General features: G+C 44.7%; 1 long non-coding RNA gene across 3 annotated transcripts; it reads right to left on the bottom strand.

Annotated features, from left to right (window-relative positions):
* Nucleotides 1-35007: 35007 nt before the first annotated feature.
* Nucleotides 35008-129253, bottom strand: LOC138481433 (uncharacterized). Of its 3 annotated transcripts, none has more exons than XR_011274245.1 (3): nucleotides 126941-129253; nucleotides 72901-78408; nucleotides 35008-40813 (listed from the first exon to the last, which is right to left on the bottom strand). It is a non-coding gene; the product is annotated as an uncharacterized lncRNA (long non-coding RNA). The 3 variants fall into 3 exon arrangements; XR_011274244.1 differs by lacking the exon at nucleotides 72901-78408 and having other exon boundaries at nucleotides 35008-36322; nucleotides 40666-40813; nucleotides 126941-129238; XR_011274243.1 differs by lacking the exon at nucleotides 72901-78408.
* Nucleotides 129254-144179: the final 14926 nt, after the last annotated feature.

Raw genomic sequence — 144179 nt, 5'->3', positions numbered from 1 at the left:
GCAATACAAATGCACAAATCCCCACAACACAGTTAATTCAAACTCCTAACATAATATACAGAAACCTTTAATAGCAAGCAAAAGAGAAATCGTTGTTAAAAGCAACAGATGGAGTTCAATTTAAGCACTCCCCTGCACACTCACCGCCAAACTCCTGCTAACTAAATTCTTTGTGGATGGAAGGCAGTGGCAAGGAGTCCGAATGAAGAGGGAGCAATCGGATTTTGAATTCAGCCCACCACCCCAAGAATGGAGGCCAAAAACAAAAATGAAAACCTTATTTATGAGCAAAACAGCATAATCGGATTTCACTTGTTACTCGCACAGCAGTTTACAACCACGGTGGGATAGCTAGGATAGAAATTCTTGTTGCTACACTTGAGAGATAAGGAAGCTTACAGACTACTAGGAGGGCACCAAGGCAATGTGAATAGAGGTAAGAAAATCGATTTGGAAATTAAAACAAATGCAAAAGAAAACACATGCAGCAGAATGGCAATTCGTTTCTACAAAGACTTGTGATGACAGACAACCACGGGAAGGGTTTAGCTGTCAAAATCGGAAATCGGTTTTCATGACAAGGAACAGAGGCACATAACAGATAGGATTCTTATAGAAGGGATTACTCTTAAAGGCACTGGCCCTCATTAGGACCCAGGCGGTAAGGGGTTTACGCCGGCGTAAACCATGGCGCACCTTTACGCCTGAGTACGAGTTCCCTTAGCGCCATGGTGATTTTAACGCCTGCTTTTAGCAGGCGTTAAAATCCATGGCGCTAAGGGACCTTGTTGTTAATTACGCCACCGTAATTTACGGTGGCGTAATTAACGCCTTCCCCACTCCCATTATGCCCTATGGGGCCAGAAATGGGAATGGGGAAGGGTAAATGGGGATTGGGGACTTATCGCCCCGCCAACCTCGGAATGGGGCGGTAAGTCCGCCAACCCCCATGGCGGAGTTGGCAGCTTAGCGCCATGGACCATGGTGCAAATTGCGCCATGGTCCTCCGCCAAGGTCCTAATGAGGGCCACTGTGTTTTTTTATGGGACATATGCAAATCGGAATCTGTAGAAAGGCACACAAAACACAGACAAATTAGTTTATTTTTCTACACAGAAAATAATTATATTTAGGCTATATTATAATGACTATAGTTATTTAAAGAAAGACACTGAACACAAGGGGGTTAATTTCGAATTTTAACCAGCTCACGCCGTGAATTTTCTTATGGGGGAATTATTTAAATTACTTCAAAATGGTACTAAGGACTTACACAGATAATGGAAAGAACTATAAAAGGAATGTGCTACAGACACAGGCTAATTCAGATTCGTCTATGGAAAGGGGAACAGATTATACTGGCAATTTGGGACTTGAATGGGATTTAAATGGGGTGCAAGGGTCAAAAAGAGCGCAATATGCAGTTTTGGGAACTGGGGTTATGTGCTACTTACAAAATAAGCTTGAGCTTGGGGTTCTGGAAAGCCAGCGAGTTCTCTTGACAGCTAGGCCAAAGGATTTGGTCACTCTGGACGGCTAGGCCAAGGGATCTGGTCACTGGGATGGCTGGGCCAAGGGATCTGGTCGCTGGGCTCTCCTGGATGGGATGCTGGACAGCTAGGCAAGGTCTGGTTGCTGCTCTCTCTAGGATGGGATCAGCTGCCTCCACTCCCTTCTCCCTGGATTCTTGGGTGTGCCTGGATCTGGATGAATGGATGGATCTGCCTAAAGGGATGTATCTGGTTTCCTGGATCTTGAATGGATTCTGCGTCTTGAGTGAGTGAGTCTTGAGTGTGAGTCCCTTGTGTTTTTCTGTCTCCCCATTATAGAGCCAAAATGACCTCATCGCATGTACAACCTGGGGGGACGTTCTCTGGAATTATTCCTCTCCTGGGATAGGACAGCCCTCCTCCCCCTGTACCGATTGGTTCAAGGGAAATGACATCATTTCTGTGTTTGCATTTATGACCTTTCTTTATCTTTCCAGCCTACTTTTTTTTACCAGAAATGAGTTATAGATCAAAACTTCAAACTTATACTAGCCACCGCCATGAGAAGGAGATATGCAGATTCAATAGGTCACAGGGAATTGGATAATCTGACTGCCGACTCTGGGTGAGGTCACATCGCCCTTTGGCACACTTTCACATTTTTTATGAAATACATAGTATTAAAAATTCTGCCAATGACTACACATATTCCCAACACCGATTTGCATCATCCCACCTAGTTTCATATTTGTCCCATTTATAATTCACTCCGAAATGCGTCTTTCATGGCTATTGCAGTTCACCAAGTGCTAGAAACATGTACTTGGTCTCTTTACATTTGTCCAAAAATCACATGGAAAACTGGCATAATATAAAATTATTACTTATTCAGGGTGCTGGGAGAAATTTCTTAAAATACTGCAGTCCTTTAATCTCATTGGGGTGGATTTGTCACATGTGTGGGTGGTGCTGCAGACCCCGAAAGCAAACTGTCTCTGCCAGGCTCGGCTTGCAACAAAGGACTTTTATGATGCCCTTTTAAGTTTGACAGTTCCTCCTTCAGAGGGGTGCTGGAGGAAATTGCACCTCTCGGTCATGCACCAGGCCTACTGGCTTCCATTGTTACTTCTGGCAGGGATGCCTGTTAGTCTAGCAGGTCTGTGAATCCTCACACTCTCTACCTTTTCATATGTCATTGTGGGCCAGTTCACTTATGGATGCAACTTTTGCGACTTTTCAGAGGGGCAGGGCATGCCATTGAATTCAGTGCCTGGACCAAAAACACAGTTTTACTGGTTTATGAGTCCTTTCTATGTAACCAATTCTTGTGGGGACAAATATAATGTACATTATATAGCTAAATAAAATCCCCACCCACATATACAATCACATTTCTGTACGAGCAAAAGCTGTCATTTGATATTAGCTTTTGAACTGCATTTTTGTTATTTTCAAAAGAGCAGATTAGCCTGTGTGTTAATTTCCTTTCATTTCAAGTTTACAAATGCGGTTTCTGCAGACCACAGGATGGTTTTTCAATTAATCCTCTGGGGGGGGGGGGGTTTGTATGTACTGTTGGTTTATGGACACAACAGGGTGCTGACAAAATATCTTTGATATTGACATAAAAAAAGAAACACCACGTTATTTCTTTCATTTACTGCAATTTGAGCGCCATGGTTCGCTTTAAAAGGAAACAAAAGCAGTGGTGAATGAAAAGCAGAACTCTCTGCCCCTCATGTGATTCATTAGTAGACAATGCCGTTCTTGGGAGGTATTGCCTAACTTTTAGGCAATCAGATGAAATAAAGCATGCAGGGGTGTGTTTCCATGGAGGGCACAACTTTGTGATGTTTTAATGAAAGAAAGAAAATGCAGGGCCATCTTCAATGCTGTGCGCAGCTTTAGTATTCCAGAGGACTGAACAGCAAATGTAGAACTGTTCTGAATGCGGGTCTTTTTTTGATAATTCAACTGAAGTAAAGCAAATGCAAAGCCATTTGTTGTGTGGCAGTGTTCAATGCTCGCCACATATGTGCCAGGAAAAGAAAAGCACAGCCGTTTTTGTGGCATTATTTTTTAATGCGGTTTTTGGTTTATAGGGGGTTTCTGCTGAGGGCCTTCAATGTACCACACACTGCAGAGATTTTTTAAAAAAAACAGCTATCTCTATCACTGCTGAAGTAGTCCAGCCCGCTACACAACACTGCCAGTCTCTGTGTCACCCTTTTCAAATAAATGGCTCTTTTGCTCTGCACAGCCATAAAGGTAGTCACCAGATGTTTCCCAGTCTCAATGCAGTTTACCACTGTACAAAAGCGACAATTTGCAGATTCAGTCTGCAATAACCGATATCTAAGCAGTACTTGCTTGATTAGTGTGTGATTCCACCTGAATCTCAAGAAGTTACCCCAAGTATTTCTGTTAAGATATATACCCAGATATGGAGCAAGGGTACCTGTTTTTTTGGTGTTCACCTGACAGATGGTTCAGAGAGTGGTAGGCGTGCATTCCCTCTGTGGTACCAATCCAATCGAGCCCATGCAATATCTGTTTGACTTTCCCAGGGTTAGAAACTAGATCCCAATCTGATAAACCAATTTCACTAAGCAGACTGATGCAAAAACTGGAAAATTCATTTACGTATTGGTCCCCTTTCATATCCAATATAGTTCCCAGCTACCCATATGAGTCCTTTTTGTGGGCATAATATTTTATGATAAAGAGATAAAAATTCCAACAAGCCCTAGATTTTAAAGACTATGGGGGTCATTATGAGTTTGGAGTTAACCATGGTGCTATTGTATTGTTATGTATCATTGGGATTATTGTGAATTTACCATATTTACCATAAATTCTGCATAGCTGGTTCGAAAGTGCAATCGTGCAGGTCCTTAAGCATTCCATTTTACATTTGTATGCATTTTTGCAGAAATTGGGGAAACTCAAATAGAGAAAACTGTCAACTTGCTCGACTAACTCGGTTCCCACTAGCCATTTATTTATAGGGGTTTCATTCGGAATGGGCAATGAATGACCTTTTTTTGGGTTCACCTTAAGAGCATGGGTCATAGTAACGACTGTAAAGGTGGTGATCAAATGCTGCAGACCCAACTTCGAGCAATCAAAAGTATGCTAGCCACATCGCTTTCATATCACCAATTTTAGGATTAGCAAACACAGCTGGTAATAGGAATTTGCCAACATCGGACATGTAGAGGTTAAACAGACAGGGTACCAAAACACAACCCTGCCTGACTCCTCTAAACATTGCAATCTTCCATGACAAAGTTTCAAGCTGGTCCAGCCTGATTTGCACATTGGACTCAGAGTATAGCCAATGATTAGGCGCAGTAGCCCATTTGGAATCCCCCACTTCTTTAATTTACTCCACAATAGACTCTGGTCAACCACACCAAATGCGGCTAAGAGATCGATGGTCGCCAAATACAACAAATCGTATTTTTTATACCATGCTTGGTTCAAAATACTCTTTAAGATGAAACTATGGAGCATAGTCCCTAAGTGCTCTCGAAAAGCCTGTATGCCATTTCTGAAGCCTGCCTGATTTAGTCTGCCATTCCTCTAGATGCACCAACTGCAAGGCCGCAAAGTCCTTGCTGTCAGTGTCCAGAACGGCAATTGGGTGTCTTGCCGAGGGCCTTTTTTATATATTGACAGGATGTAAGCAGTAGACCAAGATTTGGGGAATCTATTCGAGAGAACAATGTTCTCAAATAGATAGAATAATCGCCCAAACCCCAGGGTTCCATTTGAACAATAAATTGGCTAATCCATCCGGGCCTGCGGCCCGAGAATTACCAATTTTCATTATTTATCTCCTCAATTTAGTTCCATTCTACATGGAGGTGCCAATCTGTGGCGGGCTGAGGCATTACCTTAGGGTCACTGGCTCCATGGTAATCTGGGTGCGCAAAAAGAGATTGATAAGGTGCCACACATACCTGTTCGGATACAGAATTCAATTGATTTACCTGTGGAGACTTCTCTGGGTTGTTTATTAGTTTCCAGAAATCCTGGTAATTTTTATTACGCAGTGCTAGCAGCATATGCTGAGCATCCTTCTGGCTTCTTAGGGCCAAATTTCCCTTGAGCCCATTTTTATGGGACTGCAGCACTTTTTTAGTGTGAACATGTTTATCTGTTATTGACAAATCGCTAGATCTAGAGATGCCTGTTATCTGGGCTCTCATGTCCCTTTTCCATGCTTCTACTTCAGGGTCAAAGGAATGGACGTGCTTCTTTCCCTGGCCCCGCACTCGCATTCTATCAGTAGAGAAGCAGTAAATTAAATCATCTATGAATCGATCATAATTATGTTAAATGTTAAATGTTAAAAGTATTTGTAGCGCGCACCGTCACCAACGGAATTGGTCCCCAGGCGCTCTGGCGGATCTGTAAACGATAAGGTGGGATGGGTTAGTAAGGTGAAGAGGGAGTATGATAGTGAGAGGACTGGTGTTCTGTTGGCAGCTTCATCTCGGTATACACCGGGTGCTGAGCTTCGTGCGGGTATTGGATTGGTGTCAGTCCGCGTGTGCTGTTGCTCCTGCTTATGTGTTGTTGCAGTGTTGTGAAGTGCGTGCGGCTTGTTGTGCGAGAGATGGTTGTGTGAGTTTTTTGGGTGAGATAAGTATGCAGAGTTTGAGCTTATATTGGTTCGTGGGTTACCTGACCTTTAGCATGCTAACATTCACAGTTTTTTCTAAGCGTGGCACCTGTTGACCTTCACAATCCCATCCAGATGGGGCGCAGGCCTATGTTTAGAAATCTGTCTAGGTGTGGGCATGCTAAAATTCACAGTCCTATCTAGATGCTACGCAGGCCAGTGTTCACAATTCTAAGTGTGGCATATGCTAACATTCAAGTTTCATCTAGGCTCGGGCATGCAAACCTTTCAATCAAAGTCCTATCTAGATGTGACGCCGGCTAATATTCACAATTCTATCTAAGTGTGGACATGCTAATATTCACAATTCTGTATAAGTGTGGACATGTTAACATTCAAAGTCCTATGTAGATGCGACGCCGGCTAATATTCACAATTCTATCTAAGTGTGGACATGCTAATAATCGCAATTCTATCTAAGTGTGGACATGCTAGTAATCAAAGTCCTATCTAGAAGCGACACAGGTCAGTGTTCACAATTCTACGTGTGGCACATGCTAATATTGAAGTTTCATCTAGGCCCAGGCATGCAAACCTTTCAATCAAAATCCTATCTAGATGCGATGCAGGCTAACATTCACAATTCTATCTGAGTGTGGACATGCTAATATTTAGGTTTCACCTAAGTGCGGCGCTTGTTGACCTTGAAGTATTAGTATGTAATGCAAGGCAACTTCTACAATCCTGTCATGAATAGGTTCAGTCAAGTGGTCACAAATCTTTTTGAGTATACCTGGTGTGAGTCTATGGCAGTCTATGTGATTGGGAGATAAGATAGAGTGGCAGGGGTTTTCTGGAGTAGAGTAATTGCTCTACTCCCCACCCATGCCACACTCACAATTTTGTTGGTGTCTGTTGACTGCTGGCTTCACTGGCTTCCCCTGCGGACACCTGCAGACACATCTTGGAGCCGCCAATGTAGGAGCCGCCCTTGACCTTAGGGCCCTTAGCCGCAGGGCTGCACGGGCAGATGGGCTTCCCTGGGAGGACCAGTGATGAAGGCTGGGAGGACCAATGGGGACAGTGCTGGGCGGGTCGGGAGGCGGGAGGGAAGGTGAACCATGAAGAGGGCGCGGGGAGGGAGCGGGCTGCTGGGGGAACACCAAAGGCCTCAGGGCCTACAGATTTTTTTAAATTAGGGCGCTCCGAGGAGGGCCTTGCTACTCACCATGCTCCTCAGGTAATGGAGGCCATGTTGTGGGAAGGCGAGGGCACCAATCGGGTTGCGGGGGAGGGCTAGAAGGGCGGATATTATTTGCAGGTCGAACAGCCATGGAGAGAAGACTCGCTGCACACAAACGTACTTTTTAAAGTACAAAATGTGGGATTTTGGGAAGTAGTCTGCAGGGCTGGGGCAGCACACCCTTACCTGGCCTCAGATGGCTCCTGCAATGGTGCGGGTTGAGTGCCTGCAGCATGGTTTCAGGCCGTCACAGATCCACAGATAATATATTATACTGCCAATCTAAGGCGGTATGGCTTAAATAAGTAGCAGTAGTTGCATTTGTCTGAATAATTGTGCAAGTATTCCATGACGCTTAATTTCCAGCAGTATTAGTACAGAGACTACTGGCAACACGCACTGGATCGATACCAAGCAGCCTGCTAATCTCAAACTCAGCAGTCCGGGTACAATAGTTACTATAATCATATTGATGTATATGAAGTGACCCACATTTCTCAAAAAGGCCACTGCTGACGAATATATATTCAAGTGAGGAATGGGAAGAGCCATTTGACCAGGTGAACTTACTCGAAATGTCACCCTCTATGGCACCATTTAACATATTAAGGCCCATTCCTCTTAAGATTTCTTAACCATACTTGGCCATAGAATTCTTTTCCCGTCATCTTTAACGATAATCCCGAGGTAACGTCCAAAGTCAAACATGCAGAATTTATGTCACCCGAGAAAAGTATTTGTCCCCCAGACCATCTATCTCGCCAATCATTTGCACATGCCAGGAATGTATCGATAAAAACATTCAAATTACCAATTCCAAAATGTTACAAATCAAGATGCCAAGGTTTTGTTCTTTGGTATATCTGATATGGGTGTCCACTGCCAAAACTAACATTTAGACATTCAACCACTGACACAAATCCATATGATTTCACCAAAGTTAGGAGGCCACCAAAGGGGTGGCCAAACTCACCTTTTTGGCAGGCTGAAAGTTAGACACAAGTCCATCTGTTACCGGCACTTGCATGGGCCATATTTCCTGTAGCGAGATAATAACATAGGTTCTTATAAATTGGCCAACTATCTGATTTGTTAACACATTAATACGGCCATGGGGGTTCCAACAAAGAAATGATAGAGCGCTGATGTTCGGAGGAATAAGGAGCCCTAGCCGGGTCACCAGGGCATAATGTACCAGTGGTCCACGACCAGTCTTTTATCTGATCTACAGCAGTAGTGTTCTTAGTAATCTGAATCATACGTTCCAAAGCCTGATTAGGATCCACCGAGATCACTCTCTCATTGGGCAGAGCCACACCCTGAGTCCCCTTGTTCAATCTGCCCCGAAAATAACCCCTACCCACATAGGGTGTTAGGTTGAAGCCAAATGCACGAACACTGGGGACTTCATACATGACAGTGTCAAATACCATCTTTGATCTAAAGAAAATAACTGGCCTGTCGGATCGAAAGTGATCAATAAAATCAATCCAATCTAAGGCCCTCATTCCGAGATTGGAGGTAGCCATGGCGCTATTTGAGCCATGGCTGCCTCCAATACCGGGTCCGGCACCGGTCTGGGTGAATAGGGACTTACCGGGACATTCCGACCTGTGCGGACCCGGTAAGTCCCCATTCAACCAACCATTCCCCATTCCCATTGAGCCCTGATAGGGCTCAATGGAAATGGGGAAGGTGCTAATAACGGGCCCGCGAATAGCAGGCCCGTTATTAGCGCCCTGGTCCCTTAGCGGGACCCGTAAAGGACATGTGGTTAGACCACATGTCCTTTACGGTTCCTGCTAAGGTACCTCGGAATTGGGCGGTAAGGGATTACCGGCACCGGTCTCCTTACTGGTGCCCGGTATCCCTCACCGCCCAACTCATAATGACCCCCTACGTCTCCCAAAGCGATTGCTCTTAAATTTGGGATCGCATTGAGGAGATGTAGAAAATTGGATCTGTTCAACACCACCTGCTTATTTTCAAACAATGCACTTTCAATTAAAGCTTCAAATGTCTGGTCTCTGTTGTTTGTTGACAGATCGATCAAATTCCATATTATTGTGTCTTTCAGGCCCCAAAGGGAAATGGGAGTCATGTGTTCCAACTGTTGTTCCTTTCATTTACATCCCTATAAAACACTGTGAACCTGATTAGGCTGTTCACAAGATGCCACCTTTCATGGTTGCCAGACCCTACTAACGGAATCCTTGGTTGGACTCTGTACAACGCTCCCCTGAGAATCGGGATGAGACCCAATCAGGTCTAGCACAACTCACAGACTGAATTAGAACGAGGAGGAAAAGGATGTCTACACATTAGAGAAGCAGCAGGGGCATTGACATTGAGGTCGGTCACCTGACTGACACTAACCGTTAGCAGGTACTAATGTGTTCATAGTGCAGGACGTAGGGGCCACGTTTAAAACAATACAATCAGAATCAGTCACAACATGGTCAACTGTCATTGAGCACTCTTCCTCAATGCAATGAACGTTAAGTACGTTATCACCTTAATAGGAGACTTCAAATGTGTGTTTTGCATCGTGCATGTTATGGGCTGCCTTTACTTGTGCCAAGCACTGAGCTGCGTTGTTATCACCGCCTTTTACTCCGGTTTCACCAACATTAGCACCCTACTGACAAAGAGAAAAAAACTATCTTTTCAGTGGAGTGTTTCAGTGTTTCAGTTCCCTGCTGGGACACCCTCCCGTGGAAACCTGCAGTGATTAAAATCATTGATGCATTTCTTTTGCATCCATTATTTAAAATAAGCACATGGCTCCCTCAGTCTGTTTTCCCAAACTGTAGGCAAGCAAGCCCTTAAACATCATATTGAAATGGACCTCCATGAGTCCAACCAAATGTTGAGATGGCCCTGGCCCTAACACCAGTTATTTAAGCACCCATGCTATTACTTTATGGGCCACCATGAGTCCAACCAAATGTTGAGATGCCCCTGGCCCTGACACCAGTTATTTAAGTACCTATACTATTACTCTATGGGCCACCATGAGTCCAACCAAATGTTGCGATGGCCCTGGCCCTGACACCAGTTATTTAAGCACCCATACTATTACTCTAAGGGCCACCATGAGTCCAACTAAATGTTCAGAAGGCCCTGGCCCTGACACCAGTTGTTTAAGCACCCATACTATTACTCTATCGGCCACCATGAGTCCAACCAAATGTTACGATGGCCCTGGCCCTGACACCAGTTATTTAAGCACCCATACTATTACTCTAAGGGCCACCATGAGTCCAACTAAATGTTCAGACGGCCCTGGCCCTGACACCAGTTATTTAAGCACCCATACTATTACTCTAAGGGCCACCATGAGTCCAACTAAACGTTCAGATGGCCCTGGCCATGACACCAGTTATTTAAGCACCCATACTATTACTCTAAGGGCCACCATGAGTCCAACTAAATGTCCAGATGGCCCTGGCCCTGACACCAGTTATTTAAGCGCCTGTACTATTACTCTAACCTTTCTATACAACTCTGATAGGTGATAATTCCTTGCTGAACCTGAGGCCACTGCATCCAATCAAATGTTCCTGCAAGCACTGGCCAGGAATTACCTGTCACTCAACCCTACATCCAAAGGTACAAGGTGAAAAAACACATTGCTGTGTGCTCAGGACATTTCTCTTCATGTAATTTGCGACGTGTCACCAGAGCAACCTCTATTTCCCACAAGGCAGAATATGTCTTCCGCTTCCCCCTGAAGGCAGTTAATCGTTTCAAACAGCAGGAAAGACAGCCATCAGACCCTTCAAGATGGGGCTCAGCAAAGTGGCAGCACTTTACCCGTAGAACCTCAGGTGTAGGAACCCCTTCAAGCTGAAGCGTGGCTCTATCTCTGTGTTGCCCCCTAAGTGGCAGTTCCAAATAAGGCTGGCAGACAAATGCCCTTTCACCTCAACATGTGACCAATTCAGAGGACCAGGTGAGAGTAATTTGGTGAGGGGGTCATCCCAACCCATTGTAACGTAAGCCACTTAGAGCCTCCATTTCCCAGAAATGTCATCTCTTTGTTTCACTTGGATAAGGGAGCACATTTAAAAGCCACACCTCTAGACAGAGGTTCACTGGGAGGCACCGGGGTTATCTTCAAGCCACAATGAGTTTATGAATGATAATCACAGAGCTCGGAGTTGCTCAATGGTCCGCAGCCAGTCCCGGACAATGCCAGTAGGTACACTCCGGATGTGCCCTCTCAGTGTTCTTCTCAAACCACAACGATTTCATGAATGGTAATGAATGTTCTGCAGCCAGTCCTGGGCACTGCCAGCAGGCAGACTCCTGATCTGCTCACTCAACCACGTGGCTTGCAGCCTAAGCCTCCACAAGACCCAGCTGCCAGAGCACTCGTGGGCCTTGGAGTTGACTCCCACTGTACTGTGGAATTGCTGCATGGGTAGATGTGCACTCCAGAGAACAGCTGGAGGGCCATCCACGTGCAGTGCATTAATCGATGCAGCAAGTACAAGGCAAAGAACCTGACTGATACAACAATCCTTATTAAGCTGCTGGCCCAGGTTTCCACTGCCTTACTATCCTACATCGTCAGCTGTGTCTACTCTGATTCCTTGACTTGCAATTTAGCTTCTACATGTCACCAGTTACTCTCCCACTGGGCAGTGGTGCAATGGTCTCAGACCGCCGATACTGACCTACAGTTGTGGCTTGACTCACTTAATCCTAGCCATGGAGGTCCCAGAGCAAAATTCCTGAAATGCAGCTTTTCCTTTTTGCTCTAACAGTAGCAAGGCAGGACATCTGCTTCAGCTCATCTAAGGATGGGTGATGGTGAGTGTCACCTTCTTGCTGCTCCCCGCCACTATATCATCTTTAGGTGGTGTTCAAGCTCATCGTTCGCATTATAGTAAAAGTACAGGTCCTCACACAGGTTGGCCCGGCGGCCACTGGTACCGAAGATGATACCTTTATTTGTACAGATACCTTGCAGTTCCAGACACTCACACTATGATACTTCACTGAGACGCCCATCAGCCATTCTCACAGAGCCACAGCTCAGACCGATCTGACATTTGCAGAACACGCATTCACATCATGCACCCAACACACCGCTATGCTGCACATTTATTGTGCATTTACCAACCTTCTACAGCATGCATGGCTGCCGGTAACTAAAAACTAGCTCCTGTCAAAAAATAGGGTAGCTGAATTCAAGAATTCACTCTTCCGTCACTAATCAAATAATAATACAGTGTTTCGTATCAAAATACTTTAGTTGATCAACTCGTAATCATCCTTATGAGCAAAGCCACCTATGCATATTAAACATCTTATTTAAACAAAACAAGGGGGTACGAAGATAAAGAGTGAGTGCAGTGCCTAAACAAAAACGTCCCAGGTTCCCAGAAAAGGCAAACATAATACATTCCATATGACGTTCGAAAGAACAGTTACAAATATATATACAATGGTTATTTATATTATTTGACCAACAATCTACTACATCCTATGTCTACATGTACGTTTCAGCCCTTCAAAGTAGTTCTAGGGTCTTCATTAGGACAACTAATCCTCTTGTTCCTTCAGACCATGAATTTCTCAATTACTTCAACAATATTAAATATATTACACATCTTGCTCACCAGCCTCCATATTTACACTTTTTCAACCAATTTTTTCAAACATATTATTTCTTCTATAGAGCAAAACATGCTTCTTGCTCTAATATTTACACTCAATAACTGACATTTATTTAGCTTTTAATCTCAATGATTAAACTTTTTCAAATCGAACTTCATCACGGTATTTAATTTCCTAAAGTGCAAATGCTTCTTATAACTTCCACTAAATTTATTAGCAAAAGTTTTTCTAAAACACTCATTTCAATGCTTCCTCTCCTCTCACATAGTCCTGTCGGTATTGGATTCCGCAAAGCATTAGGTCAAATTCCATTCAAGGATGTCTATGAGAGATGGATAAACTTATTTTATTTTGTGCACATTCATAAAGTTAACAAAGGATTAATCATAGCCACAAGGACCCTGTTTTGTTAGGACAGATGATACAATGTAGTATTGGGCTGAAAGCTAAATGTCCTGTCTCGAAGCCTACAGAATTGGAGATGGTTGACCCACCAAGACAGAGGGCATATACTCTTATGTTATGCTGACACGCAAGTTGCACAAGAATACATATAACCGCCTGCTTGACGTTCAACGCAACTAACATGAGTAGCCATATAAATCCAAGTGGAACATGCAGCCACATTGGAGTGAATGGAAAGCACTGGTGAGGTTCAAGAACACAGGGAGGGTCCCGACACGCTGATTTAGCAGGAAAACGTAGACCAGACTGTTCATGCAGCTGGTGTACATATTTTTGCCAAGGCCATCAAGGGAGAGAGAATTTCAGGGGTCAAGTCCTAAAAATTAAAATGGGGGTCTCATCAACAAACGCAATGGGTTGTGACGTCATCAGAAAATAGCACATCAAGGTGAAATATGCAATTGGCTTTGCATAACCACCCAAATTGAGCAGGATGAATGGCAATTGACTTTCATAAAATCGACGCACACACAAAACCAAGAGAGGATATTTTCTTCTAATAGTGTTTTTGAAAACGTTAAAAGGTGTGCATGTTTTAAACTCAAAGAACCAATAAAAATGATTTCCCTGGTACCTGCAGGTTATATAGTGCAGTGGTGAAGTGTTCCTCCTACAAGCCTGATGACTGTGGTTTGATCCGCGAGGTCAGCTTTAATTCATAAATTCAAATAGGACATCCAATGTTTCTCTTTTAGCTGGGGGGGACTGAGTGCACCCTCTGAATAAAGTGGGTGGACTCAGTCCCCCCACATGTACCCTCGACTTGACCCCTGGAGAATTTCACATCGGTACTGGAAGGTACAAACAAAGGCAGATGCAAGAAACAGTCTTCTTAGATTAGGAGAGAAACACATGGTGCTGGAAGGACACAGACACACCACATGAGGCTGAACGTGACTGAAAGGCAGCTTGAACAAGCCTCCAGAGGAGAGTTAAGGTATAACACCTGCATGTATAAATGCTACAAATTCTCATAAATGTTGAGCAGGAAAAACAAGCCGGTGGTCTCCACACACGTGATTTCAGACTAGAGGACGTCTTTTCATTCGAGCCAGACAGAGGCCATTGTTCCCATTCATTTTAGGACAAACGATGCAAAGAAGTACTGTGTTTAAAGCTAAATGTCCTGTCTCAAAGCGTAGAGGATCGGAGATGGTAACCTTATTGGTACAAAGCACAGAAAAAAGTGTCTAACACTTGAGACACTCCTGTCCCCTGCACACTGTACGGTGTGCAAGGGACGGGGGTGTCTCAAGTGTTAGACACTTTTTTCTGTGCTTTGTGTGATTCAGACCCCGTGTCAGCGTCTGTATTGCTCCCCTACACCCAAAGTTGTTATTTACTTCAGTGCATTCTAAATAATTAGCTATTGAAGTTACATATAGGTGTGCACATATAGGCATCTGATTAACCTTATTGGTACAGACAGTGCCTTTGGGGCTGTTCTCATCACCTTGAATTGTTGCTCATGTGCTGTTAACCGTCCAAGTTACCAAGGCTGAGAAGACCCTCACTGACCCATCCCTGCTTGTCTCCTGTGCCAGTTCACACTTTGTTGTATTGACCAGTTATAATACATTGACCTGAGAGGCCTTTATTTGTAACATCTAGGAGGTGGTCACAGGTGGAGCCACCAGATAAAGTATAACCAATCATAACACTAACCCTGTATAGATGATATATGTAGTTTGCCTTACTAAGCAACCCCGGGCTGCCTTAGGCTCTTGTGTAATAATGTGTCAATTCTGATGTAATAACCATTTATAAACTGTTGACAAGCCTGTAACCTGCTGAGAGAGCCTTGGAAATTCTGAGATGTCACTGCCTGTTCCTGTTTGCAAGATCTCTTAATGAACAGTGGTTTTTGTCACAGTTCTAGACTTTTCCGTTTTTTGGGCGTGAATATTTTTCCTGTACCAGACCTCTTGCTGTTATATTGAGGGCTTTCCCACCCCTCCACTTAAGCAATGAGTGGTCAGGTGCTGAGTAGGAACACCAAGCATGAACACCAACAAGGAACACAGAGATACAGAGGTGTGCAAGGAAAGGACAGCATGCCGCAACATCCTTAAGCAGCCGCTTCTAGTGGCAGCAGCTCCCAATGCACGATATGTGTGCACTCCCATCATATTGACCTTCGAACTTGAAGAAACTCCCACCAATCCCCCTCTGTCTGGGAAACGTGCTCATTTCTTTTTCTACCTGAACATACACAATGCAGTGTCTTGGCTCCTGGATAACAGAAAGAAAGACATTTTTACCACTACATATAGTTTTTTTTAAACTCATGCCATCTTGGTCATCACTTGAGTAGGCCACAAGCAGCTGATTGCTAATCCTGATCCCACAAACAACCAGTGAAAGCAGAGTGGCTGTCAGTGACAGCTTGTAAAATGTGTAAAACAGTGAAAGTTCTAAAGTGAAACTAAGAGATGCCATAGACCTTTATTTAATATACACTTTTTATTGAAGATTTTGTAAGGTATCAGAGCATTGCACAAGGCCAGTAAGTCTGCTTGAGACTTTTTTTTAAAAATAATTGGGCATGTTCCTAAACAACAGTCTGACTTTTTGTTCTTGGGTCACTGCATTAAAGGGGATTTCCCAGTTGAAGGAAAGGGCCCTTCTGAACATAGTAAAGCCTAGCCATGTTCAAATAAGTTCCTTTTTAACTATGCAGTACTAGAGCGTGAGTTCTTACATGCCTGTGTTTCCTCCGTGTCCTGGTCCTGAAGAAGCAAGGATTCAATGATAAGACTTATCTTTGAGACAACCGATCTACCCTGAATCAGCTCAACATATGACCCCCGGCCTTTACTGGGAAAAGGTCTTACTTCTGTCCTTCACTAGTCTCTGGACCCTCGTCTATATTTGTAGACTGGCCTGGCCATAATCAGATACCTTTTCTCTACTTCCCTCCTGTCCTCTATGCCTCTCTCATTCCCAAACCAAAGGTAAAGGACCAATCAGATGCTTCAAAACGTTGACGCCTCCAGTTCCCGGTAGGAAACTGTGTCATGCTGATGCCTCTAAACCCTTCTTCCCCATAGTCTGCATGTAACTAGACTCTTCTCCATACCTACCACAATATTGCCACAGCAGTTGCTGGCGCAGGTGATCCGGTGAGAACGGTCAATCAACACAATCATGGACAGACAGCTGCCGATAGCTCAGGTTTCGCCCTGGTGGGATTGATTAATAATAAAATGGCAATCCACTAGAGCGTGTGCAGTTAACTGCACTGCATTTAGGTTCCGTAATTTGAATACAGCAAATCAGAATCTTATCCAATGATGAATTAATCGCATTGAAAATAATTCACAATGGACATAAGTTGTGTAACAGCTGATAAAAGGGTGCTGTGCACACATTACTTCTCACACATCATTAGTAGTGCGATAACAAGGAAAGAACCAAGAAAAGAACACTGAAAAAACCCACCACTATCCAGGTCTAAAGCACTGGATAGTACTTCCGATGAGGATTTAAAAATAAGTTAAAAAAAGTAAAACCAAGAAATGAAATCTTAATTACGCACACTGGATAGTTTTGTAAGATCAAAACAAATCATAATGGCTTAAAACACATGTTAATAATAGATAGCAGTTACTTCCCAGGCAAAAGCTAGTTACCCAGAGAGCTCAGTGTAGTGCAAGTTTGCAGTTTTAAAGCAATGCAAAAGATCCTCAGAGGCTTAACATGCCACTTTATATCTGCACTGCCGCTGTTTAATGTTCTGCAATTGAAGTCCCTTCTACAGTAAAGCTTTAAATTCTGGAAACATCAGAACCTTTTGATGTCAGATAAGCAGTTATCCAGGTGGCAGGGAGCCAGACAACAGAGCAAAACGGCAGAAAAACAAAGCTTCTGGATCCGTCTCTCTCTATTTCGTCTCCCTTCCATCCAGACACTCAGTTATTCAGCCTCAAAACTTTATTATCTGCCATTTTATTTTAACCAGAACAATTCTGTTATCAGCAATTGGAGTAATTCCGAGTTAATCAAGTGCTGGATAATGAAGCTTGCACGGTATTAGCAATCAATAAGCAATAAGCACAATCACCTTACACACCATAACATTCCAATGCCCTGCACACAGAGCATGTGGCACTGCTGGGAACTGAAAGGCGATGGTCTCATGCAAACAGTACAGCCAGTCTTCGTGAGTTGCAACCATGCAGCTGGTGCATAAAGAGAGCTTGATTTCCCCAAAGAACAGCAGTTGTGCCTGCAACGAACCAAGCCAAACAACTGTTTCCAGGATGAAAATTGTTTTAATCCCCTTTCCTACAATGCTGCCATTTCTGCATCCTTTTTCGCAGGCCCAGCTCCAGGAATGTTCATCTGGGTGGGCCATGTTTGTGATCAGGTCCCAACTTCCATTGGCTCGTGGGTGTAGGAGTACCCCAAACAAAGTGCTGCCGTTGTGCCAGATGTCTCAGATCTGTGATCCAGCAAAACCTGTCTTTGCAGATCTGGAAAAATCCATCCCCACCCTTCAATTCGTTTAGTCTGTTAAACTACTTTAAAGGGTGCAGAAGCCAGTATTCAAACCTGGGTTGTTCGGACCAAGGCTGACACATTTACCTGCAAGACTACTTTAATGCGGGATGTCATTTAGGAGTCGCCATTGGTCGCACCTGCGACCCCTGATGTCTCCCTTGCTACCCCTGTGGTCTCCCTTGCAACCCCTAAAAAATAAAAAAAGTAAAACATAAAAAATAAAAATCTTTTTTCATTTTAGGCTCCTGGGCTGTGGCCAGCAGCATGTGTCTCTTTGTTTCTGGAGTGGCTGGTTTTCTGATAGCTATATCCGGTAAAATAGTTCTGTGGGTTGAGTGAACACTGCTGCAATGTGTGTGTGATGTGCAGGCTGCAGGTTCGACTCCCGGCAAGGTCAACTCAGCCTTTCATCCTGCTGAGGTTGATAAATGAGTACCAACATGATATTGTATATATATATACAAATATATTATTCTATCGGAAGCGCTTAAGCGCAAGAGCTATATAATAATACATCATTATCGCTTGGCCTTGAACGTCTGCTTGCATTAACAATAATTTGGTAATATGGGGCTATACGCACTGATATTAACGATACATATGGTGATCCATTCTTGTATGACATGTACATCATGTACATCACTTAACAGTGATATCGTAAACATAGTTTTTCGTAGTGTACTTAGAAACAATGCTATGTGATGCCACTTCCTGTTTTGTCAAGGAGTGAAAGGTCGTGTTCCATTGATTCCTGTGATGTCACTTTGGGGTGGGGACAAATGACATCACTTCCTGCAATGTCATCAGAGGTAAAGAATCGTGTGATGTCACTTCCGATCCCCCCTAGCATTTTGGTGAATGATGTCCCTGCTTGAATGTCTGATGAAGATACGTGTTAGGTTTCCACTCTGTGGCAGATTTAGGGCTAAGGGATGTATGGCTGACAGATGGCCCTGGATAGGCGCGGCATGGGTGTGGATCTTATGGCGGAAGTAGTTAATGACTGTCACGCGTGCAACAAATGTAACATGTTTTTTTAAGTTGTCTCTAAGTAGTCTTTTAAGTTTTTATACTATTGGAGCTCGGTATTTAGGCACATGACTTAAAGTTATTTGCGCATGATCACTCAATTTGTTCAAGTGGGAAATCTTCTCTCTCCTTGCACCCCCTCATCCCTTCCAAAATCCCATATTCTCCAGTACCTGCAAAAGCTTCTGCTTTCTTCTTCCATCTGCTCCTTTGTTTCCTTCCATAAACTCCCTGACTACTTTGACTTACCATTGGCTACTCTCTTCAGCTTACCTCTGCCCCCGGCCAATCTCCATGACAAAGGTTATTGGCAAAGCATTACAAATAAAACTATGTATTCTGCAGAGCCCAGAACAAGAACCTGAGGGATCAAACCTAATTCATTATGCCCTATGAACTAAAGTTATGTTCCCTCTTTCTGAATAATGCTAAAATGAGCTATAAAAAAAAAAAATACAAAGCAAAAGAGAAGCAGGAAATAGCAATATTCATCTACCTGTCTTCCTTTCCCATCTGTTCACCCCCTTTTTATTCTATCCACTCCTCTTTCACGTTTAACCTCCAGTCACCTTCCATCAGCTCTCCCTGACCACCATTCACATTTACCACCACTCCCACCTAGCACACTATTTCCCCCACCATGTCTTCTTGTCCTTGCTGAGGGAAATGATGAAGATGCAAGGGCTGAGCAATGAGGCCCTCCAGTCCTTTTTCCATCTCAGATGCTGTGTGTTCAAAACCTTCCAGAGCACTGTGGCTACTCAGAGCAGGTGCTTGTGGTCCAGCTATCTTGTTGTGAAAGGCAGCCCTCCCTCCTCCATCCAGAATAGTGATGCAGGGATTAGGACATTTTAGTAAATGTCATTTTGAAGTACACCATTTTATATTGTCTTTCAATTTTGAAGCACATTTTAATTGAGTTGAGGGTATGAGGGAGTGGCAGCATGCAGGAAAGAGAGACAGGGCTGGGCCAGCAAGACCTTGAGGCAGACTGTGCTGGTTGAGGGGTTTCAAGCCTCCTGGAACCACTCCTGGTGGGGTGTGGCAGGGAAGAGGGACAATAGCTCCCCTGCCAACCACTATACCTCATTGTCTGGTTCACACTGTTTACATACTGTTTATAATATGTAACTGTCCATGATGACTAATTGTTTGACATCTTTACTTTGATTTGCTATTGAATTTAACAATTTCATTCAATAAATGTGGCCTTATATTATACACACATACACAGTGTTAAGCAATCATTTTTATATTAAAATACACAACATGCATTTTTAATCTGTTGCAAAAATGAGGGTTTCCACTTCAGAAATGTTAAAAATGATGCATCATTTTACAATACTAAACGCACACCTATGCTTAAGTCAAGCACAGAGTTCCCACAGGTGGCATTCAAATAATGTTCAGAAGCAACCACTAATATCCCTCCCCCACATTTCAGAGGTCTGTGGCGCCCAAAAGGTGAAATCATGAAATAGATCAATGAGATGTTACAGTGGCGAGTTAATCTGAATGCACAAGTGCATCAAAAAACCTGCGGAAGGATACCCGAAGCCAGAGAAGGGTGAGAACAAAAACGATATGCCAAAGGTACACACTGTTTCACAGCTGCAAAGGTGTCCTGTAAAGATATCCAATCAGCCATCTTTACAGAGGCTGCCCAGTGCTAAGCAGGCAAATGGCATCCATGCTGGGTTTATCATATGTCTTTGATGACATTCTGCTGCACACTCAGTACTACCAGGAGCACCAACTGCAAAGTATGTCACACAATGCATAGCTGTGATCTTTATAAGTAATATTTACACTAATTATATTTTAAATACAAGGTAGGACTTCTACTGTGAAACAGTACTTCAAACGACAGCAGGACATCTTTACCCATGAATCTCAAAATGTTCTCATGTATTGTATAGTCCAACTAACTCTACAGAGTTAACAAACATTTTAAATTACCTTTAGCGCAAGCTGGCCAGACCCATAGCCTAAACCATACCCACAAAGTGTATATTGTGCTGGAACGCCTGATCCATTGCTCAATTTTACTCTAGAGTGTTGGGTATTTTGAACAATTGCACAGACAGCAATGATGTAAACAGTATGTACCACTTCATTTGTTATAGAAGGTGCCTGCATTGTGCAGCTACGAGGAATGCTGTTGCTTCCCACACATGAATGTTCCGGGTCGCCCTTATCATTATTCCACCATGAGAATGCACAGCCAGATTCCAAGAACCTTTTCCAACTATCTTTATCCTACTGGGGTGTTTATGCCGATGCAGAGTTGACACATTTCGCTTGTGATTTTGCCATATTTTAATGGCTTTCCAAGCCCAAGGAATTGTAGGTACATCAGCAGCAGCAGGTAACTTGCCTTATTTCCATTTTGCACCCTGCCAACACCAGAGCTGTAACCAAGAGAAGGGGGTTGAGTTATTTTTATTCAACATTTTTATAAGATGTGCCTGTACCACTTGCATATGTTTCATATGTAAACCTTACCATTTGACAAGACCAGATGTAGAAATTTGGCTATGGTGCATTAATATTGCAGACCAGTCTAGGTGCTTCTCATAGAGCGACAGCAGGCAATTTGTGAGATAAACCATATCTTAGCATTGAAACCAGAATTCCTTATTCCAACCTTCTCTCACTTGTATTAAGTTGGCAGACAGCTTATGTTCTTATTGCTTCCTCTAAAAGACTGTTTTTTAGGCCTCACCAAAAGCATACAATTAGCCGTAACAATTACCTCTAATGCACTCAACTGTAGAACACACTGCCTTCTCCAAATCTTGGGCAGCATAGATCTGAAAACAGTGTTTCAGCTAACATAACATAGAAGCTGACAGGCTTGAATTAATAGGGGGGAGCAAAAACTTTCGAATCCCTGCAACCTTAAAACCTTCCTTATAACATCATGGAGCTAAAATGAGGGGACAAAATAGGAGTGAAGGGGCATAGTTTGGACAGCGCGGACAGAGGTTGTCAAAGGAGTGGAAACTGGTGAAGATTCAGAGTCTGGCAGAGGTGTAGTAAAGTTGGAGGGGCAAGCACATTCACTTATTTGGGCCTAGGGCAGCAGAAAACTAAATACACCACTAGGTGCAGGTAGTTGGTGGGAATGCCATAGGGATTAACATTGCAATGGGTGGGTAAATGATCAAATGCGCATATAGGATATGTGTCCCTCCTACCATCCCATCTGCATCCTATCTATATTTCAATGCAATCGTTCTGGCTTACACCTAATAGCCTAATTCAAAGACTTGCATCAAATCACTTTTATTTTACTACACTCTCCCCTCCAGTACTACGTTTTTCTTACTACCAACCTTATTTTTTAACTCATACTCTAGTAGTTAATGCAGCAAAATATACACTTTGAATGTAATTTGTAAGAACTGTCAGCCTGACGGAGGTCTCTGAATCAATAATAACCGCTGTCATTGCTTTTGTCAGCCTTCCATACCATTGTTTGCAAATCAGTGTTGACCCTGCCACTAATGTACAATGTCTATTGGTTAAATTGGAGAAATGGGCTGTTTAAATGACGTTACTAAAACCCTTTCACGTGGGGTTTACGAAAGGATTTTCTACGATGGATCATTGCCTACTTTTCAATGTTCTTATTGAAAAGTACTGTTTTGTTAGGGGCGGATGCTGTATGTGGCCTTCATTGAAATTCACGAACGAAAGTGAAATCTCCCTCATTGCAAAGTACTCCATTTGGGACACTCCTACATACAGATGGCACAGCCCTACTAGACTTGACAGCAGGGGGACTGCAGCAAGGACTTTACTATGCAGAGGAATTTTTCAGTGTCCACAGCTTAAAGCTGGACATCCATAAAACCAAAATCGTGGTGTTTGGAAAAGATAAAAACCATTACTCATGGCACTCATATGGGAAGCGCATTGAGAAGCTTGACAGCTATTGTTATTTGGGATTCCTTTTTGCAAAAAATGGGAAGTGGTCAAACCATATAAAAATGATTGGAACGAAAGCTTCAGTTAGGTTAGGAGGTCTTTTAAGATTCTACCATATGTTTGGTTCCTGTTTATTTGATAAGTATCTTAGTGTTTATAATGATAAGCTAGGCACCTTACTGTTATACAGAGTGAGATTTGGTGGCACTCAAATTGCTATTAGATTGAGGTAATACAAATAAAACCTTAAACAGACTATTAAGTCTCCCGCAAGGCACCCCTTAATTACATGCTACGCTTAGAATCGGGGGTCCCAAGTATAGCAATTCAGGCAAAATTGAGGTTTGCTTCCTTTCTCCTGAAGATATACCAGGGACACTCTGAAAACCCAGACATGACTAAGATACTGGGGGAAATAGTGGGGTCACCTTTAATTAAGGGTGGATCTCAAGAACTGTCGTTTTATGCAGTGCAAGACATATTCAAAGAACTCTTACCATCTAACTAGTAAGAAAGAAATCACAATCAACCCTCCTTGTTTGGTTCATACAAAATTCATCACATTTTATTTAACGACATATCACAAATCACAATTTATAGAAAACTGCACATTTATAAAAACAGATTAAATACCAACTACATCTGTTCATTAAGGTGTTACAGTGACTTAATTGTTCTATACCCCCATTATTTTCATAAACACAAAAAAATAAGAGTGTGGGTATAGGAGGGCATCTACAATATCATCAGCCCTTTCTACTGGCCAACATTTTTCTGTTCTTTCGTCCTCTGAATGATGAACATTCTTCAGGAGCTGTTATATTAGTCACTAGGCTTCTTTTAAAAGGAAGGTTCAATTGGAATATATCATGTACATAAATGTCCTCCCTATTTTTTCCCTTGCACTGCAAATAAATGACAAAACACACCCATTACTCTCAGATGCTGTATTAAACCAATGCAATACACACCCCCTCCCTCTCAAGGATTCGGAATATGATTACCTTGCCGTGAGTCTGAAGCTGTGGCGGCCAGCGGTGCATCTTTCACCAGGAGGACTTAACGACTAATCACCCGCGATAAAAAACGCAATTAATGTGTTAAGAAAGGCACACAGCTAGTACACACACACACACATTTCTTTATTTGTTACCCCACTTCTAGGGGACACCCCAAAAACTATTTAAACACCATTTCTTTTTTTTAAATCATTAAGAAGTCTCACCTAAATAGGCGCTTTAAGTTGAGAAACCCTGGTCACTTAGTGGTCTGTCTCATTCACTCTTGTTGCTTCTTTTTTGCTTCAGTTTGCCAATGGTTAAAGTGCTACAAAAGAAAGAAACCCTATTTACTTTTCTCTTCTTTTGATTATATTAAACCCTTTCAGATGGGTTCCTTACTCACACGTATCCGCAACTCTCTCCTTCTGTCACAGTGCACATATTTCAAACGATGAAACGCAGCACTTGTAAATGCATTTAGAGCGTATAAACGGAGAGATTAGGCAGCTTGCTCGGCAGGCGTCTCTTTCCTACAAGGAGCATGAAAGGCGGATTTAAGCTCACACTCCATAAATCTACATTGCATGTTTCATATGAACCAGCTTTTTGCTCTGTCTGTTTACCTCGAGTTTCTTACTCAACTCATTCTTGCCTTCTCCTACTTTGGCAGGTACTGCGTGAATTGCTATTACAATGCCTTAGTCACGTGTACTCTACTCCCTCCTCCATCGATATGGTTCTATGGTTTCAATCTGGACTTCCATGTCAACTTGGCAGCCATGTTGGAACGATTTCCTCGCTGCTTGTTTTCAATGTCTGCATCACATGAATTAGACCTCAGGTAGTCATAACTGTCTCCAATCAATAAATAATTTCGTGATCTTCTTATTCATTCATAATCTAGTCCCCTATTTGGTCTCTCACATGACCGTATGGTATTGGTACTTTCTGGGTTCTTTGCCTCCATTGTTTCTACATGGTCCCTGCCCTGAGTCAAGTAACCATTATACCTTTTTTCTATATAGACACAACTGTTCCTTCACCCATACTCTTGGGCTAATCACGTGAAATGGTCTTTAATAGGACTTAGCCCCCAAGCTTTCTGTACTGTGTTATATCTTTCTACATTGTGGGGCATCCTCTTCTGCTCACCATATTCCCAATGGACATACTCTTTTGGTATGCAAACAACGGTCATTCGAACTCTAGTCCACTGTTTCTGAATATTCGCCAGTGTTTGCTCATCACATTGCGTATATTGAAGCGGGTAGAATGTATCAACAAATTGAAGGTACAGCCATGGGCGCCATCATGGCGCCAAGCCTAACCAATTTATATGTAGAAAGCTTCAAAAGCAAGTTATCTATGCAGACACCAACCTGTATAGAGATCAAATTAAGGAATGGACCAGGTACATAGATGATGTACTGTTGGTGTGGGACAGTTCAATAGATCTAGCTGAGGCTTTCTTCGGCTGAGGCTTTCTTCGGCTGCCTGAACACTAAAAGCAACCACTTAAAATTCACGATGAGTTATAGTGAAAAGGAGGAAATAAACTTCGTAGATATCACTATTTACCATACAAATTGATGTTTAGTGGTAAAACCATATCATAAAACTACAGATATAAACTGCCTTTTGGAATATTCAAGTCATTTACATGATAACTTGCCTTTTGGACAGTTTTTACGTCTAAAGCGTAATAGCAGCTCAGTTAAAAGAAAACAACACAGGATGTTGCTATATAGTTGTATGTGGCCTGCTTGAGCAAGCTTGCTACCTCACTTCGAGGTGTGAACGGCCCTCCATCTCCCTGGTCATTTGTGGTTTCATGGCTGTGAGGCATAGCACATTATTCAAGCCCGTTAATCGCTCCGAAGTTGGTGCCACACATTTAGATCAAAATCCCCCCCGCCCCCTGTGTGTAACCTCTCCTGCCCCCCACAAACCCTCTGGGTCCCAGTGGTGGTTAACACAAATGACAAGGCCTCCATTTTAGGGTGTTTAGGGGAACCCTTGAGAGGGCCTGCCCCCCCTGCTGCTGGCTACATTTCATCACTAGTTCCCTGACAAGGTGTCAAAATTTCAATCCATCACCACATCCTTAACTTTGCATGGAGTGCTGGAGGATGTGGTATCAGGCTCGGGCATTGCTATCCACCAGTATGCAGATGACACTTGACTCTCTATGTAAATGTTATCACCAATGGACATACTCTGCCTCGGGGGTTGCCCTCATGCCACCAAAGACTGCATGACTCCTCTCAAGTCAATGTTTACGTTTCTCACCTCTTCATTATCCCTCCGCCCCCCCTCCCAGCCCAGCACTGGTTTGCTGGCCCACTGCACGGTCAAGGACCAGCATTTCTCAGACTTTGGCTGCCTACTCTAATTATTTAGGTTTCGTTATTGACTCCAAACACAAAGTTCGGTCTCATATATCGCTAATGAGGAATACCTTTGGAATCACCTTCGTCGCTGTCCAGTCATTTGGTCGACAGACAAATGGTCGATGCAATTTGGTCGAAAGACAAATGGTCGAATTTTTTATTTTATTTATATATATATTTCTCAGGTTTTCGTTTAGGAAAAAAAGGGTTTTTTTAGCAAAAAAAAGGGGCTTGGGGGGACCCCCCCCAAAAAAAAAGTGAAAATACAAAAAAAATTCGACCATTTGTCTTTCGACCAAATTGCGTCGACCATTTGACCTGTCGACCATTTATTTTCGACCAAATGACCTGTAACCACCTTCGTCTTCTGAAGAAGATTAAGCCTTCTCTATTCCTTTCGAACTTCCAGATTGATGCCAAGCCCTTTGTGCTCTCCAGGCTGGATGGCAACAACTCTGTTCTTTCTGATCTGTCTGCATCCTCATTTTCCTCACTTCACGCTGTTTTCCGCTCTATTGATTGACTTACTCATATAGTACACTGGCTAGGGTATCCCTTTCATATTCAATTTAAGCTGTGTTACATCGATTTCAAGGCACTTAACTCAAGGGATCCCATTTATCTGTCCGAGAAGCTTTGGGTATCTGGTGGTTCCAGGTATCCGGGCAGCCAAGATATTCTACGTTTACAAATAACTATGTGCCAGCGTACCAAATTCTCTAATCAGGCTTTTTCAGCATCCACCCGTTGGCAGTGGAAATCTGTCCCACGGTTCCCAGTGGTTCACATTTCCCTGAAATCCATGCCTGTAATACAATTCTACCCGCCCTTCTGTTTCCTTTTTTCCACCACTTATTTCCTTTTTCTTTTTTCTTACGTTGTATTTTATTTTTTATCGTTCCTCTAGATTTTATTTTCTCTGCTGGTTGTCTATTGGGAATAATGTTTTGCTCTGTACAGCATCTTCCCTCTCCAGGATAAAGTATTTCCAGGAGCACAAAGCCGGCTTCTGCTGTCACTCTGCGAGCATGCAGAGCCGAGGGCTTCTTCATGAAGTCCACTCTCCCTCAGTCATGCCTTCTAAGGGCCAGCCCCAGAGTAATATGTCAGTCCTGCTGTGGATCCTCTACATTTACTAGTCGCTTAGCATCATAAAAGGACAACTGTCATGTCTCCAACGCTGTATATTGGACGCTGTGTCTAAATTGGAGATTTGCAGACTCCATTTTAAAGCTCCAAGATTCATGTTTTATATGTGCTAGGTTGCACATGCGTGTGGCTGTGCGCTCAGTTAAATCAAGAACGTGAGTCAAAAGAATAGAAGCCATTGCGTAGATTTGTTTCGACCTCAAGGCGCATAATTAAGTTGAATGTTTACATCCGAACTGAAAAAGCATAATGTCGCGGAGGTTTTTGCCTTGATTACCTAATTGTGAAATATATTTAGGAGTTGTTGTTGATTTTATTGTGTGATGTGAAGGTTACTGGCAAACCCCTGTGAGTCATCTCCTGGATCTCACGGACCAGAAAAAGTGGAGACGGATCACGGACCTCCAAGGTAATGCTGTGCTTTGCTCTCCATGCCCCACACCTCACCTACCCGCTCCGCCTTCCCTGCCGTTTCCTGTTTTTGGCGGTGAGTGTAGGAGGGGGAAACAGGTGGACACAGGTGGACACGTGGAGTGGGAACAGGCAATGCGCTGGGGGGGGGTGTGCGTGCGTGCGTGCGTGCGTGCGTGTGTGTGTGTGTGTGAGCAACCCTCCGGAGCTTGTTGGAGCTTGCTGGAGTGCCTGTTTGGGAATGACTGTGCCAGATGCAGGTCTGGCTCTGGTGCTGGCACTTTGCTGATCCATCCATGTTTCCAGGCCGAGGAGGTTTGTTGTTATCAGTGGGTGCCAGTGGGCCTTTTTGGTAGCCCCATACCCTCCCACGTACCGCCACATACTCTGCATGCCCCTATGCCATCTCATTATTGGTTATTCTGCTGAGTTAAGCTAAATAAGATAAGTCTGCTGGTAGGATGGGCAAAGCAAGTCCTGCTGCATCCAGGAGGATTCTATTATCTGACAGAAGCAATAAGTGCACCAGGCACACTAGCAATGCTGTGTCTTTGTAAAGGAAATACAACAACTCTTTTACGCAGTCCACAATCAAATGGTCTTTGCAAAGCAAGGCAACTGCCCGTCTCCCTCAGACCTTTCAGACCCCTCAGTTGCCTCCTGCTATACCAGGTAGAAGCAGCCCTGGGAGATCTTCTGCTGAAATGTCTCCTATATCAAAATCCCAGGGCAGGCTGACTTTCCTCAGCATTGCAGCAGCGCCACTTTGCTCTCTGGCCCTAAGTGGTGAAAGAGTTTTGCATTGTGCAGGTGAGTGCAGGGAGTGTTCTTTGAGCATGACTGTTCTTCCTAATCACTCAAATGTCTCAATCCCTTCAGCACCCCCTTTGCAACCTAGTTCCGAGTGGTCCAGCAGAGCCACTGTCGAGGCCCTGGGGGCCTCAATCAACTGTCATTACGAGAACTGTGTGCGCAGGCAATCTAGTGTCTTCACTAATGAGGTGGCCCAGACTATGAAGATCAGCTGACTTCAGGCGAGGGACGGGGACTGGCTATTGCCGACAGTTATGCACTAACTGTAGATAATATTGTTGCACCTAGAGACTTAGTCTTTGGTGCTCTAGATAATGGCACAGCTGAGATATTCTTTCCACCCATCCCTACTAGTTTTAGTGTCATTGTGGATTGTCTCTCGGAAATGCCGATGGGGGCTTCGATAACCTGGCTGCATCGCCTATCCTTTAGCGTGTGCAACAGACTCAGCCTCTATCGTGAACTGACCTGTCTGGTGATAGCTTGTGGGGGACAGCCGTGGCACACTCTGACCATCAGGATATGTGTACGGATAATTCGGATCCCCAGTTTATGCCATCACCACAGGAAGTGCATGACGAGCTGAGGAACTCTCCAAGCGATACTGGCCCAGAAAGAATCCTGCCCAATTCTAGTTTTTTAGTTGACTGTGTGAATCGTCTAACAAATGCTTACCATGAGATGAGTCTCTCTCTCTCTGCGATCATTGACCAAGCAAAGGTCAAAAGACATGGCTTATATGGACAAATGGCTAGACATAATTGGCTCACTAACCAACATGATGGACGACTTTCCAAGTCTTTTCCTGTGTCGGATTCTAGTGTGGGGGGAGATAGCTATATGACTAACTCATGGAAAAATGAACAAGCTGCCCCCCAACATTGTGTTTTTGTTCTGGTCAAATGTCTACCTCTAACGAAGGTGGGGTTCATGCTCAGGATCAAGCTGCATATATGTATCGCTCCCTTCTCCCTCCGCAGGTCCTCAGCTGTCGGAGTCTCCTGGACAGAACTGGAACCGGAGTGTGCACATTTTTAGGACACATCCAGTGACCCCCCAGCAAGTGCTGAATTCTGGTGGTGTGCATTTAACCGCTGACCCCTTCATGGGCTGGAGAGAGAATAACTTAATAATGTGTTTTAGGGGATAACATATGTAAACAAGAACCTCGATAAGAGAATTCTGATCAAAGCTCAGAGTGAAGTTCTTGAAGTGAAAGGTATTTCTTTTAATTTGCTTCCCTGCCTACGAATGTTCTCTGATTGCATGTACTGCAAGGGCCATTATGTCTGTTTTTCATTTGCAAACGCTCATCTCCGATCATGCATTTTAAACTGTTGCGAGGCCCTGGTGGACAAAGATAGTGAGATTTATAAGGATGTAAGAGCCTCACTTTTCCATCTCCATGACTTCTGGTATGCCGGCAATGCCATGGCCACACCTGATGCTGGCTCGCTTCTCGCAAGTTCAGGCACCTCTGCCCATTCTTGCTGATGGTTTAATCATAGATCTGACTGGGGAGGAATTGGAGCTCAGACTGGCTCAGCCACTTTTTTCAGTGGCCAATATTTCGAGTCAGGCTAAGGAGTCAGTGCACAGTTTTGCACAATATACCATGCCATTGGGGTCTCTTTATTAGGGGCCCAACCATCTCATGGACTTGGCAGCTCAGGCAGCTCCAATTATTACACTGAGCCTAGTACTGCCATAAGTAGTCTGAACTGTAAATTCCATCACAAAAGCAGTCAAAGGGGGGAGATATGCTTAATGTTCAACTATCTGCTGCCCGACTGCTAAGCTGGAATGTAGCAGGGGTGGATAACAAACTGGAAGACTCCGACTGGCTATATTGGCTAAGACATTTTGATATATTATGTTTTAAGAGACATGGTTGAGTGATGACTCTTTGCTGGTGAAATATTTCCCAGAATATTGGATAGCAATTGATCCGGCTACTCGCGAGGGTGCCGGACGGATATGTAAGGCTACGTAAGGGCCTTGCTACGACACACTGGTGAGGAGGATGCAAAATGTATTCTATCTACTAATGGATGGCTGGTGGAGTTCTTATTATTATGTGAATGTGAGTCAAGCATGGTCATGGTAGGTGATTTTAACGATAAACTGTCAGATCTGGGGGTGACTACTGAGAGGTTGCTGTTAGAAGCTGCCATGGGGGATCCTTAGGAGAAACATAAATATGACAATGGGCGTCCCACGTGGTATTCTATTAGATTATATTTTTAATGCTACTGCTTTGGTCGAATTAAATGGGAGGGCTGCGGACGATGATCCCCCTGTCTACTTTTAGTCATGCTGGCAGTAATTCCCTAATCGACTATTGTTTGGTCGAATGTTATTCTGTTTGGGGGGTGGAACATTTTGAGGTATGTCCCTGCCCGGAAAGCAATCACGAACCCTTAATTCTCGGGTGGAATATGGTGTTGTTCCCCCGTTCTAAAGCCTATCTATATAGGTGTCAATCTGTCCTCAGACCACCGTTGTAGAGAATCTTGAAGTCAAAGTTCGTAGCTCCACACGAGAAACCGACTAATCTGTGAAACACTCTAGCTTGGATTTCAGAGGACATTTTTAAAAAGAACCGTGAGAAAGATTGAGCTGGGAAGTACTGAATCCTGGAACTTGGATTGACCTTAAACGTGCTGGCAGGATTGAAGGAACTTATCCCATCCTGAATGCATCCCATGAAGCAGTGCGATTGACTGTGGGTGTGAGAAAGGAGTGATGATGATAAGTGGTTGCTTGGCATATGTTAAGTATGAGTATTGCATGAATGCCAGAATGACCCTGAATGTCTCTCTGTGAGGATGGGCCAGTGAGTGCTATTCTTAGGCTGATGATCTCGATGACAGCTTAGTAACCTGATGATGCTTTGTAACCTAATGGCTGAAGAAGCACCTCCTTTAAATAGTAATGCCCGATACTTTGTACCTTACATCATTGGATACAACAGAACTGTTACATAGTGAGGCTTGTCTTCTTATTCCATGGTTGGCTGTAAAAGGAATACAAAGACTGTGGCCTATGGTTATTTTTTCAGACCACTGGAGAATGCAGCTCTGAAAATGAAACGTATTGCACTCTTTATCCTGGCTGGCACTTTTACTTAATAATTCACAACAGTTTGTGTAAGAAGTGGGATTCATCTGCAACTTACAACAAAGTGCAGCACACCAAAATTGGAACATCTTACCGGAAGGGCTCAGGCAGAAAACTGCACCATGACTGGACCAGTGAGAAACCCAGTGTTGAGAAGTACCAGGCTTGCTGAAAATTCCTAAATTCTAAAGACAGGCTCACGGAAAGCTACAGGATAGGATGCATAACGTACACAAGACTACCAGGTAGCTACCAACAGGTGGGCCCTGATGCATACCATCAACAAGCAGGGCTACCTCTGGGATACTGGAGGAGAATATCATTTTGATCAGGTTTGGGACTAAAAGTAATTGATAAGAATGACCACACAAACACTGAGGTTCTCCTGTTTAACTTCGGAGAATAACTCTTTGGGCCTAGAAAGAAGGAGGTTTGGGGTGTTAGCAGGTTATAGGGGAGGTGGATGTGGAACCTAAGGCATTTCTGAGTGCAGGCCAGAAGTATTGAGTGTTGATATGATTCTATGTGGTTTGTGGCTGTAGCATTTGTGTTCCAGTATGTTGTTGACTTCAGGGTGGCAGTTTTGTCGTGTTGTTATCCATCAGAATGCATAATTCACACTGATTTTGGTTCCCTTTTTTATGGAAGGGGCAAGGAAGATTGACCAGACTGAATCTGATCTCCTGAGTTCCACGTGGTGTGCGTTCATGTTGCATGCTGCGGAGACTAACGTGAAAGGGTACAATCTCTGTTTTGTCATGGTTTATGTGATTGGCTTCTGCTCGTTCTTTGCTCTGGATGAGCTTTTGCATCCATGTACATATTTATTTATGCTTTAAAATGGGCATGGTTGTTTCCCTTTGGGGATGTGTGACCATTTGTCTGATTGTTTCCAGTGGGCGTTTAGGGTGGCTCTAGAATGGCTGTTGGTTGAGATTGGTCCAAAGTACTTCAATTTGGTCTAGTCCTTAAGGGTGCTATGATACTATGTCAGTTATGGTCTTGTGGATAGCCAGGTTTTTTGGTAATATTCTGAATGCTAGGTCGTCTTCCGCTGTGTGCAGACACTGTGAGATTGATCTCCATTCCTTAGTAAATGTGCGGAGGATCATCTGTGAGGTTTCTGGTTGAAACGTGACACTGCTACAAAGGACACATTAGTTGATTGAGGCTATTCTGTTTGTTTGTACTGGATGAATTGGTGTGCTGAAGGAAGTCTTGGAAGAACGGCAAGTTGAAGGGCAGAATCTTACAGACTTTGAATAGAACACTTTTTCTTCTGTATAAATGTATTCAACAGTTTTTACAATCGAAAACTTTTCCATATGGGCTTTGTTTTGATTCTTTAAAAGAACACTTTGGAAAGAATTGCTCTGGTAAGAGAATTGGTCAAGGGGAATGTCTTTGTAGCTCAGCATCAAGAGAAAACATCTGGCAAGCCTGAACAATTAAGAACTTATTAAGTGGGTACTTGAGTGCTAGTACTCTTGTCCAACAGTCAAAATACCCTCTTTTCACAATGGCCTGGACAATATGTTATCATGGAGATTTTGGGTCATTTCAATTACTGGGCGATGAAGCAAAATCAGCAAAAGAAAAGCCAAATATGCTAAGTAAACTAGCTCATGGCGAGCAATGGAAGGGTGATTTTACAAGAACATGAATCCTTCTCAAAACAGTTTTCTAAGGAGGTTGAAGATTATTTATCATAATATTAGAACCCCATCTGAGAAAGTCATCTGGCAAAGACATTGTCAACTTCCAGAAGCTAGATGATAGGTAATTTGGGAATAAGTGAGGAAAAGTTTATGGCTGACAGTGATTGAAGAATCCTATATTGAATGGGTGTCTCAGTTGTCATAGTTCTAAAACCAGATAGCTAGTGGCGATTTTGCATCAACTTGAGGAAAACTAAGATAGTGTTGGAATTGAATGCTTACTCCACTCCTCATACTTAGAAAAGAGTTGAAAGGTTAGGGCAATCCAACATCATCAGTACACCATGCCTAACCAAGGATAATGATGGTTGGCTATGTGCTCCAAGAACAAAGACACTGCAGACCTCACTACACCCAATGTCTCGTGTCATTTTATAGCATTACGCTGCAGGCTTCATGGCCCCCCAGCAACCTTCCAAAGATTAATGGCCCAGTTACTGCATCACCATACAGAGTACACAAGGGTTTACTTGGGTAACATAATCCACATCCCAAACTTGGAAGCACAGCTGAAATCTCTATGGCTAAAGTGCAACACTATGAGAGAAGCAGGCCTGATTCCAAACCAAACAAAGGCTACCTTGACTGTTTCATTTGAGCAGTATCTTGGACACCATTTGGGAAAGGCACAGTAATACTGAGTGTTTAAAATAAATCCAGGCAATGCAGAAGTTACCAGTTCAGGAGAAGAAGAAAGATTATCACTCTTTAATAGGGCTCTGGGGTGTTACAGACCATTTGTATGGACCCCTTTGTCCAGGTCCAACCCCCACATTGATATGCCTGACTTCCTAATACCTTCAGGCACAGGGACAAAGCAGGATTTCAAATACCTTAAAAGGGTGCTGTGTATTCTTCTGCCTCATTACATACTACTTCAAAGAGCCATTCATTTTGCAAACTGATGCTTCTCACGTTGGATTAGGAGCAGTTGTCTCACAAGTAAGAGGAGAAGAAGAAAGACTGGTCCTACTCTTCAGCATGTAGACATCTCCACAAGTAATAAAATGCACAACTATGGAACAGAAATGTCTGTCCAGAAAAAGAGCAGTAGAGGTCCTAGGGTACTATTTGCTAGGAAGGGCCTTCACCATGAGCACATATCATGCCGCCTTATTGTGGCAAGCCAGATGTAAAGATAATTGTTGGATTATGTGGTGGTGTTAAACCCCTGGCCTTTCAAATGAATCATTAAACATTGGAAACCATACCAATTGTGAATTTCCAATGAGCTTTGAGAACCCTAGTGAAATGAAGAAGCCTAGGTAGATGGAATGTGGTGAAGTGACCCACAAACAACTTTAAGAAACATTCAATTGTCTGCATGCTTGCCATTCCATTTCTTTCATCAGGTGACAGACTAATACCACAAAAGTAGGAGGAGTGCTGACTAAAAAAGGGCAGTGTGAATATCTACCATCCGGCAGTGCACTCAGATAGGTTCAAAGGCCTGCATACCAAAATCAAGAAATATTTTCAAGGAATTGCAAGCTTCAGGAGAAAATCTTTTAATTGTGCATGAAATAACATTGCTCTCAACCAATGCAATCAAGAACTGTTTATGAGAAAGGCTTCAACTCAATTGCAGTGTTTCAAAGGTAAAGATGGAACATGATAAGTGCATACAAAAAATGAAAGAAAGATTTCCATAGTTGATAGAGGACCAGTCGTTCAACTCATTTCAGTTGCAGATCCTGTCCAGGAGAAGAAATCTGGAAACAACAATATGCATACAGTAAAAGAGACACATACAAATCACATGGTCACATCCTCCTAGACCGAAGTATTATACAGTGATAGCAAAAATAATGATTGAGAAATAAATAAAATGACAAGAACTACCGTATTCTTAAATAACTAAAAGGATCACTGCATCCCTCCTCAACACTATCCTATTATGTCCATACAAGTATTTTTATTCTTAATTGCATCTCTTCAGATGGGAAACACGTAGTCATAAGGCAACCAACAATAAACTTACTAGTATATGACAAAGATGGATGCATCAACCAATATCCCAACAAATTGAGGAGGAGTCCTGCACATGCTGTAGTGCCGTGGAGCCATTGATACGCAACGCAGTCAGGTCCAGGCCATGAACAACTGCGGAAATCGGTCATGGAGCCAGTGAGCAGCAGTGAGGATGAGACCAGCTCAACAACCAGAATGGTGAAGACCTTAAAGTGGTTGGTGTGTACTATTCCACTTCTTCTTACACCCTATTTAAAAACACAATTAATGTTTGAACTGATGCATCTCACGTGGGTGTCAGAGCTGTTCGCTCCCGTGTTCGACGAGATGAAGTAAGACCAGTCCTGTTCCTCAGCAGGAAGACATTTTCACATGAAATTAAATGCAGAACTCTCATACAAAGAGCCAGTGAGCAGCAGTGAAGACAAGTCCAGCACAACAACCAGATATCAGGAGAACGGGGAACCACTGAGAGGTAACAAGAGCAAGAGCAAGAGGTGGCAGACAAATTCCAGATGCTTTGAGGGCACGCAGAGCATCCCAGAAGTTCTCCGACTGAGAGGTTTGTGCCAGAAATCTGATGGAGGGAAAGGACGACCAGTGAGTAGCCCCACTAGTGGACAGAGGTTTGTGGACACCAGCTACTGAAGAGAAGTAGAAATGAGGAGATGGCCGCATGAGAGAGGCGAAGTGTCCTACACCAAACCTGGATGGGTGACTTCAGTGAGGAGAGGCTTCAGAGACAAGAATCGGGTGAATATCCCAGCATGGAAATCAAAATGAGAAGTGCTGAATTCTGCAACTTGATGGCAATGTTCCTACCACCACCTGAGAAGGAGAGACAGAGAGACAAAGAAAATAGAGACAGAGTGATACAGAGAGAGAACGAGAAAGAGAGAGAGAGAGAGAGAGAGCTATTCAGTTGATGAGTGCTAAATCCTGGAGCTTTGAATCAGAATTCCTAGCATCACATGAGAAAGAGAATAGCCTAAATAACACTGTTGTAGGGAGTGCTGAATCTTGTAACATGGACTCAAAACTCCTGGTGTTACATGAACGTGTACAAGAGACTAACCTGAGAGGCCCTGTATCCAGGAACTTTAAGGTAAAGTGCATAGTGACATGTGAAGAGAAACGGTTTTATCTGGCAAATGCTAAATCCTGGAACTTGATTTCATTATTCCTGGTGTGACATGAGAAAGAGACTAGGGTGGGATTGGGAAGCGCGACAGTGAGTTCCCATGCAATGCTGGATGGGGATATTAACATGAATTGAAGTCATGTTTTTTCTATATTGAAATAAGTGTGCTTATTGCTGAATTTGCTCCAGAGGGTTGAGGATATTTATCTGAGGCTGAGTGTTGCTATTGGAGTATTTGATATCATGTGTCCATTTCCTATCCCTCCAACCAACCACCTTTGTGTGATGAGTGGTGGTGTGGTTACTCACGTTTTGGTACACATTTTACAGCCACTTTATCGAAAGTACAGAATTGAGGAAATCCTATGCAGAATTTAGACTTCTAACCATGCAGTATTTGTCATAAGCAGTATTCCCAGAATACTGCACGTGTTAAATAGCTAATAATCTGTAATCAGGTGGGTGGTAAATACAGATGGTATTTGAAGCATAAAACTAGTCTTGATGGATGGTGATCAACTAAATGAGGAGGATTCTGCTAAATATTTTACAGTATTTTTTGCAGGTCACACTAAACAATACCTCAGCCTAATCTCCGCTCTACCCCCTGCACCTCCACAGTATGCAGCTCCTAACACTCCATCCAAGCAAGGTGCTACAGTCTTTGTTTTGGAATGTATAACTGGGTGGAATAAGCTCCAGAATTACAGGGAAGCTGTCCACTGGCATATGATGCCAAGAGTATGAATAAGCATTCACACTCAGTGCACGATTTGCCACGCAGAGTACATTCCACAGGGTGCTTTGGAAGTTGCATGGAGAAAATAAGCACTTGACATTAATGTAATGGTAATGTTCATAAAGGATGCACGGTTTGGGGGTTGACTACTTATACGTCAACCACTGCAATTGGTTGACCTGGAAGATTATACTATTTGATCAAACGAAGAGGGAGCCATTGCTATGCTTTTTCTGTCTATGCAGACCAAGGATATAGTTTCATAAATTCTTGACTATGGAGGTCTGGTCTAACATGGCGACATGTTTAGTCTAGTGCTATCTGTGTTCCTTAACTCCGTAAGGTGCAGTAGGTCGCGTCTCACTGGGTTTGTGGCTTAGCCAAGTGAAAACCACATGAACAGGTAAGTATGATGCAGAAACCCAGAAAAGAGACTGTTACAAGGTGATTTAATATATTTAGATGAGTGCCCTTTCTGATGACACATGTTTCGGTCTCCCTTGAGACCTTTCTCAAATCAGGGCTACTTAATTAAACATAACACATGTAGGATATTGCATAACATATTCCAATATTAACGTAAAAGAATATATGAGTACAATTTGCATTCCCATTTTACAGTTGCATGTGAAAAAAGGAGCAAAATTATATGCACAATTGTGCATCAAAAACAAGATGTAAAATATGAAAATAAAATACCAGACAAAAATAGGGTTGGGGAAGGGGAGGAAGAATAGGAAACAAGAGACAGATACAAATATCTTGTTAAGTTAGTGTGCTTAGTGTGGGATAACATAGATAGTTTCACGAAATGAGTAAGTTGTTCCATGTTACCTTATTTTCTTAGTTGCCCCCAGTGGGTTAACAAACTTGTCTGCTGACCAGTACTCGGGTTAGATCCCTTGAAAACATAAATGGGTCAAATGTCACCTTCGATTCTTGTGAGTATTGCAGATTAGTGTAGAACATCAGGCATCACTCAAGAGTTTACTTCCTATTATTAGTTTAAGCTCATATATTTCAACTGTGACTCTCCTGTATGTAATGTGTAGTTATACAAATATCTGCATTAATGCTTGTTGAAGCATTTTTGAGAGGTCTAATATTCTGTTAGCATTCTTGTATTCCATTACTTAGCGCGCAAGATTGCACAACTATATATCTCCGAGGCGAGTTGCCAACTCGTATTTCAGAATTAATGTTCATAAATATGTATTAGTACATCAGCTACTGTAAAATCATACTTGACATTAGGATAGCCGCGTGCACACGGTCATGCAGCGACATCCATATTGCTATTGTCAATAGGTTCATACCATTGAGATTACTGCGCGCACACGGACGTGCAGCAGTCTGTCAAAAATGCAGTCTATTAAGCTATATGGTTAAATCGTGCTTGCTCTTTCTAGACGGTCTCATACCTTGTGAATACTTTCAGGCGTTCAATCGCGTGATTCCTTTGACTCGAGGGGGCGCCATTAGGCGTCCTCTCCCTAATTATTGTGAGCGTTGGTTGCCATGAAAACGGACCACTGGAAGTCCGTCTTCGGTAATGGCTGTAATGTTACTGTTGTGTAACGTGGCGACCATGTTAGAAAGAGTCAGTCTCAACCTTCTGTGAATTGTAATGTCTGGCAAAATGAAATGTAGCGTAATTAGCCATAGAAGTTGAAGAGTGTTAGAACTTTAATTCCAGTAAAGATGGTTCATAATAATTACGAAGTGTAAAAGAGGCAATAATTCATTAAGACAATTATGTTTGCGTTCCAGTGTGGAATTGCGTAATTCCTTTAGCTCGAGGGGGCGCCAGTAGGCGTCCTCTCCATAGTTGTTGGGAAAGGCGGTTGCCAAGGACTACTAAAAGTTTGTGTTGTATATTACCTGCAGTGTTATGTGGCGGCCATCTCTAAATGAAACATTCAGCACGTTAAGTGAATTGTAATGCCTGACAAGGTGAAATGTAGCGTAATTGGCCATCATATATGAAGAGTGTTAATACTCCAAGTGCAGTTTATAGGTTACATAACAAATACAGAGCGTAAGTAAGAAATTCATAGTTTCAGTGAAATACCTATTTGGCTACAATTCAGAATGTGTATAGATTAGTGTTAGGATTGTGAGTATCTAATTAATTTACGTTGGAATAATCCAAATCCTCATTGTAATGTTATGTGTTTATCCATGCTGAGCCTATCCAGAAACGAATTATTGCACATGCTTGAAAGGATCACAGTGTGCTAGTGTCACTGGCTTCATTCAAAATAACATTTACTTAGGTGTAGAAAGACACACTTCTGCTAGGTTGCTGTTAATTATATTACAAAAAAGACACCATGTCATTGTCCGTGTTTAAACCGAGGACTGTTGAGTTCAGTTTGCAGATTATTCTCAAAGTGATCCATTGTCTGGCAGTTTCTTCTTGCTCGTAGAAATTCCCCTGATGGTATATTGAGGATGGTAGGTCTGTAGTGGCAGCTTTCTGCGTGTAAAGTTGAGTTCACTTCCGTGGGTTTTCGATAAGTGCAGGTTCTGATTTGATTTTGCTCAATGTATATCGTTAAGTCTAAGAAGTTGATACTTTTCTCATCACAGATGCCTGTGAATTGTATGCCCATTTTGTTGTGATTAATCCTGTTCTTGAATTCTGTGAACTGTAGGTCTGTACCTTTCCATATGATAAAAACATAATTGATGTATCTAATCCATTGCACAAGTTCTTGTTGGTATGATTCGTCCTTGCAAATGACCGTGTCTTCAAATAGATCCATGAAAATATTTTCTAGGGCGGGGGCATATTTGGTGCCCATTGCAATGCCCTTGGTTTGTCTATAATAGCAATTATTAAAGTTAAAGATGTTACACTCAAAAGTTAATTCCAGCATTTCCTTCACCATTTGGATCTGATGATACATTGATGCTGAGTCATCCTTAAATGTATGGTCTATAGTTTTTATTGCCCATGCATGTTGAATAGATGTGTATAAAGCCCTTACATCCAGGCTTGCAAGTCATTGTAACATTGGGTGCAGTCTCTTTTCTGGGTTTCTGCATCATACTTACCAGACCAAGGATATGTCCATAACATACAGATGTAATTTATTATGCCCAACCTTCATGTATGGATTGTGTTATATGATAAGAAACAAAGGTATAGGAAGAATTAGCACACATTATTTAAGGTGCGCCTGAGGCAATGTAGGTGTCTGCATTTGGCCATGAAAAGTCCAATTGTGAAGCCCTTCTGGATGGCAGTGAAGAAGAACTAGGCATTAAATAGTATGCCCTGCTCACCTAGCGTGACATCTGGCGCTCTTCCAGGATGTCCCCAAGGCATTCTGGGGGTTTGTAGAGTTGGCTGCAATCTTGTTTGGGAGCGCTGTGCTGCTTGCTACCAAGATGCCAAACCTTGACACAAAGCATGGATTAAAAGCCTCTTTATCTGTAAGGAAATAGAAGACATGTATCACAAGTTAATTAATGGCAGGCGGCACAAAAACATTAGAAAGCTTACAGTAGAACTTCAAACCATTAGTTGCTAGGACAAATTAAAATATAGTTATTAAAAAACATTTGAAAATGTGGTATTTGGTATTCTGTGGGAAAATAGTGCATCTTGGTCATATATACATTTGCGCACGCACCCTTTGCTTTTGTAAATGAAGACCAAACAAGTTTTATATTATGCAGATTTGGATGATATTTGAATAAAAAGATTGTTCAAACATAGGTAAACGGTTGGAAGTGACTAGTTGAGTTGGGAAGTGACGTTGCTCCTCTTGTTTCACACACCCCGTGATGTAAGAAGATTCTTCCCGCGGAATGACCTCTAAAGAGGCAGCGCAGGGAATGGGCCGGAACACGTTAGAGCGGAGCTCTGGCAAAACATGTGTTCCCTGACAAAGCATGTTTTGAGGCTCTTTCCCCGGACTCGGGGCTTGCCTCTAACACTCACACTTAGAAGTCTCTGCAGCACCACTCGTCTTCTGTAAGGAGTCTGCTTGATGAAGCGTGGGTTGCTTGGGCAAGCGTGTGGTAACTCTGCTTGAAAACAGACTACTCCTCCTAGCAAGATCGGCCCTGAAGCAAATGGGACACTTTCCGTAAACTGCATACAGAAACAGTCAAAGCCTCATATACTTGCTGTAGCTGTCCAGACTGGTATATATATCCTGCAATGTAGAGACATTTTTTTCTTAGAGTGAATATTGTGACCAATTAAAACTGCAAACCCCAACTTCCATTATTCGCTCAAAAGGGTTTCTTACAGAATCACAATAAGACATGTTTCAAATGTAAAATTCTGGACATATGTATGTTCCCATACACCACCCCTCCAAGGATGAGAGGGTTCCCCCCATCCATGTTTCCCATTTCCAGCGCTGTATAGAGGTGACGTGTAGAACAGCGGGATACTCTACAAGTGAAAGTCCAGCATCATGAGCATATTGGAGTATCCTGGCAGCAGAGGCACCAAAAGCCAAGTGTACACACTAGGAGTCCAGAAAGCTTTGTGGTAGAAATTAAAAGGATGACCAATTAAAGCCAAAACACTCATTTGGAAGTGTATGGCTCTAGGGCGCCACAATGAAAATGTAATGCTACACAAGATGGGCAGTTGCACAGAGACTCTTCTGGAGTAGATTCAACAGTGTACCAGGCCGGTGCAGTCAGGTTCAGTGTGAATTGCCCACAACCTGTTCTTTTTTCTGTAGCTTTATTTTCCAAATCCTGAGTGGAAAATTAGAAGTCCCAGAATGCAAACTATTGCAAGCCTAAAAAACTCCTGTTTTACATCACTGTACTTTCAGCACTTTGAAGCCCACACTAAAATACATTGTGTAATAAAGTCACTTAGCTGTAGAGATTCTTTGTTACAAACCTCCAGCTCACTGTCATGCATGATAAAAAGAACATTTAGCTATGGACATGAGAGCCAACCTTTTAAGTTGCATGTCAATCTAGTGTAAATCATTGATATAAGCTAATCTTTAAACAGGAGCTTTATTCTGTTTCTCACTTTAACTGTCTTCGGACCGAATACAGATTTGCCAGGTAAATGGAGCTGTGTGGGGTCTTTCAGTTGTAAATGCGTCATCACAGTGCCAATGGCCTGAACATCCACGCATGAAAAGGTTGCTGCTGATAATAAAAGAAAATGTGTGTGTGTGTGTGCAGATGTCCGTGCATGCGTGCATGCACGCGTGCACACATGTCTGGCGCTGACGTGGTAATGAACATTGTTGCAAAGAGTGCACTGCGCTACATATTCTCACTATCCGAGCTTAGCTGATGCTACATTTGGTTCTGCAAGGGAGATTCAAAGTGCATCCACCACACTTTAAAAAAAAGTGGAACAACGTACTGATGATTTATATTACACTTCTACTTCTGGTCATGTCGGCTTAATCATCACACTCTTTTTTGGAAGATGAGACTCATGGTTGGCCATGCTTTGGGCAGGCACCGACCCCAAATGAGGGTCAAGAGAGAGCCCATGTTTTGACCCAGGCTGGCTAGAGCCTCGTCGTGCTCGCCCAGCTTTAGGTATTAACCTGAAGTGTAATGAGCTTTCCATCAGCTCATTCGCAGGCTCTGCGAACATGGCACTAAGGTGCACGTGCACAAAACCTGGGCCTCATTACAAGTTTGCCGGTCTGGAAACAATGCCGGAAAAAATGACGGTAATTCCAGCTCTGGCATTTTTTCCAAATGGGCACACTGCAAGTTTGCCAGTGGGTGCCACGGACCTCCCAGCAGCCCTCACCTACCGGTAGATCAGTGGCCCCCTACCGGCAACAAAATGCCTGAATCGACGGCACCAGTAGTACCAGTGCTGGTGATTCAGGCAATGCGATTCCATGGCATCCTATGGGACTTCATGGGAATGGAAACTTACTGTCTCTCCGCCGCCCGTAATATCCCGGTAATACTGAGATATTGGATGGTGGAACTGGTAAGGGCAGTTTGCTGGTATCCCGCCAGTGATACTGGCAGAACACCAGAAAACTCTTGATGAGGGCCCTTAAAGTTACACAGGTTTCTCTGACACAAATGAAACCTTATGATTCTCTGTCCCAAGACTTGTTTTAATTGTCTGGTTTTCACAGACACATTACAAAATAAAAACTTGCTTGTGTTGGGGAACCCAGGACAGGTGAATAACGTTTTAAATTTCAAGCCAAAAAAATATCAATATAATCATTAAAGTTGTATTTATATGAATTACTTTGAACTGGCTTTACTGCAGTGCATTTTGGTGGGCCTGGGCCATATGCCTATATAAGCAACAGATAACTGTGATATGATAAAAAAAAAGTCATCTTTCAAAGGGGGGATTCTTAAGGTTGTCAGTAACAAACTATGCAAAATTTCTATTTTAATTTGATAGGAATATATATATATGTTTTGATCATTATTGTGCACAAGCAGCTATGGACTTTTTGAAGCAAGGTTACCAAAAACGAACAATAGAAATGGCATATCTCCGAGCTCGTGGCATGTCTAGAGATACCTTGATTTACAATACTGGTTCCAAAACTGCTTCAAATGATGATCCTAGACTCATCATTACATTTGACACTTCGTCCAATGACATTCGCAAAATCGTATCAAGACATTGGCATGTTCTTACCCTTGATGCTGACTTGAAACCCATTTTGGGCAAGCGTCCAACTGTAACTTACAAACGTGCTCCTTCTCTAAGGGACAAACTTGTGTCTAGTTTTCTACCTCCTATGGGCAAGATCCAGCGATCTAACACCTGGCTTCCAGCCTCTGATACTGGATTCACCAAATGTATGAAATGTAAAGCATGTGCCCATGCTATTGTTAAGAAATCCTTCCTGCATCCCATTACACAGGTTCAGCAGATGATATGTCATTCTATTAACTGTGATACAAATTTTGTTGTTTATGTGCTTTCGTGCCCTTGTGGGCGCTGGTATGTGGGCAGTACCACTTGTAAACTCAAACTCAGAATTCTTCAACATTTGAGGGCCATTAAGAACTCTGATCCGACATATCCTATGGCCAAGCATTTTAAATCTGCACACAACAATGATGCTAACTTACTAACATTTTTCGCTGTGGCACATGTACCCCCTCATCCAAGGGGTGGTGATCGTACTTTGAGGCTGAGACAACTCGAAACCAGATTCATTTTGGATCTTGACACAAAATTTCCCAGAGGTCACAATGTTGATGAGGAATTGCATACATTTCTGGGAACCTAATTTTGTTTCTATACATAATTTGTATTTTCATTATTTCTTATTCTTTGCCATTTATGCGATGTTTTCCATGGTTGGGGTTATCTTGTCTTTCAGGTTTATTGCTTATGTATTTTTGTATTCCTGCTCTATTTCTGTTGGTTCAGTCGCAGGTATTGACTGATCTTTTTCTGTTTTTGCACTTATGCTCATTATTTGGTTTCACCTGTCTGTTTTAGCTGATTATTTTGCAACCGGGGGAGTGTTGTCTCAACTATCCCTTGCTTATCTTGGGGATTTACATGTGGTCCTTTGTTTTAGTTATATTGTTCATTCCCTTCATTTTCTGACATTACTTTTTATTATCCTTCAATGCTTCGAAATGTTTGTTCTAGTCTACTGTATGCTCTGGATCTGTTATACCACCTTTGTGCCTTCAGTTTTAGATATTTTAACATCAAGTTTTGCAATTGCACTTTGATGATTCAGCTGCTAATTTTTGCAATTTTTGCACAGTTCATCAGATGGATGCACCAGCACTTTATAATATCCACCAATTGGAGGCTGGATAGGCGTATTGGTGCCTTGCTGCTTTATCTTGCTCTTTTGCACTTTATAATTGATATTTGATGTTTTAGCTACTATCTCTGCTGTTCGCACCAAATAATATCTTGCCAGTTTTAGATATTTTGACATCAAGTTTTGCACTTGCACTTTGATGACTCAGCTGCTAATTTTTGCAATTTTTGCACAGTTCATCAGATTGATGCACCAGCACTTTATTATATCCACCATTTGGAGGCTGGATAGGCATATTGGTGCCTTGCTGCTTTATCTTGCTCTTTTGCACTTTATAATTGATATTTGATGTTTTAGCTACTATCTCTGCTGTTTGCACTAAAAAATAACTTGCCGGCTATATTATTCTGCTGCTAATTTTTAACATTCAGGTCCAGTCCGACTGCTTTTAACCTGATTTTACATCTAATTGTGGTTGACTAGTTTCATTTGTCATTGCATTGCATTGTCTATTTTTAGTGTTGGTAATAACCTTTGTCACTGGACTAACTATGCATTTATATGGGAGACCTTTTAATACTTCGAGTGTGGCTTATTACATCTTTTATGCTATGCGATTATCATACTAATAATTTATACATTTTGTATTGATATGTTGTCAAGTCCCCTCATATGTATTTTTACATGTTTGAGGTCCTTCTTGCTGGATAAAAGCATTTGCAAAGCACTGTGCTCTAATCTTTTATGTTTTAGCATATATGCACACTCCCCTCCAATATGGCTGCCCCTGTCCCCTTGAAACTGGTAATAGCCATTGCCATTGACATAGTTGAAGGACCACTATTGAAAATGTATTTACACTGTCCAACCTTCTCCCCCGTACGTGATCAAGCGCTTAGTATAGCGCGAAACGCGTTGTTTGCAGGCTGCTGCCCCTAGGCGTCCTGTTGTTGTCCTGTCTTCTATGTGCTGCTATGTATCGTGTACTTGCTTTTTGCACGATGCGTTTTGTTTTTACCTTATGAAAACATTAAAGACATCAGTAATTCTTACACTGTGTCTGTTTGTTTTTTTCCGAACCTTTTGAACCTGGCATTCATGTTTGTGCCTGCGGGAGTGCGATTCGCCTTCTCCTCCTCTCTTTCCATATATATATATATATATATATATATATATATATATATATATATATATATATATATATATATATGTTTAATTTAGCTATGTTTAGATTACTCTACCCCAGTATTCCACTTATCAATTCTTGGCTAATCTTTCAAATAGGTATATTCAATTGAATTTTAATGGTGGCTTCCAATTGGATGGGCATCTATTGCATTCATAGAAATGAAGTCTTGCTATGTATATATTTCTCCTTAAAGACTTGCACTTTACTCACGCCTGTTTTAGAGATACAGCATTCTGCCACCATTCTTTTTCACATGCGTTTAGTTTGGTCCTACTTGGCTATTCCATCCTTAGCCCATACTCACTTCCACATAGCGGAATCCCAAGGATTTTGGAGTGAGTTTTTATTTGATATTAAATGTGATGGTTTGTGTTAATTTGATGAGTTTCAAGGATACCTGTTATACTATATGGTCCTGATTCTCATGGCCAATTTTGGCAGAGGATTGGAATGAGCCAGTGTGTCCCTATGAAGTGCATCCTGAGGTCACAAATGGGATGCAAAGGGACGTCATTTGGGGATTGCCAGGGGTTGCAGCTGCGACCCCTGGGGTCTCCCTTGCTACCCCTGTGGTCTCCCTTGCTACCCCTAAAAAACGAATACAAAATAATTGAAGCTCCTGGGCTGTTGCCAGCGCCATGTGGCTCTTTGTTTCTGGAGTGGCTGGCTTTCTTGTTCAGGCTTCTTAAAAATACAGAGGGTTCCACAAGTGTAACACTTTGAGCAGTGACACTGAACAAGAAGGAATAGCAATGACAAAGCATTTGTTTTTCTGGAATTCTATACAATAATTGCTAGACTCACTAAAGGTTTATTTCAGGCACGCTTCAAGGGGTGAGTCACTGATTTAGTGCTTTCATAAACCCCGCAAATTCACAATGCAGACAAAAACTTCGAAAACCATTTAGAGTAAAATAAGCATCCATTTCGGACTATATTTTTCTTTTCCCACTTTGCAGTTATAGCATGTTTTTTTTCTACCGTTGTCTCTTGCGATCACCACAAGACATTTCATCTCAGTGTCCCTGGCCCCTTGACAACATCCTTGTGCCTAAAAGCTTGCGTACAGTGTAGAAATGTTTGACCATAGCACATAAAGTGGCCCCTGCTTTCTATGTGCCACAATTAATGCTTTGTTGTAATGTGTCTATCTTTTCTATCTCTGTGGCATGCTGTTCACAATGTTTGTTTACATGTATGAGTACAGTGTGACTGCACTGCTTCCCTGCGCTACTCAAAATTATTTTAAACAAAGTTATGAACCCTCCCAATGATATGTATTTTGCCAACCTCTGAAGCCTGAAAAGTAGATCCACGCAGGCTTGACATGTGGCCAACTTTGCACATTTTGCTATAGCCGGTAAAATGGGTACAGCCGGTAAGATAGCTCAGTGGGTTGAGCACTTGCTGCTGCAATGTGTGTGTGATCTGCAGGTTCGAATCCCGGCAAAACAACCCATCCTTTCGAGGTTGATAAATGAGTACCTTTTTTATAAGGATGAACTCATGTATCTGTTTGTATACTTTGTTCTTTGTTGTAAATGTTATGTTAAAGAGCATTAATGGTAAATTGCTTTTAATATTTTGATATAAATATATTTGCAAACATTTTTGTAATTAAACTAAATGCACAATAAAAAATAAAATTAAAAAAAAGAGTAGCAACACAGGTTGGGTGATATTGTGTATATATTTGTTCCATATAAAGTGCTTAAGCGTAAGTGCTATATGATAACACATCATCATTTGGCCTTGGAAGTCTGCTTGCATTCACAGTAAGTTGGTAATATGGGCCAATAGACACTGATATTAACGATACATCTGGCGAACCATTCTTGTATAAAATGTATGTCACATTACAGTGATATCGTAACCATATTTTTCGTAGGGTACTTAGGTAGAATGCTATGTGATGCCACTTCCTATTTTGCCAAGGGGTGAAAGGTTGTGTTCCATCGCTTCCTGTGATGTCCCTTCGGGGTGGGTCACTTCCTGTGATGTCATCAGCGGTCAAGGGTTGTGTGATGTCACTTCCGCTGGCCCTGGCATTTTGCTGAAAAAACTCTCTGGGAATGCGGATTGAAAAGCGCAGAAAACAAAAGTGCTTCCTGTGCCTGTTTGCAAAAGCCCCACAGGCTGCCCATTCACAACTTTATTTCTGGCAAGTTTATTCATTTTTTTTAAAAGTAGCACAGAAGAAGTATATAGCACTGCTATCCCATTTGCATTTCTACCTTTCAAATAGGAATACATTTTCTTTTCTTTTCTTTTTTCTTCCTTTTGTCAGTAACCTTTCTTGCGACAAAATGCACCCCCAAGAAACAATGCATGCTGCTATATCCCCAAGTTATCAGAGCAAAGCAAACCTTTTAAGTATGTAAACCTAGCACTTCAACTGAATAGGTAGTAACCCCTCAGGAATACTCCATCTGTAGTGTCACTAAAACATTGCACAATCAGTTACGAACCCACGTACATTGACAGGCACTTTCAAGATTTGACTCTTGTGCGGTCCAATACACACAACTTCCGTAAACTCAAGTCTCCCTCTATCCTCCTACCAAACAACACGAGAGAGAGAAGAGAATAGCAAAAATGAAGAAAGCTGGGCAGTGTTGGTAAGGACAACTCGTTCTAGTATCCGGCAACCTCCGTGTCTGGCCTACCCGAGGAGATCGGAGCATTTAACAACACAGTTAAACAGAGACTAGCACTCACAAATCAAGAAAACCCTTTCTTATCTTCCAAGATGGCCTCGTTCACATCCGTTTCAGTAAACATATATTGCCGCACATTAGGGTACACACAATCTGGCAGAGTACCAGAGCAATGTCTCCACCTATATAGACAACAACTCTTTTCTCACAATTTGCAATTCCGTCCTCCACTATTGTTGCTTTCTGACTACATAGGAAAAGACAGCAATTGTATTGCTCTGAGACTGCAAATCTGTTAATGTTACTTGGGTTACGGAATACCATAATGACCATTCTGACCTCTTGTCCATTTCCCAGACCTCTGGTAGCTAGCCTGTAAGTCCCGAGTGCCTCCATTGCCACAGATCTTGAAGGACTCTCCTCCTGAGAGAAATACTGAGTCTTCCACTGTAGTTTATCTTCATCCCCAGGCATATGGAGCCCAGGGTTTGAAGGTTGGATGCAATCACTGTTTTTTCGAAGGTCCTGTCTTTGATTCACGGGGGAATGAGCAAATGAATGGAGCATCGCAAAAATAAAATTCTGAACATTCCATCTCTGCCATTATGTGGTCAACATTTACTAATTTCAGGTTATTCCCCTTAAATTAATTCCCGGGCCCCTCAGGCCTGGCAGAATGCAATTTCAGGTGACTCTCGGGCACCATCCTCTAAAAGGTGATGTTTAGCAAAGTTTTCTGAAGGTCATGCAGTTACTCTAGGAGTATAGATTCACCCTACATAAGCCCACTGTTTTCGATGACACCCATTTGCTCACTCCTACTCTGGGTGTCCCCTACAGAAGGAGATCTCAGTTTAAGGAAGGGGTATTTTCCTGCTTTCCTGATCTGTTTGCCCCTTTTTCTTTACTAGACATTGGATGAAGTTATTATTATTATTATTATTATTTATTTATTTATTCTAATGCGCCACATGCCCATAGGCCTCAAGACGCACAGAATACAAACAAGACAAACAGACATACGAATCAGGACCAGGACCATGAGGGGCACCCAAAAGTTCTAAACCCGTTTAACCTGGCTTCTTGAGGTTAAATGGATAGGTTTTAACGAACCATAATTCTGTGTGTGCCGCCTACACCCTGCTATCGCTGCAGCGTCAGTTCCTCCCAGTAACGTGGGTTAGAGCTGACGCTGCACTGTGCTTTTCTTTTTTTTTCTTTTCCCCCACTTACCACAATGGTAAGCAGGGGACACCTCCGCAACCCCTGACTCTTGTTACTGCACCCAAGTAGAGCAGGGGGCAACACGCAATCCTCGCTCTGCTTAGGCGCAGTAAATGTCATCCTCATTTTGTGCACCCCAAAGTCGCAGTGACTGTGGGGGCGCACAAATGAGGGAAACATTTCGGTACATTTCCGTTTTAACTGCCCCATTCAATAAGGACAGTGAGTTGGCCATTCTCATTGCCAGTGGGAGGGCATTCCATTCTCTAGGAGCCAGCACAGAAAAGCTGGCACCTCCAAATTTAGCTAGTCTAAACCGTGGCTGTTTAGATTTATGTTTGTCACCAGAGCGAAGATGTCTGGAGGGGTGATCAACAACCAGTCGCTCTCTGAGATATAGAGGGGCAATAGTGGTCCAACCCTTGTAGGAGAAGGCTAGACGTTTGTGAGTAATCCTTTGCATGGCAGGCAACCAGTGCAATGTCCTACGAGAGTCTGAGATAAGCTGCTGTTGATGAAGACCAAACCCTGCTCTCACAGCACTATTCTGGGTGATCTGTAATGACTCAAGGTTCCTTTGTGTTGTCCCAATCAGAAGACTGTTACTGTAGTCAAGCCTCGAGTTCACTAGGGCCGAAGCCAAGATGGACCTATTAGTGACTGAGACAAACGGCCTAATTTGATTGAGAAGTCTGACTACGTAATCACAAGATGATCGAGTGTGTGACACGTGGGACTTCATACTCAGTTCAGCGAACATATGGACGCACAGAGTTTTCACACAGTCCATAACCATAATTTGGTTATGTTATGTTATGTTATGTTACTTGGTATTTATATAGTGCCTTATGTATCATTGGTATGACCTCAAAGCGCTGGTAGGTTGAACGCCCTCGGGAACCGTAGTTGAAGTCAGTAGAGAGAGAAAGTGTTGTATGGTGCATTGGTGCACCGGATATGTGTGCAGCTGGTGTGGTTGTTGCATGATAGCTGCTTCTTAGCGGTAGGTGTGATGCTGAGGAAATCAGTTGGATGTGTTCCGTCTGGAGGGTGGACATCCAGACTGATTTCTGGCTGCGTTAGGCCTGAGGAGACACCTAAGCTAGCCGGAATGTGCTCAGCTAGCTGTGTTTTATTAGGATGTTGAGGTGTTCGTGGGGTAATGTTAGTATGAGAACAGCTAGGCCGAATGTGTCATAGTATAGCTATGCTCTAGTTGAATGATGGTGTATAGGAGAGAGTAAAAGTAGTAGTGTGATATGGTGGTTATCAGTAAAGCGCCTGCGACCAAGCACGAGAGCAGGACAGGGGGCTTACATAGCGGCTTACGTATATAAAGGGACAGGATGTATAGGGGTAAACATGTGATACAGATATCATGGGGATACAGGTACATAGCATATACATGGCATATATAGGAGATACAGAGATATATCCGTTCCATCCACTCCATCCACTCCATCCACTCCATCCATTCCATCCACATGGAGAATGGGTGTTGTCTCTATCCGTACCATAGATTACGATATTAGTGACTTTCTAGATTCAACTTTAACACTGTAACGCTATCAGGCACACTGAGTGATGCTGGGAATACATTCTAAGTTCAACTTTAACACAGTGATGCTATTAGGCACGCTTTCTAATCCAACTTTAACACAGTGGTGCTATTAGGCACACTTTCTAAGTTCAACTTTAACACAATGACGCTAATAGGGCATACCCAATGGTGTTGGGAACACTGTCTTGTTGTCATTAAGCACCAAAGAGTTTGTGGCCATCCAGGTCTGGATTGCCACATACACCCGATTAATGTTTAGAGAGTCCTGCACATAGTTTCCTGATAGCTCAATGACCACCTGGTGTCATCTGCGTAATTGGTGTACCGGACACCCAGGCGCTCAAGTAAGTCCAGTAATGGTCGAATATGGACATTGAAGAGGGAAGGTGATATACAGGATCCCTGTGGGACACCAGCGTTGATGGTATCTGGGAGAGACTGAGCTTCTTCAAATGCTATGAGACCCGGAGGCCAAGAAAAGAGGCAATCCATCAGAGGCCAGATTGGAATAGCCCACTAAATCCTCCAACCTGTTGACAAGCATGACATGGTTGACCAGATGAAAGGCAGCGGAAAGATCAAGCAGCATCGACAATCCTGGGTGTCCTCTTTCTACTATGTCCATCGGGGAGGTTTTTAGATACAATAGGGCGGTTTCTGTCATGTGCTCTAAATCCAGATTGGTGAGTGCCTAGAATGTTATTCTTCTCCAGGAAATCCTGGAAGTGAAGATAAGCTACTTTATCCAGGATCTTTAGTAGGAACGGGATGTTAGTTACTGAATGGTAGTTTTTAAATATAGATGGATCACGGGAACTCTTCTTCAGAAGGGGAGTAACCCAGACCTCCTTAAGGGAGGTGGGTACCACACCCTCACTGAAGGATACATTCACCATTCTAGTGATCCATGGTAACAGTAGACCAAGGGATTCTTGAATGATATTTGCATGGCAAATATCCCCCTTACATGATGTAGGTTTGAGATTGGTAATTATCTTCAAGATCTCTGCTTCAGTGCTTGGTTTAAAATTGAATTCAGGTGTCAAAAGAACAGTCAGTGGCAATGGGAGTGGGCTTTTTTTCCAGAAGGGCATTTGAGCCAATTCGCTGTGTACGAATAACTTCCTGGTGACCATGAATTGTATTAGAAAATTCCTCCTGAATTGTTTGGCACCGGACGGAGTCTCGCTTAATGCTGGTGTGATCAATACTCTTGCCCTCAACCCCTGTCGAGATTCTAAACAGTCCCCCATAACTAGATTTAGTATTAATGATTCTAGTATTAAAATGGTTAGATTTAGTCTCGATAATAGTATTCTGAAAGATTTTGACAGATTTTTTATAGTTAGTGTCAAGGGCGAGGGGTTACTACGCCATTATCTGTCCAAGGCCCTTTTCTCCAGTCTAGACTGAAGAACATCATTGTTAAACCAAGTGATTTTTGATGTCTGGGGTTTGATAAATTTTTCTTTTTCAGGAGCTAGCGCCTCTATAACTGAGGAAATAGTAGATGACAATGGGAGACTAGAGTTGTGGCATTACTAAAGGAATCTGGAGGCAGCAGCTGGGTTCCAGGAAGCGAGGAAAAATTAGACTGGGTGAAATGTTTTAAATTGCAACACTTTTTCCAAATTCTTGCCAGTTTGTCTAAGTGAGCTAGTGATTCTGGAAGACATATCATAAACTTTACCATAACATGGTCCTACCATGGACAACTCATAGAGGAGGGGTTAAGGATGTTGAACTAATGTATGTCCATCTTTATGCATGGGTTCTGTAATCCAGTGGATGTAGCCAACTGTGTCCAAGGCTGTCAATAGTGAATTAGCTTGTTTATCCTGCTTATCTTCTGCCCAATAGTTGAAGTCACCTAGTACGACAATGAGTGACTTAGTTTTAGTAAGATTGTTGACGAGAGCCAGAAGTTGCTCTTCGAGTAATGGCGTGTCCCTAGGTGGTCTGTAGAGGATAGGAGTACTAAAGTAAACATTTGGATCTGTTTTAACATTGATAAGCAGACATTCACAGCCTGCTAATCCTTAATTGTTCCACTACATGGTAATCCCAATGTTCTTTAATCAGTATTGCAACTCCTCCACCCCATTGATCGATGCGATCAGCCCGCAGGATTTTATAGCGCTGTGGTAGTGCTAGAAAGGCAATCAGGTTGGCTGTGTCACTCAACCAGGTTTCTGTGATACCCAATATATTGAGATGTGCCTGAGTTCTCCCTTTGTGACTCTCATTAAAGATCAGTCTCCCATCTCTCAAGCGTGATCAATTTCTCCACATGACAAAGCTGCCACCCAAAAAAATATTTCAACTGGCAAGGGAGCACAGTCCCTCCCCATGCAAAGACATCACCTCCGAGCCCCATCTCAAGTCCCGACCTGCCAGAACCTCACAAAAAGTGGTGGACGCGTCAGGGCTCCATGTAAGTGCGGCCGCTGTAGAGCTTGAATGACCCAACCTCTCATTTTCCTTGAAACATTTCACAATGTCAAGCCCTGTTAGGGGTGTCACTCTGAAATTTGCTCCCTTCAAGGCTATCAAACATCATACATTACTGCTCCTGACACTAACGTGTGCAAGGGGACTTCCCAACGGTTGGGTTACGTGGGCAAACACTCCTTGTAAACGCGCCAGTCACCTTTGTGAATAAGGTGAATGGAACAATTCAGAGTTCGTGCATCAGACAAAGAACACCTTCTGCGCCAGTTTTAGGGCTAGATGCCCTATTTTTGTGACTCTGGCTCTGTGTATGATACTGTGCATGTATCTATATCATGCACTGTATTAGCCAGAGATCATTATTATAGTTTGTAAATATCTAGTTTGGCTATATCTTTATGCTTGCAATAACATCCTGAAACTTAAGAAAAACACACACTTCTGCTGAACTATGTACTAGCGAGCCATCTTTTTATGCTGTGGGGTGTTGGTTCAGACAATGGTTTTATGCTTGAAATACAATTCCTAAAGTTAAGAACACACACTCGTGCAGTTTGCTGACATCTTCACTGTCCACCATTCCCTTGTGATACTTAGGCAGGCAACTTTGAGCTCCCTGTGGGCACCCAGCCCCAGACTGAGGTTGGTTAGTGCCCTTCAGAGAATGGAGCGCACACCTGTGAATGATGCTGACTCATAATAAAGAAGCAGAGAGGCGCACCTGCTGAGTGTCAATTAAAGCAAGATGAACCTGCAGAATAAAGGAGACCACAAAGAAAACAAGCCTGGCGTGCCACAGAATAAACAGAGAGGCATCAGCATAGGTAATATTATTTATTACTTAATTCTCTCACAGTATCATGGGGTGAAATAGTTTTCAGTTTTCAAACTTAGTTTGAGACACAAAAATTAGAAAATTAGCTCTAAAGTTTAAGTTCGAAAATACACCTTTCGGCATAGCAATGGCCACAAGTTCAAAATATAAACTTGAAAATACTGATTTTCTCAGTGCAATTCTTTAGTTTATGTTATACTACCAAAAAGTACCCGTTCTCCAAATGGGTTCTGTGGACAGACATGACAATACTCTCATCAATAGTTGAAAATCAATTATCTAGTAGGTCACTGTCCCGATTCGCTTATCGCTTGATGTGCTTTGCACTCTGAAGTAAACTGCACTGAGAATGGGCGTGTGTGGCTGGCTGACCTACCCCGGAGCAAACGTTGGGGGAGGCGAGAGTGGGTTTGCTGCTGCATACCGGGACCTACTGTGCTCTCTACCCACCTGTTGCCTCACCCTGGCATGGTGCAGTTTGTTGTGGTGCATTGCGATGCAAGGGTTGAGGACCACTGCTTCTATGAACAGATTGATGTTTTGCTAATTTCAGGCAACAGTCTCAGGTGTAAAGGTGCTGAAATCCGGGGAAAGGTGTGGGGTATCCAAATGTCATGTAGCAATTAATGTACGGAGGGTCCTAACTGGTAACTATGCAAAATGTGGTGCAGATTGGTGAAATGGTGTAGAATTGCATAAGGAACAATGCTTCGCCAAGCCACAAACCCAAAAACAAATGTTGACGTTTGCTGAAATCCAGCGAACGGGGTGGGGTTTCCAAATGTCATGTATCCAGCATTGTCCGGAGCTTCCTGACAGGTGACTATGCACATTTTGGTGCAAATTGGTGAAACGGTGTGGAATTGTATAAGGAACACCATTTTGCCAAGCCACAAACCCAGCCACAAACCCAGACGTTTTCCCTTTTATATAGATAGATTTCAAGAAATATTCCTTCTGCAGCCCTCCTGACTATGCTCCGTCCCCACTCCTGTTCTCTTATGTATGCTCCCCATGCTGTAGTCATGCCTTTAATTTAGCACATTATAATTGGAGGGACTACTTCTCCACCCCGTTATCCAGCTGACAGTTTCTCCATCTTTTGCCAAAACTGTGTCCTACTGCCCTGTCTAAACAATATTTATTTTAATATTACAATGATTTGGACCCCCAGATTCCATTCTGCACCTTGATGGCCTCATCCCCCTAACTACTGAGAACAGCTTCTGCATTATTTCTCACTTTTGCAGCCTCAGTGTCTGGCCTACCCAAGGAGATTGTAGCATTTAACAACACAGTTAAACAGAGACTAGCACTCTCAAATCAAGAAAACCCTTATCTTCCAAGATGGCCTCGCTCACATCCGCTTCAGTAAATATATATTGCTGCCCATTATGGTACACACAATCGGGCAGAGTACCAGAGCAATGCCTCCACCCATATAGACAACAACTCTGTTCTCACAATTTGCAATTCCTTCCTCCACTATTTTGGTTTTCAGACTGTTTTGTTCTCAACCTAGTATCTTAAAAAATATATATTTTCATACTTAACACCATTTACCATCATGTGCACCCATCTTTATGTTCTTCATGCTTTCGTTTCAGGACTCTCTGTGCATTAATGAAGTGATGATATCATCTTACTGACCCCCCCCCCCCGCCGCCCGTTGACCTATAAGGTCTAATCTTTCATCACCAGAGTATACAATTGAAAGGATGGAAGAGGCTGGATATACAAGACAGGACGCAAGGAAACCAATTGCAAAGTACCATTTGGGCACCAGAAGCACTCCTTCAGGACGATGCATCTAAGGAATAATGTTTGCAGAAAGCAAAAGGAGAAGCCCGAGGAGCAGTCCTGCAAATTTCAGGAACAGGATCAAGACTTATAAAGTCCTCTGATACGGCCTTGACTTTGGTAGAATGAGCCTGAAGTCTATGCGGAACCTCAATCCCTCACCTGTCATGTGCATTTGGGAGGCAAGAAATCACCCACCTAGCCATTGAGGCTGTAGCTGCTCTGTTGCCAGGAGAAAGACCACCATAAGTTACAAACAAGTAGCCGGGCCTTCTAAATAGTCTTGTACATTCTATGTACGAGGCCAAAGTCCTAGAGATATCCATACCTTTCACTGAAGAAATACTGAGGTCTAGGATGAAAGACTGGAAGGAAAATATCCTGATAATGGTTAAAATCAGTAACCTTTTTAGGAAGAAAGGATGGCACACACATAGAACCACCTTATCACTATGGCTCAAACGGTTTGTGCACTAAAGCAACTAACGCGAGATTCGATCACATTGAAGAAGAAGCTATCTAATGGGAGGGTATAAATGAAGAACACCCTCAAAGAGCACCTAAATGAATCCTTGGATGATGACTTATTTTCTCCTATAGCAGAAAGGTAGTGCAACATTTATGCCTGACAGAGTTTTAAATGAATGGCATGACATTCATTGCCTTGCGCGGCCCGAAGAGGGTTTATGTTATGAACAAGACTGCAATAACAAAAACCTGGCCACTTACTTTTATACTTCTTTCTCATGTACTCTCTCTACCTGACGGGCGCCATGATACTGAAGTTTTGTTCAGAAAGCTGTAAATAGATTAGTTTTCCAAAAACGAGCTTCCAAGCTTTCATTTGGGTTTCCACTGGAGCTGTCAAGAAGGCACCTGTACCCGGAACGTGCTCTGTGTCACAGGGGAATAAGGATTGCAGATCAGGACACTGATACAGATGGGCCCATGTGGGTACTATCTATGCTTTTGGCATGGAGTTTTGTGGAGAGGAGAGTCTGTCAGTATTACTTACATCGTTTATGTTTAAATCAAAATCAAAAAGCCAGCATTTCTGCACCCTTGCCAGATGGCAATATGTATTGCCACTTTCTGTCTTAGGTGCAGCGTTGTTATTCCTGGGACTTCTATCGCGATGTTACTTCCTCCATTACTTCGTGTCCCGACATACTGCAACTAAGACAGAAGGTGGCAATAAATAAAGACAGAGGGGATCACCAACCAGACAGACGCCGTCCCCACTGTGTATTTTAGAGTTCATGGATGAATGTGTATGATAATAAGAAACACCCATATTTTTTTTTTTTTAGATCATCTTCCCTCGGGACTCGAACCACGGTCCCCATGTTAAAAGGCTGGAGTCGTCACCACTGCACCATCCCTGCAGCTGATGAAATTCGCGCAAACAAACACAACAAGCTTACTTTAATTTCATTGGCTGTTTATCAGTCAATGAAATGTGTTAACCCTGCTCAGTGTGGGTAATTTAATTTCATTGGCTGTTTATCAGCCAATGAAATGTGTTAACCCTGCTCAGTGTGGGTGGGTGCAGTCAGTGGCGCGCGGCACGAGAGCCATATCCACCACGGGAGGCCAACACTGGTTAGAAGCCCTGCTCACCCTGTGCCCCTTTTCAACAACGACTGGGACAGGCCTCTTAAAGTATGCCAGGGTGCCTATAATATGTTTTTTTTTACCTTGCGGTACTGAGACCACAGAAGCAACTGTGCCTCTACTGGAGCAGGTGTCCCTAACTAAGGACAGGACTGACACCGCCCCAGGTAGTGCTGCCTGTTACACCTCCATGAGGTAGAGCCTGCTGTTAGAACACTGAATCACCACGCAACTGTACGAATCTACAAGTGGCTGCAGGCTTCACACCATGTCCTGAGAACTGTTCTTTCTCTGTTCTCCCAATACAGTTACTGGGGCACGTGAACAAGAACTGCCCCAGCACTGTAAGGTCGGACTCATACTGGGAGGGGGGGAGAGAAAGTGACGCCTGTGAGAAAGGGCCATTTTAGATCATGCCAGAAATGGCGATCACTGTTTGTTGTGCCTGGGGATTCGACCCGAGGGCATATCGACCCAGGACTGGCTTGGTGCACCGCCCCCTGGGACCCAACACCCCCCCCATTCTACCAGGAGCTGAGGATGCCCCTGATAGACCCGAGTCTGGAGTATCACACTTTGCCTTTCAAGGAAAGGAAATGTCTGGGTGATTATGGATGTAATGAAGTGTATCCCAAGTACGGAAATGTTACCAGATGACTCTCTGTAATTTGGTGATGCACAACTGGGTCCTGGGCTTTAAGTGGTCGACAGTTGCATTCTATGAGTTGTAGTTTTGTTGCCTGCACATTGAATAAAATGAAACAAATTAAAATAGGTTATAAAAAAAGGAGAGGTGGGCAAAAGCTAAGTACAGGTTTGATGCAGATGGTTCCCGATGACATGGGTCATCTCATCTGGTAGCCTCTTTCATTCTAGCAGCTGTGGCGCTTCTGTTGTCCACTTCTCCCTGCCCAACTCGGCGCACATCCCTCCTTTCTCTGCCCCGCTGCCTTGCCGTTTATCTACTATATTCGAGTTCTCAAATTGCCTCAAGACTCTAGTTTTGACATCAATACCGGTTATGTGAAGGGGAAAACGGGAAGTGGGCGAGCACATTGTACCTGACCTGGGACACCCCTTACTGCTCATCCACTCTCCCCTCATCCCCTCCCAGGCGAGTATCCAGCATTGCAAGAGCCACGGAAAAAAGCCCTGCTACTTTCTCCCTAAATGCAGTGCAGACAATTCCACACGGTCTCATTCATGCCCCCTAACCGCCCACCCCTGCCCCAATCTACTTTATGGGTGGCATTAGCGGCAGATGGCATTTTAACACATAATAAAAGAAATGAAACTCTAGAATCATTACTGATGCAGGAAACTCATCTATTAGAGCTCCGTCCAGGCACTCTGGGGCAAATTACATGCAAACATTGCACCAACAGAAATGACTTCACAAGTAGCATCATCAGTCTTTGGTACTTGGAGGTGCCATGGAAGTGACTTTAGAATAAGTAGCCATATGCAAGCCAAGTGACAAATAACTTTGTGGTGCAAAATACCTAAATTGCAATATTGTTATATATGGAGCAACCCTATAGTCATTAGGCTTTTTAAAAAATAATATAATATACTAACATAAGCTATTAAGTGAATCAAAATCACTTACGGAGCTGCAGGCGAGACACAGTACAATTAAATGATTTGCCCAGGATCACACACTTTGGTTGGTGAAACCGGGATGTGGACAATTTAAGCAACTGGGCACATCTTCACAGATTTAGTTGACGTAGACATTTATTAAGGTTTTGCTTTGCATTTCTTGTGCTTTAAATAACACCTTTTTACCAGTCTCCGATTTATGATTCACCATGTGAAATGTATACAGATATGCCACATGCTCGCGTGGGGAATTGCAAAAAGGCAAATTAATTGCATAAAATTACATTCTGAGAAATGCGTGTACTTAGGGCCTGATTCACAGAGCATTTATCCTGTGGGATTGTGCCATTATAAAACCCTTCTGTGAATCAGGCCCTTCGTGTTTCGAGAGGAGATGGTAAATGATGAAAGCTTTGCATCGGCGCTGGACTAGAGCAGCATAACCTCTTTCTGCTCCAAGGCTGGATGTATTTTTGTACACATTAATTTTTATTTTTAAAAAATTTGTTAAGCGCCCTTTCGTTTAAACAGCAATCAGAGGGTAGCACAACAAAAGTAGACATTTAGAAAATGACAATGCCCATACAAAACCACGACAATCAGAACCATTTACAAAATTGCCCCCCATGTAAAGGCTCACTGAAGGGATCATTAGCCAGCAGCTTGTTTGGAAGAGTGTTTGCAACTGCTTTCCTACTGCAAGCAAGCGACTGCTAGATCTCATGTGGGGCAATATAGAATGTTTTCACTGCCCTAGGAGCCAGAAGGAAGAATCAGTGAGGAACATTCCGGGGACTCCAGCTTGAACAGCTTCATGTTAGGAAGACCAGGAGGGTCGGGGCATTAGCCACATATTTCAGGTGTTGTGTTCACCTTTCAGTTCCTTCTACGAAAAGCCAGATTAATACTGTAATCTTCAGCAAGCAGAAATGTTCAAACTGACGCCTCCCTTTCATGCCACTCCTTCTCACACCTGAAAAAGGGATATATGCATTTAATCTCTCACCCACTTCGCCAGACTGTAACTTCATCACAATAGCTTTGTCATACTTTATCTGTCCTGACATGGACTTCAAGAGGGCTCATCAAGTATTCTAAATATAGTCCGAGTGCAAGAGCCATGTTAGTAAAGTCAAGGCTGAAGATCAGGTCTGAAGAGTGAAGAAGTTGGTGTGCCGAAGTTGTTTTACAGAGTAGTTAATTGGGCAAAGCAATGGTATTTTCACATAAAGGTTCTCAGTGTCGTCTTCCAAGACTTGGTTAAATGTCCACTGATTCTCATAATCTCCATAATGCAATAGGTATTTTTTTCCCTTGGGGTGAGTATTTGTGTCTGCTGAACTGTAATACATGCCATAGTCCCAATTCCTGCATAAAGCCTTTTTTTGGTTCGGGTGAAACAAAACAGAGTCTGTGTCAACTGATGTTTTCTCTGGCTTGGATGCACCACAGGAAATGCAGTCTACTGTGGCGAGATGTGTGCAGTAGCCTGTAACAAGCACACAGTGCAACTGATGTCACTTCCGGTGAGGTCACTTCTGGTGAGGTCACTTCCTGTTGGCTATGCTAATGAGTCCCCTCACTTCTTTTCTTAGGATTGGACCCCTGCATACCTCTGCATAGAAATGGCTCCATTCCTGGCTCTTGCTGTAGTATCAGTCATATCCTTTATAACCTGATGGCAAACTCATCCCCTAAATCTTGCAGAAGAAACTCTATAAAACCTTTCTAGATTGTCGCAGTTTAGAATAATGAATCCTAATAAAACAGTAGCCGCATTTATCTGTCTCAACTGAGAGCAAGCATTCCATTCAGACTTCTCGCTCTAATTTCCTAAGACTTTGAATTCTTGTCTAACACAGATGTTGGCAAAGGTGCTGAACCCTTGACTTTTGTGCATTGGGCTGCCAGGGCTTCTGTCAATTGCACAGGTAAAATGCCCAATAAAACAAAATGGTCCTTCCTAGCATGGGCGTAATTTTAGGGGGGGGCGGGGGTGTTTGTCCCCCCAACTTTCATGGCACACGATTTTGTCCCCATTCATTTGAATGGGGCATTTTTTTTCAGATGACATGTCCCCCCCAACATTTTCAGCAACGTTACTCCACTGCTTCCTAGGAAACTTATATTTACCATCAACCAATTTAGAAAGTGTGGTCTCGAAGCACTGCTCCAATGCCTCAGAGCTTGCTCTAAAATGGAGGTTTCTATGGACAGCAAATGTCTGGTTTGTTGTATGGGGGAAGTTTAAAAACAAAACGTCTGCAGATTTTGATTTGTCAACTGGAAAGATTTCCAGCACATACATAGGGTAAGAGAGCGTTTAAAAAAAATGTGATGGAGAGATAGATGGACGCTCCTTATCCGAATGTGTATCAATATCTCTGGACAGTTTCTGTTTCTTATTTGAAGGATTGGTTACTCTGACCTCTGAGCCAATAGAAACTACTGGCGGGATATCTGCTAGGTCAATTTGTTCATTGATCTTCTGAACTAAAACCTTTAAAAACTGTTCACAAAGTATAGTGTCCAACACTGGTGCACTAATTTCCTTGGTCATGTCTGAAGACCTGGCCTGATCCTCTTCTGAGTGCGGAGAGTATGGGGATGACTCTGCCCTTTCAGGCAACTCAATAGGAGCCAAGATATTCTGAGGATTGTAAATATTGAACAGTGCAGGCCTTGGAACCTGGACATTAGTTAAAATCACTTGAAAAGGAACCTGGGTTTTGAACAAAGTAGCGTCTTGGTTCTCTGGAGAGAATGTAAATCCGGAGTTTAAGAATCAGCCAGTGTACTAAAAATCTGCTCTGGAGGAGCAGTAAAATATTAGCTGGAATCAAAATCCTGAGAGTATTAGATAAGGTGTACTGACTTTATATGGTCACTCGGTACCGGCAAAGGTTTCTTATTTTTTTTCTTAGAGACCCTTTTCTTCTCAGAGTAATGACCTTTCAAAGATACAATTTTCAAACTCAGTCTCAAAGGAGAATAGGATGTATCTTTTCTGTAATGGGAGACTGACAGCTTTTCTCAGTACCAAGGACTCATAAGAAATAGCGGTACTAACCGGACACATTACCGAGCACACCACTATACCATGGTTTTCAGTGCATACTGAATTGGCCCTGCCGGAGCAAAACTCCCCCGAGCTGTGCTTGCCCGTTCAGTGCTGATCCCCGGTAGAGAGCTTTTCATCTGTACCGTAGTGACTTTCTTAGGTTTGAATGGGTCGTCCGGTTCTGAGGCACCAGACTCCTGTCTGGCTACCATTCGTCCAAGGGGCACTTGCTCTTTCCCAACATCAAGTACTGGCAGTTTATCATCAAGAGGTACTGGTGTCCAGCCACCTGGGATTTCCCCTTAAACGGACCTGTGAAGACCTTAAACCGTGGGTGAAGTCTGCAGCCCAGTACCGAGGACAGGTGCGGAAACGTATATCCCACTGAAGGTATGGTTTCCCTCTTACCAATATCTGCAGCCTTCTTGGACCTGACAAAGTCTTCAGTCCAAGTTCTGACCTGGAAAGAAGGCGGCATCGTAGAAACCTCGGGTAAATGATGTCACAGAAGATACAAGACCTCACAGGACGATGGGCAAACAACGGATGCAGGCATGATGTTGATTGGCCAATGGAAAATGTTTCCATACAACAGATACATTGCTTGAATCCTGTTGTATATGGCATATGTGTCAGAGTGAGGCATTTACTATCAGGAGGCAAAAAGTATTAAATTAGAATATAAAAAGGAGTAAACAGTTAACAGCAACACCTAAAAAAGTTGGGTGTCGTAGAGTACAGCTAATACACACCCGTGGAGTAGGTGGTGCAAAGAGGAACTGGATGTGGCAGTTGGTGACATGAGGGTAGAGGGTGGTGCCTGCTAGCTGAGCGGCGCACATGCGTAAGCCCTCAAAATGTTGTAAAGTTTTCTTAAAGTGACAGCCTCTCTATTGGCAATCAGCGTCTCCCAACTGGACTGTGGATGCCGGCTGTGAAGGAGGGAGAGAAAGACAACATAGAAATATTTACATATGAGGGGAAAGTGTTGGGAAAATGTCCATAGTAACCATCTGGTGGTAGGTTTCTAGTTTACTGAGTGGACAGGCAACGTCTTCCTTCCATCCTATTGTGATTTGAACAAGTGGAATATAGTGGGCATAGTGGCCCAGTGTAGTACCAGTAGGGTTATGAGCCCCACCAAGGCCCTGCATTGCATGGAAAATAGTGCTGAAGTGAGAAACAAACTAGGTACCAAGATCCTGGGCTCCTGGGCCAGAGCTATAGCAGGGGTTGACCTAACGATGCTGGCAGTCTTTTTAACACGTCTTAACATGTTGCACTGAAAGTGCATTAGTTCAAACGTAGCCCATTCACCCCTTTTAAAATAAAGCTAATTTGCCACCCATATTACCACCTCCAGAGATGAGACATGATGAAAAGGCACAGCGGTTACTCAGCCCTCTGTTGTACTTCGCTTGGTCAAGGACGGACGCTCGAAAGGAAAACCCTGCTTGCCCACCTGGACACCAGACAGCCACCCCCCGCAGGCGCAGTCCTTGATGTGCGTCACAGTTGATTTTCAAGGAGGAGCCAACAGATCTGAGCTTGAATTGTTCCAAACAGAAGTTAGGGCTAATATATAGGATGTGAATATTAGATGTTTCGGGTCCCACTGGACATACATACGTTCACAACTACCAGTCGCTCCGGACATTCTTTTTTTTACCAAGTCTAGTTTTCTGCAGCAGTGGACGTCACAACAGCACTCGGGGCTCAGAAAGTCCTCAGAGACTAAGCACTGTGGAATTATGCATAGAAGCCTAACTGTACGGAGCATAGCAGAGGGACACCACGCTTATCTTGACAGCAAGACCATGCAGAACAACAGAGGTTCGAATCCCAATCCCGGATCTGTGTTTAGAAACCAAACTCAGGTATGGTATTAGGCGCGTTCTAAAAAAACAATTAAATAAATATAATGTAATAACACATTTACTGCAGAGCATCATTACTGGGTCAGAAGGATAGTTCAGGAGCAGTGCATTTGTCTTGGTAGCCGACCATGGCAGAAACGTGGGTTTAACTCCCCGTTCCACGCTTAGGGGCCGATTCATGGAACAAACGTGCGCCGAAAATCTATGCGCAAGCAGGCTGCAACATCCCGAAAGGCGTGCGCGACGCGCACAGTGAAAGCGCACAACCTCGGCGCATACACCAGAAAGTGGGCGGGACACGGGGCGTAACGCGCGGAATGGGGAACACCGCGCGAAAATAAGGGCGTAACTGGGGATGTACTGCAGGGAAGCAGACGGAACGCCCACACGCACTCGAACCACACGTATTCATGGAATCGAATAGGGCAAAGCCACGCACAGCCAAAGACACGCAGAAGCCGAAACACGTCCACCACACAAAGGCAGGCGGTAGCGTCTCTGCGCATTACAAAAGTGGCAACATACAGCAATTGGGCCTGTGCGAGCGGGCTACGTGTATTTCAGGGGTTCGCGTGAACTTTTCCACGCGATCGGGCCTGGGGGAGCGGGCTACGTGTATTTCAGGGGTTCGCGTGAACTTTTTCACGCGATCGGGCCTGGGGGAGCGAGCTACGTGCATTTCAGGGGTTCGCGTGAAGTTTCTCACGCGATCGGGCCTGGGGGAGCGGGCTACGTGTATATCAGGGGTTCGCGTGAAGTTTCTCACGCGATCGGGCCTGGGGGAGCGGGCTACGTGCATTTCAGGGGTTCGCGTGAAGTTCTTCACGCGATCGGGCCTGGGGGAGCGGGCTACGTGTATATCAGGGGTTCGCGTGAAGTTTCTCACGCGATCGGGCCTGGGGGAGCGGGCTACGTGTATATCAGGGGTTCGCGTGAAGTTTCTCACGCGATCGGGCGTGGGGGAGCGGGTTACGTGTATTTCAGGGGTTCGCGTGAAGTTTTTCATGCGATCGGGCCTGGGGGAGCGGGTTACGTGTATTTCAGGGGTTCGCGTGAAGTTTCTCACGCGATCGGGCCTGGGGGAGCGGGTTACGTGTATTTCAGGGGTTCGCGTGAAGTTTCTCACGCGATCGGGCCTGGGGGAGCGGGTTATGTGTATTTCAGGGGTTCGCGTGAAGTTTTTCACGCGATAGGGCCTGGGGGAGCGGGGTACCACTCACCGTCTGCCTTGCGTGTAGAAGAACGCGTAGCCAACACCCGCTGTGAAGTAATAGCGTGTGAACCCCAACGGATGGAAAACACACGCACCGCACGAAAAGCACGTACAGAACAGTGTAAAGGCACGCGGGATCTCCAAGCCCTACCAGGGCAACGCCCGTGCGCAAAACGTCACAGACGCGCTTACGCTGTAAGGGCCTTTGGTCCAATGAAATCGCGTACGCGTGCTGACGCGCTTACGCGCTAAGGGCCTTTCCTCGATTTTCACGCTGACGTGCAGGATTTTCACGTGCCAAATCACTCTGTATCAAGCTGGCCACGCGAAAACACACAGAAGACCACGCTCCTGCCCAGAAGGCCGAATTACTGCCCCCCAGTGCCCCGAGCAGCCTCCCACGTGCCATCTGCTGCTGCCTGCCTGCCTGCCTGCCTGCTGCCACCGTGCCCTGCCATTTGGTGCCTGCACATCAGCCATCTGCAGGGGTCCAGTTGCTGTGTCCACCCCTGCTGGAACAGAAGACTCCCGACTCAGATAACATCGCTCCACAGCCCAGCCCCAGGACCCAGTTGCCCACCCACTCCTGCCCCTGGGGTTGCCATGTCGGGCACATCCACATCTGGCACCAGTGGCAACCCCCGGCCAGAGGGGCAGAGGGGCACCAGCTTCACTGCCACCGAAGTTGGTGTCCTGGTGGAGCAAGTCCTGGGGCAGTATGATGCCCTCTTCGGATCGTCCCGCGCCAACAAGGAAGGACGGGAGAGGATCTGGGCCGACTGTGTGGTTGCCATCAACGCGGAGGGGGTGGCAACCCGCACCATCCAGAAGGTCAAGAAGCGCTGGGAAGACATGAGGTCCAGGACCCTCATGAAGGCCCGGCGCCTCGTGGAGGGGGGCCGGGGCCGCATGAGTTCCATCCAGATGGGGGTCCTGGAACGCGTACACCCAGCGCTCCACGCCCAGGTCCTTGAGAGGGAGACCCGTCTGGAGTTGAGCGGTAAGTGGCCAAGCATTGCTGTGTGAGACAGGGCATGTTGCAGTGTGCTGGTTGTCTGATACTTGCCTGTATGTGTGACATAGGCCATGTACGCATGTATGTGTGCAGGGACATCATGGTAATGCATGTGCGACCAGTAATGTGTGAACCGCACGGTTGTTGCATGTGTTTAAATGCGACATGGGGAGCCCTATGCAGATTGTACACATGAGAGCATGGCAGTCTCTGTTCCTGGACATGGGTGGGGGTGAGGGATGGGTGCTGATGCCAGGTACATATATGGTGTCCATGTCTGTGTGCCTGACCTGCGTGTCTGTGACTTGTGGATGCCATGGATGCATGACACATGTCTGTGACAATGTACAGATTCACTGATGCAGCCTAGTCATCCTTGTATCCACTGTGATTGGGGTGTACGGGGCCAGATGGATGTGACTGAGGTGAAGTATGTGCATGTGATAGGCATGACCCATGATGCATGTGAGTTCCATTACATTGTATGTTTCGAGAGTCCATTGGACATGTATGGAAATGTCCATGGCATGCACCATGACTGTCACTGTGTGTGTTTTGCCTGGACTGACACATGTGTTGTGGAGGGACATGATGGAAGTGTACTTTGACAGTGGCACTCATCTGCTATTGCTTCCTGTCTAGGGGACCATTGTACAGTACCCTGATGCTTGTGTTCTATGTCTCCCTCTACGCAGCGGCTAGTGAAGAAGAGGGCGGAGACGGCGCTGTGGAGCAAGGCGGCGGGGATGCCCCCACGGCTGCAGCGGAAGGGGTGGGTGAGCCCCCACAGGGGCCTGCTACGGCGGAAGACGGTGAGGAGCCATCCAGGTTGGTGGTTTCCACAGAGGAGGAGGAGGCCGCCACTGAGGCGCACATGGGGCCTGGTGGGGGCATCCCTGCTGGTGCAAGTGGTGCAGTCCAGGGGCAGGGGCAGGAGGCAGCACAGGTCACCGTGGAGGGGCCTGTGCATGTCGCTGTCCCTGACCCTGTGGGTGCACCACCATGCACCAGCAGGGATGCCCCGTCCCAGACCCCTCCGCAGGTAGAGGGGATGTCCATGTCATCTGACTCCCCTCCACCTGCGGACGAGGGGACCCCTGGCCGTATGGAGAAGGTCCTGATTGGGGTCGCGATGCGCACGGCTGTGATTCGTGATGCCGTGCGTGCTTCCCAGGAGGAGCACGCACGTCATCACGAAGAGCACCGTGCCGACGTGGCCCAATTGGGATCGTCCATGTTCGGGGGTTTCCTGCATGTGTCGGCCAATCTGGCGGCCCTCTCCTCCTCTGTGGAGACTATACGCCAGTCGTTCTCCTTGCCGTCTTCCGGCCCAGATGCCACCAGGGCCCCCTGTGGACCTGCCCTGACCAATGCAGCCAGCTCGGTGGGGATCCCATCCCTGCCACAGTCGGGAGTCAGAGGTCCAGCAGGGGTGGACACCACAGCAACTGTACCCCAGCAGATGGAGGATGTGCCGGCATCATCAGGCAGGGCACGTGCACGATGGCGTCAGTGGATTCCATCAGCCTGGATGCCGTCGTGCTGGCAGAGGCAGTGGCGTCGGAGGCAGCAGCGGAGTCAACGTGGGAGGCATCATGGCTCGGGGCCATCAACATCGGAGGGGCAGGCATCGGCCGGAGGGCAGGAGGACCCAGGACGGGAAGTGTCTTCCGTGTGGCAGCGGTTGGGCCAGCATATAGGTGCGGAGCGGTGGCGGGCGGAAGAGGCGCGGCTCACAATGGTCAGGGCGGAGAACTCCATGCGGAAGGCCCTGAGGCGGGCCGAGTGCCTTGAGGCAATCCGCAGGGGGTTGGAGGAGCAGATGGCGTCGTCCCTGCGGACCCTCGGGCCATGGAACAGGACCGCCTCCGGGACATAGACGAGGAGTTTGATGATGCCCTGGCCCGGAACACCACGGAGTGAGTGGCTGGACTTGCCCGCCGCCTTTGTATATAGTTCTTTAGTTTTAGGTTTCATTTGTTTCTTCTTATGATTTGGAGTCGACGGACACAGCTCCACTTTTTGTATATAGTTGCATTTTAGTTAGGGTTTTTTGTAGGTTTCCTTTGTTCAGTTGGGCTCATGTACCCTTGGATGTTTTGTACATAGTTCTTCATTGGATTGTTTTATTTTTTTATTTTTGATTTATTCTCCATGGAGCAATGGTCTTTGCATTTATTTTTATCTCTCGGATTGATTTTATTTTTAATGTGACTTTGAACAACTTTTTTTGGGATTTGGATTTGTAGTTTTGATTTTTTTGGACGGACATGCAGCTTATCTTTTTTTCATTGCCATTGTAGTTTGTTTCATTTCATTTGCATTCAATTTTTTTTAATACAATTTTGTTTTCATACTTCACTGTGTGGTATCATCTCATTGGTTTCATGCATGTCATGTTGGGTGTTTTCCCATTCATTTGCAACCATTGTGTGTGACGAACATGGGTTCATTTGCTTTATGAACATTGGGGGTGTAACATGTAATTTCCATTTCCATGTGGGTGAATGGGTTACTTGGTAGGGCCTTTTGGCTGTGGAGGCTGACCATAACGCACATGATTGGGGATTGTGAGGACCTGGGTGCAGGGGGACATGAGTGGGGGCCTGGTGGAGGCTGCCCCTGGTGACTGGGGGGGTGGGGGTGGTGGGAGACATGGGTGGGGGGCTGGTGGCAGGTGCCCCACAGTGCTGGGGGGTGGGGGGGGTGGGGAACATGAGTTGGACATGGGTGGGGGCCTGCTGGCAGGTGCCCCACAGTGCTGGGGGGTGGGGGTGCTGGGAGACATGGGTGGGGGCCTGCTGGCAGGTGCCCCACAGTGCTGGGGGGTGGGGGGGTGGGGAACATGAGTTGGACATGGGTGGGGGCCTGCTGGCAGGTGCCCCACAGTGCTGGGGGGTGGGGGGTGGGGAACATGAGTTGGACATGGGTGGGGGCCTGCTGGCAGGTGCCCCACAGTGCTGGGGGGTGGGGGTGCTGGGAGACATGGGTGGGGGCCTGGTGGAGGCTGCCCCTGGTGGCTGGGGGGTGGGGGTGGTGGGAGACATGGGTGGGGGCCTGGTGGTGGGTGCCCCTGCACTGCTGGGGGGTGGGGGGGTGGGAGACATGGGTGGGGGCCTGGTGGAGGCTGCCCCTGGTGGCTGGGGGTGGGGGTGGTGGGAGACATGGGTGGGGGCCTGGTGGTGGGTGCCCCTGCACTGCTGGGGGGTGGGGGTGCTGGGAGACATGGGTGGGGGCCTGGTGGTGGGTGCCCCTGCACTGCTGGGGGGTGGGGGTGGTGGGAGACATGGGTGGGGGCCTGGTGGTGGGTGCCCCTGCACTGCTGGGGGGTGGGGGGGTGGGAGACATGGGTGGGGGCCTGGTGGTGGGTGCCCCTGCACTGCTGGGGGGTGGGGGGGTGGGAGACATGGGTGGGGGCCTGGTCGAGGCTGCCCCTGGTGGCTGGGGGTGGGGGTGGTGGGAGACATGGGTGGGGGCCTGGTGGTGGGTGCCCCTGCACTGCTGGGCGGTGGGGGTGGTGGGAGACATGGGTGGGGGCCTGGTGGAGGCTGCCCCTGGTGGCTGGGGGGTGGGGGTGGTGGGAGACATGGGTGGGGGCCTGGTGGAGGGTGCCCCTGCACTGCTGGGGGGTGGTGAGAGACATGGTAGGGGGCCTGTGGAGGGTGCCCCTGGTGGCTGGGGGTGCAGGGGGACATGCGTTGGTGGGCAGTAGTGCAAGTTGACATGTGGGTTGGCTGGGGGGCATGGCCATGGTGGATGGGGTGCCTGCAGGACATGTGCAGGGTAGGCCCCTGTGGTGTGAGCCACCTGCAGGGGCCGTGGAGGGTGTAGAGGGAACACCTGGGAGGGCCCACACGTGCAATTCACGTGTGGTGCTCCCCGCGCACCCCTGTAATACATGTACCCTGATGGAATCACGTGTCGAACTTCCCCCGCACCCCGAAATACACGTACCCTGATGGAATTGCGTGTGGAAATTCACGCGCACCCCTGAAATACATGTACCCTGCTGGAATCGCATGTGTAACTTCCCCTGCACCCTGAAATACACGTACCCTGCTGATATCGCGTGTGGAACTTCACGCGCACTCCTGAAATACACGTACCCTGCGGAAATCGCGTGTGTAACTTCCCCTGCACCCTGAAATACACGTACCCTGCTGATATCGCGTGTGGAACTTCACGCGCAACCCGAAATACACGTACCCTGATGGAATCGCGTGTGGAACTTCCCGCGCACCCCTGAGATACGCGTACCCTGCTCGCACGGGCCCAATCGCGTGTGGAAATTCCCGCGCACCCCTGAAATACATGTACCCTGCTGGAATCGCGTGTGTAACTTCCCCTGCACCCTGAAATACACGTACCCTGCTGATATCGCGTGTGGAACTTCACGCGCACCCCTGAAATACACGTACCCTGCGGAAATCGCGTGTGTAACTTCCCCTGCACCCTGAAATACACGTACCCTGCTGATATCGCGTGTGGAACTTCACGCGCACCCCGAAATACACGTACCCTGATGGAATCGCGTGTGGAACTTCCCGCGCACCCCTGAGATACGTGTACCCTGCTCGCACGGGCCCAATCGCGTGTGGAAATTCCCGCGCACCCCTGAAATACACGTACCCTGCTGGAATCGCATGTGTAACTTCCCCTGCACCCTGAAATACACGTACCCTGCTGATATCGCGTGTGGAACTTCACGCGCACCCCTGAAATACACGTACCCTGCGGAAATCGCATGTGTAACTTCCCCTGCACCCTGAAATACACGTACCCTGCTGATATCGCGTGTGGAACTTCACGCGCACCCCGAAATACACGTACCCTGATGGAATCGCGTGTGGAACTTCCCGCGCACCCCTGAGATACGCGTACCCTGCTCGCACGGGCCCAAGCGCGTGTGGAAATTCCCGCGCACCCCTGAAATACACGTACCATGATGAAATCGCGTGTGGAACTTCCAGCGCACCCCTGAAATACGTGTACCCTGCTCGCAAGGGGCCAATCGCGTGAGTTACTTCCCGCGCACCCCAGTGATACACGTAGCCCGCTTGCTGTGCTGGTACAGGGTTAGCGCAGCCCTTTGCGCTGGATTGGGTATATTGATGGCTTTTCCCTGCGCGAGAGGCGTTCTTGGGGGCATAACTGTCGCTGCTGCAGGGTCGCTGCGCCACTGTGCGCCACGGCTGGTTTTGGTGGCTGGAATCCATGAATACGCTGTGCGTGGAAATGGATTTTAGCGCACGCGGCTGGCGCAGGGATTCGCACGCGCACACTGTGCGCAAGCCTCGTGCACCACTTGTGCGCTGAATTCTATGAATTACCCCCTTAGAGACTGGTCTCCGGTATTTTACAGTAAAGACCTTTAAAGCATTGTTTCATAATTCAGCCCAGCAGAGCAGGTGTCCTGGTTCATCAAACAAAAGTTTAATGAACAGAACAAGTGCAATTATGTATTACAAAATCTGCACCACTTCCGTTCATATAAAACATGTTTAGAAGCCCACAGCCATGCCTTAGGCTCAATAAACAGGACGCATGCAATGCTAGGGGAATGAGTGCTCAATAAACAGGACGCATACAATGCTAGGGGAATGAGTGCTCAATAAACAGGACGCATACAATGCTAGGGGAATGAGTGCTCAATAAACAGGACGCATGCAATGCTAGGGGAAAGAGGAATCACAGTGTTACCTGTTCTTCATCTAGTTGGAGGCCAAACGATTCAACGAATACTCTAGCAAAAGGAAAGTCAAACAGCAACTCACTGTTCCAGAATTTAGATAAAACATTATGAACATGTGCACTATTTAAAAATATAAATGCATAAGTGTTACGAAAAGAAAAGGTCTAATCATGTGAAGAGAAGACAACATGCACCCAGGGCCAGTTCTAGGAAGTGCAGGCCTTGTGCGGCAGAAGACTGGAGGGGCCCCCTAACATGCAGATGCATGGACACTCCAGGAAGATGACATCACAAGGAGGAACATCAGTCAGTCTTTCCTACTCTTGTCAATCGCTGGGAGTTCCATTGCAAGAATTGAACGACAGGAGACACATACATTTGTGATATGCCCCTGAATGGTCACTGCTATTATTATAGTTGAAACAACACTTATAGTCAGATAAACTATGATTAGGGCGTTTTCAAAAAGTCAATACTATCAAATGAATTGGCAGATAAGGTAAAGTAAGACAACGTGATTTTCCCAAGGTCACAGACTTTAGTTGAACGGAGAAGCTGGGATTTGAGCCCAGTGTGCAATTTAGGGCCCGATGCGTGGAATTTTTGCACGGTTCAAAGTGACTTTGCACTGCTGAAAAGTGACTTTGCACTGCCGACACAAACCCTGATTCATGGAATTGTGCAAAGTGTATTTTTGCAGTGCAAGTCCGTGCAAAGTCATTTTGTACTGCAACAAGGACCACTTTTCCGCAGTGCAAAGTCAATTTGAACCGTGCAAAAATTCCATGAATCAGGCCCTTAGGCTCCTGACTGGCCACATACCTACTTCTTGATACAAAATACATGTTAAAACAAACAAACAAATGAATACATGTGTGCATAAATATGTTAAGCAAATTAAGTACAATTGTAGCTTTGAAAGTATACAAGTAACAGAATGCAAACACATGTACGCCTAATTATTCTCTTGGTTCTTGAAATTACTTTCAAGAAAAAAAAAACCTTTTTGCTGCATCTCAAACAGACATCACTGAAATAAATGAGTTTTTTAAAAGGGGGCAAAGGGTCATTTTTGCACCACGTCAGTGCCTTGAAAGAAGGTTTTAGTCGTAAGCTGGTGGAGCTGTATGGGGGCTTTTGAGATGTAAAAGCCCCCCGTCAGCTCTTCACACCCAAACTTGATAGCTAATTTGAGGAGATTTGCTGCCATTCACAACTGACACAGAGCTACCCTTTCAAAGGCGCAGAGCCGTGGCAAGCCGTTTGCATGGCCCACTGCTAGATGTACAGGGAGTGTTGTAGGGACAGAGCATGTTCCTACTCATGCTTATAGAGGTGAGTAGAGAGGCAGAGACTACTTGAGCCCTCCACCTCCACCTCCTCCAGAGAACGAGGCCTTAGGAAACCCATGCCTTTCAGGGCCCCTGCATACAGCCCACCTCAGTACCCCTAAATTTACTGGTGCTTTCAAAACCGGTATTGCATATAACATAATGAAATCCGTTGATGCTGACAAGACTTAGAGTGCAGTCAGAGTGATGGGCAATCGAGCGTCCCAATGCTTGCACATGGCACGATCCCCAGTAATCCATTGTAGGCACTGAGTATGAGGAGATCTGGAGAAGCCCATCTCTGCCCATGAGATTAGTGGAAGACCAACACACCCCTAACCTAGCGAGATGGGTCAGATGGAGCTTGGAACAAGCGGGCATAGGCAACCAGGGATTCAGGGCACATTCTGCCAGAGGAGCAATGGCATCTCAGGCGTTCTAAGCAGGCACCAGATTGGAGGATATTATGAAGGCAGGCGACTGGTCGGGGAAATCGGTCTTTAAAACATTGTACTTTCCACTGGAAGTGGAAGGTGCAATTAAAAAGGTTACTCTCCAAATAATAGCTCCTGGTCCTTAGGTCCACAGACTCTTTTCTATTCCTGACATGTCAGGAATGCTCGAGCTGTGCAAGTGGGACATGAAGCCTGCTACAAAACATTTCTAGTTATGTGACGCAGGATCAGCACATGCTTAGTGTGTCCATGCAGTGCTCTGTTCTTTCCTGTATGGCCTCCTTACTTCTCCGCCCCAGCCCTGAACTTTTTCAGCCGACCTGATTAAAGAAGTGCCCTGGGAGAAAATTAAGTGAGGTTGTTAACGTGAAGGAGACAATTTTCTCCAGGTGGTGGAGTCTGGCAGGGTGACTGCCCCAGCATGAATGGCAGTATTAGAAGCAAGGCTTGGACATGGAGACCATTGTACCACAACTACCAAAACGGCATGCACCTATCAGACAAACTCTTGCACAAATAGAGCTCTCACAAGTGCTGTTTTAGGTCTTGCTTGAGAGAGCTTTGTCTCGGTGCCAGAACCCTTGTAACTGCCTATTTATTTATTTATTGTATACATTTGCGTATCACAGCGTTTGTACAGAGATTGAACGGCAGGTGTAAGGAAAGTCATCAATGAGAGATAGAGATGATAGGTTAGTCATATTGGTCAAACAGTCAGGTCTTCACAAGTTTTCTGACGATGAAATAGGGCGGTTCGCTGCGGATGTGGGGCTAGAGAGTATTCCACAGGGTGCGTGCTGTGACACAGAAACTGGCACCGCAGACTCGTTTGCATTTGTATCTGGGAGTCAGCAGTGCCAGGTTAGAGGAGGATCGAAGGGAGCACATGTGGGATTTGGTAGTGATGTGTGAGTTGAGGTAGAGGGGTGCCTCTTTGTAAACACATTGGTGCCAATGGTCTGATTTTCAAACTCGATCCGTGCTTTGATGGGGAGCCAGTGGGCAACACGACTAGTTGAGGAAATGTGGTAAGACCGTTTGAGGCCCATGGCTGCTCTGAGGGTTTTTTTTTTAAAGAGCTGGAGCTTGGCTGGATTCTTGGAGGAGGCACCGGTGAATTGCACGTTGCCGTAGTCCAGCTTACCGTCTGCTGATGGTGATGAGTTTAGAGGTGTAGGCTGTGGAGGATGCCAGATCGTTGACGTGTCTGGTCATGTTGAGATCGGCATCAATGTAGACAGCAAGGGTTATGACATGCTTAGATACCAGGATGTTCATGCCGTCGATGTTGAAGGAAGCAAAAGCAGGGTCGAGGTTCTTGGGGCGAGGTGGGTGCCTACGATGAGCATTTCCATTTTCAGGGGTTGTGGGTGGACATCTATGGTAGGGTCCCTGGTGTTTATCAGCTGCTCCGTGATTGCAGAACAAGTGTATCATGATGAGCAGTTTGGCGTAGTGGCAGACATTTTTTAGAAGCAAGTGGAACGGTTTAAGTTGTGTAGAGAGTTGTTGAATGTTGCTTTCATGAGCTTGTTTTGTTTCTATGTCGCTGAGAACAGCAATGTGTTTTCCACCTTTGTGCTGCATTACATGTTGTTTATTTCTGTTGTGATCGATGTTAAAATTACAAACTATTATGTCTGCCACTGTCATCGTGGTTAAGAAATGACGCCATGATTCATTGGGAGCCTCCTATACAAAAACTGTTACAATGCATCCAATCCGTCATTGCCGCCATTATAAGAAAGCCAACAGTTCTATATTTGCAAATGTAGAGTCTACTGACACAGAAATGGCCAAAGCCTCACATACTTGTTGTAGCGGTCCAGACTTGTATATATGTTCTGCTGTGAGGAATTCGACCATTCGCACGGTGAGTGTGCGCTCACCTGGGCTCTTTTTGAAATTTGATATGAAATTGAATGAGGGTAGGTCAACCTCTGGAAAATGTGTGGGGTTAATCTGTACACATATTCCTATGCTCACTACACAACATACACATATACTCTAGGCAGACACAGCCTGCAGGCTCAGTCCTCCCTGTCACATTTAGTTGGAATGTGACACATGTACATCAAGGCATCTCAAAAGGGGAGGGCAAAACCTTCCCCCTGCCATGGCCAGCCTAATTAAATAACAAAGGCTCCATGGATCTGCCCTATCCTTTGTTAGCCCTTCAGAATGGTTGTAGCAATTAAACATAATTAGCAGATTAAGAGAGTATACTTCAAACAGGCCCACATAGGGCCTAGCTATAGAAGCTAATAAAAGACAGGAAAACCCCCAGCAACCTTTGATATGCACTGTGTCAACTTGAAGCCAGCTCCTGCCCCTCAGTATCAAGGGCAGTGAAGTTTTATATCTGGTACATGTTTTTACAGTAGGCAACCCCAGCAGGGGGACCACTTTCAGAGGGTAAGAGTATGTGATTTGTTGGAGACAGAAAGTCTGTTCTCACCACAACTTAAAGGGAGATCTGCCTTAAATCAGGAACCACAGAGAGCTCAATTAACCATAGAGACCCTTTGATCCACAATAGACAGGAAGATGGGTGGGACTTAGTAGTACATGTTTGCATGCACTTTACTTTTCCTGTTGCAAAGAACTCTGGTATGACCTTATGCATAACAGAAGATTGTTGGTGGGGACCCAGGATTGGTTCATTAAGGTAGGCTTCGCCTACATCAATCACTGGGGTCCATTTGGCTTTAAAAGAGGGTTGAGCTCCTCTTTGGCAGATGATCTGAAGACTTTGCAAGGAGTAGCAAGAAGAACTCACTGGGACCCTGGCTGAAGGTACGGTCTGCCTTATATCTTCCACCAGTGAAGGAAGGCCAAGAACTCCAAGAGGGAAGCAAGATCCTGCCCCTAAACATCTCCCAGGGAACAGAGGGACATACTGAATCCAGAGGACCCTCAAGCAGCTCCAGAACCGGTACCCAGCCAGCACAGAGCGTGCCCTGTTAGGCTCTGCAAGCAAGCTTCTTAAGTGGGAAGTGCCAGAGAGTCTCTGAACCAAACCAAGGATAAGGCTGTTGCCTGAAACACTCTCCTCAGCTTTGGGCTGTCCGCTTAAAGGATGACACAACCCCAGCAAAGAAGCTAGAAGGAGTGCACCGACAGGTATCAGCCAGCATCTATCCTAATGGACATTTTGAGGCAATCGAGCCCTTCGAGTTGCAACCGACTGTACCGCTGACTCTTTGTCATGCCGCAGTCGCTCACGCTGCCTGAGATGCCCCAGTCAACCTTTCCCATTTCCAGCACTGCCGGTAAGGAAAGATATAGTTCTGCTCGGTCCATGCTGTGAATCTGTGGCCTGATTCAGCTTGAGGGCCTGGCCATTCTGGTTGTACGCTTTAACAAAGTAACTCACCTGTTTCAGGAAGTCAGTGTTAAAGATTAATTCAATTAATCCATCTTTGACAAATATGGCTAAGCCGTAATAGAAATTTGCCCCCCACCTCAGGCTATTACCAGTAAGTAACATCCCTTGGCTCTCCGTAATGGTCGAAGTTAATTAACCTGAGACAAGGCAAATACTACATTTCCCTCAAGCTGCAGCATTATTGCTTAAATCAGAGATGTCCCAGTTCCATTATTCTGTTCAAAATGAATAGGTTTGCAATTGATTTTGTTAGCTAAGCAACACTGATTTTGAATAATACTTATCTGATGGCACTGCAGCAAATGCAAGGGTTTTCCACCTACTTGTAAACCTCTGGCAAACCTGCAAAATGGCAAGGAGAATCAGAGGAAATTAGAGAAAACTAACAAAAAAGAAAAGAGCAACAGAGATAAAAATCGAGCATGCCTTCAAGTGGTCAGAACTATTTCGAAACATATTTGGTATCGAGCAGAGAATTGTGTCAGATTGTATTGGAAAAATGCCGGTATTAATAACACTGTTTTTCAGCCAGTGGATTTTTAACACGCCTCATACCTGTTTTTTTTGCAGTCTTTGCCCTCTCATTGGTGAAGAAGAATGCTTCACCCACGGGTATTCTGTTCCATACTGAAGGTATGTCCTCTCTATTGCTGATAGGACCACATCTACTTATGGACCTATGGACTTACCAACCTTCGGGTAATAGCGCCATTTCTCTATGATCTTTATATGTTTCTGTTCTCACAGGTTTCACTTCCGCTTGCAAAACATGCAGATCCGGGCATCAACTGCTTTTAGCTGCACACCCGGGTTCTCGCTCTAGCACATCCATGCACAGGTGTGGGCTAATTTTCATTCAAGAACATGGCCATGCTAAACCGGCCTCTCTGTATATTTCTATCAGGGCCTGTAATGATTATTAATGTCAGATGTTTCCCTGAAGAAGGATGCATGGAGGAATCATTCTGCCCTCTTGTGAATCACTTGGGCGTGGCTTGCCTTTATTAAAGAATGCTTTGCCTATGTTATTACTAGGAATTACTTTTGCCAAGGGCACAGTTACTTTATTACAAATTGCAGTGAGATTGGTCACTAGGATTTCTCCAGGGCCACAGGAAGCTCTTGTGGTTTAAGGCTTCTTACGTGAAGACCGTTTAAATGTGGAAGAGGTGGGCACCACCTGTAGTTCGTATCAAGAGGATATATTAATAAAACATAAAAATACAGTCTTAGGAGCTGACTGTATAAAGCGCAGAGACACCTGAGCCCAATATACATGGTCGAAAGATAAGATACCTTAGCCCAGCTTACTATCTGCATTTTGCAGCAAAAAAGGTGGAACAAATATTGGTAAACAGTTAATAGCATGAAGTAGAGTTTGTGCAGTTATAGTGCGCAGAGCACTCAGTATTCAAATGGTCAGATCCTTAATAGTAAAATGAGAGCTCACGTGTCCTTGAATAAGCAAGAAATCCAATAATGTGGAAAGTGATTTATTGTGGTCACAGCCGACACGTGTTTCAACCAATAAGGTCGTCCTCAAGGCTGTTATAAGTGATCATGCGTGTACAATTTTGAAATAACAAATACATAAATAAAATCCATACATTACAATAAAAAAGGGTGAAATCAAAAGTAACAAAAGTGAAGATTAGAAAATCACAAAGTCTGGTTATAGACACCCAAAATAGACAGTGGGTCGTAGGCAATAATTCAACATTTACGTAAATCCGTTCATTTATGAACCACTACTTCATGCTATTAACTGTTGGAGGAACCTGGGGTGACCTCCCGTGCAGTGGCTGCTGCATTGGATTACCCATATTTTGGAGAAATTGAGCGCATCCCAACTTGTCACTCCCCGTTTTCTGTGTTCTAAATATTGGTAAACATTTTCTCTGTGAAAGTGTAGGTCGGCAAAAGAGGGGTGTACCGAAGAAGTCCCTTCAGAATCCCTTCTCAAGGTGAGGGTACAGGTGGCAGGTGCTGTCTGCAGAGCTCCCTCTCGTGGCTGATCGATAGTTTATTTGTATAGCGCCTATACACAATGTGCTTCAAAGCGCTTGACCCTGGGCAACCGCACAGACTGCCCATGCTCTGTGCTGCCCCCGACCCACCACTGCATGAAAGAAAGCACCTATTTTGTGTTGAATCTCAGAGAGCACCAAATCATTTAGCAATCCTTCTCCAGCTGTGACTGTAAAATCGGACATTCCTCACATTGTTTCTACCCGCTGGTCTCACAGATTCGAGAAAATTACCTAAAGCGTGTTTTAGGGGACATCCCAGCAGCGACGAGTGATGCTTCCAGCGCGCTTTCTCCTGCAGTGCCACCACAAACACTTGGATACTTTTGCATTTCAAATGTTTAGACATTCAAATGCCCACAGCCTGGTGCACAAGTCAAATAGTGTATTGTCTAATTGTCCGGTACACACCTCCTATGGCAAATCGATGTGCAAGGTCTTTTACACACTTATCGCTATAAATCAAAAATCCAATTATGTAGGCGAAATTCTACACGTGGGTTTGCTATTCAAGTATCTTACAGTGCTTTTCCTATTTGGGTGTCCTTTCTGATCGCTCAACAGAGAGGAAAATGCGGGAGGTTGAAAGGTCCTTTAGGGATGTTTTGGGGTGCATAGCTACAGGACAGGAAGTTGATATAGTCTGTGGGTGACAATAGTCTCTGGACGCATAGATGACCGGGTTGGCCTATATTTACATGAGCTGGAGGCGACACTTCCAAACAACCAAAGTTCACACCACAAGCAGGAACTCGCAGATCTAGACTATAGCCGAGCTGACCAACAAAGTATTTGATTACAAACCAGTTTCATTATCTTTTCAAAAAATGTTAAACATGTTATCCATATGTGGCGGAGGTAAGCTGAATGTATTAAGATTTCTTTTGTTTAGACAGCACCCCCTTTTCTTGATTTGCTGATTTATATGTGTTTTTTTCTGCTGAATATATTTTGTGCATTGTATGCAACATCAACTCTGGGCTAATTTGAGCATGTTTTTAAAACATAATACAACTGGTTTGCAATAAAAAAATACTTTATTGGTCAGCTCGGCTCATGTCGCGAGTTCCTTCTTGGGCTGTGAACTTTGGTTGTTTAGATGTACTGGTCCTTCTTGGGACTTCACACCACAGAACAACAATCCCCTGCATCCTGTCATGGCTAATTGAAGTGAACTGATTAAGTGTTAGATCCGCTGTGATGAAAGGAGGAGCAATGCCACAGCAGGCACAGATCATGCAAGTCCAGTCCTGTAGAAAAGGCAAATCTTCATTGTACAATCAGTTGCCGGCTGCAGTTATTTGCATTGTGGGGAGCGCACCCAGGGGTCCATCCTCAGTCATACGCAGCCCAGGCCCAACTGACATTCAGAGAACATGCACGCATCATCGCCCAAGTGACATTCCCTCCTGAGCTGGCATTCACGCACAGGCACCATCCCTCCGCACCAGCAGGACAAGGCCATCAGAAAACTCATCCCTGCATCTCACAGAGCTCAGGCCCCAACAAACCTTTTTTTTTTTTAGCTCTGCCGTTCCATGTGCGTATATGATAGCCTACTGCACACACATGCAGAGACACAAACACCACTGTTTATTTCGGAAGGCATTAGGCTGCATTTATTACGTATCTTACATCACCAAAATGCGACAAGGCCATACATGAATGACATTGTCAAACGGTTACGTAATTGTTTACGTCATCAATTGCATCATCATTACATCATCAATACATCAATATTACATACTAGAGCGTGGGGGAGTATCCATGGCCACCACCCCCCCCATGCTGCGGGATGGGCCTGAAGGAAATATGTGACCCCCTAAACTGACCAGACCCGCTCACCCCTTGCATGCACCGGTGTGGATTGCTCTATGAGCCCCTGACCTGACACCTCTCCGTTCCACACCGAACCTGGGGCCCTATACGTAAATCAGCAATAAATCGCCCTTCCAGTGACCCAAAAGGTCGAGGCCATTGCTCAATTCATTGGAATGTGCTCCAACCTACCCCAACACACCCTCAACCTGCTGATCTAAAGGGTGGCTGGGTGGGAAAACAAAACATGCTGCCCCAAGCAGCACACCGGTCCAGGGCAGCACAAAGAGAGGGAGGGCGCATTGCGCCTCCTCACTTTATACCCTCCTGGGACCCCTTTCCTCTACACTTCTGGCGCCGGACGTTGATGCCTGCCTGGGACTTTGCCCTACTGCCCAGCGCTACGGAGGTGCCTCCTCTTACCGGTGCCCCTCCCTGTTGGCCCACCTATGAACCTCCCAGCCCGCTGGCCTGGCACTGTTGTCAGGGCGCTTTCGTGGGCGACACAGGTGGCAGGGCCAGTGTGGTACACAAACACCACTGTTCATTTTGGAAGGCATTAGACTGCATGTATTACATATCTTACATCACCAAAATGTGACAAAGCCATACATGAATGACATCATCAAATGGTTATGTAATTGTTTACGTCATCAATTGCATCATCATTACATCATCATTACATCAACATTACATACTAGAAGGTGGGGGGACTATCCATGGCCAACACCCCCCCCACGCTTCGGGATGGGCCTGATGGAAATATGTGACCCCCTAAACTGACCAGACCCGCTCACCTCTTGCACGGACCGATGAGGACTGCTCTATGAGCCCCTGGCCTGACACTTCACAGTTCCACGCTGAACCTAGGACCCTAACATAAATAAGCAATACATCTCCCTTCAAGTGACCCAAACGGTAGAGGCCCTTGCTCAATTCAATGCAATGTGCTCAAACATATCGCCACAGGGCCACAGGCCTACCGGCCAGGGGCATTACACACCCCTACCACACAGAGCTCCTGCACGTCACATGAGACCGAATAAGGCCCGACGCCCTAACCTTCGACAATTGAACCCTGGGCACCCTTCAACCAAATCATCTCTTCCCTGGTGCGCCCTCTCCTATGAGATGCCCCCCTCCCCCTGCAGAGAGTCCCTTCCCTGGCTATACGGCTCTTCAATCGTGCATACATAATCCCAAAACATGCACTCCGGCAGTCTCCTGTGGCGGGTGCCATCCAGGAATTCTTGGATGATGCTTCTGGGTTTGGCTGACCCCCGCATTCCTCTTCAACCTGTTGAGCGGCCCTCAGACTAACGTCTAACCACCCCCCCCGCTCATAACAGCACCATTGTCCACACTGATGGTAGTTCACAAGCTAGAGAACCTGGGCTTGTTCTCCTCATCATAGGGTGTCATCTAGGGATACAAAACTGGACATGTTAACCACATATCAGATGGTAAAACCGCCAACACCAACAACCTATCCATCTCCGACTGGCGTACCACATCCCTGTACCCCACTTCGGGTGACCTTTAGAGGTGGTAACCACCTCCACCAAACGACCCTCAACTCTCACTCTGCTGTCAAACATGCTTCTGATATCTCTGTCCTCCTCAAAGACTTTGATCTTGATGTTCTGTCCCTCACGAGATGTGGTTCACTGGAAGTTCTGTCACTGCTTTGACATTCTCCTCCCAGAGGGTTACAAGATCCTCTCCAAGGCCAGGCCTTACCGGCCTGGAGGTGGAGTGGCTTTGATCTTCCTTGAGTGGGTCCCTGCCACCATTATTCCTACTCTGTTCTATTCCTCCTTTGAATGCCTCGTCTGCAGGCTTGTCGTCTCCCCTATACTCTCTTTGACCATTGACACTATCTACAGACCCCCTGGTCCAGCCCCCCTCTGCCTCTAGGAGTGAGCCAATCTCACCTCTGCCCTTCTTGCCTCTACCTCTAAACCTCTCCTCCTTGGTGACTTCAATATCCACATTGACTCTCCAGAGGTGGCCCCTGGAATCTTCCGCAATCTGTGAGATACTCTTTCCCTCACTATTGTTCCGTCTGGCTCAACGCACTCTGCCGGGAATACTTTTTATGCTTCCACTTCTTCTGACATTCCTATCTCCACCCTTCTCACCAACCCCTTTCCTGGCCTGAACATTCCCTCTTGTTTTCTCATCTTGATCTCTCCTGTCCTCCCGGCTAAGCCCCTGCCTTCACTGCCTGTCTCCTTCTCCATCATCTGACCGATGAAGCGAGTGTCAGCTGATGCCTTTGCTTCCACTTTAATTTCCCCGCCCACTCCTGCCCATGACTCCCACATTGATTCTGCTCTTGCTAATTTGCACATCTCTATAAGTAACATTGTTGATATTCTTGCACCTGTCATAAGGATCTGTATGAAGCCTACCTCCAAGCATTCACCTGGTACCATTCTGACTTAACCGCTCTGAAACGCAAGTGCAGAGTGGCTGAGCGGAAATGGCGGGTTCAGACTCATCCTCTGACAAACTGGCCTGTCGCCTGCATCAAAGGCCATACCGACTTTCTATTTGTTCCAAAAAGAGAGCTCACATTCAAGCCTGTATCTCTGGGGCCTCTAATAACTCTGGCGAACTGTTTAAAATCTGCAAGGAACTCACCGATCCTTCTGCATTCTCTTCATCACCCTTACCATCCTTATCCTCCTGTACCTCACTGGCCTCCCATTTCCTCTCCAAAACTCAGGACATTCTGTCTTCACTTGCTTCCTCTACCCCTTTCCTTCCCCCCTGCTCCCATGCCCCCTCTGCCCTTCTTTGCTTCTCCCTTCTTTCTTTCACATAGCACTGTATGAGGGCTCTAGACAAGTCCTCTCTATGAAAGTTTCCTCCAAACAGGTGCTCCTCTGCCCTTCCAGAACTATCAAGGACAGCATTTTCTCCCTTGCGCCTTCCTTGGATGACTTTTGCAACCATTATTTTGACACTGGCTCCTTCCCTTCTCAGCTTAAGCACTCCCTTGTGCATTAGCTCCTGAAAAAGCCCTCCGCGGACACCTCTTGCCCTGCTATCTATTGCCCAATCTCCACTACCCCTTTCCTGGGCAAACTCTTGGAAAAGCTGGCCATCTCCCAACTGACCCAACACATTGAATCAGTTGGCTCTCTCCACGATCACCAGTCTGGCTTCAGAGCTGCCAGAGGCACGGAAACTGCTCTTCTGACCACCTGTGATGATCTGCTCTCAAACCTAGACTAACTCTCCTTCTGCTCTTATCCTCCTGGATCCTTCACAGTTAATCATGCCATCCTGATAAATCTGCTCTGTGACACTACTGGTATCACTGGCCTGGCACTTGACTAGCTGTCCTCTTTCCACTCCAACTGACCTTCCCAAGTTCAACTGGGTCCTTTTCTTTCCCCTATTTCACTCTCCACCTGCAGTGTCCTACAGGGATCTATCATCTCACTGTGGCTTTTTAACATATATCTTGCCCCTTTGGCCCACTTGATCTCCTCCTTCTCGCCCCACTTACAATGCTATGCTGATGACACTCAACTCTCCTTCACGCTTCCCTCCCCTTCCTCCTCTCTCATCCCTGATTGTCCGGCAGTTATTCAGTACTGGTGTGCTGCCAATTATCTCTGCCTTAATGCCAGTAAGACTGAGATCCTTCTCATCAGGACCTGTGCTCCCACTTTCCCTCCCTCCCTCTGGTCACCTTCTTCGCTGCCCCTCACCCTCTTACAAGGCAAAAAAAACCTTTGTGTGATCTTCAATTCCTCTCTATCCTTCTCTCCTCACATCACAGACCTTGCTAAGAAGGCCCACTATCTGCTGCACTTCCTCGGTAGCATTCTGCCTTTCCTCACCTTCCCCCACAAGCTCATTGGTCCTCATTACACGGATGGCGGTAAGGATTTACCGGTACCGGGAAAATACCGGTACCGGTAAATCCTTACCGCCTTACTATGAGGTCCCTTTGCGGGTTGGGGGATTTAACACCTGCTTTTTGCAGGCGTTAAAAACCAACCCGCAAAGGGACCCAGGGAGCAAATTACGGTACCGCAATTTGCGGTACCGTAATTAGCGCCTTCCCCATTCCCATTGAGCCCTATGGCCCAAAAATGGGAATAGGGAAGGGCAATGGTGGAAGGGGGAATTACCGCCCTGCCAACCTTGGAATGGGGCGGTAATTCCCCTTTCCGCCAAGGCGGTACCGGTATTTTACCAGCATGAACCATGGTGCTAATAGCGCCATGGTTCTCCGCCATCCGTGTAATGAGGCCCATTGTCTCTGGAGCTCTGGTTCTCTATAGGCTCGACTACTGTTACAGGGTATACAGAAAGGCAGCGTTCCCTGTCTTACATACTCAGGGAGCAAAAAAGAGAAAAACCTGAAAATGTAAGTCTGGAAAAATAAATCTGCAATCAATAGGAATGTTTACTCAAATACTAAAGCACATTTTATTACTATTCATTCAGATGAAAATACATAGAATAACACAATTGATAATAAAATTACTCATACTTAAAAAAAATCAAATCAATCAACTCATACAACACACCCAGTCATACCGTATACACAACCATCACATAAAAAAATGACTGTGTACATGGACAAATACAACACTGAAAAGGGAATAGTGTGGAATTCACAACAACAAAGCCAACGAACTATACATGGAAAATTGAATTGATGTGTAGCCAGGGAAGAACGGAGTAGTTCAACTTGATGTGATTGACTTCCTGATACTTCAAAAAAGCACCGACCGGTTTTGACATTGGTGAATTATTTGAAAACGTCTTCATCAGGGAAAAACAAAAAACAATCCAGACCATATAATTCACAAACGGTCAATGTCCATGTACACATTAATGTTTGTATGTGATGGCTGCGCATATGGTATGACTGACCGCTCTTCCCGACGGCTGACGCAAGCAAGAACCCACATCCATGCTGCTCATGCAGCCCTGCAGCCCCGACCTCCAGCTGCCCCAAGCAGCACACCGGTCCTGGGCCGCGAAAAGAGAGGGAGGGTGCATTATACCCGCCCGGGACCCCTTGCCTCTACACTTCCAGCGCCTGGCGGTGACACCTGCCTGTGACGAGGGCCTTCTGCACAGCACTACGGAGGTTCCTCCTCTTACCGGTGCCACTCCCCGTTGACCCGCCTCCATGGCTCCCAACCCGCTGGCCTGGCAATGTTGCTATTGGCGTTTTCATTAGATACCCAATGCCTAAATACTAAGCACCCAAATGCGCAACAGCCATTACAATCCTGGCTGTGTGATAAGTGTTTAACCAAATGTGAAAGAGCAACTGTCCGTTATAATATGACATTTCTAAGTAAGGCTGGCAATTGTTGCATCTGCACTTACTTTCTAATCAATAAATTGCAACAAACGTTTGGGATAAAACAGTATAAAGAATATATTTTGCAAGAAACCCTACTGAGTACCTATGTCAGATACTGTGCCAGACCTTTTTACTAAATCACATAGTGGATGTTAGGGTGTGCAGCCGACACTGAAGGCTAGGTAGCCTTGCTCTCTTTTTCCTCCAGTTATATTGTGTGCCCGGCATGGAGGCATGTATTAGTGGGTTTGCACCCCACTCACGCACATTTGAGATCTGAAGAAGATTGTCTTGAAGACGTATTACGTAACAAGAAAAATAAGGGGTGCCCACTCACCATAAAATATATGCTTGACATAGGGCCACTTGGCAGTTATGCACCTCTTTTAATGTGTATATCTTCTGAAGGAACCTCAAAAACATTAACAAACGTCTGCAGGAATGCGGGAGTAAGGGTAAGGTAAGGGAATGGACTTTTCAAATGATATGCGAGATCTCCATGATAAAGAAGCACTAGCAGTTACTTCTTCACCAGCTGTAGTATTTTGTCGCATGAGCAATCACTCCGCCTCTCATTCACTCTATCCATCTCGTTATCTTCTCCGTGACTCCAACACTGTGCAGTATGACAACATTTAAGAGTAGCACATATTGGTCAGGCAAGCATTATGACCATCTTTGGGCACACGTGGCATGACACTGTTTTCCAAGGGTCTCTATTGTTGAGGCCAATCTCATGATGGTCTTGGGCACAAGCTGCATGAAAATGTTTTACAGTGGCAGTGATGGCATTTATCATTTGTGTGAGACTCAGAATTTTCTTTCAGCACACCCAAATGGCAGCGCTGGCATATATTATTGAGCAGCCTTCAGGATGGTCTTGTTTTACACAGGAAAGTTGAAAACGTATTATGCCCGTGCCAGTGCCTATATGTATAATTTGGACAGGACTTAGAATTTTCTGTGGGTACGGCTAACTTAAAAGGAATGAAGTGCTGGCGTATATTGCTAAGGAAACCTCTGCACTAGCCAGATATCTAGAGCAGACTACTAAAGGATACAGGTTGTTGTAGCAACCAGAAGTGAACACACTGTAAATAGAGATTTAGGAACAGCTGATAGGTCCATTCTCTTACATCATTGACGACGTTTTTGGGGGAATGTTATAAAATAAAAGCGTTTCAAATCAGTGTATTTAGCCCTGTCCATAAGGCCCAGTGGCCATGCCCGCAATGTCATGTCTCCACCCCCTTTGTGTTGTACCATTCCAAAATGTTGAGAGCCACAAGCACAGAATTTGATTTTACTTGTATGATGCTTCAAACAACATGAACCACCAGTTGCAGTGATGAATGGGCACAGGGCTTGCAATGCACTATTTTAAAAACGCTTTGTGAATCGGGCCCGGGGAGTTTATTCCAAACGCAAAGTGCACTAGTGTGGTGAAAAATCGAAAGGCGTGCACTCAGTCAATCCCATTTACCAAATCTGCAGCCATTGTTCAAGGAAGACAAACACGAAAATAAGCTTCTCCTTCAAAACAGCAAAAGATGCTGCAGGAGACAGCCTGGACGTTCTGTTATGGGCAATTACATCAAACGAGGTGCATCTTTTTGGGCAAAAGGGTCTCCCACTTCTTTGCAGCAAAGTAAGACATTTTTGTGCTTCAAACTCAGAAAACGAGTTCGAATCCTCTTAAATGTGAACGGAGATGGTGGCAACACGCTTGTCTTGGAAGCAAGACCACGCAGAAAAACAGAGGTCTGAATCCTAGAACCGCGCTTAGAAACCGAACTCGAGTACGGTATCGGGTGCGTTATGAATCAAATAAATACATAACTCCCATATCAGGTATTACATTGCTTTCAAGTAGAGCTGGAGGCTGTAGTTTTGTAGCCTACAAGCAGTAGAACGCTGGCCTCACAAAAAGAATGCAAAGCCCAGAGTAGCTAGAAGCCTTCTATTAACGTTATTTAATTGTAAACATGCGTTGTTGGGCCCGCGTATTGGAACGAAGCTCTAGCGATGGCCCTAGCCGTCACGGGCGGGTGGGGGGGGGGGGGCTTTCGTTGTTCCATATGCATGCTAAACCCGGTGGTAACTAATCCTGAACCTCTTAGGAGAATGACTCAGTGACACCCACGTGATTCTTGATGTCCAATGGGATTCTAGAGAGGCACAGATGAACGCATGAACCTGCATACAGAAGACGAGCATGCCTCGCTGGCAATGTGCAACCCAGAGGGCAGGCAAGAAAATGAGCAAACCAACCGATGCGGTAAATGGCCGCTAATATAGTAATGATTTCCTAACTATTTTCACCTCAAGAATAATCATCAGTAAACATAACCAAAACAAAAGATAGACATCCCTTAATCTTGATAGAGTTATCAAAAATATTTAATGGTAAGTTCACAAAGCTACAATTCATACATCAACGTGTGTATCCCGGGTAAACAATATACATTTTGCTTATGCATTGCATAACCAAAACAAAGGTTCACAATTCATCAGGATTTGTCTTAATACCAAGTTTTGTGAAGTTCTTCTGTTTTGTCTGAACCTAATCCATTCATCAAGACCAGTCGCTTCTAGTGCTTACTCATTCCCACCTAAGTAGGAAGACCCACAAAAACCAAGGTGAACTCATCAAACCTTGACCACTGAGTAAGCCTACACGTGTTTCAACGTATAATGGGGGTGCTTGATTAGTAGGTTCAGATATGTTAATCAAACGCTGCGATGCCCGAAGGTTGTTGTGTGCTTTATAAATGCAAATAAATAAAAAATAAAAAAAAGTTGATTTCGAATTTCATCACTCTTGAGGGATTCTGAGACATAACTCGGACAACAGCCCGCCCACGTCTTCTTCAGGGCACTAATGCGTGAATGTGTGACTCTAACAAACACTGCCATGTTGAATATGCTAAGAGGTAAAGCACTGGAACGTACAGTCACTGATGTCATCGCAATCTGTTTGATTCTGTTTAGCTGCGCAATTGATGCAAAGAGGGACCAATGTTAAACCAGCATGCCGGGAATATCAGCACGTATCCACAAGCTCGTCAGTTACTGGAGCCTACAATGAGGTCAGGTGCATGATCCGGCGAGCAAAACCTCCACCAGGTAGGGCAGACCGGTGCCATCGTCACCATTGGCACGTTTCGGGGTATTAGTGCCACTGTGAATCCAGTTAGGCAGTACTGCTCCCAACCATGGGGCAGAAGTTATGTTTGGGTGCCTTTTGCAATCTGCGCTGATCTGGAGACTGCAGCCGATACCCTGTACATTATGGGCCGGCCTACTGCCGCGGTACTGTGCCTAGACGGTGCTGTTCTGATACAAAGGAGGGGGTATGAGGGGAGGGTGGTGGCAGTTATCTCCTACTGTGAATTGCAAGGTTCAAATACGCGTTTAATAGTATAATAAATAGGAAAAGCACTTCCAAACTGTAGACCAAGATACTCCTAATATCGAGGCTCTGATTTCTGGTAGAACTGCAACTAAAATAGTTTTATGCTCAAAAAACGTTAGTCCAATAGAGGAGGAGACGATTCATGGGATATTTGCCCGGTTCAAACTGCATTTGCACTGCTGAAAAGTGGCTTTGCACGGCCAACACAAATCCTGATTCATGGAACCGTGCAAAGTGTATTTTTGCATGGCAAAGTCCGGGCAAAGTCAGTGCTTAGTCATTTTTGCAGTACAAAATGACTTTGCATGGCAAAAATACACTTTGCACAGTTCCATGAATCAGGATTTGTGCCCGCTGGGCAAAGTCGCTTTTCAGCAGTGCACATTCACTTTGAACCGGGCAAATAAGGGCCCAAAGGGTGTGCTAATATGAGCAAAAAGGCATAAAATACTACATTCAGCTAAAGTAAAGCAAAAGTAGCCTGGCTGCAATATCAGTGCAGAGAGACACATTCTTTCAGTTTCTTGAAAGCTTTCAAAGCTGAATGTAAATAGTAGTTGTTTCAATATATTACACACCAGCTCATTCATAGACGACAAAGGGAGTGCTCAGGAAGAGAAACAACACAAGAACACAGGTGCAATTAAAAATCAGAAAAGTGTACGTCTTTCTCCTGTCGGATGTCCTGCGCGTTCCTTCCCCACTGGGTCAGTCGTGCTGTGTTGGAAACAATGTAACTTTCTTTTTTTTTCTGAGCAATATTTTCGCAAGTAAGAGCGATATTAATTTTACAGAGAGCATCTGTGCTATGACTATGTACATTTAGCACCCCGTATAGAACATTCTGGTTGCCTCGGGCAACCAGGAACAAGGATTGCACCAAAGTCCGGGCACTGTTACCTGCCATTTGCTGTGCATCGTCACTTCCACTTGGCTGGGCCAAGCAGACGCCTCCACAGTGAGCGGTCCCAGAGTGCACCAACGCCGGGTCATCATAGGTTGCGCAGAACTTAGGATGCAGTGTCCAGAGGGTGGGAATATCTCCATGGCCACCTGCCACAGTGGGGATGCCGCGGTAAGAGCGGCAGGTTTTTTTTTGGGGGGGGGGGGGAATTGGGGCAGGGGGCAATTTAGGCCTGGCATCGGCCGGGACGTAAAGTCAGGCTTCTGGGCACGTAATGCAGGGGAATTTGCGTTGAGGCTTAAATAGATGTCTTTTAGAATAGACTGGTTGGGCCTGATTTGCAAAAATGTATTTAATGGGACTTTCTATGTTAAATCATTTTTGTAAATCAAGCCCTTTATGTAGCTGTATAATCCATTGTTTATTTTTGTTACACCCTTGCTTATATAAAAAGTAAAAAACAACGAATTATGCAACATTCGAGCGTGTAATCGTGGCCTTGAAGTATCCCGTGTCACCCCACACAGAAACAAGACAAATGTGCCGTGTTTCCGATATCTCTAAATGTGCTCTTCTTTTGCTTTCATGCACTGTTTTCTTTTCTTTATTTTTCACATTCAGGGTGAAAGTGCATGCTCATTGTCGTATTTATTGTGTACATGTGTAAGCTACATGCCATGAAAACACCAATTTCAAAGTGGTAACAAACCAGCACAAGTTCAACTGGTGTTTTTTAAAGATGGTTTTGCAATTAAGTGCATTCATATCCCTCTTTGGCAGACAACTTTGCAACGAAGAAAGCTCCCTAAAAAGAAATGTCAAATTCAGATTTTCTTTTTATTTTTTATTGTGTATTTAGTTAATTTGAACTTTAAGCAAAATGTATTACATGAAAATGGAATTTGAACACTATAAAAAAGTAACAATTGTATTAAATAAAACACATTTAAAAAAACATACTTAAAAGTTCTGGAAAGAATTGCTCCTCATTTCATAATTAGAATCTGGCCTCAGTCGTTTTACCTAGATATACCAGAATTCTTTCCCTTGGGGCTTTTATTAATTATGGAGGGACATTTAAAACACCTGTTCTGCTACCTTCCAAATGTGGTAGGCAGCGGCAGCTAATATCACCGATGCTTCCTCGTTGATACTGGACCAGAATTGGCAGAGACGTTTTTATGGCAGGGCAAAAGGGGCACTTGCCCAGGGCCCCCACCTTGGAGGAGGCCCCACATGCAGTGGTCGAAGTGGGCAGGAGCGGTGCTCCTCTACTTTTATTTTTTAAGATTTACTATTACTATACGTTTATTTTAAAATGAAACATTTCCGGAATGGCTTCGGTTATGAAAATAAAAGTGTAGGAAGAAGTTGAATCTTGCACTTCAGTGCACTGCACTTAACGTTCCCTTAAACAGCAGGTGTGTTTGTTTGGAGGTTTGATTTGCATGTGGAAGGGGGTGTGGCGATGGGGTTTAGGAGGAGTGCAGGCAGGCCAGCAGGGAAAATAGTTCCACTACTTCTTTGTGTATACTTCGACCACTGCCCACAAGGCTAGCTGATCTGAAGAAGTAAGATCCCATTGTTCACAGGTCTTCAATAGCACATGTCAGGATATTGTATGGGGTGTTGCTGAGGCTCTAAACCCATTGCCTTTCTGTTTTGGCAAGTGCGTTCTGCCTTGATCACATCATGTATTGCTTTCTGTGTTCCCTGTGGTATACATAGTTTGTGGGTTCCTTATGGCCCAACTCTGTAGCATTCTTTGCTTCCTGTGGGAATTATGTTGATCATGTGCAATAGGCAACAGTGAAATGCATATTGATAAATTGAGTGCCACAATGGTTCAGAAGTTAGCTCAGTATGTGGAGCACCCATTGCAGAGATATGTGTTCATATGCAAAGTTAGAATATTGCATTCCAGCAAGGCTGGCTGAGCCTTTCCTATGTCTGAAGTTTATAAACCTGCCTGCATATGTACTTGGTTTTGCCGAACAACATCTGCTATTATCAGCAATGTACATGCACCAGATAGGGGTTGCTATAAAAAACTAACATATAATCCGTATGGTGAACGTCTAGAAATTGGTTTGTTCATATGTGTTGTAAAACCTAGGCAATCGCCTCCAGCGATGGCATAAACTGTTAGTCCAAGAGGTGAACGAGTATCCAAATTCAGGAATATGGAAAACCAGCGTTCATGTTTGTATCCTGGATTGCCAGCAGACAATACAGTGATCCTGGTCAAATCATCTAATATATCTTACATCACTGTGCTGTCTTCTGTGGGGTTTGCCTTCTTGCATGCTGCTGGTACTTACTGACCTTTACTTGATTTTTCATCTTCTGTAGGCCATTTGAGTAGAAGGGTTGGTAGACAGAAGAGAGCGGATCATATGTTGCAGGTCTCAGGCAAGCACATTTTAAGGTCTGCTTGTTTAACACAAAAAACGGTTAGCTTTTTTGGTAAAAGTCAAAGGTTTTTATGCACGTTTATAAATAAAAATGGCACAAGCCATTGTTTTGGAAGTATTTAAAGCTTTAAAATACAAAAGACAAACCCAGATTAATTTTGTTAAATCACATCGATTGGTATGCTAGTTCTTATATACTTCCCTTGATGATGGAGAGAATGAAGCTAGAATCATTCCCCTTTTGCATGACACCCTTCTATAATATTTTGTTTAAAAATTGTCATGTTTGTTAATGTGATTTGTGTACTTTCCAAGTCTGTTTTTTAATAAAATGGGATTGTTTTAGTTCATGGTAAGAACTGGAAAAGAAAGTGTTCAAATGCAGAAATTGCAGAGTTGAAACAAATCCCAGCTTAACCCCTTCACTCCTTAACCGATGTGTGATCCTGGGCATCTCATTTAATCTTGTATTGCCGAACCTCTCAATATTGCCAGCCCCTAAACCTTTCAAAATTGTCAGCCCGTCCGAGTGATTGCCTTCTCATGGTATGATCTTCATAAAAGCCTTATACATGGTTTCACTGCGTTAAGAGTGAACATATTCATATCGAACACCAAAGGCATTTGTTCCTTTGATATCTAATGGCAACACTATTTGAAAACCATATCCTACTTCTAATCTCAGTCTGTCTGGATAAAGACACCTTCCTCATAGCTTCTAATCTGCCTCAACTATCCATGCTACGGTATATGTAGCGTTTTCCTTCCTTCCAATTGGTGGTCTCTATCCGCGCATGAGCACTTTTGCATTCTGTGAGGCAGCTAATGTGAGTTCTCTGTCTATTATGGGTTACGTGTACCTATTACATACGGTCCTTCATTAATACTACATCTACCTTTCTGGATGTTATTGATAAAAAGTATCCTGTACGTACTAGAACAGTAACCCCTTTGTAGACTGCTAATGTTGTTCTTCAAATGGTACTTGTTTATCATTCTGATTAGAGCAAGAATGAAGGGGGCAAAGGGACTTAAAGGGAGTAGACATGCTTATTATGCTGCAACACGGCATATCAACATATAGGTTGTGAGCACAATGGGTGGGGGTCACGACCAGTATTCTTGATCCCTTAATTCCTTTGGTTTGGTGGATGGGGGCCCCAAAGATGTCCATGCCCCAGGGCCCCAAAGGTGCTTAAGATGGCCCTGAGAATTGGTCCGTTTCTATGAAATCTATATTTAGTATAAGTGTCTATTTTTAGTATAAATTCAGATGATAACGCTGTCATATATTTAACAGTATTATGCAGTGGTGGACTGGGAACAAAAAGAGGCCGTGGAAATAATGTGCACAGTGGCCCCATATTACACATGTTCAGCAATCCCAACCCTTTTCCTATGAGAAGCTTTGAAAATAAAATAGTTTACCACACAAAAGAGTCCCAGGGTGCAGAGGCCTCACGGGAAACCTCCAGAGTTCCCTATAGGTCAGCCACCTCTGGTATTATGTGAGTGTTTAAACAGCATTTGTGAAAGCACACCGAAAGATACACATAACCAAATACCTGTGAATGCAATTATAGGGGGTGGCCTCAGTTTAATTGTTTTATATTTATATAGCACTACGAATTCTCAGGCATCTGAGCGCTGCTTAATACCCGCAGTGTGTGGTGCTCATTTATCAACCTCGGAAAGATGAAAGGCTGAGTTTGGCCCAGCCGGGATTCGAACCTGGGTTAGCAGGCTCTGCAACAAAGGAAGCGATCTACTCGCTCTGCTATCGGACCGGCTGAGCGCTTTGCTCACTACCTATTTGTGTACTGTTCCAGCAAGCCCGCGCTTTACATGAAAAGTAGCCCCATACCTATACTTCTGAAGCAGTCTCTCTTCTTACAGACATACAGTAGGTTGGCAGGATGGACTGTGAAGGCAGACAGCAAGCACCCTAAGGGACATGAACTGGAGTGCTCTGGATTTTGACTTTCGCATTTTTCTTTTGTTTAATATATCGCACACCTTGCTGGGAAGTAGCGGGGCGCCTCTGTACAAGCAATTTGAACTTAACAGAGGAAGGTGAGAGGGGAGAGTACAGGTTATAGTAGCTTGGATAACCCCTTCTAGAGGCGGGGTATGTATCTAGGAGGAGTAATGCCTTAGTGAGTTGATGAGTAATTTGCTCTATGCTGTGCTGCGGCCCAATTTCATTCAACTCAAGTATTCTCATCTCAAGAAAAGCAGTAATCGATCTGATGAACAAAATGGCGTCACCAAGCTAAATAAAGTGATGGGTATCCGCTGCTTAAATGTAAAAGTAGGGGGGATTTTTAGTCTTAGGTCTCCTTTCTGAGTACGATGCCTAGGCACTCAAACTACCCTGCCCTGAAAAAGCACAAAAGGGTAGAAACGTTCAGAAGGTGCTTGCCCCCCCTGTGCCGGGAGGAGCGACACAATAGTTTCGATGTGGGTGCTGCATTTGGGGAAGTCTGATGAGCATACCTTTGTCCCAGCTGTTCTTAAATGAGTAATGGAACACTGCTCTAAAGGTGGGCACCTCTCTGGTGGAGAGCCAGACATAAGGGGCATTAAACCCATGATATGGCATTTCGCTACGTCAAAATCACTGCCCGTGGTATTCATGTTTTTGGAAAAGGAGTAACTAGGCTCAAGCGAGTAGGAGCTCTGTGGAACAGACTCACAAGAGTATAAACATGGTCTTCGCCGTGAATTGTACACGAAACTTAAGTGAGCCTGCTCCACACTCATGCTAGGTTTCATCCACGACCCCTTCCTGCCAATGGCCGCTCATAAGGGAGAAAGCCACCGCTGCACTATCCCAGTCTTTGTAACCGCGCGTGTCCCATTATTTTTTCCCTTTTAGTTAAGCATGTTCCCAAAGTTCGTCACTTTAATTTAATATCAATTCATGAAGAATTGCTCTTTTTAGAATTCTTCTTTTTACTGAAATACCCACTGATTTGCTTGATCATCAAATGTTTTACGTGTTTTCTCTTGCTCTCAATACACATTCCAGGCTTTGGCATCAAGGGAAAGAAATATGACCTTTCTCATTTTGGAAAGCTAACCATAACACTTTTCCATTATGGGCCCGATTCATGTAAAAGAGGGCATTAATCCTGTAGGGGCCGCGTGCCGAGAACAACACTGCGTGAGCATGTGCACAAAAATGAATCTGCGCGCTCCACGTATTCATGGATCCTAATGCGCATTTCTAGCTGACCCTCAATTCAAAATGAGCTGCACGATGAACGCCCACAACACGCCCCAACACAAACCAAAAACCAAGCCATATCCCAACCTAAGAGCAAACCTCCGCGTCCACCCCTGATCCAACATCCAGCACCCCTTCTAAAATGCGAGGGCTCCCTCGTAAGTCAATTCGGCACCCCTGCGAAAGCGTGAGAACTCCCTCATAAGTCGAGGCTGTACCCCCCTACGGCAACGCATGGCCTTCCTTATATGTCAGTGAGGCACCCCTGCAAAAACACGAGAGCTCCCTCGTAAGTCGAGGCTGTACCCCTTCGATAGCATGCAGCCTTCCTTGTAAATCAATGTGGCACCCCTGTGAAAACATGAGAGCTCCTCTGTAAGTCGAGGCTGCACCCCTGTGAAAGCGTGCAGTCTTCCACATAAGTCGAGGCTTCACCCCAGTGAAAACACGCAGCCTTCCTCATAAGTCAATGAAGAACCCCCTGCAAAAACGCAAGAGCATCCTCGTAAGTCGAGGCTTCACCCCTACAACAACACACACCCCTACACCCAAGGCACCCATTCTGCAAGCATATACCCCTAGTGCACCCCTCAAGTCCAGACACCACCCACCAGCCTCCCTCACCTCTGACACTATCCCAGGCAGCGTCCTCAGGTCCAGACACCACCCACCAGCCCCCTTCACCTCAGACACTACCCTAGGCAGCCCCTTAGAGTCCAGATGCCTCCCACCAGCCCCCCTCACCTCCGACACTACCCCAGCCAGCCCCCTCAACCCCAGACACCACCCACCAGCCCCTCACACCTCTGACACTACCCCAGCCAGCCCGCTGACAATCTCCCACACAACAAGTACAATGCATGGCTGCAACCCACCTGAACCTCTGTGGTCTGCCTCCATCATGAAGCTGAGCCCCAACATGTCCACCACCAACAAGATCAACAGGAAGCACTGAACATCATTTCTGGGTGGGAGCATCCGCTGTCACTCCCTGCCAGACATGCGTCTGCAGCACCTCAGCCAGACAGCACTATATTGCACCAACAACACTGTGGCCACCCCATCCTCATGTGACAAGTGAATGCAATGCAAAAAGGCATGTTCATGTTGGTCATGGGTCACTGCAAAGGCACCAAAGCACAGCAAATGAATGGGACCTGAGTGCCGAAGTAAACCTGTAGAAACATTGGTCAGATCAACAAATAATGACCATGCACGTTGCAGCCTGAGCATAAGTGAGCCGGGTGGAAGGGTTGGCAAAGTCCCTGTCAGGGACCACAACATGACCGGCTCATGCATGGGTGATGGGAGGGCAGTCAGAGAGTGAATGACTCACTGAAACAGGAAATGTATGCTGCCACACAGAATGAGCAAACATGGGTCACAACTGTATTCCAGTTGCAGAGCTGGAGCAAGACATGAGAGCAGGAAGTGTGTGACTGCACATGCTGGTGGGCGTGTGCGCATGGCATGGAAGTGACACAGCAATGATAAACCAGTGTGCAAGTGATGTGACTAGGCCACCAATCCACAGTGAGCCCACCTCTCACCACAGCAACCTCAATGTGAATTACACAATGCAGTGAAAAGAGTGTGGGCACATACACAATCCCAAGCATGTGCAACGGGGACACATGAACAACTGTGGCCCAGGAATGAAAACAATGTAAATCTGTGCAAACACACAGGAACAGGTGGCATTACACCCACAATCAGAGTCAAAGAAAAAAAAACACATCCACCCATCAATGCAACCATACCCGGATGTACATCATCTCACACACACCAGAACCCTCCTCTCCAACCGCACTGACGCCAAACACAGAGTGAAGCTGCACACGAACTTGTAATTCAGAACACCCAGTGCAACCCCCAGGTGTCTGATGGACCCACACCCACATGTCAGGCATATGTGCAATCCTCCACTCACAACCATTACAGCAACAAATCACACACAGGCACACCACAATACACAGAACCTGCAATAGTGAGATGCACTGAGTGACATGTCATCAATGAAAGTTGCAGTAACACAACTGAACTGCATAAAGCATGCAATGGAACCATAAACCACCTGTATTAAACATAACTATATACAACTAAATCAGGGAAGGAAGGTCCAAGAAGTCTGGGGTGAATGATGAAAAATGAAAAGAGCCCTATATACCTAAATAACTATATGCATGAAAAACAGGGATGGCAAAGTACTGGGCAAAAGTAAAGAATAATCATGCATGAAGCCTATACCTAAATAACTATATGCAACGATAGCAGGCTAGTCCTCATCCCCAATGTCACCCAACCTGTCAACAAGGCCTGTTTCACAGTCTGATTGCACCATTATTTGACGCTACAGTGAATGTTGGCTTTGGGCTGTGTCAAACACTTTTGCTCTCTTACAAATTGGCTATTATTCTGTTTTAATTTTGCACCCCTACCTTCACACTCACAGCAACATGGATATGTTTGTGCTTGTAATGTACATGGTCACACAGGTCTTGAATCGATTTTGGTTTGCTTCTAGGAATTGGTTGGATTGTTGATTTTGTTGTCCATGAATGGCTAGGTGCTAAGATTTGATTGTTGCCTAGTTCATGCATTTCTCTGTAGCATCATAGTTTTACTTGTTCATATATTATTACCATTCATACAGTTGTTGATCCTCCGGAATGATGTCACGCCATACTTCACAAAGTGGTAGTGATATACTCCCATTTACAAGTCTTTTCTGGGGCCTCGGCTTGTGCCTGTTGTTTTATGTCTAAAGGACACACACAATTTAGCACTCTGAGCGGCACATTCTCAGGGTGTTGTTGTGAGCATGGAGGATAGGACCCAGTTCATCAACCTGGGAGGTGGGTGGCCTCACTGTGTGTACTCCACAGGGGCTGGTATCTATGTGAAGAATGATTGCACCAGCTGTGTGTGTGCAGCCTCTCCATGTGCCCTTTGGCCATCCATGAGCAAGGGTGGTGCCTGTGGGTGCAGATGGTGTTCTACCTGCATGTGCAGCAACATTGTGCAGGACACATGCAGCTACAATGATTCTACAGACAACTGGTGGTCCATAGAGCAACCCCCCACCAGAGTGGTCAAGGGAGCAGAACCGTCACTTTAGCAGTATGAATGTGCATTCCACTAAACCCCGAGTGGCTACATGTGCAGTATTGTACCTCACCTCAGCTGGTGTTGTGGGGTTCATGATGGGTGTCATCAGGAAGGTAGTTAGTGGGTAGGCACTGTCCCCTGTAAATGTGGACGTGGTTGTCATTGTGATATATTGGCAGGGTCTATTGTTCAGTGTGTTACATGCATGCATGTGCTTCAGCGTTCATACTCACCAATGAGCCATGCTTTGCCATGTTTTCCAGATACCAGGGCCCAGTACAATGGTGACATGCAGAAGTTTATCGGGCATGTGTGCTGCCCGGAAAATTAGTATAGACTTCCATGATGATTCCCTTGGCATCACACACTATCTGTACATTGATGGAGTGCCATAGCTTTCTGTTCCTGTAGATCTGCTCCTGTCAATTGGGGTGGCCATAGTGCAACGTGTGTGCAGTCTATAGCACCTAGTACACGGGGGAAGCGTGCCACTGCATAGAAATCCTGCATGACTGTCTGCCTTTCCACTGGTGTTTGGGGTATATATATGTGCGGTTATGCAGGATAGCACCCACCTGGTGTAGACAGCATAATTGGGTGGCCTGTTATATCCCACCTACTACTGCAGTGGTCCGCTGGCAGGACCCATTGGCAAGGAAATGAAGTGCAGTCAGCACTTATTCGAGCGGGGTAAGGCCCTGGGAGAAGATGGTGGGTGATGTTAGGCCATCTTCACAGTCCCTGGCACGGTCTAGGGTTATATGGGGGGATCCTATAACTTCCATAGACCTGATCATCCGGCATCCCAAAAAGCTTAGTGCGTGTTGTGAAGATCCGGGCCCTGGGCATCTTCCTCCTCCTGCAGTGTCCATGCACGATAGCTCCGACTGCTGCTGGATTCATCGTGGCTGTTGACATTCGATACTTAACTGTATTTGATACATGCACCGTGCCTGATTTGTAGAATTTTTGGTGCAGTGCAAAGTGACTTTGCACTGCCTACAAACACCCTGATTCACAGAGCGGTGCAAAGTGTATTTTTGCAGTGCAAAGTCGCTTTGCACCACGCTGGACCTAAGTCTTTGCAAAAACAACCACTATGTTAATCTTCTCACCGATCAGGGTGTGCACGTGACCAATCCACCTGTAGACTAACTCTTCTGTACGGAGGAGGACACAAACTCCATTTGCAACCAGTGGTACTAGGACCCGTGCCCTTTACGGTTGCAACATGGGTAACACATAGGCCTGAGGAGCCCCAAACATGAATAATGTAGTGTGTGACTGACACCCACAGAAGACCAGGTTTACATAAATAGATAGGCAAGAAATCCCACACAACTCTTTCAATAACACAACTGTTGTATTTATGCTTTTCAAACATGGTTCTCACTACCTGTCGCCACGCCAGACTTATAAATTCAGACAGGGTAGAAGTGGGATCTCGAGAATCATAGGCGGGGGCCAAAATAATTGTAGGGTCTGGCGAGGGGGATTAGAAATGTGCTCGAAGGGGTGAGCGGTGAAGTTGCAATGTATTATATCTTTATGAGGACTTTGAAGCACCCAGCCCACCAGCACAATACACCACACTTCTCTATAACCGGATTAAATAATGCTGAGTGGTCTCAAGTCCTACATCTGCTAGCAGTGCTGGAAATGGACATTGTTAACTGCGGGATCCCACGGGCAGCGGGGGAGGGAGTGGTTAGGAGCACGTGTGGGGGGTGTAGGTGAGGGGGAACTCATGAGATTTTTCTCAGTGCCTCCTACCCCCCCATAAATGAATATTTGGAGCGCTTGGAGACTGCCCCAGCGTGGCAGCAGCGTGCAGTATAAATCAACATAAGGTTTACATTTCAGGGGATTAATTAATAAATTATTAAAGAAAGGAGGTCTTTACTGTTATGTTGTAAGTAAATTAGTAAAGGAGCACATGTTTTAAATGTACAAAGCTGCTGTGCAATATTTTCTGCAGCATACAATCCTGACAAGGATATTCACAAGTCTGTTCACTTAAAGTGCCTGTAGTGTAAAGGTTACTCCCTCGACTTTGATCTCGGTGATCCGAGTTCGAATCTCGGTCTCCCGAACGAAAACTGGTGTGTTATATTAATTGGCACACATAGTTTCGCGGATCTGGGCCATGCGGCCCATTGACTAACGCTGTCTCCTAGGGAAAACATTGGACTGTATCCTCAGAAAACCTGTCTCCTGACTGCCGCTTAACACTGTACTGTTTCGCATCTTTTTAAAAGATGAAAACTTAATACAAACTTAGTTATTTAAAAAATTTAAAAAAGAACTGATCATCTTCTACGTGGCGGCCAAACGTATTGTAATTGGTTATTTATTACACGTTTAATACCCAGAGTTTTCTAAGGGCAAACCCAGGGGTTCAAACCCATGTTGCACCACGTGTTGCACCTGAGCTATCCTCCCGCCCTGTTCCTCCTGCCTATCTATACACATTAACGCTCTCTTCATAGGTTTCTCTCACTTTGGCCAGGCGTGAGACCCAGGACTGAATCGGCAGATCTCCAATTCCTTCCTGTTGTTTTGGAAAGACCTCCTTTTCTACATTGTTTGCAGAATATACTCTTAAAACAACAGGGCCCACTTAGCCAGCATATATAATCTCTTTTCCTAATGCATTGTGTCTTGTCGGTGATGGGCACCGACGAAAGAGGTAGAGACTGTTTCCCCTTGGCAGTCCTCTTCCCCGTGGATAGCGGGGCAAAAGCTCCCAAAAACTGCTAAGCATTGGACCCATCATCAGGTGATAGGTTATTTAATAGGAATGCATTACAGAGCTACACCAATCCTAGGTCAATGCCTCTAACTGTATATGCCAGCCTGTCCACGTCACTTCTGCACACTGCTGAAAGTCCTCATAAACAGCTGGTCTCTTGGGGGTTCCTCAAGTTTGGTGGAGGTCGCCCCTTCTGTGGTTTCTATGTCATCCACCTTATCCTGGATTGTAGAAACTCTGGAGAAGAACCTCGCTTTTTTTCCTCCATCATTTTTTTATGAAGTGCTTTCATAGACGACATCAATGCCGTTCTCCAACTGCGCACAGGTAATATCGCCAGCTGCTCCTTACCACATCCAGGAACGCATGGGACTTTGCGTACACACATCCAGCAGCAGGAAGACCATTGTCCTCCTTCCACCGCACTTAACTCTGGATTCCAAAATGGCTTCCAATCGGTACTTCCACCACAAAGATGGGAGGGTTGCTTGCTTTTCCTTTTGACTAATTCCTTCCAAGCGGCAATCTCTCATTACTGCTTCCTAGCCAGCATCGTCCAGCACAGGAATCTCCCACAGGAGAGTCATGGCACCTTCCATCTTGTGCGCCACTTCTCGCCTTACTTTACATCCAGGAGACAGTGCATTGCTAGTCAGCGTTGCACAGTTCTTGGGAATTCCAACTCCATTGAACGCAATGCACCACCCTATACCATCACCTACTCTTGCATTCCTGGCACTGGGAACCCAGGTGTTAACCAAATTCCAAGCACTGCTCATGGAGATTAAGCTCCAGTCCCGATTTTCCTTTTATCCTATAACATTTTCAATGTCACCGTTTTTGTAGGTCGTATGGAAATGGTACTGTATAGCACCCTTCAACATTTGCATTTTGAGTCTTCAGTTTTTAAAGGTGAAGGGAACTCACTTGGCATAATCAAGATCCCAAAGACAAATGGGGATGCGCAGTGGCTCTGGAGGCATCCCTGTGGGGGAGCGAAGTTCTACCGGGAGCTCATAAACTGGGGCCTCAGAGTAGATGGCGGGTGCACGGTATTAGGAAAGTACAGCACGTCATAACTCAAAACCAACTGTCCACATTCCAGCACCTATGGGAGAAATACGACCTAGAAGATAGGGACAGATACACCTACCTAAGGCTGCATCATGACATGGTGCAAGAACAAAAAGAAAACTGGAATGTCCCGGAACGTTCCCCCGATAGAGGCTAATCTCCTGGAAGTGGAAAATACAGGAAAGCAATCCCTCTATTATATCAGGTAATAAACAGTTCTACATCCAAACCCCTGTTAAGACTAAAAGAAGAGTGGGAAATTACCCTGGAAGAGGAAGGTTGGGTAGAGGATTTGGGTTCACTGTGGAAGCGAATCTAACCAGTAGGCTGCGTTTTGGCCAATGTAAAAAAAAGATAGAGTACATTATACCAGGCACCGGCTATATCACATGGGAAGAGCACCCAATCCTTTGTGTTTGAAATGCAAAACTGGCACAGGCCCCTTCATGCACACGATTTGGGAATGCCCCGCCATACAATCCTTCTGCAGCCCAATTAGAGACACGACATCTAGGGTCATTGGATCCCTCTGACTCCCCATACCAGACTGTCCTAAACTAGGGCTCTTACATAGTTGGGGTGACACAGGGTTTCATTCAAAAGAGAAGAGTTTCGTCAAAACAGCAATGATGATGGGCAAAGGGGAGCTGGCTGCCGGCTGGGGCAGTCCAACACCACCGAGTATAAACAGGTGCCGGGAGGGAATGGACTATTGTGGTGAACTGGAACAGAGAGTGTATTCAATGATAGAGGCTGCCCCCAGAAATATGACAAAACATGGAACCGGTGGGTGGAAATGGCATAAAGAGTGCCCGAAGGGATCGAGGGACTATCCTACTGCCCACAGGTTTGGGAATCATGGGTCACAAGGTGGGGGTATGTAGATGTGGATGGGGATGAGGTTGACAGAGATGGGGCCGGTAACGGGAGAATTCAACTGTTTCGTACCGTATGTTTCTGCTTTTTGTTTCAACTTTTTACTCAGATAAATTAGTACAACTTGTTTTATCAACAGCAAGAAAAGATCACAAAGAAAGCCAGCAGCATGGCCAGATTTATACCCAGCAACCTCTGATTTCAAATTGAGGGCATTCAGTTGTAGACTACATTTGTAACCTAATATTCCAGACCATAACTTGGGTTTAAAAGTAAAAAAAAAAATTCGTGGTGGCCTTTTGTTGTACTTAAGGAGCCTGTAAAAGCAGCATGCTATGCAAAAACCACCGCCTAAAGGCACAAGCATCACCTGCCTTCTAATGCGCGTGCTTTCCACTGTGGCAGTCCTGCGGGGAGCATACAGCAGGCAGAATCTGTGGGTTGGGCTTGGGAATACAATCAATGTCAGATAAGATGGCCGCCTCTCCAACAGGATGTTGTCCCAGATGTTCTCCTTATCTACACGTCTAGCCTTCCCCTGTGCCCTGCTAGCAAAGGAGCAAGAGATTCGACACGCGAGCTCATCTAAAGCGCACAAGAGCACACCCAGGTCGATTCATGCCTCTAGAACATCCAAGCACTCTCTTTTCACGCCGTTCTATCCGTAGTCTCTCCCTAGCTACATGACAGCTTACCCGGTTTGCAGAGCCCCAAAGCCCCACATCAGATTTGCAGCACCGAAAGGCCTCACCGGAGTCCCCATAGTTCTAACTAGCCAGATCTCTGTTATTTACAGCAGTGGGCTGGGTTGGGAGTTTAGCAATTGGTGCACCCCGTCATTTAATAAGAATTTGTTCAGGGGCACTGAGCTATGTCGTCTATAGAGAAGGGGTTTGGAGGCAGGAACTTAGAGAATAGAGCCCAGAGTCTCTGCAGCGCACGGAGGCACGCTGTGTTTATTACATCTGTATGAACGCCCTGCCATATCAACCTGCTGCATTGTCTCCAAGCACCTGGAAGCATCCAGAAGGTAATAAAATAGTAAACCCCCAAAACGAGCAGGCGTTAGATCTAAGCTGCAGACAGTGCTTTAAGTGAAATGGGGTGAGAAATCGAGGGGAGGGCTGCAATGCGGGTGTGTGGCCTAAATGATGGACGTGGCCTGAGGTGTTCCCATCACATGGACAATAAAAAAGAAAAGTTGTCCGGTTGCAATTTTCCCCCTGCTGGGGATTCGAACTTCGAACCCAAGCCCTGCTACTAATAAACCAGTGTTGCATCGCACTGTGCTATTTCATAGCGCGCAATTTTGTTTGTTTCATTCAATAGACTGCTTGACTCAGTCTATTGAATGAAATAAACAAAATCCAACACCTACGGAATAGCCCAGTCACATGTAGCACTATATAGTCACCAGCAGTGTGCTGTTTCGAAACCGCACCCCCCCCCTGCCAGGTCGATGAGGGTTTGGGAGACTGCCGCTAGCCCCAGCCCACTTAAAGCCCTGGCTGCAGACACACAGATTTTTTTTTGGTGATGTGTAATAAAGAGAAGGCTATAATTGGAAAAGGTTTATGACAGTTGAAGGTGGAGGCAAGATTTCCTGAAACTGTCTACTACTGGATTGCAATGACCGCGTCAAATTCCACTTTATCTATTTATTTATTTTCACATTTGTAGCAGCACTCTCAGCCGGCGGGCATTTAGGCCCTAGTTGTATTAACATTGGCATTAACAGCTTAATCAAGTCAATAGGACATAGGTGTATCTGGAGCAATCCAGATCAGACTATGTAAGGAGCAGTGTTTTCAATTGTCTGTGGAAGGCCCAGTAGGCTTTCTAAGTTAGTGAGTTCCAATGTTTTGCTGCCAGGACAGGGAAGCTGGTGCCCCCTGCTTTTGCCCGTCTGAATCTTGGCGTTACTAGTCATTGGACGTAGGTAGATCTGGTGGGTATTGTAGATTGGACTTTGGTAAACTTCTGGGAGCGGTATGGGGGACGAGTTGGAGAGGAACTTGTGGGTAATGGATAGTGCTTTGAATGTGATGCGCTCTTGTATTGGGAGCCAGTGAGCAGCTCTAATCATGGCAGAGATGTGATCACACCTGTGTGGCCCAGGGTACATTGTTTGTATCACCTGTAATTTATGCATGTTCCTTTTAGAGGTGCCAATAAAGAGGACGTTGCACTAGTCTAATCTCAATCCAATGATGGCACGGGCAGTGGTGAGGCAACTGTCAGTGATGAGGAACGGCCTGCAGGCATGAATGATTTTTGTGGTGTGGGCAGCAGAAGACGCAATGGAATTCACGTGACGAGAAAGGGAGAGGGAGGTGTCTAGGAGGACTCCTACGGTCTTTACTGTAGAGGAGACCAGTATTGAGATGCCATTGATGATGAAGGTGCTGTAGCGATGGTCAAGGTTTTTTAGCACAGCCGGGGATCCCACAAGGAGGATCTCTCTATTTTCATCATTCGGGCAAATTAGGTGGGAGGCCATCCAAGCTTGAATAGTGTGGTAGATTTCAAGTAGCGTGGTGGAGTCCTCAGTTTAGATACCTGAGAGGGGGAGAAGGATTTGAGTGTTGTTGGTGTAGTTTGTGTAGGAAATGTTACAGGAGTCCAGGAGGTGAAAGAGAAGCTTAATGAAGATGTTATAGAGCGTCGGGAGATGTACGAGCCTTGTGAAACTCCACAAGAGATTGGGACGGTAGAGCGTTTGCATTATCTGCAAAGACTCTGATGGATCTTTTTGCTAGGATGGATGTGATCCATTTAGCAGCTTCTGGAGAAAGGTTGGCTGCTGTGGACAAGTGATGGCAGAGGATCTTGTGATCAACAAAATCAAAATGCTGCCGAGCGGTCTCGGAGGAGAAGCAGCGCAGGCTTTCCTGCATCTGTGATTTGGTCAAGTTGGGTCTTAAGGTCTAGCAGTGCAGTTTCTGTGCCATGACCCAGATGGAAGCCGGATTGGGGGGTTCCAAGGATGTGGTGGGTCTCTAGGTATTGCTGGACCTCAAGGTAAGCTTCTGTGTATATTGAGTAGGAATAGGACGATCAGGATAGGGTGGTAGTTAGTGGGTATGGACAGATCTAGGGACATTTTTTAGAAGTGGCCAAACCCAGCCTTCCTTTAGGTTGGCAGGGACTAGGCAGGCGGAGAACGAGGCATTAATGAACTTGGTGATGAAAGGTATCAGGCCTTCTGAGCAGTCCTTAATGATTGTGGCTTGGCATGGGTCGCCGCCTTTGCACCTGGATGGTTTCAGGCCTTTTAGTAGAGTGGTCACATTAGCTTCAGTGACTTGGTTGAACTGGAATAGCAAGCAGTCCTGTGGGAAGGGGGTCGTGGGATTATTGGCAGGGGTGGTGACCTTGTGCTGATGGCCTTTTATTTTAATTGAATTTTTTAATGGAGGTTGGACATTTTTGCCTATCAGGGCCTTCTGGATGTTACTGCACCAGGTTTCGCCTTTGGTGATGTTGCAGGGCGTAGCAGACAGAGATTCGAGTTTTCTGAAGAAGGTAAAGAGCTCTTGCGTGTTTGACTTAGCATTTGCAATTCTAGTGTTATAAACTGCTTTTTTTGCTAGAAGCATGGCCTGTTTTGTAATCGTTTTCAGCTATGAAGAAGTAGGATTGAGTTGGTGAGGGATATTTTCTCCATTTGGTTTCCGCCTCTCGTTTCTTGGCACAGACACTTTGAGGTCACAGGTAAACCACGAATTGAGGTGAATGGTAGGTTTAGTTTTGGGGAGTGCCATGGGGTAGATGGTATCAACAGCCTTTGTAATAGTTTTGTGATAGAAGTGAGCAAGTGTGAGAGCTTGGTTATAAATGGGAAGGTAGGCTGTAAATTGCCTAGTAGAGGTAGAATGTTTTCTTTCATTATGTTATGGGAGCTTCTGGCGATTGTGGGAGGTGAGGGAAGAGTGGTAGGTGGCAGGGAGATGGTGGTCGGGATGGAGAATAGGATAACGTGGTGGTCTGTCCACAGAGCAGGCCTGTTGGAAGATACAGAGACTTGGCAGTTGAGATCAGAAAGCCAGTCAAGAGTGCAGCCTTTGCCGTGGGTAGGGGAGGCGATCCTTTGAATGAACCCTAGGGTGTTGAGGGCGGAGACTACAGCTACTGCATTAGGGTCTCCTTTGTCATTAAGCCCTAGATTGTAGTTGCCTAAAAGGATGATTTTTTAGGTCAGCTCACTGTTAGCATTGTGGACATGAAGGAGATCCTCTTCGAAGGCAAGGGGTGGGCCTGGTGGGCAGTAAATGATATACATGGTGATGGTGGAGGAATGGGAGAGTGATCATTTAAGAGAGAGCAGGTCACAGTTGGGTATTTGGGGGGGCACTGACCTGTCTAATGTTAAGACTGTCTTTGGCGATTGGGGCTACTCCTCCACCTCTGGCATTGAGGTGGTCACAGAGGTGGATGGTGAAACCAGGTGGGATAGCTATAGAGACTGCGTCGTGCAGTCAGGGTTTTGTGATGTTGAGGAGGTCAAGATTTTTAGAGCTAATGAGGTCATGTATGTCCAGTGGATGTGCTTGGACGGACCTGTCCTTGACCAGGGCGCAGCTTAGAACAGGGGTCTGACAGGTGTTGGTGTCAGGGTAGTTAGGTACTCTTGTGCCTAGGTGATGCGGAGAGGCAGTGTACTTGGCAGGTCGGCAGTTGTTGTCTTTGTCGTTATGATGGCAGTTCGGGAAGTCTTTTCGGGCAATAGTCAGAGGATTGGAGTGGGGGTGGGTTGGTTGTTACTGTAGGTCGTGCTAGGGTCAGGGGAGGGCCTGATATCGTAGTCCGTAATGCAGTGGCGAGGTTTGCGCTTAGTCATGGTATATAGTGTACCATGTTGTAGAGTGTGGGCAGGCAAGGTTTGTTTGACAAGGCTAGAGGGGGTACAGGTGAGCAGTATGCTGGTTCCACTGACAGGCAGTTTGATGATGTTGTGCAAGTGCTAAGAGGGAATAGAGGTATGATTCTCATTGGCAAATGGTGTACCAATGATGCTGAAAGACGTTCCCATGCATTCAAATGCTGTAAACACAAAAAAAGGGACGTACTCCACATTTAGAGCTCACTAAAAATAATCTTACTTCCCTCCCTCCCCCCAACACACACACAGTCTAATTTTAAGGCAATAACCAGTGGTTTGGCAAGAAGGGCACTTGGTCACGTGGCAGGGCCTTTTGAAAGTATAATTTCGCCTAGCGGGTAGGTTGTGCTAACTGCTATGGGTATGTGCGCATGCTTACACCGAGCACATGGTCAACATCGTGCAGTAGTGTAATGACGAGCGAGGGGCGGATGAAGGTTAGTCCACCAGATACTCTCCTGTCGCCACTCTCCTCCAGCCGACTCACGTTTCCATGCGCGCGCACACACACATCACAATTCTGCTCAGTCTGCAGACATACCCCCACGCTAGCGACCATACACACACCATTATATTCATTTGCCCACTTAGACACACGCGCGCAAAACAAGTCACGAGCTGTGATTGTGTTTCAGGCTGCACTAGGAAGGGCGTGCACCATTTAATAAGCAACATATACAGACCTATTGGCTTTGGCTCTACTAGCTACTAATGTTACTGCTTTAAGGATCTGGTGTACTTTTGGTTGGTACACGTTTGGATCTCTTTCTCAGTGGGTTACTCTGCTTTAGGTATATATAGCCCATAGGTGCTGCATCTGCAGAACAGCTGTAAGGCCAGCGGGATTGTTCAGACTGCCTGCTTTGCCAACAGGTGCATAGGCCTCCGGGCGCAGCCATCGCAGAATCCACACATCAGCATAAAATCCTAAGTGAATGTTTATCTGAGTGGATGAATGAATGAGTACATTCATAACTTGCCACCCATTCACACTGCCTTTTAAGAGGGATGTAAAAAACTTCAGACAGCTCACATAAACAACACAAGCTGTTACACAAGCTGTGAAACTATGGCTCAAATAGTATCTGACAGGTTTATAGCAACAAAGCACAACGAGGAACTAAAGTAGATGTAAATGAGTAGTAAGAAAACCAAATGGCTCAGAATAAAGTGAAAAGAATGTTGAAACTAGAGAGGGATGAATCGCAAAGTGTGTCTAAGAGAGAAGAAGCAAAGAACATAAAAACTCAGACATGAGTGCATGCAAACCACACTTCTTATATATTAGCACCCTAGGGGGAGGTGGCACAATCCCATTGGTTGGAACGCTGGCTTGATTAGCTGGTATAAGCCTGTGTTTCACAGAGGGCTTCTGGCGCCCCTCTCCAATGCATCACTCCCCCCACCTCGACCACCCTACACCCCACCATTCCCAGTTTCTGCCTGCACTTCAATCTTACCTGTTGTCCACTGCTTGGTCCCTCACTGCCAGCTCGATGGATGCCAGTAACATAGAAAAGGGACTTACACCCTTTTCTTTGTGATGTGGCAGCCATCTTGTTTTGTACTTTTATAAAAGGAAATCAGACTTGACCTCTTGGCATGGACTCTTTTTCCTTTAAAAAAAAAAAGCACATTAGCGCCCAAAAAAGGAGTCACGGCTGCTAATAGCCTTAAGTACCTCAACAGAGGGCAGACTTGGCCAATATCAGCCCTGATCCCTCACCGAGGACCTCGGAGCGGGCCCATATTGGCAGTTAATGCTACAGTGATTTAACAGTGAAACAATATGAAATTACCTTACAAAGAAACCGGGCTCTTACAAATAAAAGGTCCCTGAAATAATGAGGACACAAAGTCAGAAGTCGGAAGCCGCAGGTAAAAAACAGGTAAGTCAACCTTTATTACAGGTCTTCCGGTAACAGCAGTGTAGTTATGGTTAAGTTGCTCAACTCATGGAAAGAGCCCTTATTTGATGGCTTACAACTTTGCTCCCTCTGGACGAATCATCACCATCCCAACATTTTTAAAATCATCATAGGCGCAATGGATAAAAATGTTGCTCCCGCCTATAGCCCAAACCGCTGGACGGATTTGCACAAAAACAGTGCGAGGAGCGGCGGCTTGGTACAGAAAGTGTGCTTTTACAAATTTGGTGTAAATCAGTCCAGTATTTTATTTTTTTTAAATGACCTAAAATTAGGGAAAAGAATTACTGATATCTGGGTCCGGTCCATGGACTCATTTCCTGATTTGGAGTCTGCTGACACCCCCGGACCAATCAAAGAGCATCGTGATATTCGTAGACATCATACACCCCTGCTGATTGGTTAATTAAAAAACGCGAGGTGTGTAAAAACATTTATAACTGACGACACAAAGGATTAGCGAATTGCTCCCCTAGTCTGCAGACATTGTGGTGAAAACATATTAAAAAGCACAACATTGCCCTTGTTAAACAAATGAAACTATCTCTGGGGATGAGATGGGAGATGAGGATGGAATGGAATATGACCATAAAAAGCCAAAAATTAGGTGTTTTTTTCCCTGATGTCCGCAAACAACCTAGATGTTAAAGAACCTTCCTGAGATGTTCACAAACATCTCAGATGTTCGGGGGATCCATGCATATTTCTGCATTACAGGGCCAGCGAAAAGTAGTATTTGCATGGCTTTTAACTTTGGTGCCACTCATTGAAATTGCATGACATTTTGCAATATCATTGTAGCCATGACCCTGACGAATTTCTATCCACCGTATGGTGCTGTTTTGCCAGGAGGGGACAAAATTAGAGTGGGAGTCCCAAAATATTTAAAAGGCTTCTAAATTTGGTGCGGTTTCACAAATCTGCACAAATGTTTTCAGAAAGGTTATAGACCCAACTTTGAATGTTTGTGCAAAGTCTGAATGGTTACTGTCAAGTGGGGGGCTAAATTATATGACCTTTTTTTGTTCATACATTTTGAAACTTTTCAAAAAATAAAACATGGACAGCTTTGCAACAAACTCGTGCAAGAAGCATTGGCAAGGACCCGAAAGCATGGTTTTGCAAATGTGTCTGTGTTTTCTTTTTTGAAAAGTGTCATTATGTATGTACAAAAAATAGTGATATACCTTTGGGGACTGAGGTAGTCCGGGTCATGGCCACAGGCTACCTCAGTCCCCAAAGGTATATCACTATTTTCTGTGTTGCAGTGTTGCAACATTCTCGAAACCTAGGACAAAAAACCTTGTTAAAGGAACATTATGGTTAAGTTGCGGTTATAAAAACCTTTGCAATTCAGTGAAAAACTTTGTTAAAGGGACATTATGGTTAAAAGTAAAATTGAAAACCCCCATGAAATTCACCAGTTATGGTAAGCTAAGTAACCATAACTCGCGCCACCAGCGTGCACTGCTAAGACGAACACCCACAACATCAAAGATGACATCATTGATGACATCACTGATGATATCACCAATGAAATTAATGTTGATGAAAATTCCCTACAAGGCGTTGTAGTTATAAATTGCAAATAAGATGTCAGGGGTGATCGGGAGATACTTAATGCATTAAAGAATGTACTCATATAAACAAAACATTATATTGGAGTGCTGTTGTTAATACAGGTACCTAATCATACAGGAACTTAATCATACATACACACAGGCGGCATGCACCTTAGAAGTACAATATTTTTAATCTGGTCATTTTAGATAGTAAAATAATGAATGCTACCTTATCAAAGTTTTGTGTACTGTTAATCATGGAATAAACAGCTAACGATTCAAGACTTATTACATACTTGTGTTAGTACAAACAATACATATGAAGACCCACAATGCATACAAATCAGAGGCCCATACAGGAAAGCTAAAGTAAGGAAGAAAGAAACAACATCACCAGAAAATGTCAATAGAATTGAAGTTCATCTTCATGTATACAAATTAATTGTGTGTTTGAGGCCTGCTTATTGCCTTGTGTATACCTAAGACCAAACACTAACCAAAGTCCTTTAGGAACATACAAGGTTAACATCTAGATATATAGCATCTTCTGAATTTTCATATTCTGACTGTCAGTGAACAAAAACACCAGGCCTAGATATGTCAGTGAACCAAAATAATTGAGCCAGATATTTAATGTCTTCAGTGATGTAATCAATTACATTTTTGATGTCATCTTTGATGTCCTCTGTGTTAGTCTTAGCAGTGCACGATGGTGGCACAAGTTATGGTTGCTTAGCTTACCATAACTGGTGAATTTCTTGGGTTTTTCGGTTTTACTTGAAAGCATAACGTCCCTTTAACAATGTTTTTTTTACTGAATTCCATAGATTTTTATTAGTGCAACTTAACCATAACACCCCTTTAACAAAGTTTTAATTTTTTTTTTACATATAATTAGATTAGAATATAGAAGTACAGTGGGCCGACCCACCGGTACCACACCATCCAGGTTGCTACATCTAGCTGCCAAAGATGGGACCTACTTGTGAGTCACACCTACAATATTCCATGCATTTCATTCTGAGCTCACACACCCATGAAATCACTCGCACTCGGCACCTCATCCAAGCAAGCAGGGAGAGGGAGACAGGTAGGATAATGCATTTACTTTGTACTATTGTGAAATGAGAGCTCTGACTTATTCATGGCTTCTCTCCAATTGTAAACATTTATAACCACTGACATACTATGACTTTGGGGGCAAAGAGGACCTCACAGGAGCAGATTGAAGGATCATACCTTATCTCGGTTCTTCGGTCTCTTATCAACTGTTCAACAAGGGAAATGGTCAAAATAGGCATTTTCCGTCCTTTGTAAATTGCCAAAATATATATGCAACGCTATAGAGCCACTTTGTTATCTCACTGGTACGTGTATTCGGGTTCCACCTCCATAGGTTCTTCATCCCCATCCCTGCTCCAGTCCCGGATTCACTCCCACCTCAGTCAGACAGTCTTCTTACAGTCCCCTTCCACTATGACCCACCTACTCCTCTAGCACATCTTTGGGCTAGGTTGGTGTGTTCTCTCTCAGGAGCTTAATAATAAGGTAGACACCCTCCCACCACCACACGTGAATGTAACCGCATCAATGTGCAGTCACCCGGTTCTCTGCTCACAAGTCAATACACTTGCCCCACTGTTGTCCTACTCCCCGACTCTCGCAGAACCCCCATGTCCGCTTCCTCCTCTAGAACTTCTTTACTGGTCGACCAATCGCTCAATCATATTCCTTCTGCTGCTGCACTAACCCTATCCCCAAAGGGAAGTTCCCACCAGTCTGCCATACCTAGATTACATCAGTCAATCCTTCTCTGTCCTCCCGGCATCACCTGACATGCCCTTTGATGGACAGATTTCAATAGAGACGGTGGTGAACTCATTTCCACGAAGGAGAGAATTTTGGATGGAAATGAGGGTGTGTGATAGGAAGGTTGTAGAGCACTAGAGGTAGTGTATGCAAATTAATTAGATAAGTGCTTGTAAAATAGGTAAGTTTGAGAAGAAGAGAGATTCTAGGCATTAATCAACTGAACCCAGTATTTGTTTGAGCTTTTGCAAGATGTGATTGCAACCAGCTTAAGATGAACGATCAAAGCAGCCTTCGGCAATTGGGGAGATGTTCACTGCAGTAGACCTTTGCCCACTGTAATTATAATTGGTTATTTATAAGCGCAGAGCCGGGGATTGAACCTATGTTGCTCCACTCATCTTGCTTCCAAGGTAAGTGCATTGCCCCTGAGCTATCCTCCCGAGACACTGCTTTCAGCTACGAACATGAATGGAGCCCTTTAGTAAAACATGGTGAAGGTTAGTACAAAGGGGTGTGAGGTATGAAAGTGGAAGGAGTTGCCAAAAGGGGGTGAGAGTGCAAGATATCACACACACCAGCCCCGTCTCGCAAGCGAGTTAGCCAAAACCCATGCACATCTGGCTTCACAAGTTAAAAGCATCATCAAAAGGGTTAATAAACGCTTTTACACCGTACCTTTCCATACACGATGAAATCGCAAAACGATGTTAGTCTATTGTAGTAGGTAACTCTAAAATGTACATTCACTATGTTTGCTGATGTTCAGCTGCTTTCATTTCTCTATTTAGACCTGCCAGGTGATGAAGATATAAGAGCTACTGTTTGTCATTGCCATAAAACCTAAGCAGCCCTAGGGTTCTGCTCCCTAGAGCTGTATTCAGTTATCCTCTAAGTACAGTAAGTGTGAGTATTCATCACATTCAGATAAGCACAGATTAAATCTTCACAAGACAAATTGCATCCAATGGGAGTCCACACGGGCAGTTCCCAGAAGCACAACATGTTTAAGTGGACGGCATGAACATGTCTCAAAAAAAGGGGCAGGTCCCTCTTTCCGATCATGTAAAATGTGTTGCCAGCACCTAGCGTCCGTGGTAACATTGAGCCTTAGTTATCACTGAGGGTGCAATGTTGCTGTAACTGCTGGTGTTTGAAAAGCGTCTTTGGGTCTGGAGTGGTGGGCAATACAGGAAACTGAAAAGATAAGGTGGTATGGGCATGAGCCCAGCAAAAGCGTCAATAATATTATAACACATGTAGAAACATTTAACAAACCTTATGGATGCTGGTGGGTAAGAAGACCCCCTGGTACCCTGGTCTAAACAGAAGTTTCAAAATATAAATGTCAGAGTCACCTGTTAATGGGCACCCCCTTTGACATGTGTCCACTGGAAACATGGACTTCTCAATTCATAACATAAAACGTTAAGGGCCTGATTAACAAAAAATGTACAGGCCCTAAGTATAATTTATTTTTAGCACAATTTAAAAAAAAGAGAAATCACAAAAGGATATAGTGAGCGGGCACCCTAGCATCAAAAGCGCCACGAATGGCGGCAAGGTACGTATAATACACCACACTACTGGCCGCAGGCATGGCTAACCACACGCATCAGCATACATCGAGGACTATGATGAAAATGCGGTTGTGCTTTTCTCATAAATTCTCCGCCTACTTACACCTGACTATGCCTCTACACCTATAACAGCAGAATGCAGTGCAGCCCTATGATAAATTCGGTCACGCTGAACACATAGCGAGACTCCAGGACTGACGCCACCCCTGCTCCTCTCAGCGCCCATCCACATGCCTGACCGCATGGGTTGCTTCTCTACCAGAGCATGGCCAGCCCTGCTAAGCCTTTTTCAGCCAAATGCCCACAAGCATCATGATTGTGCTCCAGGACTCTGGACTTCGGTCCTCTGAGGGCGTTCCCCATAACAGCGCATTGAGATTATAATAATGGTAAGATTGGCAATATACAATGACAAGTACAATACAATACAAAACAATACTATACACATTAATGAATAGTACAACATACAACAAATATAGCATTCTAATTAGTATTATGTCCTGGGGGAGAGATATGGCACTCCCCATTGGCCAATTTCCAAGTCATAAAAGCCGATATGTGTTGGGAATTCAGCATGGTCCACAAATTGTTCAATTAGGGGGAAGCTGTGTCATTCCCCACATGTGTCACGGCGCTGGTGGCAGGGATCACATTGGTGCTCTTGTGATTCGAGGGAGTGCCACACAGAGAGAGCTTTCGTCAGTGCTGCAGGGCTCTCTGTGTGGCACGTCCTCTGATCACGGGAGTGCTGTGCTGCGTGCCCTAACTGCCAGCGCACTCCCCACCTTGCTTGGGCCATGCACGACAGACATGGCCTGGGCACTCCGACTCTGCTTGCCCTTCCTCCCCTTATCACCGTAGTCACATGGGGGTGGATTACTCTGTTCCATTGTACAAGAGTTTTGTTGGGCGGCTCCTGGCATGGGTGGCCCGGCTTCTCAATCTTTACCGCCCCCAACTGCCACCAACTTGCCTTGCTGGGCCACACCAGCAGACACAGTCCGGCTGGGATAATTTTTTGAACCACATATTTTGAGCTGCCATATTGTGTTTGACTCGACAAGACGTTATGCAGGAGTTAGCAAGTTTGTTCTACTAATTACTCTATTAGAATGCTTTGTTTGTTATTCTATTAATTAGTGTACATAGTAGATGCATTATTCTTTTTTAATGTCTCTAATTCATTCTTTTTAAATTGTGTTATAAATAAATTATACTCAATGTCTTATGTCGTGAATTGAGTAGTTCAGGTTTTGGACTTTTGAAGGGGGGTGACCACTGAAGTGTGTTCACGGGGGTTGGGGTGGAGCATTGAAGGTTGTCTCTGGTGTTTTGTAATAAAAGAAAATGACACACAGGAACTTGTGATACTACAAGATTCTGCAACTGACGATGGGGGATGTTCTTCCAGCCAGAACCTCCTCAGAGTGGTGCCAAGGTGAACACTGAGCAACGGGGGGGGGGGGGGGAGGTCTCACTACAAAAACTGGACAATCAAATTCTCTATTCAAGGAACTCGTAGTTAAACAAGTTCTTTAATGTAATCAAATGTAATGAACCAGACGCTCTAATTTTGGAACTCCTTTGTGTTGGCAATGACATAAAGAGACTAGGAAAAGATTATATATTTCGCAGAATTTGTCAATTCAATATGTTGGATGCATGGATCAGCTGCAAATCTTCTTCCGGGAGGGAAGGCGATTTGCTAAGTAGGTGATATGAAAAGGAAATAACCCATTTTGCATATGTTTGAAGTCTACTTGGGCTAAGGCATTGTGTTAGATGTGCATGTGAACATAAGTTAGTCGTGCACAAAGTCAACTCCTTGGCAGCAATCGGGAAAGAGAACATAGGTGAGATGGCTGGGGATCAATGGCAGAAGGGGATTCTACTGGGTTCAAAGGGGCGCCATTAGCAGTGGCATTTAAAGGGTGCTGCATGTAAGAGGCAACCATGAAACAGTAGCACCAGGCGGGAACAAAATAAGGTGCTCCTTGAGAGAGCTGTTCAACACCGCGTATGGGTTCAGAGAGGCAGCTAACTCCAAAGGGGCCTCTGCTGAGCTTTACAATATTACATTGTTTCTTCTGGAGCTTCATAAGACACACATTCAGTGCACGCCGCACGCCTTCAATGCTTTACTGTCATGTCGTTTGTGGGTCCTCGCGGCCTTCACTGATGCTGATAACAAGAAAACTGTGCCAAAACCTGAAGACAATTATTCACACCTTAAGCAAGGTGCTTAACAACTCATTTGAGGACCGTCTAAAAAGGGACCTATTGCCTACCATTATTCCAGCGGTGATAATGTTGTGAGACAAGTCTAGCATCTCGGCTAAGTGACGGAAGAGCAAAAGACCCCACCTGTTGCCTTTGTCTGATTGATCCACAGTTTTTAGGCGACATATGATAACAAGTTGACCTTTGCGACTTTTTATGAACATAAATATTTCAGTTTAATGCATGTTCGGGTAAAATGGCTCTACCATCCTATTAGCGGAAAACAGCAATGAATCCAGGACTTTGATTAGCTCACGGTTGTCCCAATCTGTCCAAGAAATGTCCTTTGTTTCACTGGCACATAGGCAATACATTTTGTTTGGTGTCATCGTTTAGACTTAGTACGGTGGTAAAGCTTTGTCATCAGTTGAAAACAAATGCCAAACTGTGCCACTGTCCTAACTCTAAACGACACGCCCAAAGAAAATACAAAAACCACGATGAGAAACCCAGGGCTGTAAACCACAGTGAGGTGGGCCGATATCTTCGATGGGGCCTGATAAATCGATCATAGGTCATAAACATTAAATGATATGTTATTTATAACACGCTTAATACCCAGGGGTTTCTAAGCGCAGACCGTGGGATCGAACCTGTGTTGCTGCGTGCCATCTTGCATCCAAGGCGAGCGCGTCGCCCCTGAGCTATCCTCCCAAGACAATAGAGATGATAAGCATTGGGGATGAGCATGGAGGGCAGTGTCAGGCCTGAAATCCCCTCAATAAGACACTTGAGATGCCCTACCTTCTGAAGCTAGTCTGTTTAGTGAACCTGAAGGAACTAACAAGACCACGAATATTGAGAAACGGGGGCCTCGAATGTACTGGTGAAGGTAGATTAGTGCTTATAATCTAGACTACTGTTTAAGATTACAGTTTGGAAGCAGGATTATTTCTTCAGATTATTGCTTAATATCTCTGCTTCATGACCATCACGGTGAAAGACAACAAATTCACAAGTACATGAAGAAGCGTCTCAAGGAGGGGCTATGTACAGTCATGGCTTCTGATGACAACACTGTGCAAGTCTCCGACGACTTTCACGCGTGTTTTACATCAAAGCGCTGTTTTCCTATGTGTTGCAAAATGTGCATTTGTAGCTTAGTAGATCTGGGATCCATTACCTTGTCGGAGGAGGCTAAAGCATTACTCGACCTTGCTCTGAAACCGTGGCAGCATTTCCTGTCATGGGACACACCAGCATCAGCCTCTTTCGTTTGGAGAAAAACGAAATCACGAAATGACGGAACTGGTGGCAAGAATTTGCCATTTTGCTCAGCATCTGAAACTCGGATGCTTACTGAGAGATACCCAGGAATACACAGTCTGCCTGGTGATTGGCTAGGATCTCCTTCATAATGCAGCACACTACCTCCTATAACACAGCACCTCATTTTGTGTTTCCATGTAAATGTATTACAGTATTAGTACAGTGCTCACTGCATAACTTCACTACTTCTTGGTGCTACACGTGTACGCGGTTGCAGGACACCATCAACCTCCGATGGCCATTAAGGGAAATGAGAAGGAGTAAGGATCTAGCGGTGATATTTTTGGATGTGGAGTAGGACATCTGAGTTTCACGGCAGGCTTATCACCCTCCCCAGATTGTGTCAATCCGGGCCTATCACTTTATCCTTTGCTCCTGACTGTCCTTATCTGCCAGGATATGAACAGACTAACCCCATAATATATATATATATATATATCTCTCTCTCTCTCTCTCGCTCTCTCTCTCTCTATCTATCTATATATATATATATATATATACATGAAAGCTTACTTTCAAAGGCACTACAATATCTCAAGCTTTGATTTCATTTTGCAGTATTTATTTTCTGCATCAATTAATCTGTTAACAAAATGTTTGAACGAGCAGTTAAAGTGTGTAGTAGCACCAATGGGTACGAAGGCGAGCAGCCGGTCTTCCCAAGCATGGCCGATTGCTCTGCGGTCTACTGTGGCTCACCTGCAGTTTTGGCGCTTTTAAAAACCCTGCTCTTTTGATAGCTCCTGCCGGGCAGCTGCGCTCTGTTCTGTAAATCCTTTTAGCACCAAGCTGCCTTCTGGCATAAGTAGCTCAGGGGAAATGTGCTCACCTTGGAAACAAGACAACATGGAGCAACAGAGGTTTGTTCCCCGAGTCCGCACTTAGAAACCTCTGGGTATTAAGCGTGTTATAAATAACCTATCATAGATAGATAACATAACATAGCCCTTTAAATGCGGAATCTACAGCTGAACAAAAATAAAGCGATTCCTGTCTGTGTGGTATTTTGACCAGAAACACTTACATAAACAACCAATGCAGAGATCGGAGCAATCCCACGGCCGGGCGACTTGCAGGAGATAGTTAGGAATTTCAGAATGTACCATTTGACAATGGAGTAGGGTGGATCAGGAAACTGGAGTGAGCCGGTGCGACAGGAGACGAACGGTAGTATGTACAAGGGTGTGTGTGTATATACACAAACACAGGAGCATGTACAAGAGGGTAGTCAAAAAGTACCGTTCATGGACAGCCATATTTAGAGTTGGGGGAAGGTAATGTGTTGGGAAAGTGCAGGAGTGAAAGGGTAAAGTCTATAAAATCTCGATAATAAAGGCTTAGTCGATTTGCAATGGCAAGCAAAAAAGATTAGGAACCTTTGTTTAAACAAAAAAAGTCCTAGGTACATAGATGAGTTTTGTGCACAGACCCTTGAATGTTTCCGTGCCATCTTGCATATCACCCGGCAAGGTCAAGCCCCCAACTGGAGCCATGGGTTCTTTCGCCCTGTCGCTACCAGAGCATGATAGCAAGCGTTTAAGACCATGTGTGGATTTTTAGGGTGGAGTTACTTTGTTTTTAGTGTAACATTATAACATTCAGTAAGCACCCGTAACTTTTGGTTTAGCTGAAGCCCCTGTATATATGGCATTACAAGTTAAAAGCAGCCTCAGAAGTGCTGCAAAACTCGTCTACGCTTAACTTTTGTTACAAAATGAAACAGCAATGCTAAGTTATTCTCTTGTAGTAGGAGGTGCCTTGCAGTCACTATATTTGCTGGAGCCTCCATTCCCTCTCAAGTATCAGCTGCTTTTATTTCTCTATGTAGACCTCCCAGTTGATAATGATACAAGACCTACTTTTTCTGATCATGATTCTGATTACTGATCATGGAGAAAATAGGGCCAGGCCCAGGTTTTACTGGTACCATTGTGGTGCCTTAGCTCACTGCCAACAAATGACTGACTTTGCAATGTTGCTGCAATGGCTGATGTTTGAAGAGCGTCTTTGGGTCTCGAGTGGTGGGCAATACAAGAAACTGACGCACGGGAACCTGAAGTACTGTAAGATTCTGCAACAGCTCAGGGTACAAAATAGGAGCACTGATGAAATAGACAGAACAGTGCAACACTCTTCTGCCCAGAGCTTCCTGTGAGTAATGCCAAGGTAAACGCTGAGCAATCGGGTCTGCTCTCTGCAAGGCCTGGTCAATCAAATGCTCTATTCCAAGAACGCGTAGTTAGATGAGATCTTTGCCATAATCAAACTAATTTACCAGGCATCCGAATTTTGGAAATCAATTGTGATGGTGTGGTCATCAAAGTACCAGAAAAGGATTCTAAATGCAGCAGAATGTGTTTGTTCCTAAGAAATATGTGGCTGTGTGCATCAGCTGCAAATTGTCTACTGGGAGGGCTAGAGATTTGACTACTAAGTGACATTTAAAGGAAGCAAACCATTGTGCGCGTGTTTGAAAACCACCTGGGAAAATTGCAGTGGGGAATAAAAGGGGTACTGCATGTGAGAAACTATGAAACAATGGCTCCAGACAAAAAAAGGAAGGCGTTGATTGGCAGAGCTGTTGAACACAGCTCATTGGTTCACAGAGGCAGCAAGTGCATCTAACCTAAAAGAAGAGTCTGCTGAGTTTCCCAGTGTCACACTGCTTTGGTGGAGCTTCAAAACATTCCCAGACTGCTCAATGTACCCCTTTACTGCTTCACTTTCATGTAGTTTGTGGGTCCTCGCAGCCTGCACTGATGCTGATAATAATAACACTGCCCGACAACCTGAAGACAATTATTTACATCTTAAGCAAGGTGCTTAAAAACTCATTTGGGGTCCTTGTAGAAAGAGACATATTGTTTATGAGGATTCCAGTCTTGCTAATGTTGTGAGATGAAGTCTAACATCTCGATCAAGTGGCAGATTGGCAAAAGACCCCAAATGTCAGCTTTGTCTGACTGTCCCAGGTGTATAGCAGACATCTGCTCAAAAGAAGTGAATCTGTGTGATCTTTTTTAACCATAAATATTTCAGGTTGCTGCCTGCTCTGGTAAAATGGATTGATATCAGAAGAAAGCTGCTATTAACCCAGGGATCAAATTAACTCACTTTTCCCCAAATCTGCCCAAGGAAATACTCTTTGTTTCAATAGCATGTGGGCAAAACATTTTGGCGGGGGGGGGGGCATCATTTAAACTCAGTAGGTTGTTACAGTTTTGAAAGTGCACCGCCGTGCAAAGTCTAAACAATGCCCCCAAAGAAAGAACCATCACCACAATGAGAAACGCATGGCAGATACCTCTGATGGGACCATATCAATCGATCGTAGGACATAACCAATATAGTATTGGTGAACATTGAGGATGCAACTTGATGGCAGTATCATCCTGCGGCCCCATCCATACAGCATTTGAGATACCCTATGATTGAAGGCTACTGTGTTCAGTGAACCTGGAACGAATCTAGTGGTGGCCGCCGACAAGACTTAAGAGATTGGGAATCAGGGGCTGCTAATGTAGTGGAGGAGGCAGATTATTACGTACAATCTGGATGATTCTTTTCAAGATTATTGCTTAAAATCTGGATATGTTGTTCATGATTATTGCTTTAGATCTTAGAATCATGGCCATCACGGTGCAAGTAAACACATTCACAAATGCTTGAACACGCTTCCCAGAGCTTCTCATGCCATGTTATGGCTTATAATGACTGCGAACCGCTCCTACGACAATTGCGCGGTCAACTGCCCCTTTCACATGTGTTTCATATCAAAGCATTTTTGGCCACAGGTGTTGAAAAATTCACATGTGTAGCTTACCAGGTACAGGGCCCTTTATGGTTTGGCAGAAGACTAACGTATTACCCGAGACCCCTTGGAAAGCCGTGGCTTCTGTGACTGCACACAGCAACGTCTTTTTTGTTTGAAGAATACCCAAAACTTACAAATCAACACACAACGGTATTGGAAGAGAGCCTGACGTTGCTTTAAGTGGGTGGGGTGGCAAGAATTTGCTATTTATTGCTGAGAAACTGAAATTAGGATGGCTACTGAGAGATGCCCAGGAATACACAGTGTCCCCGGTGATTGGCTTATGCTGTAATTTATAATGCTGCACATTACCTTTTGCACCACAACGCCTCCTTTTTCGTTTTTCGATGTCTATTTTTTGGAACAGTGCTCCATGCATAACTGCGTTACTTCTTGGCGCTATACATATAAGCTGTTACAGGACACCGTAAACCTGTGATGGCTATTAAGGTGAATGAGGAGGATCTAGTCGTGATCTTTTTGGATGTGGAACCAGGACATCTGAGTTCTATGGCCGGTTTATCACCCTCCCCGGATTGTGTGAATCCGGGCACACCACTTTATCCTTCGCTTCTCAATACCAGTATCCTCCAGTTTATGAACAGTCGAACCATCCTACGAAACCACTGTATATAAACACTGAAATGTATAAACAACGGCCCAGATAACACTGCCATAGGTCAAGCTTTGGTTTGCTTTTGCAGAATCCACTTTCTGCACTGATGACAGTTTGCCTCTTACGAATATGTATCAATTAACATGCAAAAGTGTGAAGCATCACCAGTGTGCATGCAGACGACCAGTCAGCCGTCACAAGCCTACACCTTAAACCAGAATCTGGGGCTGAACCAAACTAAGAAGGCTCCCTAATCCGTTTGCAGTTTCGACTCATTGCAAATACATGGTATTTCGACCAGAAATGTGTACTTAGGCAAACATTGCAAAGATCGGAGCAGTCCTGCAGGTGAGTGTGCCTTACAAGAGATAGGTAGCGATTTCAGAATGTACCATTTGACGATGTGGTGGGGGGGAGGTAGATCAGGAAATTGGGGTTCAGAGATGGACAGGGATGCATAGGAGTATGCAGAAGGGTGCATAAACAGACAGACACACACGCATGCACAAGGTGGTACTCTGTATAGTCTTAATGGGCAGCCATGGTTAGACTTTGGGGGAAGCTAATGTGTTTGATCAGTGCAGGAGTGAAATTGTTACATGTGCAACAATGAATTAATAAAGGCTCTGTTGATCCGGGTGGATATGCCCAAAACATTAGAAAACCTTTGTATAAAAGGCTTACGTATACAGACGAGTTTTCTACACAAGCACTTGAATGTTTCCATGCCATCTCGCATATCACCAGGCTATGAAACACCCCCCTCTCCCCCAAGAGCGACGGGTTCTTTTGTCTGAAGGAGAGCTTGTGACCTGTTCGCCGCAGAGCACAATAGCAAATAGCACATGTTCAAAATCCTTCACTCGCGTGGGTTTTGAGAGCGTCTTTCCTTTGTTATTGAGCCAGTTTCAGAAAACCGCTGCCCTTTGTTCTTTGCTGCAACTGGTCGCGAGCTTCTGTTTGTTTCCAAGACGCTTAATGGGATCATATTCACTGCAGACATGGCATATCCCTGCATATCCCCGACCTGCGGCGTTATAGTCAGAACAGGACATGGATTGCTCTGTTAAACATGCGACGCAAAGATTCCGAACTGAATTGTGCCGACCTGTACTCCAATTTGCAAAGGTGGGCGTTGGAACAGGTTGCAGGCATGCCTTGCAACACGCTATGCTGCATTGTTGCTAACTGTCTGCCAGAACTCCAGAGCACTAATGTGGGAATTATGGATCCGATCACCAGCCGTCTGGCTTAAGAGTAGGCTTGCTTGCATCAGGAGTTGCACACAAGAAGCCCATAGCAAGAGATGCCATTCAAAGTATATATCAAATCACATGTTGACAGTGGAACGCCTGCATCAAGGCAGCACCAATGCTTTTTTCAAGATCTTGGCTAAGAGAGTATTTGCACTTCCGAGCCCCAAAGATTTTTGGCTTGGGATTGCTAGCTGCGCATCATATGAGAAGGGCAAAGTCTAACGTTAATCGCAGCCGCCATGATGCATGGCAGTGTAGGCAGAGAACACATTTCCCAGAAAGGCACTAGCTAGTATGTCAAAAACCTGAAGCGATTGCACGACATTTGAAATGCAAAATAGCGATTGCACGACATTTGAAATGCAAAATGATTACATTTTGATGCGCTGAGACATTGTCTACGCGTTGACCTGTAGCAGCAAAATCATCCTTCCTCGCCATAGCCCATCGAATCGACGTGCGGCACAGGGTCAATGCTTAGACGAAAGGGAGGGGGGGTTACATATAAAGAACACATATGATTTGCATGACTGCCATATGTGTAATAGCTCCACATTATTCTTAATAAATCAGAAAGCGGGTATTGTCTCATGCACAACTTGATAGGGATATCGCACAATGTGATAGGGATATCAATGATAACCAAAGCATCAATTATGTGCAAATAACTCAGCATTAAAGTTGCCACCCTCCCCTGAGACATTAGCTTGGTAACATGTAGCATGTCGGCAAACAATAGGTCTAGCCTCTGAGCACCTATCAAAACAACCTTATTTCTAGACAAAAAGAATGCATTCGATGGCAAACCCACCTAACAACTTGACATATAAACCATGTGATGACATATAAGCTCCCACCATATAGCCCGTCTTATTTTCTATTATCGTTGAAGGTGCAGCTCAGCAGTGGGTACTTACATATCCAGGCGATCTGGTGCTCCTGGCGTCGAGCACCTCGCTGCTTCGGCGATCCTGCAAAGAGTGGCGCGCAGGTGCAGATGCTGAAGCCAGTCCAGTTATTCACAACTGCCAAGGAATGGGAATGGGAGCCAGCCTGCCGGTGATGTCGCACGTATGCTCCGCCTGCGACTTGAAGTTCTTCCCGTTGGCCACACAATCTCAAGTTCGTCAACGCCCGTGCAGGTATCACACCCCGGCAGTGTATGAACAATCAGATTCCAAGCATTTTACGCACACCACGCACTCAGTCAAAAGAGAATGTGCATAAAGGCACCATTTCTGCCTGTGCTGTAACAAAGCGAGGCATGGGAACTCAGAGGTGGCTCCAAAAAAGACTTCCAAGGCATTGCTAGTACAGAGTGAACACTCTAAAACACTGTTGGCACATTTGCAGGTGCACTAGGCTTTATCCATTAGCATTGCAGCAGCAAATCATTAACATTCCCAACTCCATCCAATATCAAGCCAAACCAAAACAAATTACAAGGAAGCCATGACACCCTCACACACATCCCAAACTTCAGACCAATTGAATACTTGGCAAATTTGCTCCCTTTTTCTGCGCCTTTTTCACAGTTAAAGGAAATGGAAGCATCCAGTCAAACAATGTGGGTTTGGCGCAATGCGCATCCCAGAACCCAGACTTGGCGTCAGAGCCGGCGTGCAAGCCCTACCGTCAAACCCTGCAAAATTAGGGAAATTAGAGCTCATTTGATGGCATCCTATTGTGGCTGTTGTAATCACAGTAATTTCCTCTGGTAATGGAGCGCCATGATGAAGTGCAGCTCGTGCAGGATAATTGGGAAAGGTAACGCAAGATTCAGGAGGCAGCATCTGCTTTTAAAAGCCCTTCAGGTTCCAATTGGCATTTTACTTTATCTTGCAAATTTATCAGCGATTTAGATGGTGCAGGCTGGAACGGAAAGGTGAAAGCCGGGTAATTTTGATGCATGAATTATTCAGGCTCAGACCGGTGAAATTGCATTCCACGAAGTGATCCTCTGACAGTCTCTTTTTGCAGAACCATTACGCCTGTCATCTGGATTTTCCTTTCTCTGGGATCTCTTCCTCAGTTACCGAGCCCATCCCTGAGGGCTCGGCCTCAACCCATCCAGGAAGCCTTTCCTTTCCAATGGACAACGATATCAACATTGCAGGGCCGTCTCGGATTGTAGGCTCCACATGCTGTTTTCTTGCAAATCGTTAAAAAAAAACGAGCTCAAGCTTCCTCGTGCAGACGATTTAACCAGGAAAAGATACAAAATGTAAGCGAGGGAAGGAAGGAGGCGTCGTGTTGTAAGAGGTGTGCGCCTGCAAATAAAAGACCGAGCAGGAAAAGTGCTGCTTTGTGCGTCCTCCTTTGTTGTCAGCGTGGAGCCGGCTCTAGCTGCATAGCTTCACGCAGACAGAAACAACTGTTAAAGCCGGCTGACTTTGTGCCCTGGTTTCCAGCGGGAGCAGATTCAGTGCGCGCTGGAGCGCTCGCTCTGCCTCCCAGACAGACTAATCCACACGCACTACACATTTAGAGCCACGATAATCGCCAGGGAAACAAACAGACAACAGGAAACAGCCCATCCTCCGAATCCTGCAATAATAAATAAGGCATAAAAAGCAAACGGGTAGGAAGCAAGTGCTTTTTTTCGATTTCCCAGGCTTCAATTGACACAAAATGCAATCCCAGGAATCCCCCGCGCGACGGTTTGTGGTGTCACTGCTGCCCGGCTTCCGCAGAAGGACTGAGATTGATTTAGGTCAGCGTGTCTGCTCTCCTACTTCAGCTAGTCTCGAAGTCGTGCCAAAAGCAAAGTGCGTCAGTCTGTCTTACCAATGATATCCTACGAGACCTGGGACATTCGAGAAGGCTCCGGAAGTCGCGCACTGGCTGCCAAGGCCCCAGACACACAGATCATAGCAAAATGTGTCTCCTTTGTCCTCAAGCCCTGTGTGCTTGCAGGTATGTCGCTGCAGCGTTGGAAACTATTCACGTACAAGGTGGGAAATCAGCCCAGTCTTCCGTAGTAGCAGTTTGGGCTTCTGAATCCAAGCGGCGTCTCCTTGATTTAAAAAATGCTGCAAGTTAGAAGTCGATGTGCACATCCAGCCTGCAGGTCTGCTCTTGTCTCACAAAGGTGCTTTTCTTTCGAGTGGGTGAGAGACAAAGGAATCAAATCTCATACCTATATATATATCTATACATATATAGGTTTCTTTGTGTCTGGCTCGATGCGTCTGTATTGCCGCACTGCGACTAGAAAACTGCAGCACCAAGAGCTCTGGCAGTTGTGATAATGTAGAAAGCCGCAGCTCTGTGACAAGGCAGTCAGCTGACTGGTAGTGATATCATGCTACGTCCTCTCCAGAATACGGCCAGTTTCTAAGGTAGCACAATAGGGATGACCTTGCAGTCAAAAAGTTCCCAACCAAACGTGTCTGCCACCAGATTCTCTTAGCATTGGGGCAGTTATGCTATGCTTCATTTATCATAAACTCTGTGCATATGGTACGTTTCGGTGAGATCCAAATTATGATGTTCCCTAATTCCTACCATACATCAATTTAGCAACTATTTTAGAACAAGCATACCATGATTGTGCTTCTTTGCACGTCTCTTGGCTGCTGCAAGAAACGGGCAGCTGATTAAATAGACTTTTTAACAGGGCTCTGCAGCCTGCAGTTCTCCAGATGCTTTGGACTACCGCTCCCAAGATCCCTCCATTGACTATGACAGCTATGGCTGGTACAGTTGCAGCCAAAAACATCTGGAGAGCCAAAGGTTGCATGCAGTCCCCTGCTTTGTTGGATTGCTTTGTAAGATATTTGGTCTCTTGGGTTGAGGGTGTTCATCAATTACTTGTCCACAGGTATTTCGAAAGTATGTGACCTGATACTGTTACCAGAACTGCAACAACACAGACGTACAATGTCATGGTGAACCTCAAGGTGGCAACAGTGCACGGTATAAGAACTTTTAATATAACATAACATGTAGTAAAGCTGAACAACTTTGAGGAAACGCATTCCTAAGGCATCAGAGTAGCACAATGCTATGAGACTGGATGGTCTTTCAATGGTGATTTCTAGAGGATCCCTCACGTTGGGTTCATTGAAAAGTGAGCGCACCTCTTAATTACAAGCAGCTGTAGCTGATGGTTGCAGTAGCTTTTAAGATTAGTGATTGAGTGGAACCACTGCTTTCTTTTGATTTTGACAAGTCTGAAACATGTATTGGGCATGCCGTCTGTCTAGATGTCTTCTAGAATATTCACTGTCCTGTCTCGTTTAAAAAGAGGACATGAGAATATCAGTTCACAGCACATTTCCTATTTAATCAGTATCAAGAACTCACTTTCCAATACACAACACAATGAGATCTGCAGCTGACTTTTCATGTAAGAGTAAAATCTATGTGTCAATATAGTTCCAATGAAGAGCTTCTTGTGGTTACCCGTACTATACTGTAGCAGTGGATATCATAGAAATACTTACGAGTCACAATTCAGATACTTCTTACTATATCAGTGAACTCTAGAACTTCTGAATTTCTTTAGCTGGCCTTTATGTTAATGTTCATTTTCCTAAAACCTTAACCCATATTACAAAGCCAAACTTTATGCAATAAGCAAGCCTATGACAATCCATTCTTTGGCCAGTTCCAAAGCAACATTTCCAAATGTTTATAAATGGGCTGTCTTTTAAATCACGTGTGTTAATCTTAAATGCACATTCTAGATGATAGCAACATCCCCGATTAAGTTACTTCCTCCATTCACTATAGTCATTTTTTTCAAATCTGCATTTATTCTAAAGTGCTCCACTCCATATGAAATGCAAAAAATGGTGCTATGGGCTGTCAATTTTAAAACTGTGCATGGCCACTCAAGTCAAGTTTCTCCATTACAAATGAGGTTAAAACACTCATCGACAAACTTATAATAAAGCATTTGGAGTTGGAATTCCTGCACACCGTTTACGTTCACGTCGTCCCTCAATACAGCACCCTAACCCTTATCAGATTTTTGTCTACCCATACAATTTCGGAAATCCTCATGATTGCTTCTCTCAGCCTGTCCATCGCCAGCTTCTACTGCAGCTGTTTAGGAAATCATATCAATTTCTTCTACTTTGTTAATGTCATTTTAGCATACCACAAGACGGGGATGCCCTTCGGACGGTGTGGGTAGCTTCATGCAGGAACATACAGGATCTCAGTTTTGGACAGAGCTGGGCACAGAGAGCAACATTTCACCCAGTTCCTCAAAGACACCTTCTGTTTCTGAGTAAGACCACCAGGATATGACAATGTTTATTTCAAAAATGTTTCTGATGGTAAGGAAAACATTTAGTAGCATGCAGTAGCTATTGGTTTCACGGTCAGACTACTGCTACGAAAGACCAGATGGACAAAAGAAAACGTTTGAGACTGTATAGGAAAATGTGTGAACAAATTAAAATGTGGTTTGATATCTTCAATATCTTGTTCAATATATTGTGTACATGTAAATAACATCACATGATGAGAAAGCGTTACTGGAAAGATCAGAAACGCTTAGGAAACCTCAGGTGCTCTCCATACCCAGTAGGATAGATTCTTAAAATAATAGTTCACGTCTGTCCAAGTTCGATTGCCTTTTGACTTTGTCAGTAGAAATATGTTTACAAGTCGATCCTTCAAAATAAAGACAATTAAAAAACATCAACCACAATTTAATGACAAACCTGAGTATTGGTTGCCATCAAGAGAGGTGGATGGATCAAATCAATCCTCACTCGCTCATGCCTGCAAGATACTGGTTGTAACATACACCTTAAGTGGCTTCTGCTTCATGGTGACAAATAATACATTAATACCAAAATAGGAATGGATATAATGACAGCACACCACAATACGTCCAATTCCGAAATTATACTTGCAAAAGAAAGACAGGAGCAGAATGTCCATAGACGAGGTCTCACATGAAAGTTCCGAACTAACCCTCAATTATATGACTGTTAAGAAAAATAATCTTACAAATCGAACAGAGACCAAACGATCTAAAAGAAAAAAACGGACAAGAAACAAAATATCACTTAATGGAAAGCAGAAAGTAAACGGGAGGGAATTAGAGGGAAAAAGTAACAGAAAATACTACTAAGTCTATCCTATTAATTACACTTCTCAAGGAAAAAATGGCGGTTGTTTCCTGATCGTGGATATTTATTATCAAAGTTGAGCACCAAAACGGCAGGTTTTAGAGTCTTGAGGTGAATATTTAACTATGCCCTATTGTCATAAACATTTCACCTATGGTACAAAAGCAGAACTCGTATCGAAATGTCGAGCCTCCAAACAAAGGATATATTGTCCAAGAACCTACAGCTTATACAATAGTAGCAGCCTACAAGAAATGGCACTCACCAAGCTATATGTGCATCCATGCCCAACACAAAGAGACATCTTTCTCTCTCATGGTCCCCGAGGGAGGGGTGTGGCACCCAAGTGTACTCTTAAAATCTCCTTGATTAAATCAAATAGACAATTGGAATATGCACATTCTTAAAACTGCCTTTTCCCTATGTATCGCCAATAAAACAGATGCACTATAAGGATGCTCTCAGACATTGCAGTTTAGCATTGCAGGGGAACTTCAGCCAGAGAATAAATGTGAGTGAGCGTGTGTGTGTGTGTGTGTTTGTGTGCATGTGTGTGAGTATGTGTGGGTGTGTGTGTATGCAGGGTGCCCGCACAAGCACCATTACACACTGTGAGCTCTGCTGCTCTTATTAAATCTCTATAAATCAACCAAGATGTGCATATTGATCACTCATGTAGTCTGTTAGGGTTCCTGCTCTAGAACGGTTACACCCATAGGGTGCCTGTTCTAGTATGGTTAAACACTGCAATCTGTTCTGCTCTCATTGAAACCCTATAAAATAACGTGAAGCAGGAAAGATATGAGGGTAGAGCCCTTTTGGAAGCACGCAAGCAATGGAGAGGTTACAGAATAACTCTCACACCAAATAATCGAACCAACTCAGGAAGATGGCAAAGTATATTCTGTTTTAATATCCATTGTCTAAAACAGGGAGTTACAACGGACATCAACGGAAGTCGCACAAGCATTCTCGAAGCATTTTATAACAAATCACACCTTTATACAATAAACTTCTCATAAGTGTCATCATACTATATGTGGCAACTAAGAAAAACCTACAAAGGTGTGACTGGTTCAAGGGGAACATCTAAGCATACTTTCTATACTGGGTTGGGTTGTGATTGGACATCTACTGTCAGGTGGACACTTATGCCCACCTCTATTGCAAGTTATTCTTCATCGGTATTAAGTAAACAGTATTTTATTGGCTCTCAAACTATAAGGCCCTTCATTATACAGCCCTCTACAATTGGTTGGCACGCTCGTGCCAGTCTGGAACATTCGGTTCACTAGTAGCACGTAAGCTCATACCTCAGGTGCCAGAGGGTGGACTTGACTTCAGCACCCCACTCAATTAGTCTAACATCTCTCATCACCCATGCCTCCTGCCATGACGATTGTCTTTGAACTTGGCCTTGCAATGTATTTTCATCTCTTGGAATAAAAGGGAGTATGGCCACACGCTATCATAGTTTTTGGGACTGCATGCCCAACTCTGATTCCATCCTTATCCCACATGACAGGAGACCGCAATTCAGCCCATTTTGCAGCATTTAATTGTCTTAAATGAATAAACTTGACACTCATAGTGTTCTTTCCTTGCACCTTAACAAGGAATGATTCAGCATCTCAAGTTCACTGCCTTCAGGAATAGATAACAAGTCTGGGCTGCTTTAGCCTTGACACCAGGCCAGACAGCCCTTCTCGAGTCTTCCATGTTTTTTGACTAATACTTTGCTGCGACACTGCTTTCCATCCTTCTTCTCCATGGGTTTGAAATTATTATGTTTGTGAAACCGATGTCCAGTTTGTATACAGTGGTGGCTCCGCCTGCAATCTATTCACTACGTATAGCTTGCTTCTATGATCACTTAAACTACTTACGTTACTGCATCGGTACTTTTATTGAACTGCTTGTATTTTTTATGGTGCTCTTCACACATACAATCTTCTCTTTACATATGGACATTTACTCACTTTTTAACTTCGTCATCAGTTTCGATACAATCCATGCACCTTCTTCAGCCCATCTTCTTAGTGCGTCACACCAACTCCTCTTTCTCTCATTTTCATATCCTATCAGGACGCTCTATACATTTGATATGGCTTCCTTAATGGGTACCTTTTTTTTCTTGGTCACAACAGCTGGTGTCAAGCATTGCACGATCTCAGGCTCCCAACATATAGGTAGTAGGGGGTGTTGCTTCCTACAGAGGCATGTGACGGCTCCTATACGCTCCCCTCTTGGGTCGATTCATCAACCATATCTCCACCAGTTTCCACATCTTGATATTTTCTTTTATAGAAGAGTTTCTTCGAGGTCCAGATCTTCATCACTCCCTTTCAAGGAACCTGCTGATTTGAGAAGTTCATCCACACTCCAGGTCATGAAACTGCACTGTGTATCATCCCACATACCGCTTGTGATTCTTCGGATACAAGAACTTCATTCCTTCAGGTGCTGCAATGCTGGCCTCCATGTATTTTCTGACATCTTCATCAGTCAACTCCTTGGGTCCAAACCCTGATTCGAAATCGATCAAGATCTTCATTCTTACGGCTTTCTTCAATGTCTTCCTGCATTGAGCAATAATTATCTTCATTGTACAGAATCCAAACATCACCATGAGCAAAAGTGCTCCAAAGAACTTGAAGATGTTTGCCATCCACTGTGGAATCCACTAGAACATAGACGCAAACCAGCTGTCAACTATGATATACTCTGTCTCATCTTCCATCTTGGTATGTAGGTTCATCAGCAATGTTATGGCCTCCGTCAAAATCCCATTCTCGTCATCATGAGAAGGTGTGTACGTGCAACATGATGGCCCAATTTTGGTGCAAACTCCTCCTTCCATTGCAGTGATCACATCAAAGACACATCAGCCGAATGACCCTCAGCTCTTCCTTGATAGCATTGAATCCCTTTATGGTAGTGTTAATTGTCTGCAGAAGCTCCCATCTGGTAATCTGCAGCCATTTGGCATTTGTCATCGTCTGTATCCCAGGCATGAAGATAGAAGTGAATATCAAAGCAGTCGGGCTAAACAACCTATGCTCAAAGGGAATGACTTCAAAAGCTTTTATTGATTTAGCTGAGAAATAGTTCTCTCTTCTGGTTCAAATGAGAAATGTAAGTGTTCTTCTCTTTCTCAAATGGGCATCTACTTTTGGAAATTCTCCAATATTCAGGTTGCTCTGAGGAATCACTAATACTGGAACATGGACGAGCAGCAAGGAACATGTTCCTCCCCAATCCTTGGGCAACTTCATGTAGGCTCTGGACCCACAGGCCCACAATCGATCCATCAGAACAGCTGTTCCTGCTCCCATACTGGAGACATCAACTGTATTCTTACAGAATCTGTTTTCTCCCACACAAATCCTCCCTTCTCTTCAGAAACACAATGTTGAATTCGCAGGTGGAATCCCCATCATTGGCCCTAATTAAATTTCCACCCATGTCAACAGTTTGGCATGCTTCTCCTATGATTTCAAACACCCATCATTTACTCTTTGCACTTCTTGCACATATTCTGATTTCAATAGATGAGTTGCACGTGACATCATTCCTGCTTCCCATCTCTTCTTGGATTTCACTTGTCCATAAACTAAAACGTGGGTTTGTTCCCAAAATCCAGGTGATCCAGCCATCTCTGTTATAGCAGGAAATTCCATTCTCTTCATGTTTTTCACCAATACTTCTTCGTGTCCATTTGCAGGATGCACAAGCATCTTACTCTCCCATCCTGGTTGCTTCTCCATCTGTGAGATCTTAATATAATCGTCCTGGAATGGAAAATTACCATTTCAATCTCCATCGCAGAGTAGCCCAATGTCCCTGAAATTGTCCTTGGGTCATGCGTGCTGCAAGATGAACAAGGCATCTGGCATTGTGTTCTGGAATTTCTCTAGAAATTAAAGTTTGTGCTGCATTCATGGCATAGGGTATAAGGGCACAGACGTAGCAACATTCCTTAGATGTCCTTTCCCCCACAAATTTCGTGTGTTGATACCACATGTTATTACCCACGTGTGCTGCATTATCTAGATAAGCATTTCTCCCTTTGCTATCTTCTTCTGCACTTCTCTTATGTCTCCCAAACATAAGAGTTGCCTTATACGGAACAGCTCTAAAGCAGCTCTAACATTGGGGGACACCACAAGAGTTTTTATTTTAGTGGTGGTGGGCAACTCAATAGCAGTGGAGGGAACTGTAATACCTCTTGTCTCTGTAGAGGTACTACTGTAATAGAGACTGTGAACAACGAGATAGAAAAACAAAGAGTGTGATCATGCAGGAATACATTATACACCAAAACATAAGCAACCACCTTTTGTGACATTTTGGCACTTGTCGTTAATTTTCTAAAACCGTGTCAGCCTCCAAGTTTCTCCTCTTTTTAATATAATTGATCAAAATTCCTTAGTCTGATAACTGCAATATCTGTTCAATAGTCGCAATTATCAACCTCTTAATCACAGGGCCATTTTTAGGATCCTGTAAAAACGTGTGAATAACAATGTCTCTTCTGACAAGAGCAGGATAAGGTTGAAGGATAAATACAAAAACAGCAAATACAAGCCTATGCACATCCCTGTCGGGCAACACCATGGGGTTACTATTTAGTACAGGTTTGCACCAAGAAATTAATCTGGATACTGAGCACGGTTCCAATTCTTGATTAGGAATTGGCATTTAGGAATAACTTTTGAGACATCAATACATTTCTAAAGTTCAAATTACAAAAGATTCCTAAGGTTCTCAGCAAGGGTTTGCACACCGGCTAAAATATCTATACGGAGTGTCCGATTGAACCTTAGTCCAAATGCAAAATCTGCATTAATTAACAGGTTGCTCTTTCTTCTTCTTTGTTATCGATCGAGTCTGCATACCCTGAAATTCGTTGTCTTATCTTGTTTCTTTATCAGCAACAGTGGGAGGGGTGGGCTCGCGTTTGTAGACGTTTATGTCATTCAAATAAAGCCAAGCTTGCCTGCCTTGAAATTTTACTGTTGAGAGGGTTATATTTTCATCTCAAAAGGGGCCATTAAAGCGTGGCTTGTGTCAATTCCGGATGACATTTTTTACAAGCACAAGGTCACCAACAAACAACTTGGGTGTTGATAATAGTTCTGATGATCCAGTTATTGGATGGTCTTCATCTGTGTTCTGAGTCCGACCCTCCTGACGCTTGTGTTGATCTGAAATGAGAGAGATGCTAGATGTCATACATCTCAAATAGTTATTCAATTAATCACATAACAATTTATCTGTACTCTGGGCATCAGTTCTACTTCTCGATGGAGGTGTAAGGGGCATTCTCATTCGCTCCCCTGTCACTAGTTTGTGGGGGCTGAGGTGATGGTCTGAACCAGGATGATTCCGAAGGGCCTACAATGCTAAGGTCAGTCAATATAGCCATCCCTTCTTCAAAGTTAACTTTATTTTGGTAATCCTTTCCTTAAGGAGGAGATTGAGTCTCTCACATATCCTGTTTGCTTGTGGGTGATAAGCAGAAGTAAACGTTTGCTTAATATTTAATAGAAGCCCTATCTGTTCAAACATCTCATTGACAATATGTGGGCCATTATCGAATCTCAGCACTTCACACACACACCCCATCATGGAAAGACTTTGCGTACTAGAAACTTCACTGCGCAAGTGGCATCAGGGTGTGTACACAACCTGCCTCGATCCACCTAGAGAAGGGACACACCACCACTATCAGATACCTGTATCCTTTAAATACTTGCAGCATATCAACATAATCAATATGTAAATGCTGGAACAGACCATTCGGTCTGGGTATTACCCCTGAAATCGTTCTCAGTGTATGCCCAGCAGTAAACTTTTGATGCACTATGTAATTTACTACAAAGAATGCAACGTGTTCCGACACATTTGCGATGAGACAGTCTTTTGCAATTGTTGCAGCAAGACTTTCCCTAGTTACATGCGCAGGGTAATGCAGCTGTTCAAGTGCAACATTTAATAATGCTACTGGCATCACCGGCATTCCAGTGCTATCCTTGCACCATAATGCTTCTGAAGGGATAAAGGACACCCCCTTCGTTTCCATAATTCCTGTTCTTTATGCGGTGCACTTCCTTCAATTTCCATTAATTGAGTCATCGGTAGCCTATTAAACCCTTCTTGCATTATCATGGTTGTGACTACCTTCTCTTTGACATTTGGAGTGTCAAAGCTGAAAATATCTACGGAATTGTGATGCTGGAAATGCATCGGAGGGACAGGGCCTCTGTATCTTTGTCCTTTACTATTTTTATTGTGTGTTCTGTCATGTTTTCCGTGCAGGAGTTCATGTGGGACTCCTGGCACTGCAGCTCTCTCTTTTGGTTTGATGAACAGACCCGTGGGATACCCTTATGGCACCCATGGGTAGAGGTACAACCCTGTGCCCCTAGTGTATGTTTTTGGGCATCTGTGTGTGACCCACAGAGCAGGGTACGGGCTGGTGGCAGCTCCGTGCTGAAATGACTGGTGCCCTGAGTGTACTCCATTCTGGGATGCCCAGGCCCTGTCATTGGAATCGGTAGATTCCTGATGGAGACAAAATGGCCCCCATGGCCTCTTGCCTTCCAACACCTGTTACCTTATTCCTCCCGAAGTGCCGGGAAGCCCTGCCTCTGTCCCATCCCCCAGACTGACTGTTGGGTGGAAGTTCCATATATGGTAGTGTGGGGAAGTGCCGCCCAGACTGGCTGGAGCCTTCTCAATGACCGTATGTTGTGGGTACGCCTGTGGGTGGGACCTGGGTGAATGGAGTGTGTGATGAATATGCATTCTATGTTGTGGCTGTCTAGTAGCTGGTGTTTGACACAATGGTTGAGACAGTCCTGCCCGAAACCGATATGAATACAACTTGGAGTGTTGAATGGCTCGGGACTGGTCCCAATACGCATAACTTGTTGTGAGTGTCTGAAGAGAAGTGAATGGCCTGAATGCCCTGTGTGCCTGATTGGCTGCCTGCCTGCATGAATGACCATAGTCGTGATTGGATGCTTGAGTGTGACCCAGCAGAATGAATGGGAGATCAACAGTATATCTGGAGACCTCTCACTGCTAGGAATCGTGTTCGGAAGCTGAAGTCCACTACGACGAGTAACTGGAGTAACTGAAGCTTAACCTTGAGCCCTGCTGGATGAGAAGAATTGCTGTAGCTCTACTTCACAATCTGAAAGCTGCTGTGTCTCCAAGGACTGACCCAGAGAGGACCTGGTAAGGCGCCTTCTTCACGAGCTACGAGGGACCATCGTGCACAGCTGATCTTTGCCTAAGCTCCCTGGTAGACAGACCTTTGGCAGGCTGCCGACCCGATACGGGGATTGCTGCGGAACTCCAAGGAGAAGCGCCCAGACTGTTGTCCGCCACTGTCGATGACCGCCGTCGCCAAATGGAGCCGCCATGCTCCCATTGCCTAAGAACTTCATTGATCGCCCTCGTCCGCATCGTCGTTGCTGTATCTGGTTGGAGAAGGCCTGACCGTCAACACGCCGAGGAGCATCCACCGGTGGGTTTCCCGCCACCTAAAACCACAAAGATGTCGACGACTCGACACCCTTGCTGGGCCACAGTTCTTCAACAATTTGTGGTCCAGAACTATCGACACTGAGGTGCCCCGCACGCCTCTTCCTTGCAGGACGTTTACGCTTCCCCATCAACGAGCACCGCTAGGAATGACGCGGCCACTTCACCGTCGTAGATCGACCTGTTCTCTGTCAGACGTTCGACAACCCGTGACTCCTGCCTGAAAAGGAGGACACTCAAGAAGGGTTGTCGATTTCCCCGACGAGTAACGCTACAACGCCAGGTACTTTGGGGTTGCAGAACTATTGGAAAGTCTAGTGTGGACAATATATGGACTGGGCTTGTATCTTTCTTCTACAGGTTGCCCAGGTGGGAGGATCTCCAAACAGAACTGTGTTTAACGGTAGTCACCAGTATTCTGCCTATTGCTCAACCATCTTGCTTTCCTTCCTCTCTCTACTGCTGGTTTCCTCTTTATTTTGATCTGTGTGTCAGTCTGACCCTATGCACTTTTAATGATATCTAATAACGTTAGTGGTACCACTTTAGAATTGTACATATTTACCATTGTTGATTTTCGGAGTACAAAGTGAGTTATCGTGATCGTGTATATGACCTTGAATATTAATAATATAAAGACTGTGTTGTAACCAATACAGTGTGTGGACATTCCTTTGTGGGTGCTTGGGGACTACACTGTACTTAAGAACCAGCTCGCATCACCTCCTGAGAAGCTAGACCTTGATTGCTCGACCACAACTACCAATACTAGAGAATCTTGGCAGGGGTCTCTGTGTCTCTCCTCTACAATATAGAGAGCGGAAGTACAGACCTCCCCTCCAGTCTTTACAGGAATATGCAACCCTTTTGGCTCCTTCACCTGCGGCTTTGGCCTTAATAAGCCTGACTAATAAGGGTGCAGGCAATGGAGTGCCATCCACAAAGAGGTAGCCCCTCCTTTTACAATGGGCTAACCCTGCATGCACGGTTGACGTCACACAGGCGGATTCACTGGCCACCATCACTTTCCTGCCCTTCGTGTTTCTCAGGCGCAACAACGAGTGCCACTAATTATGCTGCTGTGCCAAAAAATTAGATTGTAGTCTTGCATTTGCTACAACTTCAAGTTCTCCATTTAACCTGTGACTTATCACTGCCACGACCAAAATGCCTTTTTCCACTAGTTTGATCAAATTTCGATGAACCATCAATAGAGAGGATTTCCCCTCCTGCCAAAGCTTTTTCCTTCACATGGGGTATATCATCATAAAATGTCCATAATTAACACAGTCATGCACTTGATCACCCTATGCTATAGGCTCGGCTATAAACATGGCAGGAGGTACTATTTTACATTGATTGTTGAGTTCAAAATCATTACTTCATAGGCAGAAGCTCTTTGGGATGTCAATATACCTTTGGGCTTCTCTAAAATCTGAATTGCGATGCGGGCCAAAGATTGTTCGCTAGGAAAGTGTCCTCTCATAACTGGGTCTAAAATCCCACTGTAATATGCTAAAGGCGTATACCCCAGTGTGGTTCTCAGTGTAAGCAATGCTGTCATGATTGTCCCATGTGTGTGTGAAAACAGGAAAAACTCCTCAGCATAATTGGGAATTCCTGAAACAGGAGCTTTACCAATTGTGTTTTTCAACTACTCAAACCCTTACCCCATTCCCTCAGTCCATTCTATTTTTACCTTTTCCACTTGTGTCTTCTTTAAAGCTTGCAAAAGAGGTCTCATATATGAACTATAATCAAACACCCAGTGTCTAACATAGTTGCATAGCCCCAAAAACTGCTGCATTTGTCTCGATGTATTTGAATTTGCGGTTTTCATAATTGCCTCAGATCTTTCAGGTGTAACCTTTTTCACCTCAAGTGAAATCAACTGCCCTATATATAACACTTCCTCTTGACTGTACTACAATTTCTCCTTGCCTACCTTATATCCCTTATCTGCTAGGATAGTCATCAATTGAACCAAATCTTGTCTGCACTCATCTACAGTGGTGCTACAAATTAAAATGTCATCAACATATTGTATCACCACACTCTTTAGGTCAATATTGCCTAAATCTATTTGCAGGACTCTGTTAAAGATCGATGGAGACTCACAGTATGCCTGGGGCAAACAAGTGTGTTTTAGTCAAGTTTTGCAGAACGTAAAGGAAGTCAAGTCTTTTGAGTCCTTGTGCAACGGGATCAAGAGAAATGCATTTTTCAAATCGATCACTGTGAAATACTGAACTTCCACTGGGATACTGCTTGGTATTGTCGCCGGGTTAGGAACTAAAGGAAACACTGCTTCTACAATCTGGTTAATGGGTCTCATATCTTGTATAAATCTCCTTGACCCTCCCTTTGATTTTTTGATAGGATACACCGCAGTATTACACGATGATTCCGATGGCACCAGAATACCTTTGTTTTTATTAGTGCTAAAATGGTTTGAAATATACCCTCATCAGCCTCTCGAGACATGGGACACTATCTTGCTCGAGGTAAAATTGCCCCTCGCTTCCGCTTTATCTTAAATTCCCCTACTCCTGTAGAGGAGGAGCAAAATACCTCTTCTAGAAGTCCCTCCCCTATTTTGCCTATACGTTGCAAACCGGAAATTGTGACATGCTCAACACTGATAATTATGCCTATACCGCGAAAGATCTTTCAAACAAGGTATCCATTGAGAAAGCCATATAAGATGTACCCGCAGACAGATGACAGCCTCTCAGGGCAGATCCCTGAAAAAGTGTGAAGTAGTGGACGCAAGGGGTTGGTGGCGTCCCAAGAAATGAGAGTGACGCATTGAGAAGGATGATCAGAGCACAGAATGCACAGACCTTATGGAAACTGATGATGAAATAAGGAATTGAGTAACAGTATATGTGTAAAATGAATATTACACATGCAGAGAACACTGAAGAAAATATAAGTCACTTTATAACTGTACATATGCTTCAATGCAAGTAGACTAAGTAATGATGAAGGCTGGCTATACGTAGTGAATAGACTACAGACTGTTCCGCCAATATATATATATATATATATGTTTGTATAACATATGGATATTCGATGTTGCAACTTTAGTAAGCCAGGACCTGTGAAAGAGAAGGGCTGAAAGTGTGGCACAGTAGAGAAAAGCAACTGAAAATCATGGAAGGATTGAGAAGGCTGTCTGGCCCAGTGTCAAGAGGTGGGGCAGCCAAGAACTGGGTATCTATTCAAGGAGATACAAAGAACGTGAGAAACAAGTTGAGCTCCTGTTAAGGTGCAACGGAAACACTATGAGTCCAGAGTTTTATTAATTTAATATCATTAAATGCGAAGAAAGGAGCTCAAATGCTGTCTCCTGTCATGTGGGATGGATGGAAATAGAAAATGGACAAGCTGCATCGAGACTTGAATATAAGAACGTGCTCACACTTCCTTCTATTCTCAGGAGCAGTGATACTTTGCAAGGACGAGTTAAAAAAAAATTGAATGGCAGACGGCATGAGTGATGATATATGTTGGGCTAATTGGGTGGGGAGGCATGGTGAAGTCCACCCACAAGCACCTGGAGTACCAGCGTGCGTGCTGCTAGCGAGTCAAATGTCCCAGAAGGGTACAAGCATGCCAACCAATTATAGAGGGCCATATATTGAAGAGCCCTATAATTTGAGAACCAATGGTGTGTTGTGTATCTAACAAATATTGAGGATGACTTGCACAAGGGGTGGGCATAAGTTGTCCACCTGACTATAGAATCCAATCATAATACAATCCCCTACAGAAAGTATACCTAGATGTTCCCCGTAGACCTATCACAATCCCAAATAAGTTTTCTTAGTTTTCCACAGAGTATGACATCACTTATGATGAGTTTTTGCTATATAAGGATGTTTTCATGTGATGCTTTTATGCTGCGAGACATCAGTTGATGTCCGGTTTACTCCCTCTTTTAGACAATTGAGAATAAAACAGCTTTTCTTTGCCAACTTCCTGAGTCAGTTTGGTTATTGGTTTTAGAGTTTTTCTGCACCCCCATCCATGTAATGACGCGCTTCCTCACTTAAAAAGGACCTAACAGTTCACGTGGTAGCATGTCGGATGGGTACCGGCCCATCGATTAAGTAGAACTCCAGAATTTTGGATAATCGAGCACCCTTCGCCATCTAGCCGGAAGATCACAGGGTTTCCTGTGGACAGCGGCCGATATAGAATTCTTGCAAGAAAATTGATACAGGTGGGACGGGCCCCTCTTTTGACGAAATACCTCCTGGTTTCCACAGGCGCTTCACGAAAGGAAGGTGAAAGTGGTCAATTGGAGAGGGGAGCTGATACTGAACAAGCGAATGGTGAGTAGACTGAGAGGAAAGGCAAACTGTGGGATTGTGGTAGTTAGAAAATTGACGGTTGATTATAAGAGTGTAAATGAAGAGCATTTTAGAGAATAAATAAAGAGGGTTTTTAAAGAAAACGAAGAGTGTTTTAAGAGCTAATGCCCAGTATTCCTCCTCAAGTAGTA

The sequence above is a fragment of the Ambystoma mexicanum genome, chromosome 5p (genome assembly GCF_040938575.1).
Source record: "Ambystoma mexicanum isolate Mex_15411 chromosome 5p, UKY_AmexF1_1, whole genome shotgun sequence".
NCBI lineage: Eukaryota > Metazoa > Chordata > Amphibia > Caudata > Ambystomatidae > Ambystoma > Ambystoma mexicanum.
The sequence above is the reverse complement of the archived record's forward strand: the minus strand, read 5'-3'. Positions and strand labels throughout refer to the sequence as shown.